Below are 101,695 nucleotides of genomic sequence, written 5' to 3' on the forward strand. Positions count from 1 at the left end.
AAAGTGTCTGTTGGGTTGACACGGATCAAGACTGGGATTTTTCACTCCGTATGACGGAGAGGTATCACTGGGCCCACTCGGTAATGCATCATCATAATGAGCTCAAAGTGACCAAGTGTCTGGTCACGCGATCATGCATTACGGCACGAGTAAAGTGACTTGCCGGTAACGAGATTGAACGAGGTATTGGGATACCAACGATCGGATCTCGGGCAAGTAACATACCGATTGACAAAGGGAATTGTATACGGGGTTGCTTGAATCCTCGACATAGTGGTTCATCCGATGAGATCATCGAGGAGCATGTGGGAGCCAACATGGGTATCCAGATCCCGCTGTTGGTTATTGACCGGAGAGTCGTCTCGGTCATGTCTACATGTCTCCCGAACCCGTAGGGTCTACACACTTAAGGTTCGGTGACGCTAGGGTTGTAGGGATATGTATATGCAATAACCCGAATGTTGTTCGGAGTCCCGGATGAGATCCCGGACGTCACGAGGAGTTCCGGAATGGTCCGGAGGTAAAGAATTATATATAGGAAGTGCTATTTCGGGCATCGGGACAAGTTTCGGGGTCACCGATATTGTACCGGGACCACCGGAAGGGTCCCGGGGGTCCACCGGGTGGGGCCACCTGTCCCGGGGGGCCACATGGGCTGTAGGGGGTGCGCCTTGGCCTACATGGGCCAAGGGCACCATCCCCAAGAGGCCCATGCGCCTAGGGTTTCAAGGAGGGAAGAGTCCTAGGAGGGGAAGGCACCTCCTAGGTGCCTTGGGGAGGAGGGATTCCTCCCCTTGGACGCACCCCCCTAGGAGATTAGATCTCCTAGGGCCGGCGCCCCCCCTTGGCCTCCTATATATAGTGGGGGAGATGGAGGACTTCTTACCTTTGCCTTTGGTGCCTCCCTCTCCCTCTCCAACACCCCCTCCTCCTCCATAGTGCTTGGCGAAGCCCTGCCGGAGTACTGCAGCTCCATCACCACCACGCCGTCGTGCTGCTGCTGGAGCCATCTCCCTCAACCTCTCCTCCCCCCTTGCTGGATCAAGGAGGAGACGTGGTTGTTCCGTACGTGTGTTGAACGCGGAGGTGCCGTCCGTTCGGTGCTAGGATCTTCGGTGATTCGAATCACGTCGAGTACGACTCCCTCATCCCCGTTCTTTGAACGCTTCCGCTCGCGATCTACAGGGTACGTAGATGCATCTAATCACTCGTTGCTAGATGAACTCCTAGATGGATCTTGGTGAAACCGTAGGAAAATTTTTGTTTTCTGCTACGTTACCCAACAGTGCCATCATGAGCTAGGTCTATGTGTAGTTCTCTTGCACGAGTAGAACACAATATGTTGTGGGCGTTGATGTTGTCAACTTTCTTGCCGCTACTAGTCTTATCTTGCTTCAACAGTATTGTGGGATGAAGCGGCCCGGACCAACCTTACACGTACGCTTACGTGAGACCGGTTCCACCGACTAACATGCACAAGTTGCATAAGGTGGCTGGCGGGTGTCTGTCTCTCCCACTTTAGTTGGAGCGGATTCGATGAAAAGGGTCCTTATGAAGGGTAAATAGAAGTTGACAAATCACGTTGTGGCTTTCACGTAGGTAAGAAAACGTTCTTGCTAGAACCCTACTTCAGCCACGTAAAACTTGCAACAACAATTAGAGGACGTCTAACTTGTTTTTGCAGCAAGTGCTTTGTGATATGATATGGCCAAAGTTGTGATGAATCATGAATGATCTATATGTGATGTATGAGATGTTCATGCTATTGTAATAGGAATCACGACTTGCATGTCGATGAGTATGACAACCGGCAGGAGCCATAGGAGTTGTCTTTATTTTTTGTATGACCTGCGTGTCATTGAGAAACGCCATGCAAATTACTTTACTTTATTACTAAACGCGTTAGCCATAGTAGTAGAAGTAATAGTTGGCGAGCAACTTCATGGAGACACGATGATGGAGATCATGGTGTCATGCCGGTGACAAGGTGATCATGGAGCCCCAAGATGGAGATCAAAGGAGCTATGTGATATTGGCCATATCATGTCACTATTATTATTTGATTGCATGTGATGTTTATCATGTTTTGCATCTTGTTTACTTAGAACGACGGTAGTAAATAAGATGATCCCTCATAATAATTTCAAGAAAGTGTTCCCCCTAACTCTGCACCGTTGCGACAGTTCGTTGTTTCGAAGCACCACGTGATGATCGGGTGTGATAGATTCTAACGTTCACATACAACGGGTGTAAGACAGATTTACACATGCAAACACTTAGGTTGACTTGACGAGCCTATCATGTGTACAGACATGGCCTCGAAACACAGAAGACCGAAAGGTCGAGCATGAGTCGTATAGAAGATACGATCAACATGAAGATGTTCACCGACGTTGACTAGTCCGTCTCACGTGATGATCGGACACGGCCTAGTTAACTCGGATCATGTTATACTTAGATGACTAGAAGAGCGATGTCTATCTAAGTGGGAGTTCATTATAATTTGATTAGATGAACTTAATTATCATGAACTTCGTCTAAAATCTTTACAATATGTCTTGTAGATCAAATGGCCAACGTAGTCCTCAACTTCAACGCGTTCCTAGAGAAAACCAAGCTAAAAGACGATGGCAGCAACTATACGGACTGGGTCCGGAACCTGAGGATCATCCTCATAGCTGCCAAGAAAGATTATGTCCTATAAGCACCGCTAGGTGATGCACCTGTTCTCCCTGCAAAACAAGACGTTATGAACGCTTGGCAGGCACGTACCGATGACTACTCCCTCGTTCAGTGCGGCATGCTTTACAGCTTAGAGCCGGGGCTCCAAAAGCATTTTGAGAGACACGGAGCATATGAGATGTTCGAAGAGCTGAAAATGGTTTTTCAAGCTCATGCCCGGGTCGAGAGATATCAAGTCTCCGACAAGTTCTTCAGCTGTAAGATGGAGGAAAACAGTTCTGTCAGTGAGCACATACTCACTATGTCTGGGTTGCGTAACCGCTTGACTCAGCTGGGAGTTAATCTCCCGGATGACGCGGTCATTGACAGAATCCTCCAGTCGCTTCCATCGAGCTACAAGAGCTTTGTGATGAACTTCAATATGCAGGGGATGGAAAAGACCATTCCTGAAGTATTTGCAATGCTGAAATCAGCAGAGGTAGAAGTCAAAAAGTAACATCAAGTGTTGATGGTGAATAAAACCACTAAGTTCAAGAAAGGCAAGGGTAAGAAAACCTTCAAGAAAGACGGCAAGGGAGTTGCCGCGCCCGGCAAGCAAGCTGCCGGGAAGAAGCCAAAGAATGGACCCAAGCCCGAGACTGAGTGCTTTTATTGCAAGGAAAGTGGTCACTGGAAGCGGAACTGCCCCAAATACTTAGCGGACAAGAAGGCCGGCAAAACGAAACGTATATGTGATATACATGTAATTGATGTGTACCTTACCAGTACTCGTAGTAGCTCCTGGGTATTTGATACCGGTGCGGTTGCTCACATTTGTAACTCAAAACAGGAGCTGCGGAATAAACGGAGACTGGCGAAGGACGAGGTGACGATGCGCGTCGGGAATGGTTCCAAGGTCGATGTGATTGCCGTCGGCACGCTGCCTCTTCATTTACCTATGGGATTAGTTTTAAACCTCAATAATTGTTATTTAGTGCCAAGTTTGAGCATGAACAGTGTATCAGGATCTCGTTTAATTCGAGATGGCTACTCATTTAAATCCGAGAATAATGGTTGTTCTATTTATATGAGAGATATGTTTTATGGTCATGCTCCAATGGTAAATGGTTTATTCTTAATGAATCTCGAGCGTAATGCTACACATATTCATAGGGTGAGTACCAAAAGATGTAAGGTTGATGATGATAGTCCCACATACTTGTGGCACTGCCGCCTTGGTCACATAGGTGTCAAACGCATGAAGAAGCTCCATGCTGATGGACTTTTAGAGTCTCTTGATTATGAATCATTTGACACGTGCGAACCATGCCTCATGGGTAAAATGACCAAGACTCCGTTCTCAGGAACAATGGAGCGAGCAACCAACTTATTGGAAATCATACATACTGATGTGTGCGGTCCAATGAGTGTTGAGGCTCGCGGTGGCTATCGTTATGTTCTCACCCTCACTGATGACTTGAGTAGATATGGGTATGTCTACTTAATGAAACACAAGTCTGAGACCTTTGAAAAGTTCAAGGAATTTCAGAGTGAGGTTGAGAATCAACGTGACAGAAAAATCAAGTTCCTACGATCAGATCGTGGAGGAGAATACTTGAGTCACGAGTTTGGCACACACTTAAGAAAATGTGGAATAGTTTCACAGCTCACGCCGCCTGGAACACCTCAGCGTAATGGTGTGTCCGAACGTCGTAATCGCACTCTATTAGATATGGTGCGATCTATGATGTCCCTTGCCGATTTACCGATATCTTTTTGGGGCTATGCTTTAGAGACTGCCGCATTCACTTTAAATAGGGCTCCGTCGAAATCCGTTGAGACGTCACCGTTTGAATTATGGTTTGGGAAGAAACCTAAGCTGTCGTTTCTAAAAGTTTGGGGATGCGATGCTTATGTCAAGAAACTTCAACCTGAAAAGCTCGAACCCAATTCGGAAAAATGCGTCTTCATAGGATACCCTAAAGAAACTATTGGGTATACCTTCTACCTTAGATCCGAAGGCAAGATCTTTGTTGCCAAGAATGGGTCCTTTCTAGAGAAAGAGTTTCTCTCGAAAGAAGTGGGAGGAAAGTAGAACTTGATGAAGTATTACCTCTTGAACCGGAAAATGGCGCAACTCACGAAAATGTTCCTAAGGTGCCTGCACCGACTAGAGAGGAAGTTAATGATGATGATCAAGATACTTCTGATCAAGCTCCTACTGAAATTCGAAGGTCCACAAGGACACGTTCCGCACCAGAGTGGTACGGCAACCCTGTCTTGGAAATTATGTTGTTAGACAACGGTGAACCTTCGAACTATGAAGAAGCAATGGCGGGCCCGGATTCTGACAAATGGCTAGAAGCCATGAAATCCGAGATAGGATCCATGTATGAAAACGAAGTATGGACTTTGACTGACTTGCCCGTTGAGCGGCGAGCCATAGAAAATAAATGGATCTTTAAGAAGAAGACAGACGCGGATGGTAATGTGACCATCTATAAAGCTTGGCTTGTTGCTAAGGGTTATCGACAAGTTCAAGGGGTTGACTACGATGAGACTTTCTCACCGGTAGCGAAGCTGAAGTCCGTCCGAATCATGTTAGCGATTGCCGCATTCTATGATTATGAAATATGGCAAATGGACGTCAAAACGGCATTCCTTAATGGTTTCCTTAAGGAAGAATTGTATATGATGCAGCCGGAAGGTTTTGTCGATCCTAAGAATGCTGACAAGGTGTGCAAGCTCCAACGCTCGATTTATGGGCTGGTGCAAGCATCTCGGAGTTGGAACATTCGCTTTGATGAGATGATCAAAGCGTTTGGGTTTACGCAGACTTATGGAGAAGCCTGTGTTTACAAGAAAGTGAGTGGGAGCTCTGTAGCATTTCTCATATTATATGTAGATGACATACTTTTGATGGGAAATGATATAGAACTCTTGGACAGCATTAAGGCCTACTTGAATAAGAGTTTTTCAACGAAGGACCTTGGAGAAGCTGCATATATATTAGGCATCAAGATCTATAGAGATAGATCAAGACGCCTCATAGGTCTTTCACAAAGCACATACCTTGATAAGATATTGAAAAGGTTCAATATGGATCAGTCTAAGAAGGGGTTCTTGCCTGTGTTGCAAGGTGTGAAATTGAGCTCAGCTCAATGTCCGACCACGGCAGAAGATATAGAAGAGATGAGTGTCATCCCCTATGCCTCAGCCATAGGTTCTATTATGTATGCCATGCTGTGTACCAGACCTGATGTAAACCTTGCCGTAAGTTTGGTAGGAAGGTATCAAAGTAATCCCGGCAAGGAACACTGGACAGCGGTCAAGAATATCCTGAAATACCTGAAAAGGACTAAGGAAATGTTTCTCGTTTATGGAGGTGACGAAGAGCTCGTCGTAAAGGGTTACGTCGACGCTAGCTTCGACACAGATCTGGATGACTCTAAGTCACAAACCGGATACGTGTATATTTTGAATGGTGGGGCAGTAAGCTGGTGCAGTTGCAAGCAGAGCGTCGTGGCGGGATCTACATGTGAAGCGGAGTACATGGCAGCCTCGGAGGCGGCACATGAAGCAATTTGGGTGAAGGAGTTCATCACCGACCTAGGAGTCATACCCAATGCGTCGGGGCCGATCAAGCTCTTCTGTGACAACACTGGAGCTATTGCTCTTGCCAAGGAGCCCAGGTTTCACAAGAAGACAAGGCACATCAAGCGTCGCTTCAACTCCATTCGTGAAAATGTTCAAGATGGAGACATAGATATTTGTAAAGTGCACACGGACCTGAATGTAGCAGATCCGTTGACTAAACCTCTCCCTAGAGCAAAACATGATCAACACCAGAATTCCATGGGTGTTCGATTCATCACAATGTAACTAGATTATTGACTCTAGTGCAAGTGGGAGACTGTTGGAAATATGCCCTAGAGGCAATAATAAAAGCATTATTATTATATTTCCTTGTTCATGATAATTGTCTTTATTCATGCTATAATTGTGTTATCCGGAAATCGTAATACATGTGTGAATAATAGACACCAACATGTCCCTAGTAAGCCTCTAGTTGACTAGCTCGTTGATCAACAGATAGTCATGGTTTCCTGACTATGGACATTGGATGTCATTGATAACGAGATCACATCATTAGGAGAATGATGTGATGGACAAGACCCAATCCTAAACATAGCACAAGATCGTATAGTTCGTTTGCTAGAGTTTTCCAATGTCAAGTATCCTTTCCTTAGACCATGAGATCGTGTAACTCCCGGATACCGTAGGAGTGCTTTGGGTGTACCAAACGTCACAACGTAACTGGGTGACTATAAAGGTATACTACGGGTATCTCCGAAAGTGTCTGTTGGGTTGACACGGATCAAGACTGGGATTTGTCACTCCGTATGACGGAGAGGTATCACTGGGCCCACTCGGTAATGCATCATCATAATGAGCTCAAAGTGACCAAGTGTCTGGTCACGGGATCATGCATTACGGTACGAGTAAAGTGACTTGCCGGTAACGAGATTGAACGAGGTATTGGGATACCAACGATCGGATCTCGGGCAAGTAACATACCGATTGACAAAGGGAATTGTATACGGGGTTGCTTGAATCCTCGACATAGTGGTTCATCCGATGAGATCATCGAGGAGCATGTGGGAGCCAACATGGGTATCCAGATCCCGCTGTTGGTTATTGACCGGAGAGTCGTCTCGGTCATGTCTACATGTCTCCCGAACCCGTAGGGTCTACACACTTAAGGTTCGGTGACGCTAGGGTTGTAGGGATATGTATATGCAGTAACCCGAATGTTGTTCGGAGTCCCGGATGAGATCCCGGACGTCACGAGGAGTTCCGGAATGGTCCGGAGGTAAAGAATTATATATAGGAAGTGCTATTTCGGGCATCGGGACAAGTTTCGGGGTCACCGATATTGTACCGGGACCACCGGAAGGGTCCCGGGGGTCCACCGGGTGGGGCCACCTGTCCCGGGGGGCCACATGGGCTGTAGGGGGTGCGCCTTGGCCTACATGGGCCAAGGGCACCAGCCCCAAGAGGCCCATGCGCCTAGGGTTTCAAGGAGGGAAGAGTCCTAGGAGGGGAAGGCACCTCCTAGGTGCCTTGGGGAGGAGGGATTCCTCCCCTTGGACGCACCCCCCTAGGAGATTAGATCTCCTAGGGCCGGCGCCCCCCCTTTGGCCCTCCTATATATAGTGGGGGAGATGGAGGACTTCTTACCTTTGCCTTTGGTGCCTCCCTCTCCCTCTCCAACACCCCCTCCTCCTCCATAGTGCTTGGCGAAGCCCTGCCGGAGTACTGCAGCTCCATCACCACCACGCCGTCGTGCTGCTGCTGGAGCCATCTCCCTCAACCTCTCCTCCCCCCTTGCTGGATCAAGGAGGAGACGTGGCTGTTCCGTACGTGTGTTGAACGCGGAGGTGCCGTCCGTTCGGTGCTAGGATCTTCGGTGATTCGAATCACGTCGAGTACGACTCCCTCATCCCCGTTCTTTGAACGCTTCCGCTCGCGATCTACAGGGTACGTAGATGCATCTAATCACTCGTTGCTAGATGAACTCCTAGATGGATCTTGGTGAAACCGTAGGAAAATTTTTGTTTTCTGCTACGTTACCCAACAGTGCCATCATGAGCTAGGTCTATGTGTAGTTCTCTTGCACGAGTAGAACACAATTTGTTGTGGGCGTTGATGTTGTCAACTTTCTTGCCGCTACTAGTCTTATCTTGCTTCAACAGTATTGTGGGATGAAGCGGCCCGGACCAACCTTACACGTACGCTTACGTGAGACCGGTTCCACCGACTAACATGCACAAGTTGCATAAGGTGGCTGGCGGGTGTCTGTCTCTCCCACTTTAGTTGGAGCGGATTCGATGAAAAGGGTCCTTATGAAGGGTAAATAGAAGTTGACACATCACGTTGTGGCTTTCACGTAGGTAAGAAAACGTTCTTGCTAGAACCCTACTTCAGCCACGTAAAACTTGCAACAACAATTAGAGGACGTCTAACTTGTTGTTGCAGCAAGTGCTTTTTGATATGATATGGCCAAAGTTGTGATGAATCATGAATGATCTATATGTGATGTATGAGATGTTCATGCTATTGTAATAGGAATCACGACTTGCATGTCGATGAGTATGACAACCGGCAGGAGCCATAGGAGTTGTCTTTATTTTTTGTATGACCTGCGTGTCATTGAGAAACGCCATGCAAATTACTTTACTTTATTGCTAAACGCGTTAGCCATAGTAGTAGAAGTAATAGTTGGCGAGCAACTTCATGGAGACACGATGATGGAGATCATGGTGTCATGCCGGTGACAAGGTGATCATGGAGCCCCAAGATGGAGATCAAAGGAGCTATGTGATATTGGCCATATCATGTCACTATTATTATTTGATTGCATGTGATGTTTATCATGTTTTGCATCTTGTTTACTTAGAACGACGGTATTAAATAAGATGATCCCTCATAATAATTTCAAGAAAGTGTTCCCCCTAACTGTGCACCGTTGCGACAATTCGTTGTTTCGAAGCACCACGTGATGATCGGGTGTGATAGATTCTAACGTTCACATACAACGGGTGTAAGACAGATTTACACATGCAAACACTTAGGTTGACTTGACGAGCCTAGCATGTGTACAGACATGGCCTCGGAACACAGAAGACCGAAAGGTCGAGCATGAGTCGTATAGAAGATACGATCAACATGAAGATGTTCACCGACGTTGACTAGTCCGTCTCACGTGATGATCGGACACGGCCTAGTTAACTCGGATCATGTTATACTTAGATGACTAGAAGAGGGATGTCTATCTAAGTGGGAGTTCATTATAATTTGATTAGATGAACTTAATTATCATGAACTTAGTCTAAAATCTTTACAATATGTCTTGTAGATCAAATGGCCAACGTAGTCCTCAACTTCAATGCGTTCCTAGAGAAAACCAAGCTAAAAGACGATGGCAGCAACTATACGGACTGAGTCCGGAACCTGAGGATCATCCTCATAGCTGCCAAGAAAGATTATGTCCTACAAACACCGCTAGGTGATGCACCTGTTCTCCCTGCAGAACAAGACGTTATGAACGCTTGGCAGGCACGTACCGATGACTACTCCCTCATTCAGTGCGGCATGCTTTACGGCTTAGAGCCGGGGCTCCAAAAGCGTTTTGAGAGAGACGGAGCATATGAGATGTTCGAAGAGCTGAAAATGGTTTTTCAAGCTCATGCCCGGGTCGAGAGATATCAAGTCTCCGACAAGTTCTTCAGCTGTAAGATGGAGGAAAACAGTTCTGTCAGTGAGCACATACTCACTATGTCTGGGTTGCATAACCGCTTGACTCAGCCAAAGAATGGACCCAAGCCCGAGACTGAGTGCTTTTATTGCAAGGAAAGTGGTCACTGGAAGCGGAACTGCCCCAAATACTTAGCGGACAAGAAGGCCGGCAAAACGAAAGGTATATGTGATATACATGTAATTGATGTGTACCTTACCCGTACTCGTAGTAGCTCCTGGGTATTTGATACCGGTGCGGTTGCTCACATTTGTAACTCAAAACAGGAGCTGCGGAATAAACGGAGACTGGCGAAGGACGAGGTGACGATGCGCGTCGGGAATGGTTCCAAGGTCGATGTGATTGCCGTCGGCACGCTGCCTCTTCATTTACCTACGGGATTAGTTTTAAACCTCAATAATTGTTATTTAGTGCCAAGTTTGAGCATTTCGAAACTACTTGATGCAGCCTTCATCTCCATCGTGGGCGGGCTCCGTATCTACCGCTTGGAGCACGACGCACCAGCCAGGTGAGTTGGAGGTCGGGAATGGAGAGGTCAGCATTTCGAACTGTATAAAACTGTCGCGTAGACAGCTGAACCTAACCTCAATCCATTCTGATACAGTTATGTCTCAGTTCTCTTCAGGGCGAGGTCGTTCAAGATGATGCGTTTGACGAGCAGCCTCTCGGCCATGGTTTGGATGCCATGGTCGGGCAAGAACCCTTGGAAGAAGGGTTTGGCGACTACGATCCAACTGCTGCTCCTGAGTCTCGGCGAAGCACTGGTTGCTCTGCCGTCGACGATGAATCCGGAGTCGTCTGTGGAGGCAGCGTTGTAGACTCTGAAGATGAAGAAGACATCATCAGCATGCCGTTGAAACGCTATCGTATTTTAGAGTAGAAAGCGTAGCCAGAGGACAAGTGGTACTTGATTTGTGTGGCAAGAGATGACGGTGATTTAGTTCGTACCACGCATTCCACTAGAGGCATCATTGAATGTAAAATGTAGTTTCCCGTTTCGTGATCACTGATTATCCTTTAGTAATGTTGAACTCCATGGTGCATGTGTTGGAGGTACGGGAGAGAGGGGATGGGATGGGGCCGATCTATATTTTCTGCCTGGCTTATTTTCCCTTGTCGTGAAGCTGCGTGTGTTCTTGTCGATCAATAAATATAACTAGAAAAGGGACCAATTCGGGCAACGAGTAGAGAATCAATGATATAAAATTAGATGGGCCGATTTGCCTCGTGGTGTGAGTGGGAGAGATGTGTCGTGAAATGCAAAGAAGCATAATAAATGTGTGGGTGGGTGGACGTTGGCAGCAAGAGGGAGGACCGTTGCTCCCGTTTATTCCTTCCCCTTGGCATTGACCGCACTGAAACAGTGAATGAACTGTTCCGACCGGGGAGCATTTCAGCTAGTACCGGTCTGGTTCCGGAAAAAAGGACAAGTGTACATATCATGTGTCCGTCCACTATGGGCAGCTTGCGCAGGTAGGCACTTTTAGAAGCCGGGTTCAGATGGACCACGTAGTAAACAACCTGAATAAATTTTAAAAAAGTGAGCATATACACTCCGTGACGGGTGATATTTTGAAACGGGATCATGATCCCACGAGGCAAGCTACGTCGACGGTGTGGTACGCTAAATTCATCCCATGACGAACCGTGCACCACTGCAAAACGCGGCAACCACGGTCATCGATTGCACGAAAATTATAAATATAAAGGGCAAAAAAAGTCTGCTTTAGAAATTTTTGGGCGGCGTGGGCAGCCAGCAGTAAAGGTGACTTGACCTCTCACTGTAGCACGGGGGGTGAGAGACAGCTCGTAGCCTCATTTACAAAAAGGCTACCCCGGCCAGCAGCCAGAGTACTACTTTCTCCATCCCAGCTGCTTCACTTCCTCCTCCTCCACTGCTCCATCCCCCATAACCACTGTTGAGGAAGACCTAGATCTGGCTTCCGAGTGTTGACACGACGACGAGATCATCTGCGCTCCCGCGGATAGTGCTCAAGGTGAGGTTCCCCGGTTCGGCGGTAGAATAAGTGGCAAGGGTGCTTTCCAAGCTGCACTTTTCTCTTTTCTTTGGGCTGCACTTTTGAGGTTGATTTTCCATTGGATGGTGGTGCTGCCCTTTTCTAACTCCTAATCCATGATTCCTTGGGTAGGGCATTGAGCATGGAACCGCCGGATCGTCCACGCAAGAGGAATCTGCCATGTGTGCAAGGTGAAGGCGATGGAAAGAAGAAAAAGCCAAGATCCGTCGGACCCAGTGAAGGATCCATCGATGGAGCCCGTGCTCGAGGCAAGGGCACTTCTCCAGCCACCCCCAATGCCTCGGTAAGCTCATATGCATCAGTTCTTCTTATCCGCAAAAATCATCTTGGCCCCGTCCATCGGGATTCGATCTGAATCTTTCTGCCGTGTTCTAGGTTTGCAATGTTTTTTAGTGCGATGGATTAAGCCTGACTAATGTGGTCGTCCGGAAACAAATCTTGCAGGGAGGAGCTGCTGCCGTTGGGGAGGTGCCGAACGACGCTACCAGGAAAAGGAGGGGAGAGCTGGTCAATGACAACAACCAAAGGTCGTCGAGACGGCGTGTATCTCGGCGTACGCTTGTGTTGGTTCATGGGTATCCACATCAGGCCAGTCAAGTAATACCATTTGTGCCGCCGGGCCTACTAGCCGAATCGACAGTACTCCATGGTAGAGTTGTAAGGTGTACTTGGAGCTGTCAGCATGTCCTCTGACTAGGGTTCAGTCGCTACCCACTAGTGCATAGAACTAGCATGGCCAGCTTGTTGACTGCTGCATGGACGGGGGAGGCTGATAGAAGGTTCTATGCATGGCTACTAAGTAGGTTTAGGTGGCAAGACATGAGATTCACTTTCCCTGATGGCCAGCATAGATATTTCACTCCAAGATCCATTGTTAGAACATTGGGTCTGAGTAACAGTGGCCGCCAAGTCAGTATGATAAAGTTGCCTCCAAAACATAGGCAGAATTTGGCACTCCGTATTAGAACCATCCTAGGGATAGAGACTAAGAAGCGTGCCAGGGATGGGGGGTTGACAATTCGCGCCGTAAGCGACGCTATCAACAGAATGATTGCTTCAGGAGATCTCCGTTATAGAGACAGAGCTTTTGAGATGGCTTTCTCACTGTTAGCGGCTGATACATGTGTTGGCCCTAAGCAGTCCTACACTTTGATACCTTGGGAGATGTTTGCTTGTGTGCTGTGCGCTGAGGGGACTGGTGAGTACGATCTAGCAGAATGGGCATTTGAGATCATCAGAGCAGCTGTGAAAAAACTACAAAAAGATTTGGTGGCTGGGGTGAGAACTCTGATTGTTGGCGGTAGCCATTTGGCACTCATTGTAAGTGCGCTCGAGATAGTAATTTACAACATGTATGCATTGCATCATCAAAGTGAAAATGAAAAAGAAAACTGAATCTCTGACACGTTCGTCCACTTCCTTGTTTTCTTGATTGAACACTTGCAGCCGTGGTTCTTCGACTGGATGAACTTCGGTGCAGATAATGTGGAGCCGCACACTGTCCCCCACATCAGCGTTTACACCGGGGAGATATGCAGGAGGCTGATATATCTCACAAGGGAATACCCCTCTGTTTTTAGTGTAAGACCAGGTAAAAAATTAACGTAATTTCTGTCCATGGAAAATGTGAACTAACACATAAAAATTTTGTTGCTTCACGTGTGCAGACCAAGTCTTATGATGAGTTCAACCCATTAGATGATGTGTGGCATGGGGTGGTGGGCGAGCCTGGTGGGATCCTGCGACATCCAAGTAAAAAGAAACAAGCGTTAGTGATTTCCATTGAAAAATAAGAGAGAGCTTGTCAACAGATTAGAATAATGTATCCTATGGTACTAAAACAATGCTCTGTTTTCGGGTGGGAAATAGCTCAACTGGAAGCGCTGCGGGCAGTTCAGGGTATCATTGCAGCAAACCAACAGGCTGCCATGGATTGTTCCATAAAGGAAGGCGATGAGGACCCCAGGGTTGAATGCGAGGACGATGAGAAGCGCAGGGAACGCACAGCTGCTAAAGGTAAATGGGCAGCAAAAGAGAGTTCAGAAAGCTCAAGCAGCGACAGTGATGACGAACCAATCGGCCCTAGTGTCCGACTAGGCAGAATGTTGGAACGAGCTGACATACGAGGTTTGCATCGTAGCATTTACCATTCGAAAGATATCACACACTGCTAATAAGAAAAGAACAAGGGCACGATGAGTAATTAATGTTTTTTAAAATGTCATTGCAGGAAAAAACATTGATCCACCAAATCCCAATGCCAGCTTAAGAATCAGCAATGATGTCTGGAATGCCCGCGTTACAGGCAAGTATTGACAAACAAAATTGCATTTACCATTATCATTTCCGAAAAGAAGTTGTGATATGGAGCTTCAACATGATGGTATTACCATGCAAGCCCGCGTAGCATGAACCGCATGCGGGCACGTCTGCAGCCTAGAATTCGTGATCAAGATGCTGGGGGGAGTGTAGCAAGGGGAACTGCTAGAGATCCATCTATGCTACGTAGCAGGGGAGAGACCCTGAGAGCAGAGCTGACAGAACTTGAGGCCCAGGCGAAAGCATACCTAGAATGTGGGTCCAATGACATTTTTGAACAAAGTAAATTTAATTTGTGGTAGCGACACGGGTTGCACTACAAATAAGGAATTTGTACGATTCTGAAAATTATTCATGTGTGTAACAGATGCGCAAATCCATGGAATTTTCCCGCATAGGGAAGGAACTTCTAATGATGATCCAGTGATTGTTGACGAGGAGAGACGTGAGCGTCTAAGGTCCTTATCTGCGGCTGCACTTGCTATTGTGGAGCAAGCTATGGATAATCCAGAAGTTTTCGAAGGTTTGTCATACAACACAATGCATAAAGTTGTCTTGTTTTGGTCGTGACATGAAACATAGTAGGGAAAATTTGATGGCAGGCATATTTGATCAAGCTAGAAGACTTCCTTCAAATGTTGGAGCTGACGGAGGCGCCAAAGGTAACAAATAAAGAAGACCGATCATCAGCGTTGTTGTTTGCATATTTAGTGTTCTGATTCTGTAATAATACTGCTTGTTTTATTTAATATTTTCAATTGTGACTATGCATATGCTGGAGCAGACAAACATGCATTTGGCAACAGCAGATCCAATGGTAACAACCAAGAACAGATACACTGGGCAGAACTAGAGAGGGACAGCCAAGATGACCAACATGAAAATGAAGGTGAAGCTGCATGGGATGTACTAACTGACGGCGAAGTTAGGGACAAGAAATAGAGGGAGCTACTGAATGCAAGCCAATAGGCGGCTGCAAACCTGTCTCCACTCGCCGCCAACGGTGAGCGTATGGTCAGCAGGGGACAGGACTCCTTGCGTCGTAACGAGGGTATAAATTGCTGCCATACTAATATGCTGTAGCCATTCCCAAGCATAAGAAAAAAGACAGTCTGATCTAATGTCAACTATTTCCCGGTGTTCAGATCTAGATGATGAGTTCTTTGGGGGTGCATCATTGGCAGGTACTGACTATTCTGGTGAAGAAGATGAGTCAACGGGTATGGTCCTACTAAGACAATACTCCAACGTTATTATAAATTAATATTTAGTAGAAATGATCCTGGAAAAAATCTGTGTTTTACATAATTGGATGACGAATTTCTGGCAGTAGCATCGCAAGTCCCAATCGACTACATGGACGAAGCTGAAGCATTGAATGGTGAAACAAATATGCCGGGATTGATTAACTTAAATGATTTGCTAGCTGCCCTGAACACATGCGTCTGGTGGATCGCGTGGATAGGAGGTTTACTTCTGAATTTTAGCAAAATATCTGTACATGACTACATGATGAATTACCAAAGCATTAATACATCGAAACAAATCAGGAGATGTTTAAAACTAACCTTGTTACTACGTGTCAAACAGCAATACTTGTGGTTGGTAGCGCAAGGGCAGGAGATGCTGATGATGAAGACCCCCCCCCCATCAGCGGCCCTATATTGCTGGGTTGGCACGGTGTTCTAGATGCACCAGACGGTCCAACAGATATGGGAGAGCAGCGTTCCAGGCAGCGTCGAAGGGCCCGTCCACATGGATTAGATGTTCCAACAACATGTCGGCCTGGTCCTTCCTTCCAACATGACAACGGAGGTAACAAAATCACGCAAAAGAAAGCTTGATCCCAAAACTTTTGCTTTTGTGGCTCATGAGTAGAACGAACATCATATGGATGTGTCATGTAGATTCGGATGATGGTGAAGCTCGTAGACATGGACTGCAATCTGTGAATGATGGGTCAGCCACATGCTTACAGCAAGCAGTGATCACGTATCTTCATGACTGTGATGCTGCCAAAAATGGTAAAACACACATAGTAGCTGCAGACATGACCGATACAGACGAAATGGGTGCAGCAGTGGACCAAGTCGCTCGAGCAGCAAATGTGGTGGTTGAGCAAACCAGAACCAATGAAAATACGGCTCGTCCAACTGTGCTAGATGTGCAAACATACTGCAATCCTGGTCCTTCTTTCCGGCGTCACGAAGCAAGTACTTTAACATGAATGTTTGTACAACTGTATATCTTGGTAAACCTTTTGTACCCACTGAGAAAAATATGTGTGCTGCAGATGGCGCCGACGGTGAGGCTCGTGCACAGGGTTTTGCTTTAAACGGGACTGGCTCACTGACTAACTTCTGACAAGTTGTCCTCACTTATCTGAAAAAAATGTGGGATTAAGCACACTGTGACACACGACAGCAAGAGACAACATGAATCAGCAGGGACTGGTGTGGTAGGTGAGAAAACATCTTCAAGGAGGGATTGGGGGGATAAGTACCCGCCGTCAATTGGGTTGAACCATTCCCATCCCTATCCTGAAGCAATTTCAAGGTTCAATGCTAACATGACTGCCTGTGAGGGTGGGATTTTAAAGAAGTAAGCTAAAAGCGGATACAATTCATCGTTTATTGCTTTTGTTTAACAAGAAAACATCGATGAGAAAGAAAGAAAGAAGAAAAATAACAGTTTAGAATTTCCCAAAAAAACTCTACTAACTACCAGGACTTTTGCAGGAAATGGGTTAAGCACTTCCATCCAATTTTGGCGATCGCGTCAGGACAAGACATCAAAGATGAGTTGACACCAGGGGGAGGTGACCATGAATGTTTGGAGGTGTATTCAACACATGCTACGTGAAAAGGATAATGGAATATACGGCGAGTGGCTCGACAGGTTCAGGGGGCTATTCGACCCACGCTTCGTTGTAAGTCACAACATATGTGAAAAATGTGGACAAAGAATTAATGTTAGCACCACTGATTGTTTTGCTTGTTGGTGAGGAATAATGCATGTTGTGTGTGGCATTTACATTTTCAAGAAGAGGTTTGCAGGGATGACGGCGAAATGGACTGGGATTACATAGAAACTATGATGAATTCAGAAGTAATTGGATATAGGATTGATTGGCTGAAGAAGGTAAATTTATTCTGACAGTTATTGCAAGTAAAAAATTGCGTCGCTTCCTGTGGCTAAGTTGAAGTTCTTATTCTCATGGTGTGAACGATGATAGTTTTGGTTCCCAGTTGATTTTATGGACTGCTGGTCAGTGTACCTTCTGGACAAGGATGAAAAGACGGTGATCGTGCTTGACCCAACCGAGACCGATGTCATGGATGAGATGAAAATTAAACACGAGAGCCATGCAAAGAAGTTCCAGCGAAGGTTCTGCTCTCTATTCAACAACTATTTCGGCAACGGGTTGGTTGAAACAGATGGTTGGAAATTCCTCTACCCATTGGTGGCGCAGCATGAACCGTGCAGTAGGTGCGTGTCACATAAACCCCAGAACATCCCGTTCCGCAGAACACACAAAATCGTGCCTTAAATTCAGTAGCACCACATATGGGGCAATGTGGTGAGCAGGATAAAATTTATAATGTTGATAAGTACGGTTTGTTGTCTGACAGGGAAGACAGCGGAGTGTACATCACACACTACTACACAGACTTCACCGGGTTGTACCTCCGTTCAACACTGAGCCAGGTTGGTGAACCTTATAATTATAGGATCATATTTTTAGACGCATCAACTTTGTTGTGAAAAGTCTACAAAGAGATTGTAAAACCTAGTTGGTTCCGATGTCGCCATGCAGGACCAGATTGATGGTTTGCGTGCAAAGCTCGCCTATGAAATTGTGACCATGAAGGGGAACAAGGGAGACGTTCCGGAGTTCGCATACGACATGATCATAGATTGATGGCCTGAAGATGAGCATGCAAGTAGGGCCCTGGGGAGACCGACTCCAGGCTCGGCAGATCTTTTGTCTATCCTCGTGGTATTAGTAGTTGCGTAGCTGAAGGACTAAGGTTTCATTTTGGATCGCTCGAAAAACCACTAAGGCGCAAAATAGTAGTTTTAACCAGCGATGTAACCCCTAAGTATGACCTTAAGACCTATAAGCTTGTGTCTGACAGAAGTGCGAACGACTGCTTGTCCTGGGCAAGTGAAAACTTATCACTATCACTTTGTGGCTGTTGGCAGTCGTTTTGCGTGCGGCGCGATTAGAGAATTTGATAGGTCTTCACTAGTATTTGTTTGTGAAAAACAAAGTAGGCGGATCAGTTTAACGAAGCGATTTACCTGATAATGAGGATGTCGTTTGTTGGTGGGGAAAGTTCCTTCAGCATAGTGATTGGCCATGATTTCCATAGTCGTGTTCCCTTGTTGTAGACCTGCCATTGCAGTCTAATAGAAATTGTTAGTAAAAATTAAATACTCAGAACGTTTAGAAGCCAGAAAAACATAAGTGTAAAAAAATACAAATGAAAGAAGATTCTTTGGGCAGTTGAGTTTGCTAGATTTATGAACCCATGCAGTCTGTTAAAAAAATACAACGTTTTAAATACGTGTAGGTGCTCGAACTTTGAACTTTCCCGGCGACAAAGTCACTCAGTTATCAAGTAGAAATGCATCCTCATTTGGGGAAATGCTACGAACGGTTGCTACATACTGGATTGTTGTCATATGAGATTATTTGGTGAGGAGTAGACAAGATCATGGTTAAGCGGTCAAACTGTAAATTTTACAGTTCTGGATATATGGGATGGGGTGAGGGGGCGTGATGCAGGAAGCTAAAAATACATTGAGCAGAACTTCCATTTTCGTTCGTTGAAGCTATTTCCCAAACCCTTCGTCCATCTATCAAAAGCTGGTTTCCAGAGTACATGTCATATGGACCTTGTTGTACATAAATTGATTGGGTGCACAAATTTACAAACGCCGATTTGAGAAAATCGGATCCTTAAGTTGGTACATAAACAGACATATAAGTGAAGAAAAATACAGACGAAGGAGATTTTGTTCGGCAATTATGTTGGATAATTTTGTAAAACAATGTTGTCCATGTAAGGAAAAAACAATTCAAACTACCTAGTGAGTATGAGTTCTGTGTTTCAGTACATAAAGGGGATCGATTTCCGATTGAAAAGCCATTTTCCGTTTCGGTAGGACTTACAAAACAAGTGGTTCATACTACATTCTTAAAACAGATTTTTTGATGAAAACCTGCCGAATACCATGGTTCACACGTCTACTGTGGCGTTTACAATACTCGATAGATCATAGAGAAAAAATAAAAAGCAAACCGAACATCTGAGCGATAAACGATGCGTTATGATACACCGAAATCAGCAGTAGATACATATTCATTCAGACGAAGCAGTTCCCACAACTCGCTGTCCCTCTAACCGGACTGGTTTGACCCAAGCCAAGAGTCGGTGGGTGCTAGTACCGTCCACAGAGCCTCATGCGCCAACTTTGACGAATTGCCCTGAAGTTTGACACACTCATGCAGGGCCTGCCTTTTCGTTTTGCCGACATTGTACTGTACATGTTGGTAGATTGTTGTTCGGTTTACGGTTGTCAGCCACAACAAGGGAAAAATAACTAAGCCATTTGTAATGACTCTGCATGACTTTGGGAAAAACATCGGTAAGAGTAGACGGGTTTAAGAGAATGGACCTACCTTGGTTAGAGGGATCTTCAGCTTCTGGCCGTCGTAGTGTCGGGCGATGTGGAGCACGCACGCGCCAGTTTCTTGTCTGTTTTGTGATAGACAAAAATGAAAAAAAAGGTAAATATAAATTGATGTATGGGAAAAGTGATGAAAGTTCCTGTAGAATTAGGGGGTGAGAAGGCTACATACGTATCGAAATTGTCCTCAGCTACAACGGGGTATTTGGTCGCCCACTGGCCGTCTTGCGTGGGCCAGCCAGCGTAGTACTCGTTCAAGCATTGGAAAAGAGCGTGATGAAGCTTCCAAGCTATGAGTTCGTGCTTGTCTTTTGTTGCGTCGCTCGGACCTCCTCCTCTGGTGAGAGGGTCAAGCACGTGGAGCTTCCTTGACAACATGTCCCACATCAGTATTATCCATCCATCCTCTGATGGTATTGGCAAGAAGAACTGAGCAGAGCACAACGAAAGGTTTAGCTACAAGGTAATTTATAGGTTTATATGTATGCCACAAGTTGGTGCACAATAAACGTCGAAATCATATGAACTGGAAGTAGATGAGCTGAGCATGGATGTAATTAAGTTCACAAGTTGGGGTGTACCATCTGGCAAGAGGTTATGTCATATGGGATCTCGTTGCCAACCAGCTGCTTCTGGATCGAGATGTTCGTCAAATATTCATGGTCCGCAAGGACAATGGTCTGGAAAAGGGTGAATGCATAAGAGGTCAGGGGTTGAACGATAAACTTGGAGGAATAGCTGAGAGAGCATGCACGCAGTAAGCAAAGGACCAAGATGAAAAAATGGGGGCATCTAGGCAAGACAGAATTACCGCAAATTCAGGTTCCATATTGTGCCTCCAGTTCATGTATGGACACTTTGAATTCGCTTCCTAGTCGAACTGGGAATACCTCCTCATGATTATAGAAACAAGCTCGTGGTGAAGGTGCTGCATCCCGACAAGCTGCTCGCGCAACGCCATACCGGTAACGCAGATCAGTCGTGGACTGTCATGTATAATATAGTACATATAGTTCATTCAGCGAATTCAAAAGACAACGGGTTAGAATGTAAGGGTGCTAAATAATGAGCACGGCTGGACCTGATGTAAATACTGAAAATTCAAACGGCGGGATAAAAATGAATAAGTTGAACGGGGAACACCTCTGTAGGTCTTGCGTTGGCAGCTGTGTGAAGTGGGCAACAATAAGGTCGGTTGTTGGCATGTGTGGCGGATGTGGCACAACACCATTCACCCATGGATCGGTTGCAAATCCATGCTGGAATATGTATTTCCGCTTGTGTAGATTGGTGCAGCACTGTCCAAAGACAGTAAATGGAGTGTTGACTGGAAGGTCTGCGTACATTTGAGCGATGGACATTAAAGTGGACTTGAAGTAATTGAGCGCATTGGAAGATGCTCGCGAGGAGGATTTCTTGCTATTTGATGTAGAATCCTGCGCATCCATGGCGCGCTTGCGCATACCGGCTGGTGGCAGAGGCGACGTAGCTAGAAAAATACAAGATAATCAAAAGATTAGAGATGTTTCTGGACGAGGTCCTCCTTCTGGGTGGGAGTATATAAAAAATTTCCGAGGATAATATATTGCAGGATGTCATTTGACCTTCGCAATCAGATAGCTCAGGTCTTTGTCCCTGTATTTTTCCTGCTACAGGCGTCCTAAAGCGTACAGACTTGGAGGTGGCAGGGAGGGCTAATGGATGGCGGCAATAACAGAAACAAATTAATGACTTGTGCATGTGAAGGCTACAAATGACATTGTCTAAACTGATTAATTTTGCTTTTCCTGACCTGATCTGGACACTCAGTGAAACCCCGAGCGCGACAGCACACACAACGATTTGTGACTGATTTTATTACTTTGTCTGAGAACGTGTAGAAGTCCATTTGAAGCCCATTCTTTGCTTCCAATAGGGCCTGCTGGATTTTGTTGGTGGCTTGGGTCAAATGCATAATGCCTCTCGCGTTGTGCTGTTTTAAAATCATCGTGATCTCGTCAGCTACCTGCGATAGATTGAATGGTGAGGACCTGGGGATTTACCATCAGTGGTAACTGATGTCGAAAATTAATGCATAAAACACTTAAAAAGGAAGCACATACTAGATGAGGATACTTGTCCCGTAGATACTTTGCAAAATGAAGTGGCCCGGGAGCGGGACCGGTAGGTGTTAAAACCTCGGTTTGCCCATGCATTACAGGAGTTGTGTTTGGGGGGTGTCCTGCCATCGGCATGCTGGAACGCCTAGTAAGCTTGTTGGTCGTTGCAAACGGCGGAGCTGATGGCGGAAACTTGTGGCGTGTGTACCATACTGTCGAAGCGTCTCTCAGCTGCATCCGCAAAAAATAATATTGGTAAAAATGAGACAATAACTGGCTGTGTGAATTCAGATAAACACACAGCGTTGGTGCAAAGGAGATTTCCTGCATACTCAAGCAGAAAATAAGTAAAAGCTCATCTTTACATTGGCATGCGCGTAGGAGGTAGTTCCTTTAACCGGGTCAGCAGCCATGGCAAGCATTCGATGGAAGGACTCGGGATGAAATTCTGATATCCTAGGGAGCACACTGTGTGACTTATTGAAAATGCCAAGGTCGAGGTTGTCAAGCAAAAAGACCTGCAAAACCACTACGACGTTGGCACACACCATGTCAATTCATGCATGGTTGCAAAAATGAAACATACCTACAACAATTGCAAAAAATTGAAAAAAATGAACTTGCCTGAAAAAAAGATGACAACCAGTTAGGTTGGTCGATAGATTGTTGGCCATCATGTCTCTCTTAAGCTTCTTCACTGCATCGAGAAGGTGCTGAAGGACATACTCACACCAGTTAAATTGATCGATTGATTCAATGTTTGCTATGGCTCCCCAAAAGTCAATGGTCGTGTAGTTGTGCTTCGTGGTTGGAACTAGCACATGACCCATAACGAATATCACAAATGCGATCTGGAAACAATCTTTCTCTAGTTTGCTTGAATTCTCATTGATGTCACGCATCAGAAAATCTCCAGCTGCCCTCAAGCTGTGTACTCCAGTTTTGTTCATCTGAAGTGTTGTCTTTATAAAATGAACAGCCTCAGGATTGATGTTTGCATCCCTCCCCTTGACACTACGGTGGCCGCATGGGATCCCAAAAACCTTGTAGAAATCCTGTGGGTAAAACTTAAGAACCTTGTTGTCCCTCAATTTAATCTCCCTGCGGCTGACGCTAACTCTGCTCATAATCCACGCGCTCGTCTTCAGACTCAGCTTCTGTAGTGCTGGCAGCTTCAGCATACCTCCAAACCTAATCTGCTCTACTAACCACTTCTTGTAGTCATCAAAAGTCTGAATTACACTGACTGCATGCTTCAAGGAGATGCGTGATGTTGGCGTGGGTGGATCTCCGGGCACAGCGCTGGAGGATGACCCGTCCAGGTCGGAATCATCTCCGACGGCGGTTGCGCCCGGGGTGTCATTGCCACAACCATCCCGATGCTCGGCGCGGCTACCAGACTCGGATCTATGGTCATCCTACAGGGGGGCACACGAAAAAAGGGTACACAAACAGCAAATGTGTCAGATCTGGGCGAGATCCATGACACACTGACTATAGTACAACATGAACAGAGAAAACATAATATGGGAGGGAGCATACCATGCTGTTGTGAGTACGAATAGAGTACTGCCTGGCAAAGAGGAGGGCAGCGGGGCGGATCCCTCGCAGATGATCTGCAGCTCGCCGGCGGCCGTCTTGGTCGGTATGGTTGACGATATGACTGGATCCGTGGAGAAGGGATGAAATGCAGCCGCCCACCCACCGCCGCTCGGGTGAAATGACGTGTTTGCCCCTTCATAATTAGAGTCAGTGTGTGGTTGGGGGCATGGGCAACATGCTGGATGTGCCGGCTCGTCATCTACAAAAATTACGGTCGCCCATATTAACATTAAGAAAAAAACTGAACGAGGTGGACGCGTAAATGCGGTATCGAAAACCACTGGACCAAGAGATCGTGTAGTGCAAATTTATTCATTATGGTCTAGGGAAACTATAGAATGCGGTGGCGCAAACATTGCTCAATCTGGGATTCAGACAGACAAACGTCATTTTAAGAAGATCTTCATTACCAACTACTGCGTTCCATATAAAATACTAATAAACATAATAGCGACAGTTCTCTTAAACGGGATTGGCGAGGGGCGAAACAGGCTTAGTGGTAGAGGGAGCCACCCTTGGTTACAATTAGTCCAGCCTAACCTAACTACCACGCAGCAGCAACACTTTAAGTTAAGCAAAGTACATAGCAAGCACGACCATCAGGACGGCAACGGTGAGCAAGATGTTGACAGTAGCCATGAGCACGACAACTGCGGCCAGTCCTTGTGCACCAGATGCTGCCCCGGCCGACGCAGCTGGCATGATGGCTTCAGCAAACATATTGTTGACCGCCTGCGGTGACTGGTGCATCGCAGCCTGGATCTGCGGCGGAAGATGCGGCTGGGCGTGCTGTTGCGCCTGGGGTTGTATGACAGCTGGAACCATCTGGACAGGCGGGTTGCCATGATGAACTGCAAATCCATGCCCAGCCGGGTGCCATCCGGCTTGATGCCGCGCAGCAACAATCTGGTCCTGAGTCATCCTCCTGCAATATGTGCGCTGGAACTCGAAGAAACGACACTGACGAGCTTGACAAAATATGAAACACATACTGGAATGCATTAGTCCGAGGACCTGCGATGACAAGCTGTGGCAACTAGATGCAGGGTCGGAACTTTCTGAATCAGAAATACAACTTACATCGTAGCGGATGCACTTGTAGAAACGATGACCGGCGTTGTTGCCGGTCCTAGCGACGGCGGTGACAACCTCGTCGCCACACAGAGGGCAGGGCATCAGAGGGAGCAGCCAGTCCGCTGGCACGGGGAGAGAGGAGGACGATGATGAGGACATGGCGGGTCAACCGTAGATGGCCGGGCAAGGTCGAGCTCAATGATTCAAGAGGGGGGTGGGAGGGGGATAATAGTGCATGCGGTGGATGAGGTTGTGACGGTTGGGCCGGTGGACATTTATTGACACACCTGTGCCAACGCCGTCTGTGCGGATCCTTTGTTCATACGGCTCATGATGGCTCAGCTCGGGGGCAGAGCCGTCGCGCAACCATCTGTCTCGCAACGGCGTCCACTAGAGCCGTCGCAATCAATGCTTCTCTGACACACGAGACGGGAAATGCATATACGGTCAGAAAATACATGAAGACACACATATCTTGGCGCATAGGAACGGTGCGGATATCGGGCTCATCTGAGCTCGAGCTCAGAAACGGATTTTCGGTAATACTATTGCTACTTATTCATTATTCATTGTTCCTTATTTTGAATTTTTAATTATTATTTCATTTTCTTTCTTTATTGAGAATAAAACCAATGCCACTAATTCATTCCTTCTTAGTAATCGTTTTTGCGAAAAAATATATATTATTATATGTTTATTCTTGCATATTTTTGAAAAATGTAATCTTTGTGAACCTAGTGTGCAATTTTTGTCGTTCTTTGTTTTTATTATTATTTTTGTTCTTAAATGGGTAATACCGATGTCACTAATTTATTCTTCCTTAGGAAACTTTATTATTTTTATTTGCTTAAATTTTATTTCATTTCCTTTCTTCTTTAAGGTTAATACCAAAGCCACTAAATCATTCCTTCTTAGGAATTCTTTTTTTCTGAAATTTCATCATTATATGATTATTCTTGCATATTACAGAAAAGCACAATTTCTGTGGAGACCCTATGTAGTTTTTGTTTCTTTTTTCTTTTGATTTTCTTTCTTCTTAAAGTGTAATACTAATGCCACTAATGCATTCTTTCTTAGAGAACTTTATTATTTTCATTTTTTTCTTGAAGCGTAATTCTGAAGCCACTAATTCTTTCCTCCTTACGAAACTTTTTTTTGTGAAAATTTCACAATTATATACTTATTATTTCACATTATAAAAAAGCATAATTTCTGCATAAATTTTGTGTAAATTTTGTTATTATTTTCTTTCTTCTTAAATGGCAATTCCCTTGTCGGTGAATAATTATTTCTTATAAAACTTCATTATTTTCATTATTTTGATTTAGAGAAAGTAGAGACGCCATGGATTAAATATCAATGCCACTAATTCATTCGATTTTACAAAACAAACCCACTAAGAACATGTAGTATAGAATTTATTTATTTTTTCTTTCTTTTTACGACGACCAACATGTATTTCAGTGATCACAAATCAAGCCTAAAAACAGCAATGTTTGCTAGAGCAAAGAGAAGCCTCTCTGCATAGAGCCAGCCAACTCAGTCGACGAGCTTGAGACCGAAATCCACATCTTCGCAATGGCGCAGGAAGGGCACATGGGCCACGGGGTCAAGATCCTGCTTGCGCCGGCAGACGAGCGACGGCGGCGAGTGCAGGCACGGCTCGATGGACGCGGGCCTGACGCACGCCACGTCGGACCTCATCTTGCTCAAGTCCAGCGGGGCCAGCAGCCTTGGGCGCAGGCCGGCCAGCGCGTGCGCCACGTACCCGAAGGTCGACCACGACGTGGTGACCATCTCGTCGCAGTAGCTGAGCAGGAAGATCTCGGCGAGGGCGCGCTCGTTGTGCGCGCGCGCCTCCGTGTGCTGGTCCTGGTCGTGGCTCGGCTGGTACACGGTGACGAGCTCGCCGGAGGCGGTGGCGTTGTTGTAGTACATGCCGTGGAGCTTGTCGTAGTACTCGGGCTTCAACGACACCACCAGCACGGCCTTCACCTTATTCGCCTTGGACGTCGCCGTGGTGTTCGACGACGGCCGGACGATGGCAGGGGGTTCGCTGCCGGTGAGCTGCGGCAGGAGACGGTGCTCCCGCGTGCACCGGAGGATCTGGTCGAACATGACGTCGAACGGGACGGGGTGGTGCCAGACGATCCGCACCTGCACCCCGAGGCGCTGGTCGGCGCCGGCGAGGTAGCCGTCGAAGAACCTCTGCGCGATCCCCCACGCCGGGTTCCCCGGGTGGAGGAGGTACCTGCCGAGGTGGTGGAACACGGACCCCTTGGATGGGAACATGCGCTCCAGCTCGTCGCTGTACGTGGGCACGAGGAAGAGCGCCACGGCGAAGTAGCTGTCGGAGCGGAGCACCATCCAGTTGAAGCCGTCGAGCGCGCGGTGGTCCTCCTCGCAGAAGGTGTGGCTCTGGAGCCGGAGGTTCATGTTCTCCAGGTGGAGGTACACGTACGCCGGGAGCGCGCTGGAGGCATTGCCGCCGTCGTAGCGGACGACGTTGTTCTGGAGCATGGTCACGTAGCTCTCCTTGGATTCCGACCCGAAGCGGACGTCCTTGTAGGGGAAGCTGGCGGGCAGCAGCCAGGAGGTCCCCGGGAAGGGCTCGCAGAAGAGGCCCTCCATCTCCGGTGGCTCGTGGACGAGGAGGACGCGGGCGGTGAGCAGCGCGTAGAGGAAGGTGGAGACGAGGCTGAGCATCCGGTTGCCGAGGCCCTGGACGGGCAGCCACACCACGTACCTGCACTCGCCGCGGTCGCCGTTGCGGCCGGACCGGAGCTGCGCCATGGCCTCGCGGTACCGCGACGTGTCCGGCCCGCACCGGCGGTGGTTGGCCTCGTACTGCCTCAGCTTCCGGACCAGATAAGGCGAGACCGGGAACGGCGACGGCTTCCATCGGCGGGAGCCCTCGTAGCGGCTGCGGCACGCCGGCTCGTCGAAGTTCGGCGAGAGGAGGCCGCCGAGGAGCCGGTCCGGTTCCCGGGGCGACGAGGAGGCGTTACGTGGACCTGTGATCGATGGATGGATCCGGCAAGCAAATCAATCAATGGACCGCATGGAACACGGGGCCCCTAGCTAAGGTGGCAGCCGGCATGGGTGGGTGAGCTTCAAGGAGAGTGGGTGCCGTACTCTGCTGTTTCACCTGCGCCCTGGCCAGGGCGTCGGCGGCGATGGAGGCGGCCCGGTCGCCGAAGAGGAAGAGCAGGAGCAGCAGCGGCAGCGCGGCGAGGAGGACGGCCATGACGGCGCCCCGGCGACGCTCCGGTGGATCTCGCGCTCCCGCAGCTTCCATCGCCTCGGAACCCATACGCAATCTAGTGCTTGTTTTGTTTTGTCGAGGTCGAGGAGGTCAAGTGGGGAGGTCAACTGTTGCAGTGGATTGATATTTATGCAAAGCTGTCCTGCATGGAGTAGAATGCCAGAATGGCAAAATCGGCAGATCCAAGAGTAGATCCAATAGTGCCGGGGTGGCTGTCTGCTGCTCATCATTCATTCCTTGTGCACACACATACAATGTGCTTGGAAGAGTTAGTACTTTGCTAATTTTTTTAAAATAATACATTTTTTTAGTAATTTGCACAAATATTACGCCCAAAAAATTATTTTCAAAAATAATACACCGTCGGCCAGCAGCTGGCCGACTGGGTCTTATCGGCCAACTGCGAGCCGACAGGTGGCTTCTCGGCCACCCGGAGGCCGACTATTGGCCAGGCCACGTCGGGCGCTGGCTGTCGGCGCGGACTGGGTCACGAGCGACCCAGTCAGCCAGCTGCCGACCGATCGGCCAGCTGCTGGCCGACAGGGAGCCGGCCCCGCACCACACATCTCTTTCTCCTCTCCTTCTTCTTTCCCTTTCTCCCACCGCAAGCTTCTCTCTGCTCTTCCTTCCTCCTCTCTCTTACACGAACTAGCTCCAATTAATACACCAAAATGCCCCGTTTTTTCGCGGATTTGGCACCGTGAATGGGTTCTACATAGTTAGGGGAGTCAAAAGAGACCTCGATCTACTGATGGGGTAGCTTGTGGTGGTCGTGGTGAGCATTTTGTTGGAGCATTTTTTCAGCGCATTGGTGGAGGTTGTGGCGGTGGTGGAGGTGGAGGTGGTGGTGGTGAAGCTGGGGCAGTATGGTGGAGGTGAAGCTCCGGTAGTTTGGTGGAGTTTCCGGCTCCAGTTCCGGTGATTGAAGGCCGCCGTTCGTTGTTCGCACGCACGCTATAAGGGTATATTTCAACAAACATTTTTATTTTCGAAGTTGCGTGCAATTATTATTATTTGCTCCGGTAGTAATGTAAATATATTTAGGTAGTCGTGGTGAGCATTTTATTTCCCGGTACCGGTGTGCAATTATTGTTATTTGCTCCGGTAGTAACGTAAATATATTTAGGTGGTCGTGGTGAGCATTTTATTTCCCGGTTCCGGTGTGCGATTATTGTTATTTGCTCCGGTAGTAAACGTAAATATATTTAGGTGTGTCAGTAATTGGAGTTGCTCCGGTAGTAAACGTAAATATTTAGGTGTTCTTGGTGAGCATTTTAAGTTGTTGCTTAATACTTGTATTAGTTGCTCCGTTAATATTCTGTAATATATAGCTAGCTAATATATAGACATGTCTAATATTTCTTAGTGGGGTATATTAAGTTGTTGCTTAATACCTGTATTTCGTTGTTGAAAAAAATAGGTGAGCCGAGATGTCTGATGTAGTGAACTTCAGATTTTGCTATGGTCCTGGTACTGTCCAAACAACTGAGATGGGAGCAGATTTGAGTGAATTTACTCATATAGATGTGCCAATGAGCGCACCTCAAACATGGTCTGTCAGTCAGTTGAAAGAATGGATTGCGGCAAGTTTAGGTCTTGATACTGAAACACACACCGTCGGTGTTCATGCATTGTGGACACGGTCAAGTTCAATAATTTACTTTTATTTAAGGCCGATAGAGCGAGACTCCGAATGGGTGCGGTAGTTACAAGGTTGTGAACGAAGGGGATGCAATCCTGTTGCTTTAGTTCTTCGCGTCGTGAAGGAGGTCACTACACATGAAGGCGAGGGTGGCTACGATCCTGGTCATAGCAGTGTAGGGAGGCAGTTATCTATGTCAAATGCTGGAGATGATTGTTACGAACAAGGACAGAGCAGTCAGGTAGAAGGAGGAAATGCTTATGGTTATGAACCAGGGCAGAGTAGTCAGGTAGAAGGAGGAAATGCCGATGGTGATTACAATGGCGAGGTGGATGCTGACGAGGTAGATGGGCACATGCAGGACCAGATGGAAGAAGAAGACACCGATGTTGAAAGGGGTCATGCCGATGATTCTGACGAGTCAGATGAAGAAGAAAATACAGAGAAGGTCCCTAATCCTGCATCATGGAATCATGACTTCTCATCTGCAATGACCTTGAATGATGGACATGATTCAGCCTGGCAATATCACCAGAACAATATTGTGACGGGTGCTATGTATCCGAACAAGCAAGCCCTGAAAGATGCAATAATTAACTAGGAAATGTCCACGCAAAGGGTTTTCGCAGCTCAGGTGTCCAGTCAGAAATTCCTGACAATAGTATGCAAGAACGCAGATTGTCCCGCCAGGGTGCACGGCTTTCTCCCTAAGCATGGCACAAGTTGGGTGATAAGTGACTTAGTTAATCACACTTGTCTTATTCCCTGCATCCCTCAGGATCATGCCAACCTTTCATCCACGCTTATTGCTCGGTTGTTTTACGATGAGATAGTGCAGGGCAAAGCTATGGAAGTGAAGGCAGTCCAGACAAAAGTCTTCGCCGGGTTCAAGTACAGAATTTCTTATGGCAAGGCTTGGAGGGCTAAGCATGCGGCGCTTGAGAGGAGATTTGGTTCTTATTTTGATGCATATGACTCTGTTGTCCAGCTCCTCCACACCCTGCAGCAGCGGAATCCAGTCACCTATATCGATATCCAAGACATGTTCATACCAGAGTTCCCAACTGTGAGGGTGCTGCATCGTCTCTTCTTCTCTTTCGATGTATGCATCGAAGCTTTCAAGCATTGCCGACCGGTGATATGTGTTGACGGTACTTTTCTCACAGGCAAGTACAAGGGTCAGATCCTGACAGCCATAGGTCAAGACGGCCAAAATCAAGTCGTCCCACTCGCATTTGCTTTTGTGGAGAGTGAGAACATTGAAAGTTGGACATGGTTCTTCAGGCAGTTGAAAATATCAGTTGTGAAGGAGAAGCCAAATGTGTGCATCCTTCATGACAGGCATGCAGGTATACTCAGTGTGATAAGGACACTGACAAACCCAGGCCTTGAGGAACAAGTTCCATGGCAGGACTTGCAGAGCCGTTGGTGCATGCGCCATCTGGGGGCTAATTTCTTCTCGCAGTTTAGAAATAAGAACCTGATGAATCTGTTCAAAAAACTCTGCAAGCAGAACCAGCTATGGAAGTACAATTTGATACGCGACAGACTTAATGTGTGCACGCAGAGACACGTGAGGGACAGGAAAGTTGCAAGAGATGCAGCGGTGAGGGCACATGTTGAAGCAGTAGCTGCACGGTTGGCAACGGGAACAGCGGCCGTGGAGGAGGAGCCTGTTGGGCTATGTGACCTGCCAGGCTTTGACCCACCTGGTACTAGGAGAAGGCTTGGGAGGTCGATTAAAACCTTCGAGCAGTGGATAGAGCATGAGCCTCTAGAGAGGTGGTCTTTGCTACATGACACACATGGAGCACGATACGGTGTCATGACAACAAACCTCGCAGAAACATACAAATTTGTCCTCAGAGGAAACCGAGCATTGCCACTTACAGCCATCGTTGAGGGTATTTTCTATGGCACTGTCAAGTATTTCAGAGATAGATGTCAAAAAGCAGAGGGACATATCTTCAACAACTCGAATACACGGTACTGTGAAAGAGTCACGAAGTACATGGACAACAAGATGCAAAAAGCTAGATCACACACTGTAGTGGCCATCGGTAATCAAGAAAGAAGGTTTGAGGTCCGCATCGTCATCCTCCGTCGATGCAGAACTCTTGCCCTTCGAGGATGCAGAACTCTTACCCTTGGACGATGCAAAACTCTTGCCCTTCGAGGATGCAGTACTCTTGCCCTTGGACGATGCAAAACTCTTGCTCTTTGATGATGCAGAACCCGGAAGCGGCGGCATGAAGATATCATCTTCGTCCTCGCTCTTCTCAGTCCATAAAAATGGATGCTTTTCTGTAGTCCTTCTGAAAGTTTCACTCTCCGGCTCCACTACCTTCTTCCACCTTGCATGCAACCTAAAAAGTTCTATACGTACCTCCTCATAGGTCCTTTCAGGCCACCCAGACATACGTAATTCGTGAGCCAACTCATTCATTATGGTGTCACTACCGGTGAGTTCGTCCCATGGAACTATCCTATTGTCCATCCTGAAATCGGTAGCTAGCCTCAGAAGAGTCCTGCTCATCTCAGGGTGAAAACTACGATCAAAAGGATAATGGAACATCTCAACTACACTACACTGGAATGCTTATCCTCCTCTGTCTGAAGGGGGTTTTATAGGTAGGGATGAGAAAATGGCGGGAAAGAACGACTGCGGTATGGCGGGAAACGGGTGGTGGGAAAGAGCTGGCGCGAACATATGGCGGGAAACGGGTGGCGGGAAAGAGTTGGCGCGAACATATGGCGGGAAAATATTACGGGCAAAGGGTTGCACGAAATACGTCATAGTTTATAAAAAATCCAGGGAGCGTTCGGGAAAAAAAGGTGGCATGCACCAGTCGGCCCACAGCAGGCCAATTAGTCCCTGTCGGCCCACGGCAGGCCAATTAGTCGCTGTCGGCCCACGGCAGGCCAATTAGACTCTATCGGCCCACTACTGGCCGACTGGACCTGAACTGGTGGCCGACAGGCCAATCGGCCAGCAGCTAGCCGATAGGGTCTCAGTCGGCCTGTTGTGGGCCGACTAGGTCCACTCGGCCTGCTGCGGGCCAACGGTGTATTATTTTCAAAAATTATTTTTTGAGCATAATATTTGTGCAAATTAATAAAAAAATGTATTATTAAAAAAATTAGCTAGTACTTTGGCCTCCTTTGGAAGAGATTCTAGAAACAATTTTGCTAATTTTGAGTCGACGTCTCAATTCGATGTTATATTCATGAGATTTTACATTGAGATATGTGCAAATTTATCTTTTAGTTCTTTTTCTTATATGTTATGTCACTCGACGGAGACTATTAAGACCAAGTCACATCGAGCGCTGAAAACGAAAAAACCAACAGTAATTGGATATAATGTACGTATGTCTAAAACAGAGAAACGAAAAACGTTAGAATTTTACATACTCGAGTGTTCGGTTCATGTAATAGAGAATACGAGTCCTAATAAACAGAGTTAAATCAAAGTCAAATTGCGTCAAAAAGTATTTTAGCATGTTATTATGTCTGTTTGGTTCTAGGCCTAGGACTGTCACATTTTGCCACATATTTCTTGCCACACTTGTCTTAAGGTTAGTTCTTTAAAATGAGAGCCACAAGTTGGCAAGCCTAAGAGAATCTTGCCACACTTTTTGAGTGTATGTCATGTGGGGCCCTAGTGTGGCAAAAAGTATATTGCCTAAGGTAAAACTTGAACCAAACACTCTCCTAAATTGGTCAAAGTTGCATAATCTTATGTGTGGCAACATGTGGCAACTATAGTCACAAACCAAACAGCCCTTATGATCTCAGTCTTGTTTTTTGTGCTTAGGAATTTAAAAAGGCCCTGATAAGTGTCACACATGTGGCACGGACACATGGCAACTTTGAGCGTTGTTTATAGCAAATTTAATGACGCGAGGATGGCAAATTTAGTTGTCAAGTATGATAACGTTCTTTTTGGATGGCAGATTTTATTTTTTTTAAATGATAGCCTTAGTTGTAGAAAACGTCAGAACCAAAATGCTTCGTGTCACATCGTATGTCACCTATCATTTGTGATATGAAAAGGAGGTTCAATTGGATTGTAAAATTACTATGTTTTTCCTCTAAAACCAAGACCAAATAAAAATGACCATCATTTTGTGATTGCTACATTCCTTTGAAATAAAGGCTCGAATAGCAAAACCATAAAAAAATTACCATTCCAATTCCTGTGTATTTACTACACTTTTCCTTTGAACAACGAAGACCTTAGTAGGTTCCATTTTTCGAAGGAAACAAATGAAAACCTCACTGGAGTTAATCCAGGCAAGGTTCTCAGTTTGGTTGAACCTTAATCCAGGTTTAACATCACCATCGCAGTACTAGCGCTACCAAACGAGAGGAATTGGAGGGACTGCAAACTGAATTTGCGACATTTGCCGCTTCAGTGGATTACCATAATTCTCATTTGCCTTTTTTGTAAAAAGAAATGCAGGGATAATTTTTGTATTTGTTTCACCCTTATTTTTCAACTTTGTAGCTCATTTTCCATGAAAAATATAAAATAATCACATCACAACACAATCCAATAGTGATTCTGAGATTTATGGCAAATTTGACAAATTTGACCCGTGGACGAAATCAAATCATAAAATGAACTGTCCATGAAGCTATTTCACATGGCTGACCTTTTTGTGTGACGCCCGACACGAAGGCGCCACACTACACTGTGCAACGCCTCACAGATAGGCGCTACACGCCTGGCCAATGTTGCACCCCAAATTGCCTAAAAATTGTTAAGTCATTGTGCAGAGCCTAAGAGCTAGGCGCTGCACTGTATAGTGTGGCGCCTAGCTCTCAGGCGCTGCACTAGTGGTTGCACTACAAAATGAAGCAACCACTAGTGTAACGCCTAGAAGCTAGGCGCTACACTGTATAGTGTGGCGCCTAGCTCTCAGGCGCTGCACACTGACTTAGTAATTTTCGGATCACACGGGTGCGACGCTGACCAGGCGTGTAGCGTCTATCTATGAGACGTTGCACAGTGTAGTGTGGCGCCTTCATGTCGAGCGTCACACAAAAAGGTCAGCCGCGTGAAATAGTTTCACGGACAATTCATTCTGTGATTTGATTTCATCCATAGATCAAATTTGTCAATTTTGCCGAGATTTATAGGGTCTAGCGGACCAAGTTCCTCCCGCGGGTAGCCACTCCGGCTACAGCGGCTCTGGACCACGGATACGAACCTGCAACACAGGTTGCAGTCCCATGTTGCGTGTCCGTTGTGCGACCAGGAGGCGGAATCTACTGATCACCTCACATGTTGTTCAAAAGATGTAGCCTGCACGGTTCAAAAAGATTAAAAGAAAATAACAAGTTCATAAAACAAACCACAGAAATTCACAAAATTTCACGGGGATAAAATTTGGAAGTTTAGAGGACATTTGGAACTTTAGAAAACAAAACATATGATGCCATAAAATGATCAAAAGTTCGAGGTGTGAAAAAATTGAAAGTTCAAAGGTAACATCAAGAAAAAGTTCAAAAGTTGAATGTGTGGCATTCAAAAATGAGTTTTACCGTATTCAACACTGCTCTTAAACCATGGTGAATTTGAAAGATGGTCAACACGAAAAAATTGCTCATTTTCAATAGGTTTTCAACAGTATATCATTTGCTTCATTCCAATTAACGGTTTAGGACTATGAACAAAAAACAGAGTGCAAGTCAGATGTGAAACACCCAACAGTTCAAAAGCCACGCTGATTGCAATTTGGATGAGAAAAAGATAGTAAAAAACTAAAGCCAAAAAAAGGGTTGCTACTAGATGTTCATGTGCTACAGAAGAAAACAAAGGAGTTCAAAATAAAATAAAGGAGCAGTTTGATGTTTAAAAATCAATAAGTGATGTGAAAAATAAATGGAAATTGTAAAATCTACCAAAATAAATAAATAGGAGTATCTGAATAAGAAAAGGTTAAAAAAACTCAAAGTTCGCACTGGAAAATGCGGGAAGGTCACCGAACAAAAAATCTGAGTGTTTGGGGGAGAAAAAAAATATAATGAAGCTTACGGTGCAAAAGTTTTGATAGTTCAGATGCAACACCGAGACAAATTCGGAAAAGAAAAAGTAATACTCGAACAAACTTGGGAAGCTGACGTTCCCACAAGTAAAAAAATCTACTACTCCCTCCGTCCCATAATATAAGAACGTTTTTTACACTACACTAGTGTCAAAAACGTTCTTATATTATGGGACAGAGGGAGTACATGATAGAAGAACGTGCTAACTCCTGTACAGCTGGTACAACCAAAATCCCTCGGAAAAATGGTTTGTTCTCTTCCTCTTTCCTTACATACTCCGTGCTAGAATTGCTAATCCTGTATAATATGTCGCCAATTCACAACAGTTACCAGTCACAAGGAACATTACCTATGAAAAAATGGTGTCTTTCATTCCTAATTACTGCTAGTATTATCTAACACTGTCAGAAATTCATAACTTAAGACAAGAAAAAGAAAAGGACGTGGAAAAAAAGGTGTATCTCTACAAGAGCTAGTTCACTTGGTAGAGAACTCAAACAGCATTGTATGCATGTACTTCTCACCAGGACGAACGATCACTGATGGAAAATTAGGTTGGTTGACCGCATTTGGGAAACCTTGCGTCTCAAGGCAGAGACCTGCGTGCTTCCCATAGACTGCACCTCCTTTCCCCACAATGCCAGCAAGGAAATTACCAGTGTAGAATTGCACTCCAGGAGCATCCCCCCAAATGTTTAGGACCCTAAAGCTTGACGGATCTGTCACCTTAGCCACATGCCGCAAGCCTGACTTCACTTCGCGAGAATCATCAAGCACATAGTTGTGATCATAACCACCAGGGACTTGGCCGATCCTTTCGCCAATCTCAGCCTCAGACAGAAAATCAAATGGCGTGCCACTCACTTGCATAAACTCGCCTGTGGGTATTGAAATTTGATCTACTGGAGTTATCTGAGATCCCCGTATCTGGATAGAATGTGCAAGCACATCTCCAGAGTCGTGGCCTGCCAGGTTCCAGTAGGTGTGTTGTGCTAAACTGACAGGTGTGGCCTTGTTCAAAGGTGTAGCCTCCATCTCTAGCTTCAACTCCATGCTTGATGGAAGAGAATATCTGGCAGTAACAGAAACATCACCTGGGAAACCTGTTTACTTGAGAGAGATCCGTCAGATTATAGTGAATTTCAACCCTTCATGTAGTTAACTGTTCAATGGGAGTTAGTTGCCACGGTACCTTCCTCTCCATCTTTACTATAATATTTTAAGGTGATTGATGGGGTCTTCCCTTTGTTATATTCAGCGACTTCCCATATGACTTTATCAAACCCTTTAAATCCACCTAGAAAAATTAATATCACACAGCATTAGAGTTGAGTATGTGATAGCACAAGTAATATAGTGATCTTTTTCTCTGTGCATGTATATTATGTGTGTTTGTGATTATATCGACCATGATACAAAAAATGATTGATCTTGACAGAGTGCATATTCAGATAAGCCATTCTCCTTAACCCAGACTGCCACAAATACTTATTCTGCACAGCAGATGGACTAGTGTGATTCAAGGAATTTCTTACATGTTCTTGCAGCTGTTCAACATGGATGATGCTAGCTACAGCGGCACCAGATGTTACAGAAATCAGGTTAAAGTTCGCCATGTCTATATGAACCAAACATGCATAAACAAGATTATACTCCCTAAAAAAGGGCAACCTGGTGCATGTAGCTCCCGCTTGCGCAGGGTCCAGGGAAGGGTCCGACCACTTTGGGTCTATAGTACGCAGCCTTTCCCTACATTTCTGTAAGAGGCTGTTTCCAGGACTTGAACCCATGACCTCATGGTCACAAGGCAGTAGCTTTACCACTGCGCCAAGGCTCCCCTTCAAGGCTATAAACAAGATTATACTCCCTCCGTCCGCAAATATTTGTCGGAGAAATGGATGCATCTAGACGCATTTCAGTTCTAGATACATTCATTTTTATCCATTCCTTCGACAAGTATTTCCGGACGGAGGGAGTACCCCACAACTTCACTACATCATGAGACCTGCAAATTTAAATTGGTAGAACTGGGCTTTAACCCCTAAATACTGTCACACTCCTACATAGCTCTAGCAGTGCGACAAGGGCACAAGTTGTCGGAGTGTCAGAGAAGAGCACGGCACAGAGCCACAGAACAACAGAGATGCAGGAGAAGGTGTTCAGGCGTTAACGGACGAAACTGATGTTCGAGTCGATCGAGGAAAGCGAGGCAAGAAGGGACTCCAGTTGGCGCCATCAAGTGGGTGATTTGGCATTGAGTTGCTAGTGGGTTACCCGGAGGGCAGCAGGTGTGGTGTGGCCCAGTTATAAGCCATTGTAGTGTACTGTTTGCAGTCATCGAAGTGTGGCCCAGTTATAAGCCATTGCAGTGTACTGTTTGCAGTCATCGAATATGAAATGAATATCTGATTTCCCCTTCCCCTGTTCTTCCTCAAGTCTCTGCTCCTTCCCCTCTGTTCTTCCTAAGTTCGTCCGATCTGCTGTTACATCTAGCCCAATCATAGGCTAGGTCATAACAATTGGTATTTAGCTTCTTTGGTCCACCGCTACGCTGTCTCACACTCTCTTGGTCGACTGGTAAAATTTCCAAGAGCGGGTCACTGGTTGCTTTCGAGCGATCGGGCATAAATCCTATGATCGGTTAGGTCGATTCGGGGGAGCAGTCACGGCTCCGTTGCTCAAGCCTAGCACCCAGCCACAGTACGTCGTCACCGGGATCAGAAGTATGGAGGAGAAGCTGCTCGCTGAGATCAAGGCCTTGTCAGACCGATTCGGTGCACTCGATCTAGTTCAGCAGCAGAAATTCAGTACTAACAGCAAGCTGGCAAGATTGGCAGAAATTCAGTACAGATTTGTTGCAGGAATTTGAAGTCAATGTCCACAGGGACAAGTTAAGGGAATTGTATTTGCTCAAGCAAGTGGATAGTGTTGAGAAATACAAGAGAAGTTTGATCAGCTGGCGTATCACATTAAAATATATGATCCAGCTGTTGGAAGGTTGATTTTTTTTTTTTGATGATAGGAAGGTTGATGTTGGTAAATCAATTTATTATGGGGCTCAAACCAGAATCAAGGGGTCATGTGGAAACACAGTTGCCACATACAGTAGCTCAAGCAGCAGTGTCTGCAATGATTCAGGAAGTAGATTCTGGTAGCTCTCACGGTTTTCTGAACCAATAATTTGTGGATAGGTAGCATTTGCCAAGCAGACCAGCAAGACCAATGAGAGTCAAAGTGGCAAATGGGGATATATTACATTGCAATACAGAAGTGCCTGAGTTAGTGTGGAACATACAACAAGGCTTTTTTACTCATCCAATGAAAGTACTTAACCTGGAGGGTTATGGTGCTGTCCTTAGAATGGACTGGTTAGCAAAGTTCAGTGTAATTGGGAAGACAAACGGGTGGAGTTTCCATATCAGGGACAAACAGTGAAACTTCAGGGAGTGGTCTCACCATCTCTGCCCACTTCTCAGGAGGCTACTCTAGAGGAGATTGACCAGTGGCACCAAGTTAATGACATATGGGCTTGGGCTCTGGCTGTGGTTTGCCCTCTGTCAGATACTGTACATGATACCACTGTGCCCACGGAGATTCAGTTAGTGTTGTTAAAAATCAGACAAGTGTTCCAGGAAGCAAAATCTCTCCCTGCTCACAGAAGCTTTGATCATGCTATTAAACTGCTACCTGGGGCAGCCCTGTAAATTCTAGGCCCTATAGATATGCTCCTCACCAGAAGGATGAGATAGAAAGGCAAGTGGCTGAGATGATCAAGGCAGGCATTGCTACACCAAGTATGAGCACTTCTGCATCTCCTATTCTACTGGTTAAAAAGAAGGACAACATCTGGAGTTTTGTGTGGATTATAGAAGGTTGAACATGGCCACAGTTCAGAACAAATTTTCACTAACCATTGTTGAGTAGCTACTTGATGAGTTAGCTGGTGCCTCTTGTTTTACCAAGTTGGGTCTTAGAAGTGGGTTTCATCATACCAGGATGGCGCGAGAAGATGAAGCTAAAACTTCATTTAAAACTCACCATGGTCATTTCCAGTTCAGGGTAATGCCACTTGGTCTAACAAATGTACCTGCCACCTTTCAGTGCCTGATCAATTCCTTATTCCAGCCTGTCATGAGAAAATTTGTCCTTCTATTCATGGATGGCATTTTGGTATACAGCCCCTCTCTTACTACACATGTGAGACGCTTAGAGCAAGTGTTTGAGATCTTGCAACGAAACCAATTGTTTGCAAAGCAAAGTAAATGTGTTTCTGCTACCAGTCAGCTGGAATATTTGGGTCATATCATTTCCGGACAGGGAGTAGTAGGCTAGTTTTACCCTCGGTGAAAAGTTTCCCCCATTTGGAAAGCTATTATGAAAGTAAAGGAAGTATATTTGGCAGGGAGGAAAGTGATCTTAAACTCTGGTAATATAGCCAGAGTTTGGAATGATCCTATTAGAGGTGCTGCCCCCTTGAGAGATAAATTTCCAGCCTTATTCCACATTTGCAACTGTCAGGAAATTACTGTGGCTGAGTTTAAAAATTTTGAGGGTGATGACCTGTTTAGAAGAAATTTGCATCCTCCCCTCACGGATCAGTGGAATGATCTGGTTGAGGTGGTTAACTCCTGGCATTTATCTGATGAGACTGATCAGATTAGTTGGGTTTTGGGTAAAAAAGGTAAATTCTCGACCAAATCGGTTTATACCTATTTGGAAAGGCCTCTGGCTGGATGTGACTATAGATGGATCTGGAAAGCAAAAATCCCCCTCAAAATCCAAATTTTTCTTTGGCAAGTGTTCCAGGACGCGGTTCTGACTAGAGAAGTCATGAGAAGGCGTAACTGGGCAGGCAATCCTAAATGCTCATTCTGTAATAATGTGGAAACCTCGCAGCATCTTTTCTTTACTTGCCCTGTTGCTCGGGTGGTATGGAGGACGGTTGGATGTGTGCTGGGCACGTCTCTCTGTCCAAACAACATTTGGCAGTACTTTTCCTGGTGTTACATTTTCCTTCCTGATGGGACCAAATTTTACACCTCTGGTTTGGCAGCAGTTTGTTGGGCGATTTGGAACAATCGTAACCAGGCTACTTTTGAAAAAGATCTCAAAAGCCCCTTTAATGTGGTATATGCTGCTTGTGGTTTTTTGGTGTATTGGGCAGGTTTGGTGGCTGGTGATGATCGGGAGGCCATGGAGCGCGGAGCCAAGATGCTCAGGTCCAGTGCTTCGATGATGATGAGAATCTGCGCGGCTCCAACCAACTCAGCTTCGAACTGATCCCCTTCTACATCTCTTCGAGGCTCCGAGCTTTCGTCTGTCAGGATAGGCCTTCACTCCTGCGCGGGTGCTCTGTTTTGCTCGTTTGTGAGCCTATAAACTTGGTGGTTTTAGACTGTTTCGGGTTCCTTTTGGAGCTTTCCTGGTGTTTAGGTCCTAGATGTTCGCGTGATCACAGGTGTCGCTGGGTTTTCACCCCGTAATGAGCTGCTCGATGACGAGTGCTCATGGCGGGTTTCCCAGTGGTGCCTTGAACTCGCCCCCCCCCCCCCCCCTTTCTAGCTTCCTTATGTTGCTTGTGGCTTTTGGATCCGTGGTGTTCTGAACTATGTATTTCCGTTATGCTTTTAATGGAAAGGGGTCGAGGCCCGGTTCAAAAAAGTAGTAGGCTAGTAGCTACAGATCCTGAGAAAACTACTGCAATAATAAGCTGGCCAGTCCCTGATAATGTCACTCAACTCAGAGGGTTTTGGGACCTAACAGGTTATTATAGAGTGAAAGGCTACAGTTAATTGGCAAAACCCCTCACTCAACTAGTACTTCAGAAGAATAAGCAATTCCTGTGGACACCCGAAGCACAACATGCTTTCAATCAACTCAAAGCTGCAATGGCCTCCACCTGTTTTGGCACTACCAGACTTCCAAAAACAGTTTAGCATAGAGGTTGTTGTTTTTGCCACTGGAATAACTGTTGTTCTATCTCAAGAGGGGCATCCCATAGCTTATTATAGCAAGGCTTTGGGGGTTCAAAATCAAAAGTTGTCTATCTATGAAAAAGAGTTTTGAGCGACTAAGTCTTTACTATTCCAAAAAAGACCACAGTAGCATATTAAAATGGTAAAATGATCCCCTGCGCATCCTTTTCCATTTAGGCGCAAAATATTCAGATCCTGATTTTTTGGGGGTCTAAATTCATAAAATAGAGCGTAAACTCATATCATTGGCAACTTAAATATCAATGAACCATCCAACTAAAAATAGTAGCTAATGTTTTAAAGGTGAATCTAATTACCCACATGTCCCATGGCGTCTCACTGAAGAAGATCCTCCTTATTGTATACTAATTCCGTTTATTGTATATTAATTCTGTTTAGCAGAAATATCACGGTCATCTGCAGTCTCAATCAGTCACAAATGTTTGGCAGCAGGGTAGGAGGATAAGCAAACTGTAAGCATTACAACTCAGGCCTCCTATGTCTTACCATGAAGAGTGTTAGGTGGGTTGTTGATGCCCAAACTATATTGCACGCCATTTAAAGTAAACTTTCCATCCTTGATTCTATTTGCAACTCGCCCAACAATGCAGCCAAAGTAAGGCGAGGTGCCATTCTAAAAATAAGAGAACACAAACCATCAGCACCAAACAAATGTATCGATATATAAGTATAAGTAGATCTAATCATATAAGATCAGCAGTAGATGTAATGCATATAAGTAACATGCACATAAGGGCATCTCGAGCCGGTCCCTCAAAATAAACATAAAATTAGAAGAATAGTATGCTAGCATGATATCCATCTTGTATGGTTTTATTCACAACACCATTATGATCGACGGCGTACCCCTTAAAATACCCCAATGAGCCAAGATTGAGACATCAGACCCCTCGTAGTGGATAGTATCATAGATTAGTCTATGATACTACCTCCCCAATCCGAAAGCATAGTATCATACTATCACTTCATTTATTCATTTGTAGAATCTCGATACAAAGTTGTGGGTAGAATTTATTTCTTAGTAACTTTTTTCATTTAACGTGGATAAAAGCATCATAATACTAAATTGCCACCTCAGCTAAATTGCCTAGTTGGCATACTTGATATGATACCCCCATACGGGAGGACTAATATGATACTCGAACTCTTATCTAATTTGAATGATTTGAAGATTTGCTCACCACGCCTGCCACGCGGTTAGAACCCTGTCTCACATCCTTGATTGCACGGTCAGATCATCTTTTTTTTTAATGTGGCAATGCATTCTTATGCGAGGGGGTCTCAGCACAAACATTATTACACTACAAAACATGTGGGGCGAGGGTACAAAAGAAAACAAGGCCACTAGGCTAGTTGATTGACTTCCAAAAGTCCCATCCAAAAAAAAATGATATCCAAAAGCCAGAAACCAAGAAACATTCCCTTTCCGGTCCTCGGACAGTAATCCTATCCGAGAATGCACCGAAATTGGCTAACACACCGCTGCAAATCGAAAGGCACAGATCAAGAACTAACCAGGTACGGATCCAGGGAGTCGAATCCAAGCACCACATCAGCAAGAACCCCTGCGGAGGCACACGGGACGACAATCACAACCACAACCACAACCGTAACAAATCAGCAACGAGCCAGCCCGCAGCAGCAGCAAACAAACGTACCGTTCTTGTCCGGGACAAGCAGCGAGGTGACGGCGGCGCCGACATTGCTGATCCTGGCGCGAACCCTGCCGTTGTCGAGCTCGAGCAGCTCCGGGGAGGGCGGCCGCGAGGGGGGCACCGGCGCGGGCGTGGGGACGACGAGCCTGTCGGGCTTCCTGGGGGCGCGGAGCAGGGGCGCCGGCGCGGAGAGGATGGTGACGGAGGCGAGGAGGTAGACGGCGGCGAGCAGGAGGAGGAAGAAGGGCGGGGTGATGCGGAGGATCTTGAGCCCGGCGTGGGGCTGGGGCTGGTGGTGATCCCGGAACCGGTTGGAGGCGGCGTGCTGGAGGTGCGGCCGGGTCGGCGGGGTCCTCGGGGACAGGGAGGAGTGGGAGTGCTGCTGAGCTCCCAGCAGCTGCTCCATTTCCCTCCCCCCGGAGATCTGTCTGCTCCGGACTCCGGTCTTCTGGGGTTAGGCCTGATCCGGGTTAGGCCGGCGGCTCCTTCGTCGCCCCCGGGTCACGCGCATCGCGCGCCTCGCCTGGATCCCCTCGAGCGCGCCGGACCCTCGCAGACCATCGCCCGCATCGCGCGCCTAGATCGATCCACTCCTCTCTGTCCACCGCCTACCGATCCGTTCCTGCTGTGTCGAGCGCACGGTTTCTTTTTCCTTTTTGATTTTTGAAATCATAAGGCCAACTTGACCGCCAAACGGATGTCCGTTTTGCCCGGATTCTGTCCGTTGGATAGGACAATGGGATCGTGTCCGGATCATTTTTGGGATGCGGTGACCGTGCGCCAAACGCACGGACGCACCCCGGCCGCATCCTATCCGCGTATTTTTTTCTCTGCAAGCTCTTAACTTTTTTTTATCATTCATTTTTGGTACATGAGAATACATCACCAAATTTTGATTAGAAAAGTAAGACCAAAGAAAATAAAAATCACAAGAATACATTTTAGAAGATATCCAACTTCCATAACTGCTCCTGTAAGTTGGATTGGTGCCTTCTCAATGCATCCATTGTTTATTTGCGGAGGAGCCTCGATCTTGCGTGCTTCTTTTTTCTTCGAGTATAAAGAAGTAGAGGTTGCTTCCTCGCATCTAGTCTCGTGTCTAGCCTCTAATCTAGTAACAAGTGCACTTGTCTTATCTACAACATCTATGCTACTCCCTTCTTCCATCTATATAGGGCCTAATGCGTTTTTCGAGGCTAACTTTGACCAAATATTAGATCAATAATATATGACATGCAACTTACACAAAGCACATCGTTAGATTCGTGTGTGAAAGGAGCTTTCAATTATATAATTTTCATATTGTGCATGTCATGTACTATTAATCTTGCCAATAGTCAAAGGCGGTCTTAAAAAACGCATTAGGCCCTATATAGATGGAAGGAGGGAGTAGCTAAAAGGGCATGAACATCTACTAAATTACGCTCTATCAATATATCGATGTACTCTTCTTCCCAATACCAAAACTTGCATCCACGCTACACAAGAAAATTTGAAGTTAGCACTACTACTCAAATCTAAAACACAAACCGAAGCTAAAAAGAGCGCATACCCCATTGTTTAAACACTTGATAAACATCCATTCGGGATGTTTCGGCGTTGTAGACACGCGGCGCACACCCTTGTTTGGGCAGTGGTCGCACTTAATGAGTGGCAACGGTGCACCGACGAGCTTTTAGGCTAGCACCAAGCCCGGCCGATCGCCATTCGTGTATCTGTCGGCGGACCACCGACGGTGTAGATCCCAGCGGCTAGAGGGGGAGCCACTGCCTGCATATGGCCTTGCGGCCCTATCCGGGCCTTCCGGCCCGTTGCCCGGCCAATCCATGGCGTGGCGAGGCCTCCCACAGCCGGGCGAGCTCAAGACCAACCGGATCCGCCTCAAATTCGGCTGGCGGGTGCGCAAATCAGGTGGCCGTGGTTGGGTAGCTCGGGGGCGCCGCGGGGAAGGGGCTGGGCGAGCGCGCGGCCGGCGGCTGCGCAAATCAATGGCGGCGGCGGCGAGGGGAAGAGTAGAGGGGGTGCGACCGGAGGGAGGGAGGGGCGGATAAAAAAAGGCGCCCCTGTGCTACCGACGGGCGGGCCAGGGGAGAACAGGCGCAGACGGCCCGCGCGCGCGTGATGTCCGTTTCACCCCAAAAGTGATGCAAACTTGGGCTGGAGATGGGTCGAACGCGAACAGAAAACGGACAAAAGTCCGTTTGTGCCTGCGCGCTGGGCTGTCTGGTTCGTTTGTTTTACCCCAAACGGACGCGCGCGGACAGGATTGAGTTGCGCGGTGGAGTTGGCCTAATTACAGGTACCCTTGCAAAGTCACTCCACACCTCCTGCTGTGGTGACAAGTCATACACTCTTTTTTTCTAACACAGTACAATTAAAGTTGTTCATATGCACAGGATACACTCACGCATATGAACACAAGAACACACACTCTACCTTTATAAACACATCTGAGAGACTGAGTCGGCACATCATCTTGAGATTGATGAAGTTTCAACAAAGGCCTTCATAGTCGATGGAAACGTCTTCTCCCACTGAGCACATACCGTCGAAAGGTTTAGAATAATCCGAAAAAAATGTGAGCATTAATGTCAAGCCTAGGACTTGAACTCTGATGGGCAGGGGATACCACTATTCTATTAACCATCCAACCACGCAGTCACACACTATTTAGTCGACATCTGTTATGAGTTGGGAGTTTTGTGTTTATTTCATAGATCCATTTTTTCAAAATGTTTGATGTTTTGAACCATACGTCTTTCATGAACTATTTTCACAATTGCCTTTCCCACATCAAAATCATCGAAACAAACTCTAATGTTAATAAATTTGGATAGTTGTTTTTTTCCAAAAAGGAAAACAAATGTAAATAAAAAAGGGAAAAGAAGGGAAAAAGGCAAAATATGAAAACTGGAAACAAGAAAGCGCTTTTCATTTTTTTTGTGGGGGGAGGAGTTGTGCCTTTTTACTTTTCAAGTTTCACGCAGAAGCACAAGTGTGCTTTTCACTTTTCATAAAGCATAGTTGTGTTTCACGCGGAGCATAATTGTGGTTCACTCGGAAACACAGTTGAAGCTCGGTGTCCTCGACTTGAAGACTAGTTTAGGGATTACTGTTGGTGTCCTGGACTAGGGGTGCTTATCACGTTGACCCGTTACTTTTGTGTCGGGTCGAGGACCCACCAATAACTGATGGATGGGTCATACAGGCACTGGCCCTCGGCATAATCAAGATTAAGATTTTCGAAGACTTGGCATACACTTCAAGGCACATTTAAATGATGGGAATGTGTATCCCTAGATTGTAGCCGACCATGTGTAAATTCTAGATACTCCCGGTGCCTATACAAGTCGTGGCGTTTAGATCATAGAGGCGGGATTACAAGCTTTAGAGGCTAGAACTCATTCATATGATCTCGAGTTAGATCATATTGTACTTTGTACCTCTTCAAAATCAATATAAACAAGAGCAGGAGATAGGGTTTTACCTCCTTGAGAGGGCTCGAACATAGGTAAAACATCGTGTCCCTATTTTCTCCTGCTATCATCTTGCTCAGATCACCAGCTTGGAACCCCCTATCCGAGATTCGTCGGCTTTAGCATCGACACCATGGTTCTAGTGACGAAGACGACGAGGTCGAGGGTGGGCGGTAGGCGGTGAATCGTCGACGACAAAGTGTTAGGGGGAGATGGCATCGTTTCGCTCGGTGTAGGGCCCCCAACGTCGATTTATTCCGTGGGGAGGGCCAATGCGAGGTGGCGGATCTCGGTGGCATGTTGGTTTGCCGAGGGGGCGATGGTAGCCACCCTAATGGTGGACAGTGATGACGGGTCTCTCACGAGCATGCTCGAAATGAGAGAGGGGGGAGGGCGAGGAAACAAGATGGGAAAGCTCAGGCACATAGGTGGCATTTGTATCCTCTCCTAAGTACCGATAGGAAGCAGGAGGTAGCACGGACATGTGCCGGCGAGTAGTGACTGATACGTCTCCAACGTATCTATAATTTATGAAGTATTCATGCTATTATATTATCTATTTTGGATGTTTATGGGCTTTACTAAACACTTTTATATTATTTTTGGGACTAAACTATTAACCCAGAGCCCAGTGCCAGTTTCAGTTTTTTCCTTGTTTTAGAGTATCGCGGAAAAGAAAAATCAAACGGAATCCAATTGACCTGAAACTTCACGGAGCTTATTTTTGGACCAGAAGAAGCCCGCGGAGTATCGGATATGGACCAGAAGAGTCCCGGGCTGCCCACAAGGGTGGGGGCGCGCCCAACCCCCTGGGCGCACCCCCCTGCCTCGTGGACAGCCCGGAGATCCACCGACGTACTTCTTCCTCCTATATATATATATCCATATACCCTAAAAACTTCGGGGAGCACAATAGATCGGGAGTTTCGCCGCCAGAAGCCTCCGTAGCCACCGAAAATCAATCTAGACCCGTTCCGGCACCCTGCCGGAGGGGGAATCCCTCTCCGGTGGCCATCTTCATCATCCCGATGCTCTCCATGACGAGGAGGGAGTAGTTCTCCCTCGGGGCTGAGGGTATGTACCGGTAGCTATGTGTTTGATCTCTCTCTCGTGTTCTTGAGGTGGTACGATCTTGATGTATCACGAGCTTTGCTATTATAGTTGGATCTTATGATGTTTCTCCCCCTCCACTCTCTTGTAATGGATTGAGTTTTCCTTTTGAAGTTATCTTATCAGATCGAGTCTTTAAGGATTTGAGAACACTTGATGTATGTCTTGCGTGGGATACCCGTGGTGACAATGGGGTATTCTATTGATCCACTTGATGTATGTTTTGGTGATCAACTTGCGGGTTCCGCCCATGAACCTATGCATAGGGGTTGGCACACGTTTTCGTCTTGACTCTCCGGTAGAAACTTTGGGGCACTCTTTGAAGTTCTTTGTGTTGGTTGAATAGATGAATCTGAGATTGTGTGATGCATATCGTATAATCATACCCATGGATACTTGAGGTGACATTGGAGTATCTAGGTGAAATTAGGGTTTTGGTTGATTTGTGTCTTAAGGTGTTATTCTAGTACGAACTCTATGATAGATTGAATGGAAAGAATAGCTTCATATTATTTTACTACGGACTCTTGAATAGATCGATCAGAAAGGATAATTTTCAGGTGGTTTTGTACCCTACCATAATCTTTTCGTTTGTTCTTCGCTATTAGTGACTTTGGAGTGACTCTTTGTTGCATGTTGAGGGATAGTTATATGATCCAATTTTGTTATTATTGTTGAGAGGACTTGCACTAGTGAAAGTATGAACCCTAGGCCTTGTTTCAACGCATTGCAATAGCGTTTATGCTCATTTTTATCATCAGTTACCTTACTGCTTTTATATTTTCAGATTACAAAAATATTTATCTACCATCCATATACCACTTGTATCACCATCTCTTCGCCGAACTAGTGCACCTATACAATTTACCATTGTATTGGGTGTGTTGGGGACACAAGAGACTCTTTGTTATTTGGTTGCAGGGTTGCTTGAGAGAGACCATCTTCATCCTACACCTCCTACGGATTGATAAACCTTAGGTCATCCACTTGAGGAAAATTTGCTACTGTCCTACAAACCTCTGCACTTGGAGATCCAACAACGTCTACAAGAAGAAGGTTGTGTAGTAGACATCACAATGCCACCGTTAATCCCGGTTGGTGGCGTCTCTTTTCAGCAGCCCAAAGGGCGGGAAGCAGAGGCCTTTGGTCCCGGTTGGTGGCACCAACCGAGACTAAAGGGTGGGCATTGGACCCGGTTGGTGCCACGAACCGAGACCAATTCCCCCCTTTAGTCTCGGTTGGTGCCACCAACCGGGACCAAAGGCCTTGCACAACGGCTTGGTGGTGGGAGTTTAGTCTCATCTCGCTAGTTGAGAGCGTTCGACACCTGTTTATAAGCTCGGTTGCCTCTTCCCTTCCGAACTCCTCTGAATTGCAGGCCTATGAGCCAAATCTAACACTTCTATGCCTATGGGCCTACTGGGCCTTCTGCGGGCCTGAATCCTAGCCCATGAATGGGTTTTTAGTCGTATTCAGACCGTGGTGGCCTAGTAGGTGGCAATTTTTTTTCTCAGTTTTTTTGTTTTCTTTTTTGCTTTATTTATTTTGTTTTGTTTCTACTTACAACAAAAAACTTTTTTGTTTATTTTATTTTGTTTCCAATTACTTATTTATTTATTTTGATCGATTCCAAAGCACCAAAATAATTCCCTTAAAAATCCCAAAATTTAGGGTGGGTCCCACATGGTTACATGTGAGCTCATGCCTAAATCTTAGGGTTTAAGAAGGGCATTTTGGACACATTGGAAACGATAATAATATGTTTTTTCCCTTCAATTAAACACGAGGCTTGGTTGTGTGTTTCCCAAGGAAGTTTGGCATGCCACGCTCTCTTTCAATGTGGCCTCGGCCCTGTCGTTCCGTCGCCTGTTGTTCTATAGGTTGTGACATTGTGGTAGCTTGCCCGTCATCTCTATGTTGTCCCTTGTAACCGTGGCTTGTCGCTGGATTCTCTGTGCTCTCTCTTTCTTCTAATAAATCGACATGTATGTCTTTTGCGTGTTCGCAAAAAATAATTCTAAGATTTCTCATTCACTTCCATGTTTAGAAAAGGAAGAGCCATGTTGCTCTTCGGATTTTAAGGGCCAGTTCTTTTGTGGCTTCTACCAGCTTATGACAGAAATAAGCTAGAAGCCCAAAAGAACTCGTTTTGAGAAGCTGGCTCAACTTATTTCCACCGCTAGTTTCTTCATGATGGAAAAAAGCTGGGGGTAGAGTAGCTTCCCGCAGCTTATGACTTAAAACCGAAGGGGTATACCAAAATGGCACTGTTGTTCGCTCAAATTACAAAGGAAATACCCCTCCTAGGTTCCAGCCCGCGTCACCCGACCCGACCCCCCGCAGAAAGGAAACCCGTCGCCTCGCTCGATCCCCTCTCGCTCTCGCACGCCGCGAAGGCTAGGGTTCCTCGCCGCCGCCGCCGCCGGTCCCTGGGCTCCTCGTCGCGGCTAGCTCCGGCCACATGGAAGGTGAGTAGGAGCCTATCTTCCGCCGCTTCTCTGTCCTCTGGTGCGACTCCTAGGGCACGGCTCCTCCCTCGCAACAGCTCCTGGTCGGTCCGGCCAGGGCACCACTCCGGTGGACGGCGCCCCACTCCGGAGCACCGAGGCGCGTCGCAGCTGGCCGGGAGCCCGAGCCAGAGCAGCCGTTGCCAATGCCCTGGTTGTGCGCCCCCGCTGTTCCCCTTCCATACTATTCAAGGGTATTACGGACTATTCACCTAACAGATGAGGAAATAAGCTAAATGAAAGGAAGTGAAAAGAACTGGATAGCTTATTTTCATGGGCTTATTTCCACAACAGCTTATCTGTGACTTATTTCTAGAGTAGCTTATTTCCCCAGCGGCACTCAAAAGAACTGGCCCTAAATCGAGGGGATTCACCATGCAAACAAGAGTACTTGTTACACGTACCATCCAAACAAGTCACAACATCTGAACAGACATATGATAAGCAACTAGGCGGATAATAAGTAAATTGAAGTTCAGAAAAGTCTGCCATCGCCTAGTCGCTTGCAGGTGGGCCAACTAGTAGCAGAAAATACGTCTATGACCACGACCTTCCCCTGTTGACATCACTTCTCTGAACTCTGCTCTTTGCAATGGGGCCCACGATCGTGGTAAGCCACCGCATTTGATCACCTGATTTAGAGGATAATAGAGAACTTTCTTATCAAAGTTAACATCGTTCTGATGGTCATATAAACCAATATATATACTCCCTTCGTTCCTAAATATTTGTCTTTCTAGGCATTTCAACAAGTGACTACTCCCTCCGTTCCAAAATAGATGACCCAACTTTGTACTAAAGTTAGTACAAAGTTGAGTCATCTATTTTGGAACGGAGGGAGTACATATGAAGCAAAATGAGTGAATCTACACTCTAAAATATGTCTACATACATTCGTATGTAGTAGTCATTTGAAATGTCTGGAAAGACAAATATTTAGGAACGGAGGGAGTATATGGCTATTCTGAACATAACCCCTTCCCAAACCCTAGTAGCTAATTTTCCATCATATGAGAATCCTAAAGGTGGGAGGCAAAAGGGCTAGATGACATAAAGCGGGGAATATGACATGCGTTGTACTAGTCTCGTCTTTCATCACAAAAACAAGAAGCTCTAATCTGTAATCTCCCACCACTTTCTTTTAATGGATTTGCGATCAACACCGACCGTTGATTTGAAGTTGAGATCCATGCAAGATTTTATATTTGAAAATTGAACGTTGGGGACAAATGTTGCAAGTTTGTGCACTAGTTGAACGATCGTATCTGTAAAATTTACTGAAAACTTAATTCTCAATCAGACGAGACAATATTACACTTTTTGTACAGTGAACATCATTTCAGATTTGTATGTATGAACAAGTTTAGAAAACTGACTGAGATGGTTAATTATCAGCTAACTGAGACATAGGCGCTACTTTCTTCCTTATAATTATAGTTTCTTTTGTGAGAACAATCCCGCTCAGAAGATAGCACAAAAAAGAAGTTATCCTTGAGGGTACTTTTATTTTCCAAATATGTTTATGCCGAAAATAAATATGATAACTCATAAGAGACCGATGCATGGATTGAACCGAGAAACAGAAGGGTTTCTAGTTGTTGTGATAACCCGATAGTTTCCACCTGTTCGACCAAGCTTGTTCCAAGTTAGGCCCAACACAAATGATTGCTCGCCGTAATGACAATTTGCTACCCGCAACACTATATAGGAGGAAATGGGATCATGGGATATTTGACAAAATGGTTCAATATCAGCCCAAGTATCCTCCCAAAAGTGAACTTGCGTGACATACTGGAGGTGGAACCGACCTAGCAGTAGCAGCAAAAGGAAATGCTTTACACGCATAAACCCAGTCCAAAAACTGAGAATACCCACTACTAAATTCCACTTGAGAAAATAATCTTGTTTCAGTCAAACCCCTTCCTCGTATAAATGAGCCTAAAAGCAGCTTGCTGAGCAAAGAAATGTTCTTCATTTCTATTTCTTGATACTCAAACTCCCTTGATCTTTCAGTCTACATAAAATATCCTATTTGGCAAGCCTAGAAATTCCTCTTATGGCTGGAAAGAAAATCTCCGAGATTTTTATCTAAAATTTGTGAACTATGGCATTTGTGTCATTTATGCTGGTTCCAGATCAACCATCATATTCTTTTCTTTCCATGAAGACCTCTTCTAGCTTCATAGCAACCACATAAATTGCACTCCATCGCTCCCCCCCACCCCACACAATGAAAAAAAGGTTGCACTCAACAAAGGAAGAAGATTTGGTGAAGTTTTTTATCCGATTGGCATGACCAGTGCGCGAGTGTAAATTCTGATCGCAAGAGGACAAAGAGAACCAATTTTTTACGAAGGCAGTATGATAACGAACCCAACCATGGCACAGCTCTAATCATGTTTTCTCTTTCATGATTGCAATCTTGTACAGAAAAATAATTCACATGGAGCTAAATCTTCCAACGAAGATATAGCACCATACTTTTGTCAGTCTTCTTTCTGAACATGATGTTTGTAAATCCAGAAACAGGAAACAAATAAATAATATATTTCTAGAGTACAACGGTGAAAAAAATCACAGCCATATTTATCACTTGACCTTGAAAATTTTCCTTACAGAGCTAACCGTGAATTAATTATTAAGAGGAAAAAGAAAAGCTCAGGCAGCGGCTTAATATAGTTGATAGGCTGGCCATCACAGCATTTCAAGTGAGAAAATATGTGTGCTCAAAGCCTCAAACTCCGTGCTATCACTGCACAACAAAACTACGCTGATACCTCATTGATATGTTGGTTGAGGCTCTTTCCAGGTGGTATGAAGATTAAGTCATCCCAACCAGAATTTCTGTCATTAATCTGTAGAATCAAGAGTTTTAGGATGTTAGTAGTCAAGTAAGGTACAGGCAGTCCTGAGTGTATCTTATGTTTCTGTCACCATCCTACCTCCATTTTCTTCAAGACATCCTCCAAACTACCAACCTGAAGAAACCAGAAGGCCAAGTTTTCATGAGAGCTTAGGACAGCAATAAGAAACATAAAAAATCACATACCATAATTTGCTTAGATAAGGCTGATCCTTTCGAAGATTTAGACGCCTTTCTAAGCTCTCTTTCTATGTCCTCCTGAACCAGGAAGGAAGTTGTTAAGACTTAACCAGACTGGGTAAGGTAGGTGAAAGGAAATGGAGCCTGACAAACCTTTTGAAAGTATACTGGACAATAGCGCTTCTTCTGTTTCTTAATGACCAATAGATCTGACTGCACATGCAAATCAGGTATTTTCATCATAGCAAAGGGCAGTTCATCCAATGTATGTTGTTCCAAAGAAAGTTTGGACTTAGGATACAAAGCTATAAGTATCAAGACCAGGTAATAGGGGGAAAGAGGTTGGTCACATGGGGGTGGGAAGGTGATGTCTTGCTAACAAACAAATATGCACACAAAAAAGCTTTTTTTTAATCTTCGGTTTTGGCTGAGCACCGACAATTTAAGACGTACAGCATTACAAGATGAGGCACCCTGGTGATACTGGGAGGTCATGAAAGGACCAGTATGGGCAAGTACTAATGGGGGCAGGACAGGTGAACAGCTTAAATGACGCGGCCTCTATACAATGTCCATTGTACATTGTATAGAAGCTGCGTCAATTAATTCGGATCGGAGGGAATATGTTATTCTGTTAGAAGTTAACGTGTTAATCAACAAATCAACCAGTCCATATGCTAATAGATCCATTGCCGTTATTGATCAACAGATCTATAAAATTTGTTAATTGTCAACTGCAGAGGTATAGTTCACTCTTACCAGGAGTGTTATTGATCAACTGATGTAGGGTTCCAAACAGAGTGTTAATTTCTTTTCTGAATTCCTGATCTTGGGGAAAGATAGAAGTGAAATTTTACCGTTGGTCTGTGGAGGGATTTTTTTCTCCTCTCACCTTACCTAAACATGTTGCTTAACTTTTCCTAAAATATATTCAGGTGGGGAGTCTTTCCCGCCCGGTGACAGTTAAAAAAAAACATTTTACCATTGGCATGCTGGTGGTAATTAACAAGAGAGTTTTAGAAACCAAAACTGTCCCAAAAAAGCAACAAGCCGTTTGTGGAACCCTGGTTTGAAATGCATGTAACTGAACTTAACACATTGAAAGAGATCCCATAATGTCCAACTGTCAATGAGCATCTAAAATCTATCTGCTTTTGACAAGAATATATTTCTTAGTAGAGCAATGCAACCATGAATTACCTGAAAAACGGGGACACCATCGAAACCAGTTAAGCCAGATTTCAACTGAAAAGCCAAAGAGTAATAGTCATCATTAGGCTGAAAAAAAAAATCATTCGCATTGCTTATATTAGATGCAGAAGACTACAGTAACCCACATATACTATTGTTTAAGACATCAAACTTTATATAGTCATCAGCAACAAAGTACAGACCAACAGGCAAGAGTACACAAAGAAAGGCCTTTAGATGCTCATTTTATTTGAACCAATCCAGCCCATAAAAAAAAGGGAAATATTTGCATAGACTACATTGAAAATAACACCAACCATGCAAAGTCAGGTGATGTTCCAACCATATAGGGCTAAGTGGCAGATCTCCAAAAATTAATTCATGTGCCACTGCAATAGGCCTCTAACTTTTCCTTGCTCAAATTAAGTGTTCCTTGGAACATATGTTGTCTTTGAAGATGGAAAATATATGCTGTCTGACAAATATGAATAATGAAGATGCATTCTAAGGATTCAAAAACACATCTTGATAATACACTGGACTGATCGGTGCTATCTAACCCTTATACGCCTGATGCAGAAAAAGAAGTCAATATTTAAAACTTTGAGTGGTGACAAATAACGCAATACTGGGCAACATGCTACCCCTAGGTCATATGGATGTTTTTGGTGAAAAGTCAAAACCATGGTGACAGATTAAGTTAGTACAAATGGCAGTCCAGTGGAATCTTTTAACTTGTACTTGCTGCATTACTGCTTTGAAGAGCAATTTAGTTACATAATGAATTTGACTATACTTATTTGTAAGAGACAGAAAAGGGTGGGGGTGCTTAAACATGGTACACATTTAGATAAGATAATAGAATAATAAGAAATAGTTTCATCAAGAATCAAACCTGCAGTGCATTCTTTATTTGAAGTGGGTCAGGTAAGAAGCGGAATGCAATACCTTCGGCCTTCAACATATAAACCTGCGTTCGAAGGGCAGCATAAGAAATATTTACATTCCAAAACATCAAACAATATCAGTATGGTTCAAGATATACAATTACACAAATTCACTTAATTAGAGGTTCATTGTCTGCACAAGTCACTTGCAGTTGTGGTAAGGCACAAAAAAGTATGCTCATCCACTTAACTAGTGGTTCACTTGCACACTGTGCTTCGCCCTTCAAACTGTGGCAACTGGCAAGGTAGGGTTGGTGTGGGTTCGCAGACCCACGCAACTTGCATCCGTGGATGGAGTAGAATGAGAAGTTGTATCAGGGCTAGCCTAATGAGACAAACCTAAGCTAGACTAGATAAATTGGCGACAGTGTGACCTATGAGAAACGATTCCTTTCCTCACAGTACCTCCTTCTAAGGAATCTAGTTCATATTGCCAGTGGTTGAGATGTCATTGAGTTCCTAATTTTGTATTGTATTGTATCACTTTCGTATTTCTGCCACAGCATAAACTCGCTACTTAAGTCAGCATAAACCTCAATTCCCCATAAATTCTCTTGCAGGATTGCTCCAACAATCATGACTCGGAAAAAGGATTGCTCCTGGCATGATCCATCACATGAGATACCAATTTAAGCTCACCTGATCTAGCGTAATTGGCACCACTTTGGCCCCCTTCCCTAACACCGGCTGCCGCGTCCTGACCTGCACCACGCAACCTCCAGAACCATCAGTAAAAAGCATAAAAACCAGGAGTCAAAACCAGCGGGTGTCGAGAGAAGGGCGCGGAGGGGAGGGGGTACATGGGAGAGGAGGGCGTCGGCGTCCTCGGAGCGGAAGCAGAGGAGGCCGAGGGAGCGGAGGCCGGTGGCGGGGTCGGAGACGAGCACGAACTCGTTGCTGGAGTTGCAGACGGTGAAGACGGGCGTGCCGGTGAGCGCGCGCGCGACCTCGTCGGGCCCGAGCGCGAGGGGCTGGGCGGCGGCGCCGTGGGGCCCCGGCGGGCGCGCCGCGGCGTGCGCGGGGCGCGGGGCCGCGAAGCGCGAGGCGAGGCTGGAGAGGTGGTGGTGGAGGAAGGAGGAGGCGGCGGCGAGGGGGTTGGGGGGCGGGGAGGGGGAGGGGGAGGGGTCGGACATGGGGGCGGCGGCGAGCGGTAGGGAGGAGGAGTTGGGCGGCGGCATCGGGTTCGGCTGGCCGCTCTCGGTGGCGTCGGCTTCCGTTTACGGGCGCTCTCGTCTGGTCTGGTCTGGTGGTGGAGTGCGGCGCGAGGTTGGCTGGCGTCGCCGAGGAGTTGGGCCCGTTTCTTTTCATTATTTATTTATAACAGATTTAAAGAAAAGGAACTATGGAAAGGGGATTTAAATACTCTAACTTGTCCCTACGGATGTATCTGACCTATTCCGATGAAACATACATCCATCCGAGCCACAAGTAATATTACTTCCGCATGTATGTATCTACTCCCTCCGTTCCGAATTACTCAACCTGTGATTGAATTGGTTAGGTGGACAGTGGTATCCCCAACTCACCAGGGTTCAAATCCTGATGCTCGCATTATTCCTGGATTTATTTCAGGATTTCCGGCAATGCGCTTTCAGTGGGAGGAGACGTTCCTGTCGACGACGAGGCGCCTACGGTGACTTCGTAAATCTCAAGATGATATGCCGGCTCGGTCTCTCGGAGGTGCTCATAGGGGTAGGGTGTGCGTATGTGCGTTCATAGGGATGAGTGTATGCGCGTGTATATGAGCGCTTGTGTTTGTACTGATGCTCAAAAAAGATATGGATGTATCTAGATATATTTTGGTTGTAGATACATCCATTTCTGCGACGAGTAATTTAGAATGGAGGGAGTAATAAACATCTCGATACATCTCCTTTTATCCATTTTGATGACAAATATTTCTGGATGGAGGGAGTATATCTAAACACCCATATCTTACCTCTTAGCTTTCTAACACATGTCTAGATACATCCGTAAGACAAATCTAAAACAAGCCTTTTGGGGCGGAGGGAGTGGAAAATTAAGGATGTTAGAAAATCAGTTCCAAAAAATAAAAAAAATTATTTGGAAAAAATAAAAATGTGTGTATGTATGGAATAAAATGCTCATCACATCTTTAAAATATATTCATGTACTATATAATTTTATATTCATCTATCCATTTAAACAAAGGTTGTTTTACATTTCTACCCTTATTTCATGGGTCATCATGCTAGGCACCAGCCAGATCAGGGATCAGCCACCTCGACACCCACCCTTCTCATCTCGCACCTTCGCAAAACACACACTTCCCTCGCCTCGCAAGTCCACAAACCACGAGCTCCGCTGCAGCAGCACCCATTCGTCTCACCCCAGCCGCCAACAGGTCTGGAGTAGTGTCGACTCACAACGAGATCTACCCCCACCCCTGCCGACTTGCAGCAATGACTCACAACAGACGCGCTGCCCTTGCAACACTGACACTCTAGTGTTCAGTTCGTGCCGCAAAGAAGCACAACGGCGACCACCTTTGCAGAGCGGCATGCTTGTAGCGTCGGTGGTCAAGCTTGCAACATCGAGCCTCGCCTGGGAGCAACACCGACGACGCGCCCTTTGAAGCACGACAGGCTCCCCTAGCAGCAGCTCGCACTGATGCTTGCAGCATCGCCACCCCTCCTCCTTTGCGGCTCCAATGGCCGGCTTGCAGCAGCGCGCGCGCACCGTGCGACATCTTTGGATCTGGCACAACAAGGTCGGCATTGGTGGTGTAGCCTTGCAGCAACAGTGGCGGCGACAGGAGGGTGGGAGGTAAACGGGGAGGGGAGTTGTGAGCAAGGGAGAGAAAAAGAATGAGTACTAGGAGAGGATGAGGTCGAGTATGAGAGCAATGGGCATGGACCCATGAGGACGCGTGGTACGCAAAGGTTGACGCAAATGTTAGATGAGCCTCCAAAGCATTTTCCCTAGTTCATTCCCACTCAATAGTTTACCCTAGTTTTTGTCAATGATCAGAAATGTTCTTTCATTTTCGTCTTGTCAAAGACCTTTTGACTGTGATTAAGGCAATTCTTGGACATTTTGCCCTCTTTACAGGTGAGTCCATTGACAAAAAACCGGTTTCAAGATGTACTCTAATCACAAAACAATTCATGACTAGAAAACCCCTAAGGCACTCATACCGATGACACTGTATTATTGTTGCTTGCTTAAACCCATGGAGCACCTTATGGCGTATATGGACATGGTATATGTTTGTGCAAAATATACCAATTAATTAAATCATCAGCGGAAGCAAAAATCTCAACGATGCCTTAATCTCATTACTGATATTTCTCTCATTACTGATGTTTTCTCTCAATCACCAAAACTAACCTATCAAAGTTAACCTGGAATACACTTCTTAGTTGTCACTCGAGATCACGATCTTGAGATGAGAATAACCAATCCACATATAGGTCAACTCATGGTGTGTTTATTTTGTGTTACTTGCGCTAACAATCACGAGTAGAATTGTGTGCGGTTTGTTTTCTTGTGGTAAAGACTACATGAGTAGAATTGGCATGTACTAGAATATTTGATTTCCAATGCTTCTTCTTAGCTAACATATGCACATACTATTTTTATTAGTGGGTACATGTGGACAATGCCAGATTTGGAGGATTCTTTTGAACGTTTCATCGTTGAGCCCTTTTGCTTTCCTTGGTAAATCCATCACACGTTTTTATTACTTGGGAGCCGCATGCTTCATTGGACCCATAAGACCCATCTTCATCTCCAATCCTATAAGTTTACACAGCCGTCCCATCTTCATCTCCAATCCTACAAGTATACACAGCCGTCCCATCTTCATCTCCAATCCTACAAGTTTACACGGCCATCCCATCTTTCCCATCTTTCACTTGAACGGGGAGAACAGGGTACTCAGAGTCTGGTAAACAAAAAAGATGAACAGACATACAAAATTCAAACACCCTCCGATTTACATTGGATTTCTGTAAGCACATTGATAATTGATAAACAGAGAAAAGTAAATTAAAGCATACTAAAATTGTACTAGATCCTCCGTGTTGCACTTTCTATTGCTTTAGCTAACTGGCAGGTAGATACTTTAGTGACTAGGTTTGGGTTGGAGACGCTCAAAGAACTTCCGCTGACGGTAAATGCTCCTACTTTGGCAGTAGAAATATTTGCCATTTTCGAAATGAGTAACTCAAATGCTAGTTGAATCGCAAGACAGTTCCTACCGTGGAAAATCTAAAGAGTATTTTCAGTGTAAACAGTAATTGTACTTATATAACATGTAATTACCAACTCAACTACTCCCTCCGTTCCTAAATATTTGTCTTTCTAGACATTTTGAATGACTACTACATACGGATGTATGTAGACATATTTTAGAGTGTAGATTCACTCATTTTGTTCCGTATGTAGTCACTTGTTGAAATGCCTAGAAAGACAAGTATATAGAAACGGAGGGAGTACATGATAAAAACATGCACTTGCATGCTCGGTACTCCTTGAGCAACTCATTTAATGAGCACCCAATCTTTAATAACTCGTTTGTCTACATATTATTCGATTTGAAACCATAAAGTCTAACCAAAAAAAGGCCAAGTTAGCAAACAAGCAAAGCTCCATTTGCGTCTATCGTTTTCTTACCATAGTCAAACTTTTATACCAGGAATAAAATAGGCCATCGGTAACTTGACAGTTTAGCAATGATGCCATGAAAAATAAACATAAAATAAATTGAGGTCGGCACACGTGGCTGTCACACTTTAGCAAAATTCTTGTCTGAAACATGCCATTGGTGGTAGATATTTAAAAAACTGCTGCCGTGATTAGTCAAAGGCAAAAGGAAATAGAGCAGGCAAATAAACACTAGCCAAATCAATTATATATTGTTTTTTGTAAATCTTTACACAAAGTATAAATGTCAAGGACAAAACTGAAGGTCTGCAATATTTAAATTTTTACAGTAATCCGTGAAGAAATATGTACAGCAGTTAATTCACAATACATGAAAAATAATCGTGGTTTATCTTTGTTAAAACAGATAGAAATTGAGACAGCACTGCGTGTACTGTACATATATCATACACTATCTTCTTCAGGCTTATCTGAGGGCCTGATCAGAGGAGCTACCCTCTCAGAAATGATGGCCTTACCATTCTCATCCCGTTTGACAGGGTACAACACATAGTGTTGAATTATGAAGAGAACATCGAAGAAAACAGTTTCCTACAAATTCAGGGACATGAAATTTAGTAATATTTTATACTGTGAGAACATGTCAGAAAGCTAACAGGTGACCAAAAACGTATAGTCTGTAAAAGACTAATAACTCATGCTCACCAATGAAAGAAGAGTCTTGCCGATATTTCCATAGAAATTCACTAAAGTGTCTGCAGCACAATTTGTATTGTTAGGAAAAGAATCCAAATATATATACATAACATAGAGCATGACATGAGTTGCAATGAAAGGAAAAATGCAGCTTACGCTGATCAATAGATTGCACACCCATCTGACCAAAGTTCAGCACCCCCCCTGTAAGATCAAGTAAAATATTGCCAATACTCCAACCAACTGTACTCTTCCGCCTGAAGTTCATCACAGCCTAAGGCACATAGGAAACATAATAATGGTTAGAAAGGACACTTAACAACAGCACACCACTTGTATTTATGTACTTATTATATATGCTCTAGTTTAGAAATATCGAAGTGAGAATTTGTACATTATAGAACAAGAAAACTTCATTCAAATGAAATATAAGAACCAATGGAAACTTGACATATCTGGGGTGTTCATATTTAGTTAAGTTTATGTACAATGCTCTCAACTGCTGATTATTGAACGCAGATACATCATGCTGAATTTCAGTGTTCCTTTGTCCATATTTTGTAATTTGTACTACGTATATGATATCACTAGTTCAACATTCACATCAGGAGACAGTCATTTGGTTGTACTCTGTAACTTAAGTAATGATAACAAGTAGTAATACCTGAGGGATGTACTTGACTGTTGTCATCGCAACCTGTATTGAACTGAGATTCAAAAAGATAGGAGCAATATCAGTCCCACTTTTACGAACAGAAGCAAGATATATCAATTAAAAACATTTAGCTGATAATAACAAGCAATGTTAATAACAGTGAACGTACAAAAAACTTACTTGAATACATCAATAAGCCATAGCCAGTTACTTTTTGGCCAAGCTACAATGAGGCAAACAATAGCAGCTGACCAGACAACAGCAGAGATTGATATGCACACTTTGGAGACTTTCTGGTTTCCACGCTGTATATTTCAAGTTCAAACATTCGATATTAAGTTTCACGATTTAGAAGATGTATCTGCAGTCCCTGAGGACAAGTAAACTAACCTCATAAATAAAAACTTGGTAAAGGGTAAAAGATGTCAAGGCCACTGCATGTAGAGAGAAAGCAACATCATTTGCAGCAACAGGAATCATCTGCATCAAACGATACATTTAGTTAATGTTAATTTTAGGCCTGGGTAGATATAATCTTGATACTACCCCAATTTTTTTTGTAGTTATTGTAGCTATCTAGGTGGAGTTGGTGTTGCGCAATATGTAAATGCCAATGTGGAGGGGCTCTTTACTCCCGCTATCTCCTCCAATACGCACACTCGTGCGTATTCGAGAAAAAAGTTATTGTAGCTATATATTAGCAAACAATATTAAAAATATAATGATATTAGAGTATCTGTGGCAGCAAATAAATCAAACAAGATTATTAGATGGCAAATCTAAAAAAATTAATGTTCAAGATTTTAGAACATTAACTACAAACTTCCGAATACAGCATCTATTCAAGATCGATGGGAGTCATGATAATAAAAGAATGACCTAGCGTATTTTGTTTCACAAGTACGTACAACATAACAAAATACATGGAATGGAATCTTTTTCTTTAAAAGTACTAACATGTTATTACAATATAAATGCTACTAATAAAAATATCAAATCATATGTACATCTAGACTTTCTTTGGAATTATCAAACTTGCTAGACATACTAATACAATTTGTAATTATTTGCATCCAATATTTGCCCTGAACAAATAAAAGAAGCCATAAAGAACCATAGATGACAATTACCAAATTCAGTTACACAGAAATGATGTGAAATTTGTCAGCTAAAATTGAGTCTAGAATGGTTTTTAACCAGTTGGTGATTGGTCATAAAATAGTCCTGATAGACATCAACAAGTTGTACTGGCTATAATAATGGCTCTCATGGAGAGTGGAATCCTAATCATAGCTAACAAAATTTTAAAAAAGTGCAGCTTTCAAAATCACAGTAACATTAAAATCATACAAGCACAAACCATGGATAAGTAGCACAATGGAGTGGTCAAACACAAAGCAAGATCCTTGAGCATACCAATATATTGATTGCTATAAATACCAATGAAAAGAAAAAAAAATCTATAGTACAGCTACCTTGAGTTTCTACCGTTAATCTGTATAGCTAACATAAAGATGCTAAAATGGTCTTCCTGCCTAATTCACATAGAAATAAAAACACACGAGTATAGGGAAGTCCCTTAGGTAAGGATCCAGCCACGTGTTACCCCATCCAAATTAATTGTGCCAATAGAAGTGTGGCTGAAACCATTAGTTTGCCATTTGATCAGAGTCAAATATGCTCTGGGTATGTACCCCAGTAAGACTATTTAGCTTTATAATTCTTCTGGAATACAACAAACTAGAACAGAGACCTTTTGTTCCAGTGCACCTGTTATGATAATTGTGTGTTTAACAAGCATGGCTATTATTTAAAATAAGGACTATGGGTAACTGACCAGACATGATGCAAGATCATAAATATGCTATGACACTGAAAAAATATGTTGCTCCTAAAATTATTCCCACCATGAACTATCCATAAAAATAAGGCAGTGACGCCTAACCTCTTTATCACCAAACTTGTCATGATACTGTTGCTGGATGAAGGGGCTGAAGAATAGAGCAGCATTGTATATGAGGTAGGAAGAGTGCTTTGTGAAATTCAGCACCAGAAAATCGAAGTTCAGACCGACGACACTGCAATTTGTGAAAACAGGTAAACCACAGAACAAATCTTAAATGATAACATAGATATTTGGATCACTAACATTCTGAGCTGTTGCACAGAAAACCACGATGGGCCTACATCTTTTCTTGTGTCAGAGTACTATTTAAAATAACTGAATTTGCATGTTGAACATAAATACTGAACAAATGTAAAGGTCCAAACGAAAACAACTGAGTTAACAAACTGCCACAATTGCGAAAGGTAAATCTAGGGTGAGGCAAAAGAAGTGCTGATCAAATACTACACAAACTTGACTGGTTGAGTAGAATTGAAACATTACCAAACTATACTTCAAAGTTCAGACTAAAATATAGAGGGAAAAAACTGGAAAATAGTAAGGTTAAACATGCACGCATTTTCAACAACTAAAGGGCATACCAAACTGAGGTGCTAGAAATGTCTACAATGGGTAGATAAGATTATGAGATCTGCATACGTTTTTGAAGGACAAACCAAGAGGATTACACTACAGGGTACACTTCTGCGTAAGTCCAAATATGAGAACTCACGCATAACGAATTTAAAACGGCGCCAGTTAGACGGAAGTTTCAGACACAAGTAGCTTTTCTTAGTCATGATGTTTAGCTAGTCATAACTGCAAGAATCGACAACAATCATGATGGAGGGACAACAACGTGTAAATATAAGATGTTTTGAATATTTCAATGTGAACTAGGAGTATATACGGAGTAGAATGAGTGAACAAACACACTAAAACGTGTCTATATACATACAATTCAAAAAAAAGTTAGAACATCTTAAATTTATGAATGGAGGGAGTAGTTTATAAGCACGACAAGCAACTACGGTGCGTATATACACCACATGTCCTACTATACGCCAAAGGTTCATTCTACTCCGTACTAACTGCCTGTTGCTTTGTTTCCTTCCCCTATACTTTGCACATATGCCCCCCTCCTGTAAACAGGGCCATTATCTTGTCACAGGAGCAAAGCAATCGTGACAATTAGTAGAATTTCCAGCAGCCAAAGACACGGCTCATCATCAGCTCAAACAAAGCTGCATTTTTTCTAAGCATTTGACACGTTTTACCACCATATCCATCTTACACAGGTACCGGACAAATTTCTCAGGTCCATCCATCAATAGGACGAATTTTTTTTGGCAAAATCAAGACACATACCTTTCTCTGTGCGGAACTATGACGCTCAAACGGATGTATCTAGCACTGAAATACGTCTAGATACACCCGTTTGAGGAGCAGGCGAACAGCAGGTCAAACAGATCTAGCCCAAGAACGCTATAGGCAAAGGGGTAAAGAGAAGGGGGGAGAAGGAGCACCTCTTGCGCCTGTAGTTGAGGACGACCTGCGGGTAGAAGCTGAAGGACCAGGCGACGAAGGCGATCCACCCGATGACCTGGTAGAGCACCTCCAGCCCCACCGAGTTCCACGACGACGACATCGCCGGCGGCCCGTTGCCTCTATCGCCCCCCTCCACCTGCTGAGTTTGAGTGCAGGGCCTTCTGACAGCGATCTCTGCGGATTCTTGCCGCTGCCCCGGAATTTATAGTGCGGGAAAAGGACGGTCGGAATCCATCCAGAGGAAAAGGAATCGATTAATATCTCCCCGATTCCCCGTGCAGCGTCCCCCCGTCGTCAACGCAATTACTCCCATGCTTGCTGGGGGAAAACTGGCCGGGTCTGGTTGCGGAACGGATCGGGACGGGTTCCCCGGACAGGTGCGGACTTGCAGTTTTCTTTTCGGTCGTGAACGGTAGGTTTGCAGTTATTGCCAGTTTGCCACACACGAGCTGAATTTCTTTTTATTTGTAATTACTCCCTCAGTTTTTAAATGTACGACCTTTTAAAGATTTCAATACGGACTACATACCGACGTATAGTACTCCTTTCGTCTAAAAAAAGCTTGTCCCAAGCTTGTCCCTTGAATGGATGTATCTAGCACTAACTCGGTGCTAGATACATCCATTTGAGAAACAAATTTGAAATAGAGGGAGTACAAACTTTCAGTTCTTTTTCTAGATATACTTCGTATTTGAGAGGAGAGAATACTCACGCAAAAAAAAAACTTCCTCCATCTCAAATTACTTGTACAGTTTGTCTAATTCACATCTAGATGTTTTTAAAAAATGTCATATCTAAGCTCCTATAAATATATAATGCAACAACAAGAAACCAAATAAAACTAGAAAAAAAAGATCACAAACAAAGTGGACACCAGTTTAGATGTAACATAATTTATGTCACAACTAGATGTGTCCTAGACAGACCGTAAACCCTAAACCCTAAACCCTTACTTGTCTTCGATTTGTTTAGGTACGGATGTATTTAGACACGTTGTAGTACTAGGTATATTCATATTTAAATAAATCTAAGACATTTAATTTGGTACTGAGATAATAACTATTAACAGTTCCGGGCTGGTCATTTACTAATTTATAATTTCTAATAAATCTTAAGTTTTCATGTAACGCAAGAAATTCTATAAAAATGTAAGGCAAGAAATCTTCTATATCTAAATAGCTAGCCTCCACTAACTATTTCTCCTAACATGCAAGCACGCCACATCATCGTACAACATGCACGAGAAAAGACCCACACTTATTAACATATGTCTCGCAACATGCAAGCATGCCACTTCATCATGAAACCTGCATGAAAGAAGACCTATCTCAACATGCGAATTTCTATTATATTATTCTATTTATATTTAATAAATTTTTTACAACCATATAGTGATCAAACATAATAAATTATATGTAGTTTCAGTTTTATCCTTTTATATATGTTTCATCCAATGAATCACATTGAGATATGTTACAAAATATTTCCGCAACAACGTGCGGGGTATTATCTAGTTCTATAAAAATGTAAGGCAAGAGGTGAAGGTGCTCTGTTTAGTCTCACCTTGGTAGTGGAGGCGAAGTAGTGTCTCCACCACGTAACAGTTGCTTCTATCACTTCGCTTTTCTTGAGTGTTGAACCTTCTGATAGTGATTTCTATCTCTCCGTGAATTATGACCGTCCTTGGGTTTTTAGGGCGGAAAAGGGGAAGATAGAGTCCGTAGGACATGTAATCATTAATTTCTGCCATACAGTGTCACTATCGTCGACGGAATTGCTAGATTATGCTTGTTGGAATAAAACGATGGTGGCATTTACAGCTGGTTTTCTGAACGAATTTTGATGGATACACGATCATGTACAACCTATTATACTCCTAAGTTTTGCAGTTATTGCCATTCAAGAGCTGAATCATTTTTGGCGGGCGCTAGGCGTCAGCCGGTTGATCCCAAACGTGGTGTATCAGTTGCCTCATGCGTCGTTCGATTGGCATGTCTCTAACCGTTAGATCCAGTAGAACCCCTTTCCCTCCACCACCGACCCTTTTAAGTGTCGCGCCCCATCTTTACATAACTCACATCCATTCCTCTACTATCGATGCCTCTTGTAGCAGTGACAACATGCAACGGCTCAACCTTTGCAGCGTCAGTCCCTGCCATTGGCTATGTGTACATCCATGTCTTGCAGCTTGCAACACCTACCGATGACCTTGCATCGCTGGTGAGATTTGCACTTGCAACAATGGTAGTCGGCTTGCAACACTCGCAGTCGACTTCCCCTGGGTGACGAGATCTACATTTGCAGCAGTTGTTGTCTGCTTCCTAGAGTGGTGAGATCCGCTGCTACAACATTGGCCACCCACTTCCTCAAGTGTCTGCCTTGCAGAAGCATGCGACAAGCGGTGCCTTCGCACTATAGCACCGAGTCGATGTTGTAGCAACCCACATTTCCTTGTGGCAGCAATGGCGAGGCCATCTTGTCTCTGAATTGTGTATGATGCCTCTGCTTTGCAAGAAAGGCTAGCATGATTGGAAGGTGTGCACGGCCTGGTTGCTTGTGAAGAGGATAGAGGACAGAGGATGAGAGAGAGAGAGAGAGAGAGAGCAATGCATGTCTTGACGAGACGTTCAGAGATAAGAGGATAAGAGGGGAAAGGAAAAAAGAAACATGAGCTCAAGACTTGATGGGAGAGTGGCACAGACACATAGCGTCTCACAAGGCGACTGACGCCTTGTATCAACCGACTGGGTTGAAGTCTTTTGCATGTTCTTCTTTTTTAGTTTAAAAACTTTCAGTTTTGGGGTATGGTTAGGATGAGATAGCGAGAATTTCGCAAAATAAAGGGCACCACAATATCACCCAAACATTAGGCCACTTAAATGCATACTATCATATGTGTCAGAATAGTAGTGCACAATACTACTTTAATCATTACATTCACATTGCATTAGTGTCTTACACTAGTAGCATACTATTATTTAATTTATTCATTTTTAGAACCTCATTATAATTTGTTGATATTATCTACTCCCTCCGTCCGGAAATACTTGTCATCAAGATGAATAAAAGGAATGTATCTAGATGTGTTTTAATTCTAGATACATCCCTTTTTATCCATTTCGATGACAAGTATTTCCGGACGGAGGAAGTATTTATTACTAACTTTCCTCATTTGATCTTCTATGATATTGTATCAAAAGATGTGCTGGACTCTTCTCTCTCTATATCTCTCTCTCTCTCTTACCTATAATGCAACATCATCTTCTTTTAGGATACACTACATGATACTCTTATGATTAAGACACAGTTACACGGCTTCTTGCAATTAGTGAAACAAGCGAATCGGCTGCTAGGGTAAGCCGGTCATGTTTCACTAGATTGTTGGCAATTTTGCATAAAACCTCAGTTGTCCCGATTTGATAATTCCTTATGCAAGTTGTCCTAATAACCTTCGGCGTCTGCTATCATCAGTAAATTTTGGAAAGAGTTATTTTGATGGATTGTAACAGACATCCACTATCATAATCAAATGGGATAAGTATATTTTTCGTCCTCGAACTCTTCTGAGAATTTAGAAATCGTCCCTCAACTTCAAACCGGATAGTTTTCATCCCTCAACTATCAAAACCGGATAGTTTTCGTCCCTCGTGCCGCTTCGGGCGGTTTTAGTACGCGGTGAAAAGTAACTCGGTGAACAGTAAATAAAAAAAATAGCAACAAAATTCAAAAAAAAATCTGAAATTCTACAGCATCGAAGATAGTCTAGTGCGCAAGAACCGTGCAAAAATTTCGTTGTGTTTCGACATTCGAGCAGCTCGTGGCAAACAAAAAACTCTAAATATATACGTCGGTGAACAGTAAATTCAAAAAGATAGCAAACAAAATCAAAACAGTATGAATTTTTTGGCATCAAAGAGGCTCGGGTGTGCAACATGCGTGAAAATTTTCATGGTGTTTGGGCAACTTGGGGCAAAAAAAAAAACTTGGCTCAAATTTACTTTTTTGAAAAAGTGTGTCATTTTTTTGCTAGAGCTCCTCGTGTGTCATTTGATCACGAAATTTTGCACACATCTTACCTACCTGAGCATCTTTGATGCCAAAAAGTTTCATTTTTTTGCTATTTTTTGAATTTACTGTTCACCGACGTACATATTTATAGTTTTTTGTTTGTCACGAGCTGCTCAAATGTTGAAACAACATGAAATTTTGCACGGGTCTCGCGCACCAGAGTATCTTCTATGCTGTAAAATTTCAGATTTTTTTTATTTTTTGCTATTTTTTCAATTTTACTGTTCACCGCATACTAAAACTGTCCGAAGCGGCACGAGGGATGAAAACTATCCGTTTTTGATAGTTGAGGAACAAAAACTATCCGGTTTGAAGTTGAAGGACGATTTCTAAACTCTCGGAAGAGGTCGAGGACGAAAAATATACTTATCCCTAATGAAATTAGAAAATGATTATTTTGATGGATTCTAATATAATCTAGCATGTAAATGTACTAGCCAATTCATCCAAAACATCAAGATGGGAAACGTGGGCTATGTATTTAATGTATCTAGCACCAGTCTGCATTTTGTGTTTGCATGCAAAATGACACAATCATATGACAATGTTTGCATCATAATCAGAAAAGGTGGGTGAAATCAAGCTACATGATGGTGTACATAATCTCAGCAGGCCAATGAGGTTGAGGCTATTCTTGCTTTATCTCTTTATATTCTCCATCTAGAGCCTGAACATAGCAACTAGTATGTTTCAACTACAAAAAAATTACATTCTCTATTTCAATTTAAAAGTATCATGTTCTCGATTTCGATGGATTCACTGAACAGCACAATAATGATTCAAAACTTCACATGTTTTTAATTATCACCATGTTTTTCATCGGTTATCCATAAATCAATTTATAATGAAAATCTTGTATTTACTAATTTTTTTGCATGGTAATACACAACAAAGCTAAAGGAAGCCGATCAATTCAGTACGAACCTACACCGTGGTCGTTGTTTGAAAGCCAACTATTGTTGGAAAGAATCGAAGCCGGTTTATATCACAAGGATCATAGTATAAGGTACATACATACCGACCTTACAAAATTGAACAAATAGCAGAACCCTAGCTTTTGCACAAAGGAACAATAATTAAGAAGTAAAATTACAAATAAGACCAAAGAAATCTCTGATCATGACACCAATGCCCGTCACTTGCATCCGGCGCCACCACAGCAGCCACCAAAAGAAAAAGAATGATGAATCATCTCCACACCCGAGCTCAATACGACTCCATCGATGATATGCATCTTTGCGGACTTCCAAGGTGACTCGCCAAAAGCAAAACCATTACTGTTGAATGAATCAGACCGGGGCAACACCCCAGACACGCCATTGAACTCCATATCTGGTACCCCACAAGATAAAACGTCGGAGGAGGAAACCATACCTGCCATCCACGTACCATGAACCCAGCACATGATCCACCATCTTCAAGATGCCGTTGATGTAGACCATAATCTGCATCCGCTCTTGGGCTACCTCTCAAGCTCTGCGCCGGCGCAACAGTGGAGCCCGAGGACACAGGTCGACCACAAGAATGCTGCCGTCGCCACACCTTCCTTGCTTGAACAGACTAGATTCAAATTCATCCCCAACCATAGGACCAATCGCCTCATCGGAGTAGGATCTAAAGAAATTGTATTCAACGCCCCATCGCCGCCGCCGAAGTCAAGACGATGAACAACCTAAAAACCAAGCCACTTTAGCCTAAAACTATCCACATGCGTGGATTCGACGACCACCTCATCATCAACGACCGAGGTTGTCGGCGGAGGAGAGCCGCGGAGGACGGCGGCAAAGGAACTCCCTTGTGGCGCATGCGAGATCGTCTCTTTCTTCGATAGGAAGAAACGAACGATGCACATAGCTTTTTTTTTTTGCGGGGATGCACGTAGCTGATGTACTGTATTTGTTAATTGAAGGCATCTCATGAGCCCTAGGCTAATCTTAAATGTCCACGTGTTTTTTTTTTCACATCCAATTTTTGTTTTACATGATCTAAGTAGTTCTAACATGACGTGCAGTCATCAACTGGGTTCTAGTGTGATCTCCTATCGTACGAGCAGTCCAAAAAGTAATCTCATCTCATGTGCAGTGGTCGTTTTATACTTCTACTCAACGTACATGTACAATACTTTACCAAGTTGGTATGTCGCCGCCTTTTCTCCCCGACCGAGCAAGCTACAACCTTTCCTCCAGGATGTTTTGGGTGGTTTCTGAGGAGCATCTCTGCTTCGCCACCTAGGCTCATCCGCACGTCGTGGTGCCCTTTCTCATTTTATTTTGTGTCCCCTGCTCATGCTTATCGGACATCGTTGCTCTTCCTTGTGTGTTTCTTCTCCTGCCTTTCTCAACCTCAATCTTTCATATCTTTCATATACTTTTTTGTAAAGAAATATAAAAGCTCTTAAATACATTGAAACCTACTTAATAAAGGCGTGATTCAATTCATGTTCTCTAGCTCATTCGTATATTTTTTTAACACGGAACACACAGATGCTCACGTACACGCATATATACTCACCATCGTGGATGCACGCACACACCCTATCCTTATGAGCATTTCTAAGATATTGAGCCGGCATAATATTTTGAGATTAATGAAGTCACCATAGTTGCCTCATAATCGACGGAAACATTTTCTCTCACTGAACGATTAACCTTAGCTTCCAAGTTATGAATACGAATCAATCCATGATCTATTTTAACTTTTTATTTTTATCTCGGACGCAACTACGTAGCAGCGACGGATATTGGTGCTCCCGTGTGGAGCCAAATTCAGTGTTTTGACCCTTTTTGGAAATTGAGCAGGATGTGACCCTGCTTTGTAATTGTTTTTGAGATTTAACACTTTTTCTACCACTGAGGTCGATGGCAGTAGAGTTAAACAGCCTCGCCAGGGGCTCTGACGCTAGGATTGACGGCAGAGGCAGACGGCCGTTGATCGGCTGATGTGGATAAAGAACCTACCGGCAGACACTTGGGCGGTACCCTACCCCCCCCCCACCCCACCCCACCCCCTTGGCTTATAACTGTTCAAACCCTACCGTCAAGGTCGATAACGGTAGGGTATAACAGCCTACCGCTGTGAGCCTCGACGATAGGGTTGACGGTAGAGACGACGGGCGTTTAGCTGCACTGACGTGGCTAAGTTTCCTATTGTCCGGCCCCTCAATGGTAAGCTGTTATACCCTGCCGCCATCGACCCCGGCCGTAGAAAAAAAGGGTTGGATCCCAAAATTTAATCAAACCAGGGTCATATTTTACGACAACTTTCGCAAAAAAATCAAAACAGCGAATTTGTCTCTCGTGCGGTGGCTACTGCCCACAAGCAAAAGTCGCTGGCAAAAAGCAAAATAGCATGAATCCAAAAATAGTACAACTAGCTATAACTTATTTCCTTCTTGTTGCCAATTTTCTCTCTCTACCATGCATGCATACGATGACATCATCAAGATTCCGTAATGTTTGAAATTCATAATATTTTATCTCTAAGACCGTTAATTCAATCAATGATCTATTTACACAGTTGACTTTGACGCGACAAGATCTTTGAAACTAAATTCCATGTCGACATGTTTCAACAACTTTTTTTTCCGTCAGTACTTGCCACATTGTTCCACCCACTTGTCATTTTATTACCCACTTACTCGCTTGACGGAAAATAACTTAATTGCCATGTTTAATGTCATTTCGTATAAAGCTTGTCAGTGCTTATGAAACACCAGTTGCCACAAATAATTTGTTGTGCTTGTCATTTTAGTTCTACCTTGTTGCCATATTGTCTCATACAGCTTGTCAGTTACTGTAAAATTAGTTGTCGCAGTATTTTGTTGTACTTAAACTAGTGCAGAACCGGGCAATAGCATCGGTTCGTAAGACCCTTTAGTGCCGGTTTGGTAACCGGCGCTAAAATGTAGGCACTAAAGCCCCCCCCTTTTAGTACCGGTTCAGCATTAACCGGTGCTAAAGGGCAACCATGTGGCACGAGCCAACTTCGGGGGCAGGGAGCCCTTTAGTACCGGTTGGTGTCACCAACCAGTATTAAAATGTTAGGGGGGGGGTTGGGTTTATGATTTCTTTTTCATTTAATTTTGTGTTTTCCATTTAATTATTTTTCGTTTGCTGGTATTTTACGATACTACATATTGTACACGTTATGCATATATATAAATAGAATTTCTAGTAGAACCGATCATAATATATATATATATATATATATATATATATATATATATATCATCGAATGTCTCACACAACCACCATTAATTAATTCACACATATATACACACATGTATATATATATATACATACAATTTCTCCTAATTGGTGCCTTCGGAGCCAGTGGCATTAGCCTAGCTAATTGGTGCCTTCGGAGCATGATAACAATTGGAAATGGTTCATGGGGCGGTAGCGGGTAATAGTATTCTCCTTTGGGATCTATGACCTGGTCGAGATCAAAAATCCCGCTATTTCCTCTTGAATTGCTTTTATGCGGTCCTGTGCTAGGAGCTTGTCCCGCACCTCTTTGAACTGTTAAGAAGGAAATCAATATGCATGTGTATTAGTTGTGTGACTAGATATCGATAATGGTGTAAAAATTGTGAATAGTGTTCTGACAATCGATATTGTACCCACTCCTGTCTTTGAGATTTGCTCCTTTCGGACGTCATCATGTGAATGTTCTCGCAAACGTAGTATGCACATAGATCATTCCCCGGCGCCTGCTTCAGGGCCTTTACGAGAATGAAATTTGATCAGATAATAATTAATCAAGCATGATAATTAAAGAGATGACAGCTAGCTAGTACTACTTAATTACTTACCTTGGGTCGATACCATTTCAGATTTTGTTTCCATGGGCCTGGAGTGGCCCTGATGAACTTTGCCCAAGCCCTGCCCGCCGACAAAGAATGAATAAATGGGTTATTAGATAGTTGTTATCAGGAAATGACAAACTAATTAAATAGGCTGAGATATAGTTAATAATGATTGAAATTACCTGTTGACTATCCCCTTCACGATGGTGTAGTCACTTGCTTTCTTAAGTAGTGAGTCTAGTACTTCAACTGTGTTGGAAATATGCCCTAGAGGCAATAATAAATTAGTTATTATTATATTTCCTTATTCATGATAATCGTTTATTATCCATGCTAGAATTGTATTGATAGGAAACTCAGATACATGTGTGGATACATAGACAACACCATGTCCCTAGTAAGCCTCTAGTTGACTAGCTCGTTGATCAATAGATGGTTACGATTTCCTGACCATGGACATTGGATGTCATTGATAACGGGATCGCATCATTAGAAGAATGATGTGATGGACAAGACCCAATCCTAAGCATAGCACAAGATCGTGTAGTTCGCATGCTAAAGCTTTTCTAATGTCAAGTATCATTTCCTTAGACCATGAGATTGTGCAACTCCCGGATACCGTAGGAGTGCTTTGGGTGTGCCAAACATCACAACATAACTGGGTGGCTATAAAGGTACACTACAGGTATCTCCGAAAGTGTCTGTTGGGTTGGCACGAATCGAGACTGGGATTTGTCACTCCGTGTGACGGAGAGGTATCTCTAGGCCCACTCGGTAGGACATCATCATAATGTGCACAATGTGATCAAGGAGTTGATCATGGGATGATGTGTTATGGAACGAGTAAAGAGACTTGCCGGTAACAAGATTGAACAAGGTATCGGGATACCAACGATCGAATCTCGGGCAAGTATCGTACCGCTGGACAAAGGGAATTGTATACGGGATTGATTAAGTCCTTTGCATCGTGGTTCATCCGATGAGATCATCGTGGAGAATGTGGGAGCCAACATGGGTATCCAGATCCCGCTGTTGGTTATTGACCGGAGAACGTCTCGGTCATATCTGCATGGTTCCCGAACCCGTAGGGTCTACACACTTAAGGTTCGATGACGCTAGGGTTATAGGGAAAGTATGTACGTGGTTACCGAATGTTGTTCGGAGTCCCGGATGAGATCCTGGACATCATGAGGAGTTCCGGAATGGTCTGGAGGTAAAGATTTATATATGGGAAGTCCTGTTTTGGTCATCGGAAAAGTTTTGGATTTTATCGGTAACGTACCGGGACCACTAGGAGGGTCCCGGGGGTCCACCAAGTGGGGCCACCGGCCCCGGAGGGCTGCATGGGCCAAGTGTGGGAGGGGACCAGCCCCAGGTGGGCTGGTGCGCCCCCCACAAGGGCCCAAGGCGCCTAAGGGGAGGAGGGGGGCAAACCCTAAGGGCAGATGGGCCTTAGGGCCCATGTCTGGTGCGCCTCCCTCTCCCCTCCACCTGGCCACCACCCAGATGGGATATGGGGGCTGCCGCCACCCCTAGGGAGGGAACCCTAGGTGGGGGCGCAGCCCCTCCCCTCCCCCTATATATACTTGAGGTTTGGGCTGCCCAAGACACACGAGTTCCTCTCCTACTTGGCACAGCCCTACCCCTCTCCCTCCTCATCTCTTGCGGTGCTTGGCGAAGCCTGCTGGAGTACCACGCTCATCCACCACCACCACGCCGTTGTGCTGCTGCTGAATGGAGTCTTCCTCAACCTCTCCCTCTCTCCTTGCTGGATCAAGGCATGTGAGACGTCATCGGGCTGTACGTGTGTTGAATGCGGAGGTGCCGTCCGTTCAGCACTAGGATCTCCGGTGATTTGGATCACGACGAGTACGACTCCTTCAACCCCGTTCTCTTGAACGCTTCCGCTTAGCGATCTACAAGGGCATGTAGATGCACTCTCCTTCCCCTCGTTGCTGGTTTCTCCATAGATAGATCTTGGTGACACGTAGGAATTTTTTTGAATTTCTGCTACGTTCCCCAACAGTCGCATCATGAGCTAGGTCTATGCGTAGTTTCTATGCACGAGTAGAACACAAAGTAGTTGTGGGCGTTGATCTTGTTCAATATACTTACCGTTACTAGTCCAATCTTGATTCGGCGGCATTGTGGGATGAAGCGGCCCGGACCGACCTTACACATACTCTTACGTGAGACTGGTTCCACCGACTGACATGCACTAGTTGCATAAGGTGGCTAGCGGGTGTCTGTCTCTCCCACTTTAGTCGGATCGGATTCGATGAAAAGGGTCCTTATGAAGGGTAAATAGCAATTGGCATATCACGTTGTGGTTTTTGCGTAGGTAAGAAATGTTCTTGCTAGAAACCCATAACAGCCACGTAAAACATGCAAACAACAATTAGAGGACGTCTAACTTGTTTTTGCAGAGTATGCTATGTGATGTGATATGGCCAAGAAGAATGTGATGAATGATATGTGATGTATGAGATTGATCATGTTCTTATAATAGGAATCACGATTTGCATGTCGATGAGTATGACAACCGGCAGGAGCCATAGGAGTTGTCTTTATTTATTGTATGACCTGCGTGTCATTGAACAACGCCATGTAATTACTTTACTTTATTGCTAACCGGTAGCCATAGTAGTAGAAGTAATAAGTTGGCGAGACAACTTCATGGAGACACAATGATGGAGATCATGATGATGGAGATCATGGTGTCATGCCGGTGACGATGATGATCATGGAGCCCCGAAGATGGAGATCAAAAGGAGCAATATGATATTGGCCATATCATGTCACTATTTGATTGCATGTGATGTTTATCATGTTTATACATCTTATTTGCTTAGAACGACGGTAGCTTAAATAAGATGATCCCTCACTAAAATTTCAAGAGAAGTGTTCTCCCTAACTGTGCACCGTTGCGAAAGTTCGTCGTTTGAAGCACCACATGATGATCGGGTGTGATAGATTCTTACGTTCGAATACAACGGGTGTTGACGAGCCTAGCATGTACAGACATGGCCTTGGAACACATGCGAAACACTTAGGTTAACTTGACGAGCCTAGCATGTACAGACATGGCCTCGGAACACGGAGGGCTGAAAGGTCGAACATGAGTCGTATAGAAGATGCGATCAACATGAGATGTTCACCGATGATGACTAGTCCGTCTCACGTGATGATCGGACACGGCCTAGTTGATTCGGATCATGTATCACTTAGATGACTAGAGGGATGTCTATCTGAGTGGGAGTTCATAAGATGAACTTAATTATCCTGAACATAGTCAAAAGGTCTTCGCAAATTATGTCGTAGCTCGCGCTTCAGTTCTACTGTTTAGATATGTTCCTAGAGAAAAAAAAATTAGTTGAAAGTTGATAGTAGCATTTATGCAGACAGTAGAAGGCTTATGTCCTTAATGCACCACTCAGTGTGCTGAACCTCGAACGTCATCTGTGGATGTTGCGAACATCTGACATACACGTTTTGATGACTACATGATAGTTCAGTGCGTAATGCTAAATGGTTTAGAATTGAGGCACCAAAGACGTTTTTGAAACATCGCAGAACATATGAGATGTTCCAAGGACTGAAATTGGGATTTCAGGCTCGTACCCACGTCAAGAGGTATAAGACCTCCGACGATTTTCTTAGCCTGCATAATAAGGGAGAAAAGCTCAATCTTGAGCTTGTGCTCAGATTGTCTGAGTACAACAATCGCTTGAATCGAGTGGGAGTTGATCTTCCAGATGAAATAGTGATGGTTCTCCAAAGTCACTGCCACCAAGCTACTAGAGCTTCGTGATGAACTATAACATATCAGGGATAGATATGATCCTTGAGCTATTCGCGACACCGCAAAAAATAGAAATCAAAAGGGAGCATCAATCGTTGATGGTTAGTAAAACCACTAGTTTCAAGAAGGGCAAGGGAAAGAAAGGGATACTTCATGGAACAACAAATCAGTTGCTGTTCTAGTGAAGAAACCCAAAGTTGAACCCAAGCCCGAGACTAAGTGCTTCTGTAATAAGGGGAACAGTCACTGAAGCAGAACCACCCTAGATACTTGGTAGATGAGAAGGCTGGCAAGGTCGACAGAAGTATATTGGATATGCATTATAATGTGTACTTTACTAGTACTCCTAGTAGCACCAGGGTATTAGATACCGGTTCGGTTGCTAAGTGTTAGTAACTCGAAACAAAAGGCTACGGAATAAACGGAGACTAGCTAAAAGGTGAGATGACGATATGTGTTGGAAGTATTTCCAAGGTTGATCAAACATCGCACGCTCCCTCTACCATCGAGATTGGTGTTTGCGTTGAGCATAGACATGATTGGATTATGTCTATCGCAATACGGTTATTCATTTAAGGAGAATAATGATTACTCTGTTTATTTGAATAATACCTTCAATGGTCTTGCACCTAAAATGAATGGTTTATTGAATCTCGATCGTAGTGATACACATGTTCATGCCAAAAGATATAAGATAGTAATGATAGTACCACCTACTTATGGCACTGCCACGTAAGTCATATCGGTATAAAACGCATGAAGAAGCTCCATGTTGATGGATCTTTGGGCTCACTTGTTTTTGAAAAGTTTGAGACATGCGAACCATGTCTATTGATGTATATGCATGAAGAAACTCCATGCAAATGGACCGTTTGGACTCACTTGATTTTGAATCACTTGAGACATGCAAATCATACCACATGGGCAAGATGACTGAAAGCCTCGTTTTCAGTAAAATGGAACTAGAAAGCAACTTGTTGGAAGTAATACATTTTGATGTGTGCAGTCCAATGAGTGCTGAGGCGTGTAGTGGATATCGTTATGTTCTTACTTCATAGATGATTTGAGTAGATGTTGAGTATATTTACTTGATGAATCACGAGTCTGAATTATTGAAAGGTTCAAGTAATTTCAGGGTGAAGTTGAAAGATCGTCGTGACAAGAGGATAAAAGATCTATGATATGATCATAGAGATGAATATCTGAATTACGAGTTTGGCACAGAATTAAGACATTGTGGAAATTGTTTCACAACTAATACAGCCTGGAACACCATAGTGTGATGGTGTGTCCGAACATCATAACTGCACCCTATTGGATATTGTAAGTGCATCTAGTGCCACCCCTAGTTGGTTTTGGAGTATTGACGACAAACATAGTTGAGGGACTAATGTGTTTATGAGAATTGCAGGATAACACAGGTAGAAGTCCCTCATTGATTCGGTTTTCCTACCAGAGATGACCCCTAAAAATGTATGAAGACATTGAAGTCAAAGGTGGTATATGAAGATATTCACATTGAAGACTATGACAAGAGAAGACACCACATGAAGCCTATGGAGCTCGAAGACTTAGATCTTTCGTAGTTCTTTTTCTTTTGTGTTGAGTCATGGGAACCACCGTACTGTTAAGTGGGGTCCAAGAGAACCAGTCAGACTGACTGAAGTGATGCCTAACCAAAAACCTATGTCTTCGAGTGAAGACTATGAGAGCGAATCTTGTCTAGAGTCGGACAAGTCAGCTTTGCTTGTAGCCCAAGTAAAGTTGCCGTGTGAGATTGAAATCTGACCGTTGGAACACGTGTCAGTTCCTTAGTGACCCAGGGTCATTTCGAACAAATCAGGTCAGGTTGCCAAGTGGCTATAAATAGCCCACCCCCCACAACCATAAATGGTTGGCTGCTCAGATTGAGAGTACGACTTTTGTCGTTTGAGAGCAACCCACCTCGAAGCCTTTGAGAGAGAATTCCTTGCGAGGATAAAGCCCTAACCACCCAGAGCCAGGGAGAATTGGGCATCACTTAAGTCTTCTTGTCTGTGTGATCTGAAGACTTATTACACTTGAGGACTGTGCATCCTCCAGCCGGTTAGGCGTCGCGTTCTGAGCATCCAAGAGACATTGTGGATTGCCGGTGAACGAAGTCTGTGAAGGTTTGGGAGTCTACCTTGAAGACTTACCAGAGTGATTGGGCGAGGTCTGTGTGACCTTAGCTCAAGGGGAATACGGTGAGGACTGGGTGTCCTTAGCTACATGTTCAGGACTGGGTGTCCGGGACTGTGTGTCCTAAGGTTTAAATACCTAGCCGCCCCAACCAGACGTACAGTTGTCACAGCAACTGGAACTGGTCCAACAAATCATTGTCTTCAACGAGTCACTGGTTTCATCTTCCCTTCCCTTTACTTACTGTTGCTCCTTGTGAAGTCATTGTATGTTTGCACTATCTTTTGTCTTCACTGAGTGACTTCATGCTCTGTATGGCTTCATAATATCTTCCTACCTGATCCTTACTACATTGCTGCTATTAAGTCATTGTGCTTTCACTTCATTGAACACTTGACTATGGCTTGCCTAGTGTAGTCTACCTTCCGCTGTATGGTAATAGGTTTATTTCTACCGTTTGTCTTCATAACTTCCACGTTTTGAAGACTTTCATAAAAATCGCCTATTCACCCCCCTCTAGTCGATATAACGCACTTTCAATTGGTATCAGAGCAAGGTGCTCCCTTGTTCTGTGTGATTTGGTTTAACCACCTAGAGTTTTAGCTATGTCGACTGCAGGGATAATTAAAGTCTTCGTTGTGTGCCCCGTCTTCGATGGAACTGAATATCCCTACTGGAAGAATAAGATGCGCATGCATCTTGAAGCCATTGATGTCGACCTATGGTATGTCATCGAAAACGGCGTTCCCAAGGCTGGAGAAGGTGTCACTGCTGCTGACGTCAAGAAATTTGTTCAATTGGACTCTACTGCCAAGAATATCATCTGTGGTCACCTGACCAAAGGACAGTATGGCCGTGTGAGTGCTTTGAAGACATCTAAGCTGGTCTGGGACTGGCTCTCCAAGGTCAATGAAGGCATCTCAACCCAGAGAGATCAGAGAATCAGTGTCCTTCGTAACCTCTTCAACCGCTTCAAGCGAAATGACAATGAGAATGTCCAGCACACTTTTGACCGACTCACTGACATCACAAATGAGCTTCAAGCCCTCGGCGCTACTGAGATCACCAAACATGAAGTCGTCAAGACACTACTGAGATCACTTGACAGTTCGTTTGACATCCTAGCCCTGATGATTCAAGAACGCCCTGATTTCAAGACACTCGATCCATCTAACATACTTGAGAGGCTCAACACACATGAGTTTCAGCTTTCTGAGAAAAGAGATATCTACGGTCCAAACTATGGGCGAACTCGTGCCTTGAAGGCAAAAGCTGTCTCCTCATCTGAAGAAGAATCTGACAGCAGTTCTGATGATCCTGAAGACATTGGAAGAGAACTTGCTATGCTTGTGAAGAAGTTCCAAAAATTCACCAAGAAGAAAGGCTTCAGAAAGTATTCCCGATCAAGCTCAAGGAATGATGAAGCTTCTGCTCACGACTACAAGAAGAAAACATGTCACAAGTGCAAGAAATCTGGCCACTTCATCTCTGAGTGTTCACAGTGGGACAATGAGAACAAAAAGAAGAAGAAGAGCAAGGAATATGACTCTGACGACAAGAAGAAGAAGAAATACTCAAAGTCTTCGTCTAAGTCTTCCTCAAAGTCTTCATCACACAAGAAGAGCTCATCTGGCAAGGCACGTGCATTTGTTGGCAAGGAAATGGACTCAGAGGAGGAGTCCGCTTCTGAGGAGGCGGAGGTGGAGTCTGAGGAGGAGTGCGATTCAGGCGTTGCAAGTCTGGCTACAGCATACGTTGCCAAGTCCATCTTCAATACTGAAGACAATGACCTCATCACCGACACCGATGCAATTGACAAGGACTACTCCGCTTCTACCTACTACTTCATGGCACGCGGTGCCAAGGTAAACACACGCACTACTCACTATCAAACATCTAGTGACGATGACTGATTGTGATTCAAAACCCAGCTACAAAACACTTGCTAAAATTGCAACCGAACAACAGAAAGCTATGGAACATATTCAAGAACTGTTAGACAGAAGCGATGATCTGTTAGGTGCTGAAATGACTCGATCTGAATCCTTAATTGAAGACATAAAAAATCTTCACGTTAAGTATCAGGAACTTGAAAGTCGTCATGAAACTCTCTCAACAACTCATGAAAAGCTTTCCTATGATTATCTTCAAAGGAAGCAAGATCTTGAGAAATTGAGAGCGGTTCATGAAGATCTTCAAAAGGAAAACGAGTCACTTCACTCCAAACAGATCAGTCCCGCTCAGGAAGGATTTGAACCACCATGTCTTAAATGCATTGAGCGTGATAATGCTACTTCTGTTGCTGAATGTTCTACTGCTACTACTGTTGCAATAGCTTCAACTGTTGATGTGGTAACTAACCCCTCTGCTGAGGATACCACTGCTATTGCTGATGAGAATGCTAGGTTGAAGACATTGCTTGAAACAGGGATGTACAAAAGTCTTAAAGGGCATCAGACACTATGTGATGTATTCAAAAAGCAGATACTGAACCGAAACCCAAGGAAAGAGGGTGTTGGGTTCGTAAGGAAAATGAATGCTGATGGCTCTTACTGGAAACCTGAGCAGTACCCCAAAACCATGTGGGTTGCTGCAAAGGAACCTTCAGCAGACCCATCCAATCTATCTGGCTTCACTTGTGCTAACCCCATTATCATTGATGAATCCTTTGATGCAAACTATATACTGTTTAAGGATCAGAATGGTGAAGTGTTTGCCAGGTACATTGGTACTAACTGCAGGAATGGACCGCCTATGAAGAAGATCTGGGTTCCGAAAAGGTGTCTGGAGAATCTTCCTGTGAATGTCATCATGACACCTCACGTGAAGAAGACAAACCTCAGACCAAAGGCTTCATACGGTCCAAAGGCTTCATACAGACAGAGGACTCACCTGAGTCGCACTAACGCAAATGTTTTGCAGGGAAACCATACTCAGGCATATGAACATGAGAGCAGTTCATCAAACCGCCATGTTCATAAGACCAAGAACTATTCTGCTTATTCTTATGAGTACTATTGTCCGCCTGCAAGACTGTTTGCTGGGGCTCCAAAGCCAAAATTCTCAGATGCTGCACTTAGACTTATTGCTTCTCATCCACCCTTGAAGATGTGGGTGGCTAAGAAAGCTTAACTCTCTTTTGCAGGGAAAGGTCTCCAGCAGAAAACCAAAATCGTCTGACGCCATTGCTGGGGACCTTAAACATCTTGTAGGGCGCAAGATCAAATGCCCGAATGGTCTTACTATGTACTTCATTCCTGAATCGCTTGCTACTCTCCCTATTAGTCCTAATCTGGATCTAAGCTTTCATAACCCATTGGTTCGTCAAATGTTTTTGCTTCACAATGCTCTTGGTGAAGCCTATCCCCCTAACTGCACTGTAGGGTACGACACCAGCGTCTTCAGAATGGATTATTGATAGTGGGTGTACAAATCACATGACTGGCAAAAGAAGTCTTCTTATGGACTCAACCTTACGTCCATCCGACAAGAGCCACATCATATTTGCTGACACTGGTAAAAGTAAGGTATTGGGTCTAGGTAGAGTTGCAATCTCAAGGGATCAACACATGGACAAAGTCATGCTTGTTGAATCCCTTGGCTTCAACTTAATGTCTGTCTCAATGCTTTGCGATTTCAACATGATCGTAATATTTGGAAAATATCGTTGCCTTGTACTAATGGAATCTGACAAGTCTCTAGTGTTTTAAGGGTATCGAAAAGATGATCTGTACGCAGTAGATTTCTCAGCAGGACCACAGCTTGCCGTATGTCTTCTAGCAAAAGCTTTAGAATGCTGGCTCTGGCATCGGAGGCTTGGGCATGCGGGCATGAGGAACCTCCACACCCTGGCAAAGAAGAAGCGTGTCATAGGCATCGAGGGCGTCAAGTTCAAGAAAGATCACTTATGCGGTGCCTGTGAGGCAGGGAAGATGACAAGGGCCAAACATCCCTCGAAGACAATCATGACCACTACTCGACCCTTCGAACTGCTTCACATGGATCTTTTCGGTCCCACTCATTACTCAACTCTTACTACTACTGCATGCCTCTATGGCTTCGTTATTGTTGATGATTACTCTAGATACACTTGGGTGCACATAATGCTTTACAAGACTGAAGTGCAGGATGTCTTCAGACGCTTCGCCAATCGAGCTATGAACAATTATGGCGCCAAGATAAAGCACATCAGAAGTGACAATGACACTGAATTCAAGAACACTGGCCTTGATACATATCTTGTTACCTTGGACATCACACACGAATTCTCAGCCCCGTACACGCCACAGCAGAATGGCGTCGTCGAACGCAAGAACAGAACACTCATTGAGATGGCCAGAACGATGCTAGATGAATACAAGACCCCAAGAAAGTTCTGGCCTGAAGCCATTGATACTGCATGCCATACAATCAATCGTGTTTATCTTCACAAGCTTCTGAACAAGACATCTTATGAGCACCTTACTGGCAAGAAGCCAAATGTCAGTTACTTCAAAGTATTTGGCGCAAGGTGCTGGATCAAGGACCCACATCACACCTCAAAGTTTGCACCAAAAGCACATGAGGGTTTTATGCTTGGATATGGAAAGGATTCGCACTCCTACAAAGTCTTCAATCTCTTTCATTACAAAGTGGTTGAAACAGTGGATGTGCGGTTCGATGAGACCAATGGTTCACAAAGAGAGCAACTGCCAAATGTGCTAGATGAAGTTCCATCCAGTGAATCAATCAAGCTAATGGGAACTGGAGAAATTATACCTTCTAAAGCTCATCCTGAAGAAGAACTTATCATCTCAGCACCTGATCAACATGAAGACAATGCTCAGCCTGAAGACATTCCTTCTAAAAACGACAATGATCAGCAAGAGCAAAGTCTTCGCCCTATACATCCTCGCGTTGCCAATGAAGTGCAGATTGAAAGAATAATTGATAGCATCAAAGCACCCGGTCCACTCACTCGTTCAAGAGCAACTCAGCTAGCAAATTTCTGTGGGCACTTCGCATTCGTCTCAATAATAGAACCCAAGAAAGTTGAAGAAGCCTTCATGGAACCTAAATGGATTCAAGCTATGCAAGAAGAGCTTCAACAGTTCGAGCTGAATAATGTATGGGAACTAGTTAAGCGTCCTGATCCACGGAAGCACAATATAATAGGCACCAAATGGATATACCGCAACAAGCAAGATGAGCATGGTCAAGTTGTCAGAAACAAAGCTCGTCTCGTTGCTCAAGGATATACTCAAGTGGAAGGCATTGACTTCGATGAAACATTTGCTCCCGTGTCTAGACTTGAAGCCATACGCATACTGCTGGCCTATGCAAATCATCACAACATACTTCTATATCAAATGGATGTGAAGAGTGCTTTTCTCAATGGCAAGATTGAAGAAGAAGTGTATGTTGCACAACCGCCTGGCTTTGAAGATCCAAAACATCCTGACATGGTATACAAGCTCAACAAGGCACTGTATGGCCTCAAACAAGCCCCTCGGGCCTGGTATGACACACTCAAATACTTCCTGAAGAGCAAAGGCTTCATACCTGGTTCCCTAGACCCCACTCTCTTCACGAAGACATATGATGGTGAACTGTTTGTGTGCCAAATATATGTGGATGACATTATCTTCGGCTGCACCAATCAGAAGTACAATGAAGAGTTTGGATATATGATGCAAGAGCAATATCAGATGTCCATGATGGGAGAGCTGAAGTTCTTCCTCGGTCTTCAAATACGACAACAACGCAACGGCATCTTCATATCTCAAAAGAAGTATCTCAAAGATTGCCTGAAGAAGTTCGGTATGCAAGACTGCAAAGGTTTCACAACACCAATGCCAGCCAAACATCATCTGGGTCCCGACGACAATGGTAAAGAGTTTGATCAAAAGGTATACCGCTCCATGATTGGTTCTTTACTTTATCTATGTGCATCTAGGCCAGATATTATGCTTAGTGTTTGCATGTGTGCTCGATTTCAAGCGGCACCAAAGGAGTCGCATCACTTAGCTGTGAAGCGAATTCTTTGATATTTGGCTCACACCCCAACTCTAGGATTATGGTATCCAAAGGGCTCAGAATTTGATCTGGTTGGATTCTCGGATGCTGACTATGCTGGTGACAAAGTTGATCGCAAGTCTACATCAGGCACATGTCACTTTCTGGGACGATCACTTGTATCTTGGTCTTCAAAGAAGCAGAACTGTGTATCTCTCTCCACTGCTGAATCTGAATACATTGCTGCTGGATCTTGCTGCGCTCAGCTTCTGTGGATGAAGCAAACACTCAAGGACTATGACATTCATCTGAAGCAAGTGCCACTTTATTGCGACAACGAAAGCGCCATCAAGATCGCCAACAACCCAGTTCAGCACTCGAAGACAAAGCACATTGAAATTCGTCATCACTTTCTCAGAGATCATGTTGTGAAGGAAGATATTGATATCATACACGTCAACACTGAAGAGCAATTGGCAGATATCTTCACCAAGCCCTTGGATGAGAAGAGATTTTGCAAGTTACGGTGTGAGCTAAATATCCTGGAATCCTCAAATGTCCTGTGATCAGGCACACATCCTAACCCTTATGCATATTTACGACTTAGATGTGCAACACACGAAGTAAAGTATATCTTCAATCAATGAAGACATACATTCTAAGTGTGAATACATTAATGTGGAATTTGACTTCGGAGCGCCACGATAATTGTGCGCCGTGTATGGGTCTAATACTTCCTATACGGTGGGTAATGCCACCACCAAATGTTCTATTTTGAAGTGTTTCACTCATGACGTTACCTTACAATGTCTTCACATTTGGTTTGGCTTCGATCTCAACATATCTTCATGATTATCTTCACTATGTTGATTATATATATATATATATATATATATATTAGTGTTCTGTCCTCTACAGCATTCACTTATAGCTATGTCTTCATTGTTGAATCTTTTGAACTAAGTGAATGTGATCGGACCCTAACCTCTCTATGCTTTCTATCTCAAATTCTATCTCTCCAAATCATATGCATTCTATTGAAACTGTCGAATGTCTTCTCTGTGTCTTTGTCAGCAGAAGATACAGAGACAACCATTAAGTCCATTTTCAATGCTCATTCCTCCACATGAAACCCGGAGAAGTAGGAACGACCACCCGACAATCAAGGCGTGCGTGGGACGTGGAACAAACCCCAAAATTCCGCATAATGGCCACGTGTTCCTCAGATGCGAATCGCCAGGGGCACCTGTGTAATAGCGCAGTGCCGCCCATGTACCTATAAATACACACTTCACAGTGGTCATTATCTCTTCTTCCACTCTCGCACGAACCCTAGCGCCACCGCTAGCCCTCGATGACGCCGGTGACGAAGCGCTTCGCTGCCGCGACCTCTCCGACGCCGTCTTCACGCCGACCGCGGACATCGTCCTCTCCGCCGTCGTCGTAGGTGTCCTCCGTCGCCAAGTTAGGGCACGGAAGATCGAACTGCTCGGCCTCATCTTCCACTTCGTCTAGCAGTTCTTAGTGTGGTAAATAAAACTTCCTTTTTACAGCATCGTTGATCCTATGGATTTGTCACTTTCTACCACAAGAAGTTTCTATTCACACAAGTTAGATCTCTCTCATACTGCATCTCATATCATGCCTAGTATATTCACTTATGCTTCACAAAGTAGTTAGATTCCTCACTTGTACTGATCTGTGGATTCGTACAAATCTGGAACCAACTCCTTATCTATGAGTGAATGTCTTCGCACGATGAGGTCAATGTCTTCTAAACTGATTTATCTTCAAAATCTTCTGAGAATGCATATGACCTCCTCCCCTTCCCTCGCACCTTAATGCTGTCACAGGTACATGTCCGTGGGAGAATCATTTGGTTCTCATAGTCTGCATTCATTTGCAGAATTCTTACAACATCACATTAATTCTCCCGAAGCCAGTTCCTGTTGGTGCAACAAGCGAAAACCTTTGAAGCCTTTGAACGTGTTGAAGCCTTTCAAGTTAAAGTTTATGGCTTCAGAGAAAGCAGCAAGGAAGGGTGGCAGAAAGCGTCATGGAGAAACATCCAGAGATCTGCCAGATGAACTCTCAGAACTGTACAAGACAGATCCTGAAGAGGATTACAATCAGCGCAAGACCCGAATCCAATGGATTCGAAGATATTGGGCAGAACAATGGTTCAAATACCGATTTGTAACCCAAGAATATGCTGAGAAAAATGCCATCAAGAGACCGTGGGGAGACATCCAATACAAGAATCTTCTACCCAGGTCCAGAGATGAAGCCATTTCTCAAGGCTTCTATCCCTGCATGGTCCATGGGCCACAGCCTGCTAATGCACACCCATCGTCACTACTATGGTGTCGTGACGACAATCTGTTCAAGCGCAACTTCCAGTTTGCCCAGAACTCAGCGAAGCAGAACAAGAAGACTTTGGGGTTAGACTTCAACCCTGGTCCCTCAGCACCAAGGGCAGATGGCACACGAGATGTAGAACCCAATGTCATCGGTCCTTTCTACAACCTTGAAGGCCTCATCACCCGCATCTTAGTTCAAGGGACTGCAGTGAATGAGCCTGCAGCTGACGCTGAATCAGAAGAAGCTCCTGCAGCGCCGAAGACAAAGAAGATGAAGAAGCCTAAAGCTTCAAAGCCTGCCCCCTCACCAAAAACCTCAAGGGCGAAGCCATTGGCAACTGCACCTCCTGAAGACAGTGTGCAGTCCGAAGACTTATCTCGCATCTCCAAGCCCCAGAAAGTCAAGATGCCTCTGCCTCACACCGGACAAGAGCTAACTGCTGCTGCCATTCTGCGCAATGACGACATTGATCTGTCAAGTGATGAAGATCTAGCAGATGATGCTCTTGAGCAACTCATCAAGAGCAAAGAAGAAGCAGAAATCTTCAGTGATCTGCCTCTCTTTGATGTGACCATCATCCAAAACTTCATTGACGAGTGGTTTGACATGCCAAACATCAGCTTTGAAGATCTGCAGCTACCAATTGGCCTCAGTGTCGCCTTCCAAGGCGCCATTGCTTCAGAACTCGCTATTGCCCAGCGCATTGTTGAACTGAGGCAGAAGATTGACTATGAAAAGGCTCAGTTCAAGAAGCATATGGCCAAGCTCAGCGTGCAGTAAGTGAAGAACTTCAAGAGTATGATGCACGAGCTCAAGGAAGCCTTTGTAAAGAAACATGCAGAAGCTCAGGGTTCGCGTGAGCGCATGAAGACTCTGGCTGACAGATGTGTGCAAGCCTACAATGAGGCTGAGAAGCGCAAGGCCCTTGGGCGTCCTGGCATTGACCCCAAGATGGCCGCAAAGAAGAAGAAGAAGCCTACTACGGCTGAACCTGACGCACCAAGGCAGGAAGCAGTTCCTATTGTCTTCCCAACTAAAATGACTGGCTCGAAGCCAAAAAGCCGGTCAACAGCTTCAGAGCTCAAGAAGACAAGGACTACTGAGGCTGAAGCCAGGAAGAGGAAACATTCTGAAGCCTCTCCAACTGCCCCCTCCAAGAAGAAGAGGAAGACCAAGAAAGATCGGGCTGCTTCCACAGAGCCCTTAATAGTTGAACCCATTTCTATGGTCTATCCTGAAGCTGAACGCCATGAACGCCAACTGACTATCCATGAGCCTGCTTCCATAGAGGCTCATGAAGCTGAAGACTTTCCAGCAGCTGATCCCATCGCTGCTGAAGACATTGGTCAACATGACAATGTAGGAGATGGTGCAGTCCTTCCTCAGAACAGCGAACTCATCAGCATTGGTCGTCCACTGACGCCAATTGCATAGGATGCTTCATGGGTAGATCACCCATAAGAGGAAGAAGACTATGAGGCCCAACCCACTCCAACTCCACAGGCGTCGCCCGCATTGCGCAGGCTTCGCAAAGGTCCAAGGCCTCAAGTCTCTGCTGAAGACAATCCGGCTGCATCAGCCGCGGAAGATAAAGTCCCACAAGTTGCCACTCCACTGTCCCACCAAGAAGCAGTTCTCAAGGAGAACATGCTTGAAAATCTTGCGGCTGCCACAATCACCAATGAAGCTAATGTGGAGCCCTCCCCAACGGAAAAAGAAGACAGCGAAGCCACCGATCCCGTCACTTCTGTTCCTGAGTCTGCTGCCGGTCCACAGTTCGACTATCATGTTGAGCACAGGCCTCAGGTACAGAAGCCAATCCCAAGATTGCCAAGGTTCCCAGGTCCTGCATCAGCACCTGGCTCCTTCAATATCAATGGCTTCAGGGCAGACAACACATTCTTCGATAGCTCCAGGAACCCCTACTCAAGGGAAAGGATATCATCTGATCGGTTCTGGAGCTATCCTCAGCGAAGCTATTACTCATGCATTCTTTACAACCAAGGTCGCATCTTCCCACACAAGCGCCTTGACATTGAAGCCATAGCTGGTCTGCCTTGTCTGGAAGAAGCTTTGGATTGCTTCAAGGAAGTTGGACCGCTGCCATTCATTACTGACCAAGAGCATTGGAATGAAGAGCTGCTGCTCCAATTCTATGCCACACTTCACATCCGCGGGTACAGCAGAGATCCGAAGACTTGGGTCCTGGAGTGGATGACCGAAAATGTTCATCACGAAGCCAATGCATTTGACATCATTGAGCTCACTGGTTTGCCCACTCCTGGCGATCTCTACGAGCATGGCTGTCAGCTGCATAGTGAAGCTATTGAGAGCATCTTTAAGAGGCCGGAACCTGATTTGAGTCAGATGCTCAGCATGATGAAGCCATTGCCCCAAGATGCTGCTTATCCAATAGAGTTCTTTGTTGAAGACCTTGAGTATCTGCCAAGGACCATCTATCACATCATCAGGCGAACTCTCTGGCCCATCAAAGGGCACTCTCCAAATGCCAAGCTTGAGGGTGCAATGAAGACTTTGGTCTTCTATATTCTTCATGGAAAATGCTTCAATGCACATGACTTATTCATCCACCAACTTGCTGCATCAGGCTCTGATCTGTTTGGCTTGAAGTTCTACGCCCCATGGGTAATGCGGCTAATTAAACTTCACTCTGATATCTCATATCAGCCATCTGCTCGCAATCATAGGATTTTTCTGCCTGATGTGGATATCTCTACTGAAGCCATCTATCCTGAGCCTGCAAAGGAACCTCTAAGTCTTCAGAATGCAGAGCATCAGAGTTTCTCACAGAACATTGAAGGAGTTGAAGCAGTCACTCGGGTGTATCCTTTGGCTGGCACTACACGTGCACCACACCCTGCGTCTAGTGAAGCCACTGATAGTACAACTGCTCCAAGACCCAAGAAGCGCACTCGTGTTCTCAACGACCGAGAGCTTCTTGTGGCTCTTCATCAGAAACAGGATAGGCATCATGACTGGCTGAAGCGTCAGATGAAAAGCCTCTTGGTGGAAGTTAATCGCATTCGCAATCTTGCCACCAAGAATGCTTTCGTTGCCCATGAAACATGTCGCCGTACATGGAAAGGGCTAACGATGATGTGTTCTAAAGATGATCTCCAAGAGGATGGCTTCACTGAGTGATTCAAGTTTGACTCCACACCTCCTCGAAGAGCTGTGCTGCTAGGAACTCCACCCCTTGAAGACTCTGAGTTCTCTTCATCTGCTGCAACAGTGACTGCCAGAGTTATCGAGGATGAAGATGATGCTACTTCACCATCACCTCCTTCAGCTCGCGTCAACTCTGCTCCAAGCTCTTCAGCACCGCCAAACACCACCAACGACCCTGCTACTTCACCTACTCCGCATGGGAACGAGTAGAAGCTCTAAGTCTTCAAACCTTTTTGGTCCTTACTGACAAAAGGGGGAGAAGCATATGAGGTTGATAGACTTTAAGCGGGTTCATATGGGCGGGTGCTTTATATTTTGCTTCGTGCTTACAACTCTCGTTTTGCTACATTTGGTTCTTTGGTCGTCTGCTACTTATCTGCCACTTTGTTTTGCGATGATAAATTCCGCATGTGCGACGATAAATTCCGCACTTAGATCATTCTGCAGACGTCCATTTTCCATTATGCATGTCATTATCTTCATATACTTTCACATGCATAGTGGATTGTCATCATAAGTTGAAGTGGATCTCCACAAGTACAACCTGCCATGTGCATTTGCATTCCAAAAGCAAATTACTTATATGCACATCTTCAGGGGGAGCCCTTGCAACTTATGAAGACAATTCCTTATCCTTTACAATTTCACAGATTATATTTCCCATTGAAAACTTCAACTAGTTTGTCATCAATCACCAAAAAGGGGGAGATTGTAAGTGCATCTAGTGCCACCCCTAGTTGGTTTTGAAGTATTGACGACAAACATAGTTGAGGGACTAATGTGTTTATGAGAATTGCAGGATAACACAGGTAGAAGTCCCTCATTGATTCGGTTTTCCTACCAGAGATGACCCCTAAAAATGTATGAAGACATTGAAGTCAAAGGTGGTATATGAAGATATTCACATTGAAGACTATGACAAGAGAAGACACCACATGAAGCCTATGGAGCTCGAAGACTTAGATCTTTCGTAGTTCTTTTTCTTTTGTGTTGAGTCATAGGAACCACCGTACTGTTAAGTGGGGTCCAAGAGAACCAGTCAGACTGACTGAAGTGATGCCTAACCAAAAACCTATGTCTTCGAGTGAAGACTATGAGAGCGAATCTTGTCCAGAGTCGGACAAGTCAGCTTTGCTTGTAGCCCAAGTAAAGTTGTCGTGTGAGATTGAAATTTGACCGTTGGAACACGTGTCAGTTCCTTAGTGACCCAGGGTCATTTCAGACAAATCAGGTCAGATTGCCAAGTGGCTATAAATAGCCCACCCCCCACAACCATAAATGGTTGGCTGCTCAGATTGAGAGTACGACTTTTGTCGTTTGAGAGCAACCCACCTCGAAGCCTTTGAGAGAGAATTCCTTGCGAGGATAAAGCCCTAACCACCCAGAGCCAGAGAGAATTGGGCATCACTTAAGTCTTCTTGTCTGTGTGATCTAAAGACTTATTACACTTGAGGACTGTGCATCCTCCAGCCAGTTAGGCGTCGCGTTCTGAGCATCCAAGAGACATTGTGGATTGCCGGTGAACGAAGTCTGTGAAGGTTTGGGAGTCTACCTTGAAGACTTACCAGAGTGATTGGGCGAGGTCTGTGTGACCTTAGCTCAAGGGGAATATGGTGAGGACTGGGTGTCCTTAGCTACGTGTTCAGGACTGGGTGTCCGGGACTGTGTGTCCTAAGATTTAAATACCTAGCCGCCCCAACCAGACGTACAGTTGTCACAGCAACTGGAACTGGTCCAACAAATCATTGTCTTCAACGAGTCACTGGTTTCATCTTCCCTTCCCTTTACTTATTGTTGCTCCTTGTGAAGTCATTGTATGTTTGCACTATCTTTTGTCTTCACTGAGTGACTGCATGCTCTGTATGGCTTCATAATATCTTCCTACCCGATCCTTACTACATTGCTGCTATTAAGTCATTGTGCTTTCACTTCATTGAACACTTGACTATGGCTTGCCTAGTGTAGTCTATCTTCCGCTGCATGGTAATAGGTTTATTTCTATCGTTTGTCTTCATAACTTCCACGTTTTGAAGACTTTCATAAAAATCACCTATTCACCCCCCCTCTAGTCGATATAATGCACCATCAGATATGATGCATACCATGATGTCTCTTATCGAATTACCACGATAGTTTATGGGTTAGGCATTAGAGGCAACCACATTCACTTTAAATAGGGCACCACACAATTCCGATGAGATGACACCGTATGAACTATGGTTTAGAGAAACCTAAGCTGTCATTTCTTAAAAGTTTGGGGCTGCGACGCTTATGTGAAAAGTTTCAGGCTGATAAGCTCGAACCCAAAGCGGATAAATGCATCTTCATAGGACACCCAAAACAGTTGGGTATACCTCCTATCTCAGATCCGGAAGCAATAAGGGATTGTTTCTAGAATCGGGTCCTTTCTCGAGGGAAAAGTTTCTCTCGAAAGAATTGAGTGGGAGGATGGTGGAGACTTGATGAGGTTATTGAACCGTCTCTTCAACTAGTGTGTGGCAGGGCACAGGGAGTTGTTCCTGTGGCACCTACACCAATTGAAGTGGAAGCTTATGATAGTGATCATGAAACTTCAGATCAAGTCACTACCAAACCTCGTGGGGTGACAAGGATGCGTACTACTTCAGAGTGGTACGTAATCCTGTCTTGGAAGTCATGTTGCTAGACAACAATGAACCTACGAGCTATGGAGAAGCGATGGTGGGCCTGGATTCCAAAATGGCTCGAGGCCATATAATCCGAGAGAGGATCCATATATGAAAACAAAGTGTAGACTTTGGAAGAACTACTTGATGGTCGTAAGGCTGTTAGGTACATATGGATTTTAAAAGGAAGACGAACAATGATGGTAAATGTCACCATTAAGAAAGCTCGACTTGTCGTTAAGATGTTTCCCGACAAGTTCAAGGAGTTGACTACGATGAGACTTTCTCACTCGTAGCGATGCTAAGAGTCTGTTGGAATTATATTAGCGATTACTGCATTATTTATGAAATCTTGCAGATAGGATGTCAAAAACCATTGTTTCCTCGACGATTTTCTTGAGGAAAGGTTGTATGTGATACAACCGGAAGGTTTTGTCAATCCTAAAAGATGCTAACAAGTATGCAAATCTCCAGCAATCCTTCTAAGGACTGGAGTAAGCATCTCGGAGTTGGAATGTATGCTTTGATGAAATGATCAAAGTTTTGGGTGTATACAAAGTTTATGAGAAACTTGTATTTCCAAAGAAGTGAGTGGGAGCACTATAGAATTTCCGATGAGTATATGTTGTTAACATATTGTTGATCGGAAATGATGTAGAATTTCTAGAAAGCATGCAGAGTTATTTGAAAAGTGTTTTTCAATGGAAAACCTGGATTAGGCTACTTGAGTATTAAGATCTATAAGGATAGATCAAAACACTTAATAGTACTTTCAAATGAATACATACCGTGACAAGATTTTGAAGGAGTTCAAAATGGATCGACAAAGAAGGAGTTCTTGGCTGTGTTATAAGGTGTGAACATTGAGTAAGACTTGAAACCTGACCGCGGCAGAATAGAGAGAAAGGACGAAGGTCGTCCCCTATGCTTTAGACGTAGGCTCTACAGTATGCTATGCTGTGTACCGCACCTGAAGTGTGCCTTGCCATGAGTCAGTCAAGGGGTACAAGAGTGATCCAAGAATGGATCACAGGACAGTGGTCAAAGTTATCCTTAGTAACTAGTGGACTAAGGAATTTTCTCGATTGTGGAGGTGGTAAAAGAATTCGTCGTAAAGGGTTACACCGATGCAAACTTTGACACTAATCTAGATTATTCTGAGTAGTAAATTGGATTTGTATAGTAGAACAGTTATTTGGAATAGCTCCAAATAGAACGTGGTAGCTGCATCTGGGAGATGACATAGAGATTTGTAAAGCACACACGGATCTGAAAGACTCAGACCCGTTGACTATAACATCTCTCACAAGCATAACATGATCAAACCCAGAACTCATCGAGTGTTAATCACATGGTAATGTGAACTAGATCATTGACTCTAGTAAAATCTTTGGGTGTTAGTCACATGGGGATGTCACCTTGAGTGTTAATCACATAGCGATGTGAACTGGATTATTGACTCTAGTGCAAGTGGGAGACTATTGGAAATATGCCCTAGAGGCAATAATAAATTAGTTATTATTATATTTCCTTGTTCATGATAATCGTTTATTATCCATGCTAGAATTGTATTGATAGGAAACTCAGATACATGTGTGGATACATAGACAACACCATGTCCCTAGTAAGCCTCTAGTTGACTAGCTCGTTGATTAATAGATGGTTACGGTTTCCTGACCATGGACATTGGATGTCATTGATAACGGGATCGCATCATTAGAAGAATGATGTGATGGACAAGACCCAATCCTAAGCATAGCACAAGATCGTGTAGTTCGCATGCTAAAGCTTTTCTAATGTCAAGTATCATTTCCTTAGACCATGAGATTGTGCAACTCCCGGATACCATAGGAGTGCTTTGGGTGTGCCAAACGTCGCAACGTAACTGGGTGGCTATAAAGGTACACTACAGGTATCTCCGAAAGTGTCTGTTGGGTTGGCACGAATCGAGACTGGGATTTGTCACTCCGTGTGACGGAGAGGTATCTCTGGGCCCACTCGGTAGGACATCATCATAATGTGCACAATGTGATCAAGGAGTTAATCACGGGATGATGTGTTATGGAATGAGTAAAGAGACTTGCCGGTAACGAGATTGAACAAGGTATCGGGATATCGACGATCGAATCTCGGGCAAGTATCGTACCGCTGGACAAAGGGAATTGTATACGGGATTGATTAAGTCCTTGGCATCGTGGTTCATCCGATGAGATCATCGTGGAGCATGTGGGAGCCAACACGGGTATCCAGATCCCGCTGTTGGTTATTGACCGGAGAACGTCTCGGTCATGTCTGCATGGTTCCCGAACCCGTAGGGTCTACACACTTAAGGTTCGATGATGCTAGGGTTATAGGGAAAGTATGTACGTGGTTACCGAATGTTGTTCAGAGTCCCGGATGAGATCCCGGACATCACGAGGAGTTCCAGAATGGTCCGGAGGTAAAGATTTATATATGGGAAGTCCCGTTTTGGTCATCGGAAAAGTTTCGGGTGTTATCGGTAACATACCGGGACCACCAGGAGGGTCCCGGGGGTCCACCAAGTGGGGCCACCGGCCCCGGAGGGCTGCATGGGCCAAGTGTGGGAGGGGACCAGCCCTAGGTGGGCTGGTGCGCCCCCCCACAAGGGCCCAAGGCGCCTAAGGGGAGGAGGGGGGCAAACCCTAAGGGCAGATGGGCCTTAGGGCCCATGCCTGGTGCGCCTCCCTCTCCCCTCCACCTGGCCGCCACCCAGATGGGATATGGGGGCTGCCGCCACCCCTAGGGAGGGAACCCTAGGTGGGGGCGCAGCCCCTCCCCTCCCCCTATATATACTTGAGGTTTGGGCTGCCCAAGACACACGAGTTCCTCTCCTTCTTGGCGCAGCCCTACCCCTCTCCCTCCTCGTCTCTTGCGGTGCTTGGCGAAGCCCTGCTGGAGTACCACGCTCCTCCACCACCACCACCACGCCGTTGTGCTGCTGCTGGATGGAGTCTTCCTCAACCTCTCCCTCTCTCCTTGCTGGATCAAGGCATGGGAGACGTCACCGGGCTGTACGTGTGTTGAACGCGGAGGTGCCGTCCGTTCGGCACTAGGATCTCCGGTGATTTGGATCACGACGAGTACGACTTCTTCAACCCCGTTCTCTTGAACGCTTCCGCTTAGCGATCTACAAGGGTATGTAGATGCACTCTCCTTCCCTTCGTTGCTGGTTTCTCCACAGATAGATCTTGGTGACACGTAGGAAATTTTTTGAATTTCTGCTACGTTCCCCAACAAACTGTTCCTTCATCAACTTTAATGATTAACAAGATCCAGTGAAATATGCATGCACACACGTTTGCATGTCTTAATTAAGTGGGCATATGTAAGCAAAAACATGTAGCTATAGCTAGTAGGGAAAAACAGAATTTGTAGTACAAGACAGTGTGACTCACTGGAAGTTGTAAGGAAGTAGTATATCTTTATTGTATTTGAGTTCCTTGAAGAACTGTAGCATGCTTTCCTCTACACATTTTTCGTGATATGGGTCTATTTTCCATGTGTATTCATTAATGGTATTTGGGTCAATGAACCCAATGCCATAGCGTCCACCTTTTTTCATTTCATAAATCTTCATCCTGCATAATACCACAGAAAAGAATATAGTGAGGATAATTACAGGTAATGATTGATCAAAATGATCACTACAGCTAGCTTGAGACTTAAATTACAGAAAGAAATCACTTACAGACAATAGCAACTGACGATAGATTTGTCGAGTGCGTCTTTATTGTATAGCTGAAATAGTTCTGAATACTCAACGGTCACAGCTTTCTTATGGTAGTAATGCTCCTTGTTGACATTCACCATGAGGGACTCTTGATTGGAAATCTTGGTAATGTCCATGTACCATTGATGCAATTCATACATTCTCGTAGGGAGCTTATTGACCTCCTCTGGCTCGACCAAAGGTTGGCCCCGGGCATATTTCCGTTTTATTTCCTCCTCTCTAGTCGGAGACATGGGCTCGATATCGAGGAGTTGTCCAACAGTGATCCCGATCGATTCAGCCTGCGCAATATGCTCCTCGGTTATTACCACATCGCCCACCCCGGGAACGTTAACGGTTTGCCCACAATAATATTGGGCGCGCCTACTCTCATGTGTTGTTGGCACAACAAGCAGGGGGATTGATTACGTCGCTTGTTCTCCCAGCTGGGGAACGGTTTTACCGCTCCTTTTGCCAGCTGATTTGCTTGATCTTGAGCTCGCCTCTTTCTGTAGACGTGCTCGATTTAACTTCTTGATGTGGCGCTCATAGTCTGTTTCAACAGGCTTGGGAGCTGGTGCTCTAGCCATACGAATGAAGTGGTCAATCTTTTCCACAGGCACTTTCTCCCTTGGCGGCGGTGGCGGTTTTGGTGCAAAATGGGCTTCCACCTCGGCCTTTGATATGGCTACGTTTTCGTCCTCGGACTTGTCATAAGGCCTCTGCGGAAGAGGCGCGAGGCTTGGACCATGTTGAAATCGCTTGCCTCCGCCTGTACCTCCAGTACTACCTCGACTTGTACCGCTACGCACCATAGCTGAGGCGGCTCTCTTCCATGATTGCTGAGGCGGCGAAGACGGCTGACGTGGCTGAGTTGGAGGAGGAGTGGCCTGAAGCTGTGCTGGACTTGGAGGAGGAGTGGCCTGAAGCTGTGCCAGACTTGGAGGAGGAGTGGCCTGACGCTTTGCCGGACTTGGAGGAGGAGGAGTGGCCTGAAGCTGTGCCGGACTTGGAGGAGGAGTGGCCTGACGCGTTGGTGGACTTGGAGGAGTGGGAGTCTGCTGACTCGGTGGCGGACTGCGATGAGGAGTCGGATGATGCGATGTCGGTGGCCTTCGAAAGATGATGCAATCCTTTCTCCATAGGATGATACGATGGTTGGCCTCTCCTAGTGTGTGCTCATCGTCACCTCCAGGAATGTCAAGCTCTAGCCCCGAATATTGGTCCACCACCTCATCAACCAAGACACGAGCATAGCCCGCTGGAATCGGGTTGCAATGGAAGGTTGCCTCGGGGGGATTTGTAAAAGCAAGGGCGTCCGCCACCTTCATGGATATGTTCTTCATTTTGAAGTGTAGCTTGCAGTTAGTGTTCTCCATGATGTCATCCACTGGGTAGCTATCCAGCAATGTGTCGCCCGGGGCGGAACCCACGCTGCTTCTCAGCATGGATGGGACGGTGCTATCCATTGGTGGATCATCCGCTAGCTGCCGAGACCCCCTTTGCTGGCTAAGTGAGTCGATCTGCTCCTGCTGCCGCTGGAATTTGATTGCCAAGTCCGCGTGCGTTGATTCTAGGCCTTGAAGGCATTCATAGTCTAGCTTCCTCTGCTCCTCCTCCATCTTCCTCTTCTTCTCCTCCGCAATCTTCTTTCTCGCACGGGTTCTATAGTCGGCGTTCCAGTCCGAGAACCCCTCATACCACGGAATAGCGCCCATGCCTCGTGTTCTTCCCGGGTGTTCAGGATTTCCCAGGGCACGCATAAACTCGTCGTTCTATCTGTTGGTCTCGAACAACCCCGATCGAGCCTCTTCTATTGCAACAAGTAGCTTATCTTCGACTCCGTCCAAACATGCCTTCTTCGAAACTTTGCCTGTCTTCGGGTCCAACTCCCCCCATGCGCATAGAACCAAGTCCTGCACCTGGGGGGCCAGCTCAATGTTTCTGGAGTGACACCTGCATCCATCATCTCTTTCTCAGACTTATCCCACTTAGGCATTCCCACCGCATAGCCACCTGGCCCCAGCTTATGGAACTTATCCTTTTTTGCGGCATTGGCCTTGTTTATTCTGGACCGTTCCTTAGATAATTCCGAATCCTTGAATTTCACGAAATCGTCCCAATGAGCACTTTGCTTCTCTAGTGTTCCCTCGAATACTGGAGTCTTCCTTCCTCCCTTGACGTACTTGGCCCATTCACGAATCTTGTGGTTCTTGAATGCAACCGTCATCTTCCTAAGAGCAGCGTCCTTGACTTTCTCCACATCTGCATCTGTGAAATGATCTGGTAGGGTGAAATGTTCCATGAGCGTTTCCCAAAGCAAATGTTTTTGTCTGTCGTCGACAAAAGTAACTCCTGGACGTGGCTTTGCTGGCTCTCTCCATTCTTGAAGGGAGATCAGGAGTTGGTCCTTCACAAGAACTCCGCACTGACGAATGAACTTGTCTGCAATCTTCTTAGGCGCTAATGGTTCACCATTAGGTATGATTGCCTCGATATTGTACTTTACGCCCTCCTTCAACTTTTTGTTCGGGCCTCATTTCGTCCTGTTGCCTGAAGATTTGCTCGATCCGAATGGCTGAAAGAAGAAAGATCGATTCGTTAATATATCTTCAAGTCATTTAAAACATGTGATGATCACTAGATGCCTGCTTATATAAATATATATACCTCGCCGGTCTTTGTTGTTTCAAGATCAACATTTTCTTCGTCATGTTCATAGTTCATGACTTCATCAATTCTGTCGTCGCGACCGAATATCATATCACCCTCCCCGGTGTTGTTTAGATATTTGGAGCCGTCATAATCTTCTTCATTCTGATCATCATCTGGCCCGCGAGGATTGCGTATGATATTGAACAGGGCCTCTTCTCCCTCTCTGTCGGTATTGTCCGCCGTAGGTTTTGTTTAACTAATCCAAAAGAAATATATTCAAATTACAATGCATGGATGCAATCAATTAATAAGAAAAAACTGAATCAATCATAGTACATAATAAGCATCATCGAATATAACCTCGAATACGTCATCTCGAATAATAGATATAATCTCGAATACATCGTCTCGAATAATAGATATAATCTCGAAACATCCTCTCGAATAATAGATATAATCTCGAATACATCATCTCGAATACATCATCTCGAATATTATATATCGAATACATCACTGGCTAGGTAGCTAATAAAGATCGAATACTACAGAAGAATCTAGGACACTCGCGGTTCCTGCGGCGCGGGCGGTGGATACCCAAAGAGAAGGAACCTTCACAAGATCATAGCTGAAGTGAGATCCCTGAAAAAACTGCCAGGTATTGGAGAACTTGCCGCCCTCTAACGCAACCATGTAGCGATGGACGTGCTCGTCCTCCTCCCTGACATGGTGACGTACCACCTCCGGCGGGGCCGGCTCCCTCCGCATCGAAACTGGCCCATACGAACGCCACCAAACGAGATCAGGGTCGACGACGGGACCCGGGGTCGGGTTCCTCATCAAGCGGCGCGCCCCTCCAGGTAGCACCTCCCAGTGCCAGCCCGGCGGAGCCCAGTCCCGGACATGGGTCAGCCGGACGTCATCGCGGACGGGTTGACGGCGAGGATGCGGGCCAGGCATCATCGAGAACAAATACTAGCTATATGTCCGCAAAAAGTAACATTTTTTAATGATTGGATTTTGATAACTAAAATTTCTAACATTTCTATATAACTAACATTTCTAACTATGCTATATAACTAACATTTCTAATATTTCTATAACTAAAAAATAGAAAAAAAAATTATAACATTTATATATATATAACTAACATTTGTATAACATTTCTAATATTTCTAT

The 101,695-nt window shown here is 44.8% G+C and overlaps 6 protein-coding genes and 2 long non-coding RNA genes across 14 annotated transcripts; 1 reads left to right on the forward strand and 7 right to left on the reverse strand.

The window, feature by feature from the left end:
* Positions 1-11,818: 11,818 nt before the first annotated feature.
* On the forward strand, positions 11,819-18,528 carry LOC123147043 (uncharacterized). Of its 2 annotated transcripts, none has more exons than XR_006473031.1 (19): positions 11,819-11,976; positions 12,130-12,301; positions 12,463-13,338; positions 13,465-13,609; positions 13,686-13,786; positions 13,888-14,145; positions 14,249-14,592; positions 14,705-14,860; positions 14,940-14,999; positions 15,122-15,388; positions 15,483-15,557; positions 15,668-15,805; positions 15,928-16,152; positions 16,245-16,938; positions 17,076-17,266; positions 17,394-17,478; positions 17,573-17,826; positions 17,970-18,045; positions 18,155-18,528. It is a non-coding gene; the product is annotated as an uncharacterized lncRNA (long non-coding RNA). The 2 variants fall into 2 exon arrangements; XR_006473032.1 differs by having other exon boundaries at positions 13,686-13,770.
* LOC123147042 (uncharacterized) lies at positions 13,293-22,664 on the reverse strand. 4 transcript variants are annotated; one of them, XM_044566294.1, is made up of 11 exons: positions 22,499-22,664; positions 22,137-22,364; positions 21,827-22,039; positions 21,639-21,728; positions 21,178-21,523; positions 20,846-20,977; positions 20,616-20,714; positions 20,207-20,463; positions 20,027-20,102; positions 18,643-18,734; positions 13,293-13,757 (listed from the first exon to the last, which is right to left on the reverse strand). In XM_044566294.1, exons 6-11 carry the CDS (start codon positions 20,879-20,881, stop codon positions 13,694-13,696), a joined length of 624 nt encoding a protein of 207 aa, XP_044422229.1. In that variant the 5' UTR covers positions 20,882-20,977; positions 21,178-21,523; positions 21,639-21,728; positions 21,827-22,039; positions 22,137-22,364; positions 22,499-22,664; the 3' UTR covers positions 13,293-13,693. The 4 variants fall into 4 exon arrangements, with proteins under 4 accessions (XP_044422229.1, XP_044422228.1, XP_044422230.1 ...); XM_044566293.1 differs by having other exon boundaries at positions 20,846-21,020; XM_044566295.1 differs by having other exon boundaries at positions 18,643-18,747; positions 20,846-21,020.
* A 137-nt stretch (positions 22,665-22,801) lies between these two features.
* Positions 22,802-23,922, reverse strand: LOC123147044 (uncharacterized). The gene is made up of 2 exons (XR_006473033.1): positions 23,676-23,922; positions 22,802-23,551 (listed from the first exon to the last, which is right to left on the reverse strand). It is a non-coding gene; the product is annotated as an uncharacterized lncRNA (long non-coding RNA).
* Positions 23,923-24,121: 199 nt separating this feature from the next.
* LOC123147045 (uncharacterized) lies at positions 24,122-25,052 on the reverse strand. 2 transcript variants are annotated; one of them, XR_006473034.1, is made up of 2 exons: positions 24,816-25,041; positions 24,122-24,703 (listed from the first exon to the last, which is right to left on the reverse strand). XR_006473034.1 is itself a non-coding variant. In XM_044566298.1 (2 exons), the coding sequence occupies exons 1-2, from the start codon at positions 24,966-24,968 to the stop codon at positions 24,306-24,308; spliced, it is 543 nt and encodes a 180-aa protein (XP_044422233.1). In that variant the 5' UTR covers positions 24,969-25,052; the 3' UTR covers positions 24,122-24,305. The 2 variants fall into 2 exon arrangements, 1 of the variants encoding a protein (XP_044422233.1); XM_044566298.1 differs by having other exon boundaries at positions 24,122-24,695; positions 24,816-25,052.
* Positions 25,053-26,179: 1,127 nt separating this feature from the next.
* On the reverse strand, positions 26,180-28,222 carry LOC123148619 (probable fucosyltransferase 8). The gene is made up of 2 exons (XM_044568081.1): positions 27,945-28,222; positions 26,180-27,823 (listed from the first exon to the last, which is right to left on the reverse strand). Exons 1-2 carry the CDS (start codon positions 28,120-28,122, stop codon positions 26,349-26,351), a joined length of 1,653 nt encoding a protein of 550 aa, XP_044424016.1. The 5' UTR covers positions 28,123-28,222; the 3' UTR covers positions 26,180-26,348.
* Positions 28,223-35,988: 7,766 nt separating this feature from the next.
* LOC123148620 (galactose mutarotase) lies at positions 35,989-44,065 on the reverse strand. Its single transcript, XM_044568082.1, has 5 exons — positions 43,425-44,065; positions 43,282-43,331; positions 42,253-42,379; positions 36,963-37,067; positions 35,989-36,873 (listed from the first exon to the last, which is right to left on the reverse strand). Exons 1-5 carry the CDS (start codon positions 43,825-43,827, stop codon positions 36,248-36,250), a joined length of 1,311 nt encoding a protein of 436 aa, XP_044424017.1. The 5' UTR covers positions 43,828-44,065; the 3' UTR covers positions 35,989-36,247.
* Positions 44,066-52,879: 8,814 nt separating this feature from the next.
* On the reverse strand, positions 52,880-56,962 carry LOC123151300 (protein TIC 22, chloroplastic). The gene is made up of 8 exons (XM_044571033.1): positions 56,496-56,962; positions 56,335-56,397; positions 55,644-55,718; positions 54,758-54,802; positions 53,711-53,770; positions 53,564-53,635; positions 53,457-53,492; positions 52,880-53,369 (listed from the first exon to the last, which is right to left on the reverse strand). Exons 1-8 carry the CDS (start codon positions 56,871-56,873, stop codon positions 53,280-53,282), a joined length of 819 nt encoding a protein of 272 aa, XP_044426968.1. The 5' UTR covers positions 56,874-56,962; the 3' UTR covers positions 52,880-53,279.
* Positions 56,963-59,334: 2,372 nt separating this feature from the next.
* Positions 59,335-65,431, reverse strand: LOC123150170 (cystinosin homolog). 2 transcript variants are annotated; one of them, XM_044569998.1, is made up of 9 exons: positions 65,087-65,431; positions 63,621-63,753; positions 62,066-62,155; positions 61,856-61,980; positions 61,685-61,727; positions 61,177-61,294; positions 61,030-61,079; positions 60,843-60,915; positions 59,335-59,602 (listed from the first exon to the last, which is right to left on the reverse strand). In XM_044569998.1, the coding sequence occupies exons 1-9, from the start codon at positions 65,206-65,208 to the stop codon at positions 59,541-59,543; spliced, it is 816 nt and encodes a 271-aa protein (XP_044425933.1). In that variant the 5' UTR covers positions 65,209-65,431; the 3' UTR covers positions 59,335-59,540. The 2 variants fall into 2 exon arrangements, with proteins under 2 accessions (XP_044425933.1, XP_044425932.1); XM_044569997.1 differs by lacking the exon at positions 59,335-59,602 and having other exon boundaries at positions 60,550-60,915; positions 65,087-65,429.
* Between the last annotated feature and the right edge of the window lie 36,264 nt (positions 65,432-101,695).

The sequence above is a fragment of the Triticum aestivum genome, chromosome 7A (assembly GCF_018294505.1).
Source record: "Triticum aestivum cultivar Chinese Spring chromosome 7A, IWGSC CS RefSeq v2.1, whole genome shotgun sequence".
NCBI lineage: Eukaryota > Viridiplantae > Streptophyta > Magnoliopsida > Poales > Poaceae > Triticum > Triticum aestivum.

What these genes read in the sequence shown, in the direction of transcription:
- LOC123147042 (XM_044566294.1), bottom strand. Translation starts at nt 20,881, where the DNA reads ATGAACTGGAGGCACAATATGGAACCTGAATTTGCG. An exon ending in GCTGAGGACAATTTCGATAC is followed by an intron (nt 20,103 to 20,206) that starts GTATGTAGCCTT and finishes ATCACAAAACAG; the next exon opens with ACAAGAAACTGGCGCGTGCG. An exon ending in AACGACATCCTCATTATCAG is followed by an intron (nt 13,758 to 18,642) that starts GTAAATCGCTTC and finishes TGGATGTCGCAG; the next exon opens with GATCCCACCAGGCTCGCCCA.
- LOC123147045 (XM_044566298.1), bottom strand. Translation starts at nt 24,968, where the DNA reads ATGTCCTCATCATCGTCCTCCTCTCTCCCCGTGCCAGCGGACTGGCTG. An exon ending in ACAAGTGCATCCGCTACGAT is followed by an intron (nt 24,696 to 24,815) that starts GTAAGTTGTATT and finishes CAAGCTCGTCAG; the next exon opens with TGTCGTTTCTTCGAGTTCCA.
- LOC123148619 (XM_044568081.1), bottom strand. Translation starts at nt 28,122, where the DNA reads ATGGGTTCCGAGGCGATGGAAGCTGCGGGAGCGCGAGATCCACCGGAG. An exon ending in GGCGCAGGTGAAACAGCAGA is followed by an intron (nt 27,824 to 27,944) that starts GTACGGCACCCA and finishes CATCGATCACAG; the next exon opens with GTCCACGTAACGCCTCCTCG.
- LOC123148620 (XM_044568082.1), bottom strand. Translation starts at nt 43,827, where the DNA reads ATGGAGCAGCTGCTGGGAGCTCAGCAGCACTCCCACTCCTCCCTGTCC. An exon ending in ACTCCCTGGATCCGTACCTG is followed by an intron (nt 42,380 to 43,281) that starts GTTAGTTCTTGA and finishes TCTTATTTTTAG; the next exon opens with AATGGCACCTCGCCTTACTT. An exon ending in CCCACCTAACACTCTTCATG is followed by an intron (nt 37,068 to 42,252) that starts GTAAGACATAGG and finishes TAATTTTTCTAG; the next exon opens with GTGGATTTAAAGGGTTTGAT.
- LOC123151300 (XM_044571033.1), bottom strand. Translation starts at nt 56,873, where the DNA reads ATGCCGCCGCCCAACTCCTCCTCCCTACCGCTCGCCGCCGCCCCCATG. An exon ending in TGCCAATTACGCTAGATCAG is followed by an intron (nt 55,719 to 56,334) that starts GTGAGCTTAAAT and finishes CTTCGAACGCAG; the next exon opens with GTTTATATGTTGAAGGCCGA. An exon ending in ATGGTGTCCCCGTTTTTCAG is followed by an intron (nt 53,771 to 54,757) that starts GTAATTCATGGT and finishes TTGCATGTGCAG; the next exon opens with TCAGATCTATTGGTCATTAA.
- LOC123150170 (XM_044569997.1), bottom strand. Translation starts at nt 65,208, where the DNA reads ATGTCGTCGTCGTGGAACTCGGTGGGGCTGGAGGTGCTCTACCAGGTC. An exon ending in ACAAGTTTGGTGATAAAGAG is followed by an intron (nt 62,156 to 63,620) that starts GTTAGGCGTCAC and finishes CGTTTGATGCAG; the next exon opens with ATGATTCCTGTTGCTGCAAA. An exon ending in ACCAAGTTTTTATTTATGAG is followed by an intron (nt 61,981 to 62,065) that starts GTTAGTTTACTT and finishes TGAAATATACAG; the next exon opens with CGTGGAAACCAGAAAGTCTC.